Source organism: Pleurodeles waltl, chromosome 4_1 (assembly GCF_031143425.1).
Source record: "Pleurodeles waltl isolate 20211129_DDA chromosome 4_1, aPleWal1.hap1.20221129, whole genome shotgun sequence".
In the NCBI taxonomy this organism is placed as follows: Eukaryota; Metazoa; Chordata; class Amphibia; order Caudata; family Salamandridae; genus Pleurodeles; species Pleurodeles waltl.
In genome coordinates, this window is record NC_090442.1 from 769,249,711 (window position 1) to 769,393,889 (window position 144,179).

General features: G+C 44.2%; 2 protein-coding genes and 1 long non-coding RNA gene across 8 annotated transcripts; 1 reads left to right on the forward strand and 2 right to left on the reverse strand.

The window, feature by feature from the left end:
- Nucleotides 1–12,723: 12,723 nt before the first annotated feature.
- Nucleotides 12,724–38,948, reverse strand: LOC138288141 (ADP-ribosylation factor 4-like). The gene is made up of 6 exons (XM_069229417.1): nt 38,748–38,948; nt 37,742–37,822; nt 24,988–25,097; nt 22,940–23,011; nt 21,470–21,595; nt 12,724–16,267 (listed from the first exon to the last, which is right to left on the reverse strand). Exons 1-6 carry the CDS (start codon nt 38,812–38,814, stop codon nt 16,181–16,183), a joined length of 543 nt encoding a protein of 180 aa, XP_069085518.1. The 5' UTR covers nt 38,815–38,948; the 3' UTR covers nt 12,724–16,180.
- Nucleotides 38,949–39,304: 356 nt separating this feature from the next.
- GCC1 (GRIP and coiled-coil domain containing 1) lies at nt 39,305–89,126 on the forward strand. Of its 6 annotated transcripts, XM_069229413.1 has the most exons (5): nt 39,721–39,903; nt 61,184–61,246; nt 74,291–74,416; nt 81,787–82,872; nt 86,826–89,126. In XM_069229413.1, exons 4-5 carry the CDS (start codon nt 81,826–81,828, stop codon nt 88,125–88,127), a joined length of 2,349 nt encoding a protein of 782 aa, XP_069085514.1. In that variant the 5' UTR covers nt 39,721–39,903; nt 61,184–61,246; nt 74,291–74,416; nt 81,787–81,825; the 3' UTR covers nt 88,128–89,126. The 6 variants fall into 6 exon arrangements, with proteins under 6 accessions (XP_069085515.1, XP_069085516.1, XP_069085512.1 ...); XM_069229414.1 differs by lacking the exons at nt 39,721–39,903; nt 74,291–74,416 and adding an exon at nt 39,305–39,559; XM_069229412.1 differs by lacking the exon at nt 74,291–74,416.
- Nucleotides 44,397–55,292, reverse strand: LOC138288142 (uncharacterized). Its single transcript, XR_011202351.1, has 2 exons — nt 54,304–55,292; nt 44,397–48,270 (listed from the first exon to the last, which is right to left on the reverse strand). It is a non-coding gene; the product is annotated as an uncharacterized lncRNA (long non-coding RNA).
- Nucleotides 89,127–144,179: the final 55,053 nt, after the last annotated feature.

The following is a 144,179-nucleotide window of genomic DNA, read 5'->3' on the forward strand; positions in this document are numbered from 1 at the left end:
TCTGCTGAAAAAAAAAACCAGATAAACCATTCGAATGAAAAATTCTTAATTTGCCAAAAAAAAAAAAAATAGTTGACGATTTTGAGCAACCTGTTCTAAGTTACTAACTTAGAAGAGCACACATCTGTAGCCATTTAAATAACATTTACATTTGTGTTTTCATACCAGTAATCAGTTAAAGAACATTGATTATCCGTAAAGCAGCATGCAAGGATGGCTGGATATTTTGAATTCTACTGAAATGCTGTGGTACGCCTGCATCATAACTTTGCTGGTCATAAATGCTGCCATTAATAAATCCTTTCACCAGATGTCAACCAATGCCATCCTCTTTGCTTTAAAAAAACAAACGAGCATTGGCAAAGCCAATAGGTCCCTCTGCGAGAGCTATTGGCTTTGCTAATGTATTTTAACCATATTCTAGGGCAGAGCAGCCAGTGTGCAGTATGGTTAATTGTTAGAAAAAAAAACTGTTCTAATGCAGACAATGCTGGCTGCGTTACAACTTTTTTGGGTGCTTATTGCGTGTTGAGTAACATACAGCGGGAGTGAGGGTGGGCAGGAACAGTGTGGTAAAAAAAAAATTGTATGGTGTAACCAGTGCTGGCTGTATCATGCGTTTTTTTTTCTTTTCTTATGGTAGGAGGGGCAACAAGTAACGAGGATTGGAGGGGAAGAAGCAACAGTGGCAAGGTGGGTGGGAGAGGAAGGAGCAACATAGACGGGGGTGGGAGGAGGGAGAAGCAACACTGACAACAGGAAGTAGGGGAAGAAGCAACATGGACAATGGGGCATGGGAGGGAAGCAGCAACACAGACAATGTGGCGGTTGGGGGTAGAAGCAACATTGACAACTGGGAGGTGGGAGGGGCGCGAAGCAATATGGACAACGTGGGTGGGAAGGATAAGAAGCAACACAGACAATGAGGAGTGGGAGGGTTAAAGCAAGGAGGACAGTGGAAGAAGAAATAAATAGAACCTCAAACACAGGGAAGGACACTAATCAAGATAAAGCAATCAGTACTTGGCCCCACTCCACACCAAATAAAAGGAAGTGAAGCTGGCACATGCTGACTAATTGGAAGGTAGCAAATAAGAGTGACAAAGTCAACAAATGGCTAAGAAAAAAAATGGCCAGGCTGCAAACCCCTTATATACAATAGCTTTTGCAATCGACAGCACAATCAACCTGTCTTAGTCGAGGCCCAAGTGCAGCCCTGCCGAGTGTCTCACATAGAGGGTAAGACAAAAGAATGTCAGTGCCTGATCTTCAACACACTGCAATGCTAGTCACGCACATGATCCTCTCTGGACTCAGCTTGTCCATGTGATCATGTCGCTGGCCTGGGCCTGCATTGTCCCATTAATGTGTGCGAATAATGATTGACTAGATTAGAAAAGTGTTTATTTATTTTTACTTTAGTTATTCCGGAGGAACTTTCCAAATTTCAAGATAGCTTTCATTTCTTACATACGGTCTAGTTTTCTGGACCGTAATGCACCGTGATCTAACTTCCCATTGTTAGTACTTCTAGTTTGTTTTCTGTTACACCATTGACCAGAAGTATTCATTGTCTCGCTGTATAAAGCCATTTAAAACTTCTGCTACTATTTTACCCTCGCTTTTCTCACATTCCATAAGAATGAAAGAATATTTGTTTTGCTTTTGGTTGTTAGCTCCATAAGACCTGCATTTGTGAATTCAAGATGCAGTTGTTATGAAATGACAATACACTCTTCTTTTACTCCCTTCTTCCACCCCCTTGTACAGCAGAAAGGATTGTGAAAAGCTACTCCTGCCCCAAAGGCCAGTCATGTGGCAAGGAGCAGTGATGAGGGCAGTGGGTGGAGCCGAGGCTGTGTGGGTACAAGTTGCAGGTGCAAGGCCACTCACTATCGGAGTTGGAAGCCAAGGGGTGAGTGACTCCGCAAATGGCCCATGCAAAATTGTGTCTTCAAATCTGTATTTCCACTCTGTTAAGCTACCTTAGGTTCCTGTTATGACAAAACTACAAGTCCCAGAATGCAATGTTTACTGGCATTTTTTTAATGGCTGTCTTAAAATAAACCCTGCTATTCCAAGAAAAAATAGGTTTTCAAACTTTACAGACACAAACACAGAGAGCAAATAAATAATTGCACACAGAAAGCAAAGAAACCTGACACGTTGCAAACAGAAAGGAACGAAATAATTTAAATATAATTTTCAAAAGCCTATGCATGCTGCCTTGAAGTTGCATACAGGAAGCAACGTAATACACACGAACAAAGACTAGGCTTCCAGAAACAATTGCAGATAGCAAAGAAAAAAATTGTGGATAAAAACAATACTACAAACAAAATGTATAAAGCTACAATTAAATGTGCCATGCCATGTGGGACGGAACAACACACGAAAAGGAGGAACATTTACAAGAAAATGAACACATACAAGCAAGGATTTGCAAATGACACTCAGAATAACAAATAGAAAGCAATGGGCAGGCTGGAAGCCCCCAGAGTTTATCCGTGCCTCAAAGAGAGTGCATGCGCTGTATAGACGAGACCTTAACAGCGAAATAATTAGGGGCATGCCACATGAGGAGGTAGTGTTTTAACCTTTTGCTTTTAGCAGTCTAGAAGAGCAGTCTAGAAGAGCAGTCTAGAAGTGCAGTCGAAAGTCAGATAGGATTCGACCATCACATTGCAAAGACAAGTGTAAATTTATGGGCTCTGAATGCAATTTTGTTTTCCCAGATAAAGTGTTAACACATTTTGAAGTCAGCTGAATAACAATGGAGTTTAGCCATATGGCATGCACTTAACAATTATTGGAACTGTTGCAAAGTTGTCATTTTAATGATGCCAACGTGACCAATCTAGCCAAGGACCGTAGCTATAGTTGTATACGGATTCTAAACAGGTCTCTCAAATTATGTCAGTGTTTTCGAAATATGGCTTTTACACATAGGACTATATAAGATAGTCAGAAGAATGTGTGCCATTGCTGGGGGCAGCCAACAGTTCTCTCTGAATGTAAAAATTATAGTATGGTTGGCAAAGCCTGCCCCTTTGGGTTGAAAGTCACAAAAGGACAATGGTTTTAAGTACATTACGAAATCAGGGGTGGCAGTCGGCACCATTATCTAATCCCACTGTGAATGCAAAATATGTTATACTTGGTGCCTGATGTGAAAAATATTTCATTATAGCAAATCCTGCTATTTACAAATCACATGGTTTACAACTGCAAAATCGTATTTTTAGTATATCCAAAAGCCCTATTAGTAGTTGGAAATAAAGCTCATTTACAAGTCACTAAAGTATTTTCAACTCACAAAAGGGCTTCTGCAACCCTTTCGGGATTGCGAATAGGACGGTGCCCAACTCATTATTTATAATTCAGAAATGGGTGTCTCAATGGTTTAGGACTGCTATTCTGGCAGTAAACCATAGATCAGATACTGACCGCTCCAAGGGGTGGTATCAGAGTCTCTAAATGAAATAGGTCTTCATAGAACGTAGTCCCCTTTGGGAATAGGGTCTGTAGCCTGTAGGTGGACGGCAGTGGTCCCAAATGTCTTAAAATCGGGAAAACATCTAGTTGTTCAGCAGAATCGTTCCCTTTAATGGAATGCAAATGCAGGGACCAAGGCCTTGTCTCCTCTATCCCTGAATTTGCAGCTCATGCCCATCATGAGGGATATGGTGGGGGGCTAGGGGGTATGAAGAGTACCGCTGCCTCATAGTTCCAAAGATATCTACAACTGCTAAATGGGTTTCATTAAAAGACTACCATTCTTAAGAATGCCTTGGGAGACTAGAACTGTTCCCAGAGGGAACATAATTAAGAACACTAAAAATGGGCAAAAAATGTTTTTCACTTACTAAAAGGTCAGGCATGAAGGTGACATGAAATATAGGCAATAATCTATAAATTGACCACCACATTGATGTGCTTGAAGAGCATCAAGTGTGTTAGGATACCATTCCAGCCCCCAATAAAATAAATAGCATACAACACTCGGCATGTACGGCTTATGCTGTGGTTTTTGTTTTTCATTGTGGGGTGGGGCCATAGCTCAGGAGAGGTGGGGTCTTGAGTAGATTGCGTTACTCCCTACCTCAACCATGGTCATGTATAACATATCACACTATTTGCATCTGCATGTATGGTTTATGCCACACTAAACAGTCATAAACAACTCATTCAACTAGATCCAGGATACAAGGTGTTAAACCCATGTACTGATGTAAATTTACACTGAATGGGCTCTTGGACATAAGCAGAAATCTATGTCAGGACCTCTAATTATGCTTCGCTTTCATTTTACTGCAAACACAGCAGCCTATAACAAAGTAAAAAACAAACATAAATTACCCATGAGTCATGACCACTCTCTCTATGACCTACCAATCACGACCCATCAGTCCCTATCAACTCCACAAAACACAGTCCTTCCTCTTTCTTTCCTGCTTACACTGCCAAAGATAAGGGCTATTTTATTCATATTTTATTTATGTGCTTTATCTGTCATATGTGCCTAGCAGGTGGCAGCACTTATACATGGTCCGCAACACCTTCTTTGCGGGTTTTCATTATTTTTGTAACTCTCCATGCCCTCAGGCGCAATTCCATAAGCGTTCATATAATTTTAACGCACTGTGGGTGGATTCTGAAAGGGGCGTAGAGAGAGGAAATAGTCCTCTTTCTCACTTTGCGCTCACGCACAACCTCCCAGTTTTCCAATTCAGCTGTGCGCGTGCGCGCTCTCTGCACCGGGAGTTTATATCACTCCACTCTCTGGGAGCTCAATTGTTTAAAATCCGGTTTTCACCTAATATTCAAGACGGGGCTGAAATAATACTGGAGAGCCTGCTCTATGGGGTTATTGTAGGTGCCTCCACGCACATTGACTGGCTGGAGCAATATTTTTCTCCTTTTGCATCTAGGGTTTCCCCCCCACTACTATAACACACTTCTACTTCTACAAAACTATACTCATTTAAGATCTTGCAGTCTGTGAAAACATGGCTCACGAATACCCAGAGGATGATCAATATGGGGAGTATGCTGAAGGGTCTTATATGACCAAGAAACAGAGGAAAGTGGCCATGTTAGGATCAAGTTCTGGAGTTCTACGCAACTCCTCTCCAGAGCTCTCATCTCCCTTGCTAATTTTTTCCCCAACAAGAGAGTCTCTTTATAGATCAGGAAATAACATCTCTTCTTCAAAAGAGGGCAATTGTCCAAATCCATCTTCATCCCAAAGGCTTCATAAGTATGATCATTCTCAGTCAGAAAAAATGTGGGTACTCTCGTCTAGTACTCAATCTACAGCACTTCAATTCTTGGATTATTTACAGACATTTCAAGATGGAGGGCATGTATCCCTTACGAGACCTATTACAAGAGCAAGATTGGATGGTGCGTCTGGATCTCAAGGACACTTATTTGAAAATACATATATTTCCCCCTCATCACAGATTTATTTAATTCTTCTGGCTCAACCACTGCTACGAATTCTCAGCTATGCCATTCAGTCTATCTTTGGCCCTTTGGTGTTTCACCAAGGCTATGCACAACAGCAGCTACTCCGCTAGGGTGGAGAAGCGGCGCCCCCCACGAGCAGCTAACTTTATTATTGTCTTGTTGTTAAAGGGGTGGGCCTTGGGGGATGACAGGGAGGAGGGGAGTGCACTGCCCTCAGTGCGCATGTGTTTGCACCAGCTGTCTCAGGTTAGCGAAACAGACATGCACACTGTGCGCTCTCCAGCCCGGAACTGTCTTGCCAGGCTGTAGAGAGCAGGCACAGAGCCTGCCTGGGAGCACCTTGGCTGGGCGCTCCAGCCAATCCTAATGCTGCTCTGAGCAGCATCAGGATTGGCTGCAGAGCAAGCTGGGAGCCACTGCCTGCAGTAACTGGGACAGAGGAGCGGTGCAGTGGCAGAGCACGCAAGTTTTTATTTATGTTTTTTTGATTACATGTTTTTGTTCACCTCCCCGCCCCTTTAGCGTGCTGCAACTGGTTATGCATCCAATAATCCAATGGCTGAGAAAAGAGTTCATCCGATTGTTTATCTAGACGACATCCTTATCATGACCCAACGACAGTTGGTTTTTCTCCATCTCTCTTGGACAAGTCACCTCCTTCAGGACTTAAGAGTCACACAAACAGCAAGAAATCTCACCTGATTCCTACCCAAAACACAGACTTCCTGGGCTTTCAGATAAACTGTTTCAGCTCAATTCAAACTCCAGTTGATGAAGAGATTAGCCATTAAGAAAGCACCGTCTGCCCCTTTGATTTAATTGAGGGTACTTGCCCGTCTGGTACACTCCCTAGTTTCTTCCATCCAGGCCATATTTCTGGGCCCCCTACATCATAAGGCCCTACAATATCTGAAAATTCTTCATCTTTGCAAGGGTCTTTCCTCCTCTGAACAGATTTCCTTGTCTCCAACTGCCTGGCTTCTTTCAAAGAGAAAACCCTTTCTCCTCACAATGCGAAATGCTGTATCCTAAAAATAGACACATTTTCGGCAGTGAGATAGATCAACAAGTTAGAGATGGCCAATCCCACCTTTTGGCAGAGACAGCCAATGACTTCTGGCATTTGTGCCCCAGTCTTCAGATTTCCATAATAGCAGAATATATTCAAGGCAAGGTGAATGCAGGGGCAGATTGGAACTATATTTCTTCAGGATGCCAGCGACTGGAAACTTCACCCTCGTGTCTTTCAGTTTATGAACCATCATTGGGGCCCTTGCACGACGGACCTCTTTGCATCTTGCCTCAATACTCTCCTTCTGTGGTTTTACAGCTGGGGACCAGATCCTCCAGCAGTGAACTCGGATGTTCTTCAATCTATGCATGCTTTTTCCCCATTCAATGATTCAAAGTTCTTTCCCAAGTTTGTCAACAGTCAGCAGATATAATCCTAGTAACCCCATATTGGAAGGCACAATCGTGGTTCCCCGAAGTGATTGCTCTGTGTGGTTCCCCGAAGTGATTGCTCTGTGTTGTGCCCCTCCGATTTGGATCGTGCTGCCCCCAGACCAGCTTATAGATCCAATGGGTTCTCCTCCTCATCTAATCCGGAAGGGACAGCGGTCCACTGTGCTTGGAGAATATCTGGAGACTTGAACAGGTCTAGGATATTTCAAACCACACTAAGTTCTTTCCTACTCAATCCTTGGCCCCTAGTACGCTAAGTGATATGCTCCAACCTGGAAACAATGGGCTGATTGGTGCAATCAAGTGTGTGTGGATCCCCTGAGGAGCACAATGCAAATGATAGGTTTTTTTTTTTTTAATCCCACTTAGGCTCTCAGGGTTTGGCATATAGAACGGTTATTAAAATAAAAAAAAATGTATCTGCCATCTCAGCAAAACACCCTCACATAGATGGTAAGCCAGTGGGTGGACATCCCCATGATATGTAAACTATTACGGGGAGTGAGCATGGTAATACCTCCTCTTCCCAAATACTGAACTCTTTGGAATGTTAATTTGGTACACAATTTTTGTGCAAGCTTGGCCTTCTAATGAGGATCTTTCCAGAAAGCAATTGTTGGTCAAACTGACACACTCGCTTCATTTAATTTCTTGCCGAAGAGTGTCTTGCGTCAAGTCTTTGGATACAGCAGTAAGAGTATTTACTCCCACAGGAGTTGCTTTTCGTGTTTCCAAGCATACTAAATCCAATTTAAAATGTACAAGTTATCCAGGTTTTCAAAATAATGTGATGTCAAATATATCAAAGTTTATGAAGATATAACACAAGAACTACATACAGAACAAGCTGGTCAACTGTTGACAGTGCTCCAAAAGCCATGTGGTCCAGTTTCTTCAGTCACTCTAGCACATTCAGTCAGATCGATTTTAGGAGTGGCTGGTATTGATACTCCTACTTTTGGTGCTCATTCGGTGAGAGGGGCTATCACTTCTTAGGTCTTTTGCTCAAGGCCTAGATTGGAGGATATCATGGCTGCTGCCGATTGGTACTCTGAGTCTACGTTCAAATTATTAAATCATAAACCCATTGTTGATGTGGCATCTGGAGTGGTTGCACAGCTTTAAACAACCATAATCCAAAGCCTCCAGTCCTGACAGAATAAAAAAAAATTCTAGCATTCGTTGCAAGAACTTTCAATTCTATTAAGGACACTGAGGCAAAGATTATACCCACCATCCCCAGAGTATATATCATGATATTTACTTCTGAATTTGTTATGATTTTCCCACCCTGTGTTGGTGATTCTAGAGTCATGAGGTTGGAATATTACGGTGATTCTTTCTCTTTTCAGCCTCAAAATCAGCCTATAAATTAGGGATCCGTCCTTTGATGTTATATGAGAAGTGGCAAAGAAGTCTGCTTCAGATCTGCACCTGTTGTGTAAGGTCTCAACAACAGTGGATCACTAGAGGACCACAGTTGAAAGTGTTTTTTTGGACACTGTTGTTCTTTGGACAGATTTATTCCTGAATAATACCTCTAACTATGAGCAAAGAAAGAGGAAGGTTCATAGAGGGTGGTCGTGGGTAATGTAGTGTTTGGTTTTTACTTTCTTATTGGCAGCAGTAAAATGAAAGAAGCATAATCCTTGCCTCCATGTACTTAATAGAATTGACATTTCCTTGACATGAATGCTAGAAAAGGTTTTATTGTAACATGCATTCAGCAAGCCATAAAACAGTGTTTTCTCACATCATTTATGCTGTCCTGTATGATAAATGTGGGAATATGCATTAATTAGCACACTTGCAAATGGCGTCATTTTTATTTTCACTGGCATGGCATATTATACATAACACATATGCTCCGATTGTTTTTTTTTTTCAATCAGGAAAGATAAATACTGTAAGGAAATGCCTCCTTGGCATGGCTACCCCCTGACTTTTTGCCTTTGCTGATGCTAAGTTATGATTTGAAAGTGTGCGGAGGCCTGCTAACCAGGACCGAGCACCAGTGTTCTTTCCCTAACCTGTACCTTTGTTTCCACAATTGGCACACCCTGGCATCCAGGTAAGTCCCTTGTAACTGGTAACCCTGGTACCAAGTGCCCTGATGCCAGGGAAGGTCTCTAAGGGCTGCAGCATGTCTTATGCAACCCTGGGGACCCCTCACTCAGCACAGACACACTGCTTGCCAGCTTGTGTGTGCTAGTGGGAATAAAAAGACTAAGTCGACATGGCACTCCCCTCTGGGTGCCATGCCAACCTCACAATACCTAAGTCACCCCTCTAGCAGGCCTTACAGCCCTAAGGCAGGGTGCACTATACCATAGGTGAGGGCATAAGTGCATGAGCACTATGCCCCTACAGTGTCTAAGCAAAACCTTAGACATTATAAGTGCAAGGTAGCGATAAGAGTATATGGTCTGGGAGTCTGTCATGCACGAACTCCACAGCACCATAATGGCTACACTGAAAACTGTGAAGTTTGGTATCAAACTTCTCAGCACAATAAATGCACACTGATGCCAGTGTACATTTTATTGTAACATACACCCCAGAGGGCACCTTAGAGGTGCCCCCTGAAACCTTAACCGACTACCCGTGTAGGCTGACTGGTTTTAGCAGCCTGCCACCCACCAGACATGTTGCTGGCCACATGGGGAGACTGCCTTTGTCACTCTGTGGCTAGTAACAAAGCCTGTACTGGGTGGAGGTGCTTCTCACCGCCCCCTGCAGGAACTGTGACACCTGGCAGTGAGCCTCAAAGGCTCACCCCCTTTGTTACAGCACCCCAGGGCACTCCAGCTAGTGGAGTTGCCCGGCCCCAATTTTGGCAGCAATGCCGGAGGACATAATGAGAAAAACAAGAAGGAGTCACTGGCCAGTCAGGACAGCCCCTAAGGTGTCCTGAGCTGAGGTGACTGACTTTTAGAAATCCTCCATCTTGCAGATGGAGGATTCCCCCAATAGGATTAGGGATGTGCCCCCCTCCCCTCAGGGAGGAGGCACAAAGAGGGTGTAGCCACCCTCAGGGCTAGTAGCCATTGGCTACTAACCCCCAGACCTAAATACACCCTTAAATTTAGTATTTAAGGGCTCCCCAGAACCTAGGAAACTAGATTCCTGCAACCGAAGAAGAAGAGGACTGCTGAACTGAAAATCCTGCAGAGAAGACGGAGACACCAACTGCTTTGGCCCCAGCTCTACCGGCCTGTCTCCCCACTTTTAAAGACACTGCTCCAGCGGCGCGTTCCCAGGGTCCAGCAACCTCTGAAGCCTCAGAGGACTACCCTGCATCTAGAAGGACCAAGAACTCCCGAGGACAGCGGCTCTGTTCACCAAAGACTGCAACTTTGCAACAAAGAAGCAACTTTGAAACAACACACGTTTCCCGCCGGAAGCGTCTTACTTTGCACTCTGCACCCGATGCCCCCGGCTCGACTTGTGGAGAACAAACACCACAGGGAGGACTCCCCGGCGACTACGAGACCGTGAGTAGCCAGAGTTGACCCCCCTGAGCCCCCACAGCGACGCCTGCAGAGGGAATCCTGAGGCTCCCCCTGACCGTGACTGCCTGCTTCAAAGACCCGACGCCTGGTAAAGACTCTGCACCCGCAGCCCACAGGACCTGAAGGATCCCACCTCCAGTGCAGGAGTGACCCCCAGGTGGCCCTCTCCCTTGCCCAGGTGGTGGCTACCCCGAGGAGCACCCCCCCCCCCCCCTTGCCTGCATCCTACTGCGAACCAGACGCTTGTTTGCACACTGCACCCGGCCGCCCCCGTGCCGCTGAGGGTGTACTTTCTGTGTGGACTTGTGTCCACCCCCACCCCCGCCCCCCCCCCCCCCCCCCCGGTGCCCTACAAAACCCCCCTGGTCTGCCCTCCGAAGACACGGGTACTTACCTGCTGGCAGACTGGAACCGGGGCACCCCCTTCTCCATTAAAGCCTATGCGTTTTGGGCACCACTTTGACCTATGCACCTGACCGGCCCTGAGCTGCTGGTGTGGTAACTTTGGGGTTGCCCTGAACCCCCAATGGTGGGCTACTTTGGACCCAAACTTGAACCCCGTAGGTGGTTTACTTACCTGCAAAAACTAACAATCACTTACCTCCCCCAGGAACTGTTGAAAATTGCAGTGTCTAGTTTTAAAATATCTATATGTCATTTATGTGAAAACTGTATATGCTAATTTGCTAATTCAAAGTTCCTACAAGAAATACCTTTCATTTGAAGTATTACTTGTAAACCTTGACCCTGTCGTTCTTAAAATAAACTAAGAAAATATATTTTTCTATACAAAAACCTATTGGCCTGGAATTGTCCGAGTGTGTGTTCCTCATTTATTGCCTGTGTGTGTACAACAAATGCTTAACACTACTCCTTTGATAAGCCTACTCTGCTCAACCACACTACCACAAAATAGAGCATTAGAATTATCTCTTTTTGCCACTATCTTACCTCTAAGGGGAACCCTTGGACTCTGTGCACACTATTCCTTACTTTGAAATAGTGCATACAGAGCCAACTTCCTAAAAATACGTATAGCTAGATCTATAGATTAAATATATCTATGGAAATAGGTATGAAAGTAATTTCTTAATCCAGTGATATGTTGCACTGTACCATATATAAAATATACCTTAACAAGTGGCCTCCTTCCTTCAAACTGACGGTGCACAGCTGCCTGAACACACTTTCCTAGACGGAAACGAAAAAAAATGCATACTTGTTGCTGACACAGGCTGCTCTGCTGTTTGTGCACCTCCATTCTCACAAATTAGGTGGCTAGGTGGGCTGTGTCTATTCCGTGGCAGCAACTCTGACTGACACCACTTTTGAATAGGGAGTGCCTACGCTTTATTTCCATTCCATGCACAGACACATCACTTTCCTCTCACATAAGTGTCGCAATCCCACCTCTGCAGGCGCAGAAGGCAGCTGTAAACAATGATGATTTAGTGAGGCACTGGCTCTAATTCAGTAAAAATAAAACACAACTGCCGTAGGAAAGTCTCCCTCTCTCTCCAAAACGATGCATTAAAACACACTGGTTTAAATAGCCATTTATTTTACCCCCACGGGAGGAAACTTCATAAATTGGCCATGGAAGATTTATTTTTTCACTAAGAATAATTGGCTCGTCTCTAGCGAAGTAGAACCAGGCCAAATGTGAGCAATCATCCGATCACGAGTCTTTCCCCAACATTATGTTGTATTGTGGTACTTGCAGCATGGAGTGTATTCATTTCAATAAAAAAAAAAAAAAACTTCCAGCATGCCACGAGGTCTTGCTTAAAAAGCAATGTGTGACATAAATTGTCAAACTTGTGGCAAACATTAAATCCCCCCTCCCCCACAATTGCACACAAATAGAATCCTGCCAGTACCCTTGGATTTCCATGACCCCCCCCCAAAGCCACTTGGCCTGCGGCATCAAGCCTCTATATGGTCTAAGAACTCCTCTGTAACTTGCAATATCAATGTGCTATTAAGGGTACTTATCCCACATATACTGTGACGTGATTAGTTTAGTGGTTTACCTAAATTAACTCTTATGGTCTACTTATAACAGAGCATCGGCTCTGAGTCCATAAAGTCTTGAAAAGGTAATAAGTCTTATGACTAAATAAAAAAGTTTCAAAGCAAGAGCTGATCTACTCCCAACCCGAATGTCCCCGCTATGTACTTGGTCTAAACAAAAGTGCACACAGTCAATCTTCATTTTTGAGTTGACGCAAACATTTAATACACAGAAATGGCACACAAAACAAGAGGCGAGGGAAAAATTGAAAGGCTTTTTTTTTATTTAAACATCCCAAGCAGCAGCGGTTTACGGAACAGAAGAAAAAGGTAATCAAATGCAGCAAAAGGGTCACAACAGCAATTTCATAACCAGCTTCCTCCATGCTGCAGCATCCTCCACATAAGCATGGAAGCCACTAGTGCACAAAGAAGTATGCCACTAGGACCCCAGTGCACAGACGCAAGGACCACACAACCTCACATGCCAGTTCTAGCACGACTCCGACAGGCCAACAGCAAACTTGACCTGAGACACCTACCAGCCAGCACCTCCCGGGATGTTCTTAAATTCGGTCTATTACAAAGGAATATGTCCAGTAAAGATGTGTTCCAGATACTAAACCCAACCAGCCCAGGGAATCTCACTTTCACAATACCATTATTTCGGCATCCAGAGTGGACCTTATTTAAACAGTTAGGCAGATTACTGAACCTGCAACTCAGTTTGTAAAGATATTGCAAGAGGTTTAATCCTTTGCCAGACTAAAATTGACAAACACGTAGACATACAGAGCATTAGGCTACATGACTGGATCGGAATGTGTTTAAAAACTGCATCTGCAGCAAATACCTGGGTTTCTGAAGTTCACACGGGTAGCAGCAACAGCTGCAGTGGGGAATGCGCTGCTCTCATCCTTAACTATTACTCTCTATTTAATGTCTCCATAATAGCCAGTGCCACAGCCCCTAAGGCAAATGTACTTGTATTTAAATACCATCTTTGAGTAGGATGCGTGTAATGAGGGGGCAAGGAGTACCAAGAAACCAAACGGCACAAGGCAACCCAATATCAAGGGAGGTGCACAGGTTCATAGGAAGTCTAACAAAGAAAAAAACATTAAAAAAAAAAAAAAATCAGAGTAAGGGGGCACGGGCTCAAAGGAAGATAAATAGTTTGTACTACACTTCTTAAGTCTTCTAAAGTCATTCATCACACGTCCACCGAGTACCCAACTCCTATTGCCCACAGATCTTAAAACTAGAATTTTCATTGCAGTTCAAATACCGTTCCACATAAAGGAAAAATAAAATTTGTTTCGGTCTGCGAATGGCTGCTCACATTTAGAGGAAGCACGCAGAGGGTACCATTTAATTTTATTGATGGTTCTGATCTATAAATTGCTTAACAGAAACTTAAGAGATCCTAAGAAACAACATATTTTAAATAAGTCATTCCTACCCAACAAATAAATTGTAGTAAGTCTATGGCGTAGAAAAAAAAAAATAGCACTGTAATGCTGAACACTGGCAAGGAGAAATGGGAGGTACAAGAAACAACCTGCCCAATAAATTGAATGTAAATGGTTTCTTGAGAAAAAACAAAGAAACACTGACTGTCTTCCTTTTTGTGGTAATGGTTAACTGAGTTTTTACAGAAATATACGAATAAGAATGGAAAAATTGTGATCAACTGCACAGACGCCACCAACTTGTTTTCAGAACGGGGCTCTGAAGTGACACAGAACTTCCATTACAACAGGGTGTTGGTGTTGACACTGTCCAGAGGGGCAGTATCAATGCCGGATTTTCTTGATAGTTGGATAAACATAAAATAAAATCAGCCCTGTATTCTACCTCCTGCCCACATGACGCCGCTTCTTTGTATTTCAAACAATAATTTTTTTAAGACCTAGGACAGGCGGAAGGAAGCTGATGTTTCTTAAATACATTTCCTAGGACTTCGTTCTTTGCGGGTTTAATATCTAGTGCGTGTCAGCCGTGCGGACTAGTTGTTACCATTAAAAAAAAAAAAAAAAAAAAAAACTTATCTGTTGGAGTCAAAAGCACTGATGGAAAGTAGTCCCTCAGCAAAACTGGTGAAAGCAAAGGAACAAAGATCGTACTGGAAAAAAAAAAAAAAAAAAAAAAAAAAAACAACAACGAATTCAAGGAATGAAACTTGATCCAGCAGGCCAACTTGATGGCACAATACACAAGTTAAAATTGCCCAAGTTTCTGAAAAGGTGTTTGCTAAATTCTAAACTTCAGAAGGGGCAGTACTGATTATTTTAATGGCCCAGTTGCAGATTATAATTAGTTTTGGCTTTGTCCACCATTTTTAAAACATTTCAAATCCACGTTACTGCAAATATCTCAGCTCCCCAAAGTTTAGCTGGAATGAACAAGCCTGGCTCGCTTACCTGCAGTTTATCAGTCAACGTTGCAGTGATTCTAAACAAAGGCTGTAGTCAAGCTTCAAGAATTACCGGTGGATAAAAACCAAACAGACTAGGAAGTAACTCCAGTAACATGCTTTTCTCCCAGTAGTCTTTTTAAAAAGACCCCAGGTGCAAAGGCAGCCACATTCAGAGGATAAAAGTGCCTTCCATCCAACCATAAAATGGCAATGGGACTCCTGCATGCTGAAGCTTAAGGAGTTATAGGAGAGGTACTCAATCTGAACAGGGACCATCTCGACTGTATTCAAAGCCCAACTGCTTAGAGGCCCTTGAGGCAGAACTGTTTTTTTTTTTTTTTTTTTTAAAGTGAAGAAATTCAGCCTCAGAATGCACTGCAGGGGACAAAAGAGGTTTCCCATTTCACCTCGTGAATACAAAGCACACGTTTTCCAGGGACAAAGGAGGTCTGTAGCTCTAGAACAGCATATAACATGGGGGTTTCCCCTATCCCTAGGTGCAACATCCTCTCCAGGTAACGAGGCCCAACAGCAACAGATCAATCCGTTTGGATATCATCCTCCTCGCCCAGACCCACTCAGGATTCACAGGTTGAAATGACCACATACATGTAGTAGGGACCAGTGATCTCCCCCCACATGAAACACCCATTCTCTTGCATTCTGGCACCATGTACTGGTTTAAACATAGGTAGTGCATAGACATGTGTACAACAACAGCACGCACAACCTGAATGGACTACTTATTCAACCATTTCCCCCCGCCCCCCACCCCTCCCACCCACCACCCATACAAAGAAATAAACGTAGAACACAGGAGATGCTAAAGAACATTCTCAATACAGCCCGCTTTGAAACCTTCTGTTTTTACGTAGGGAGGCATTTACATTGAGCACCACGCCACCCCCGCCTCAAAATATCAAGGAGCAGGCTTAACGTAAAAACTGTTCGTAGCGCAACTTCATATGCCCCCTTTGTTAAGTTACTTCTTTCCAATACACCTCCCTAAATCCCACCTAGGGGCCAGACAGTCCTTCTTGTTAATTGTATCTCCATTTGTTTTCACTTAAAAGGCATGCAAGTCCTGATTTTTATTCCGGATCTTCTGAGTCCTTGGAGAGGCAGCATGACATACAAGGGCAGGCTGAGGTGGGTTGACTGACACGTCCCAGAACTTCGAAGCTCCGCCAGGTAAAAACAGGGCAATAACTTTAGACCGGGGTAAAGTGGGGATGAGAGTGGGAATAAAAACAAAAAACAAAAATATATGTAGATCCACGGTGATTGCGAGTCCAACTATCTAGCGCTTGGATAACTCGTTGGATAGCCAGTCCAATCCTTCATATAGGCCAGTGCCCTGGGTTGCACATGTGGCCTGGACGTACCACTGTAAACAAAGAAACAGAAGGAAGAGAAGTGAACCTCTGGAGAAGCAAGAGACGATGAGAATGATGCTTCATTGTTCAGTCACTCCAGAAAAGCACTAATTTTCACAAAACAAACAGAAAACACAAATACATGCCAGAGGACTACGTGGGCATTCCATCAACTGAAAACCGAAACCAAGCAGATTCATGAAGTGGAAAAACCATAATGCAGCATACAAGGTCAATTACTCCACGTTTCGATTCTCACCCCCACAGGCCACTGCCAAACCCAATTCTTACTGTTCCCACTACCTTCTGCTGTGCATTCCATTGCTTGCACGATCTGAATTGTTCCCCCTTTTATTTCGGATTTGTCCAACCTTCTGTACAAAAGATCCCATAATCTCTCCACAAACTACAGTGCTACTGTTCAGCATGTATTGTAGAGTACTTGTTTAAACACTTGCTATCCAATTCCCTACATCTGTAAACGTGAAGTTCCTCAAAGTAAATTTTATATGGAAGCTAAAAAAAAAAAAAAAAACATTTCTTTTTTGGTTTTAAATCTACAATCTTCGGTTAATAGTAACAAACGCTATGCCATAGTTTGGGAAGTACTTCACTGCATTAACGTTATTAGAAAGGGAAGACCAAAAGATAAAAGTAATTAGGATATCAAAGAGGCAAGAGAGATACGGGGCTTGCCAGTTTAGTTGCACTGTCCTTAAACATACCAGCCTTTCAAGCCATTTTACTTTTTTGGCTGAACATAGTAGGGTTGGTGTACAAGTTTTTTTTCAGTTGTGGCTTGTAAACCAGCACTACCAGAATCCAGGTAACTGTAGGCTGCAGTATTAATGTCCTGTTTTGCAATGCAAGCTCACAGTCAACCCCTGCAGCAGCCAGAAGTAGTGACGGAGGGCATGAACATGAAGGAAGTGCACTGCAGGAGTCCTCATTGAGCCCAAGACGTTCAACTAGATTGTTAGCTCTAGGTTCACCGCTCCATTCGGTCTCAGTGGCCCATACCAGAGTACAGAGAGCACTCTTCTACAAATGGTCGAATCCGAGTCAATGAATACAATAAAGGGGGGAGCAGGTGAAGGGATCAACTGCTAAAGTGTTCATATAGGTGAAGGAGCCAGTACCCTCTTCTAGTTTCACTTGCTGCATCACAAACGTTTAACAAAAAATAAAGTACATTTGCCACTTACTGACCACTCTCACTGACCAATATTGCCTCAAGTCTGCGTCCCACGCCCCCTTCTCCAACTCTCCCTCCCCCCCATCTCCACAGTTGACAGTAGGGGGCACATGTACCTCACCAGGACAGAGGGGGGCTGGTAGCAAATCTGATTCACCTGAAACTAGAAAAAAGGAGACGGAGCAGGTCTGCTTGAACTCAGACGAACATCGCCAGCGAAACATCATGGCATAAAGAAATGGTATTCCTAGCCCAAATGCCACTGGTGAAAACCCACTGAGATCAATCTTTCTGTTTAAGAGAAGAAGGCATCTGCCCTACCACTCTGTAGAGACTGAACTGAAAACAGCCTTGCCTAATGTGGTGTTCCACACCGAGGGGCCCATGTCTGAACATTTTCTATAAGTAGCCCCGTCCTTGGTCCTGAAGCAGTTATTTATTTTCTCTCAGTCAGCACGTTAACGGGCTAATCCATTGCTATTTACTAATATGCTTCGTTCTTTGTAGTTTGCCTGCAATCCACAACCTCCAAACATCAGTAAATTTTATACTGCACTCTGCCCTTTCATACTGTTCCTTTCTTGGTCATCCCTTCGGTTCGAAGCTAGGCTAACAGGTATTCTACGTGGGTCTCGTGCTTCCCATGCCACTGGATTCAAGCTAGCCTGGCTAATGAGGGGTGAAACCCCGAAACCAGTCCCAGGATGCTTGTTTCCAGTCCAGGGAAGACCTAGCCTAGCAGTTCGGGCTGGACTGTTTCCATGGGGAACAGGGTCAAGACTGATTTGCGTATGGCTGGGTCCAAACTGGAATGGCATGGGCAGCAAAAAAATAAAACCGATGGATTTAGGCCCAGATCACTGTACTGGGGGTGAATGTTTGACAATGTTCAGCATTCCGTCCATCACTTGTTGTTTTTGCTTTAACAGGTATTCTGACAGGGCGAAGATTTCCTCATGCTTAAGTGGCTCAACATAAAGTTCACTCTGTAAGGTGCCAAAATTATAACACTGCATACAAGCATCAGCTCATGTCCTTTAAAGCACACCTATTCCATCAAAAACACTCTCAGACCAAACACTTGTGCTTGGAGAAAATCTGGGGCGTATGCACGATTTGCAAAGGTACAAAACCAACTGTGTAAAAAGCATAATACTTCCATCCCAGTTTGAAGCAAAACTATGATATTAGTTCCACCAATTCTCTTACAGACCATGGCCACTTCCTGAATGCAACAAATGTTTGAAAATGTGTACACATTTCCTTCCAGTTAAACTACATTTATTTTACTTGTCTTTGCTGGTCAGTTTTAAAGTTACTCACACTTTTGCCTATGCTTCACACATTCTACACACAAATAGGCTGTCCAGTGGAAAACAGTGCAGCTAAAGCAAGAAGGTGGTTCATGTGGCAGCAAATACTGTAATCCTTGAAATCCTCCATTAGTGTCCGCGTTTGCACACGCCAGGCCACTTCTAGATGCCATTCCAAGATGTTGGTCCAACACTGTTCAAGCTCTCATGTTTTTACAGGCGAGCGCACAGCGCTCCGTCCCTTGTTGTAATCTCTTTGGGATTCAAAACACGCCCATGTCACATCAGTTTCTTTAATTGATTCAAAGGCATGCATAAGTCATGCCTTTTCCGGTGTTTAGCCCTCCTCGAGCGCAGCGACCAAGTACTCAAAACATACAAGGCTCCACGTTTTCTGTCCGGTTTCTGGACTACTTTTTCTCTCTCTTTTTTTTTTTTGCAGCCGGATCTCGCTGGGCAGAAGTCGAGCGCTTTGCAGGACATCGACCCTGTTACATAGTTACCTGCACTTTTGCCAGTTACGTAAATAATTGCACTTTTGCCGGTTACATGGATAGTTACACTTTTGCCGATAGGTTTTACTACGAGTGAACTTTAATTTCCCTTTGTGTGTCTGCTTTGCACTGATGGCGCCCGTCAGCTCGCTTATGTAAAACTTTTACTTTTCAGTTTATATGGCAAGAAAAGTCCAGTTAGTTATGTGAAACTGTTTTATTTTCAATTTATGTGGCAAGAAAAGTCCGGTTAGGAGTTTACAATGCTAATTGCTCTAGCTCAAGCAAACGCGAGACTGTTTGCATTACAAATGCTTGTTAACCTTGTGCCCAGTATAGATTTTTGGGAGTGTTAAAAATATGTAAACAAAAATGTTTCATTTCACATTTATTTTACATCGGTAGAATAAAACTGTAGCAAAAGTTTTTCACACTACTCCCTTCACTCTACCTGAATCATCTTCGCTGTGCTACTCAGTTTCAAGCAACAGGAACTTACTGAAAGCACTGCATGCAGCAAACAGGACGGTCTCAAGTGTTACCCTACTTGAAATTAGCATTAGTTCACCACTGCCAATCCCAAGGAGCGATGGGCATCTTTGCATGACGCGAAATGAAATTAATAGACAGTCGTGGATTATAAAGATGCTTCTTTACATTAGAGTGTATGGTGTAAACATGGTTTTTGTACAATTCTAGTACAATAACTGGCTCAAAAGGGAATAGAATTTATAGAGACAAGCCATACCTTGCCAGTTTTCTTTAGCCTGGTTTTCTGAACATGCAACCCTTCATAAACCAGCAAAGATGCAGGCTGTGTGACCCTGAAACTAATTAAAAGTCTGTCATGGATGGCAAAAACCCAGCTCTCGGGGAGGGGGGGCAACTCAAGGCCCAACTACAAGCAGGTTTATGTGTTGGTCCCAAACTCATGCTGCAAATCACTGAAAAGGTCTACTGTGAAAGAACTTACCTCTGAGTTGCTACGATTCTGATCAAAGACAAGACTGTGCATTCTTAATGGGCCTGCTCCTTTTGTGGGTGGGGTTCGATAAATATGGCTGGTCCTATTCGATAATCGCTCGAATGAGCTAAAACCTGTTGCAATGGAGTGCTACCAAGACAGATCACTGCTGGTAATGAATGGTTCATGCACTTCCAACCACTTTAAAAAAAATATATATAAACACAATCCATTCCAACATCGGCTTATTTCCAATTAAATGCTAGACCTTCACCAATTCTAACACCTCTCAAAACGGAAGTGGGGATGTAAATTGTGGTACAGAAGGTAGATTAACACTAAAACTGGTGTCTAAGACACTAGTGGGTGTTTAGCAGAGAGCACGAATAGCATAAGGCGCTGCATGAAATGTACAGTGAAAGAAGATAAAACAGCAAGTATTTACAATAAAGGATTCTCTCAAATCTCAATCACTGAGGGATCGGCGCTCTTACGAGCACATGTAAAGAAGGTCATAGACAGAAGAGTAGTATAAAAAGATTTTGCTAATTTACACTATATAATAAACACACATATACATACATATATATATATATATATATATATATATATATATATACACACACACACACACATATACATATACATACACACACACACACACACACACACACACACACACACACAAACACAAATATACACCCACCCACACCCTTGCCTTCAGAGACTTTCCCTTTGGCCCACTCAGATTACTACTATGAGCTACACGGTATTATCTTGAAAGCAAAGCAGACAGAGGTAGAAGCCCTACCAGTACAGCAAAAGGCATCAAAACTATATTTCAGCTCAATATCAGCCAGTCAACAAGAGCCCCATCACTGGCTCTGCTCCTGATCTCAAAGCTTTAGTGACCTGATTCACAAAGAGCCTCCACAGGATCTGGCAGGATCTCCACACTGAGGTTTCTCACCGCAGAAATCCCGCCACGTCTACGAGGCCTCTTTGTGAATCGGACCCAAAGACTAAATTCATATCAAATAGCACTGACAGACATATTAGCCTCAGCACATGACCTCCTGTTACGAAACCTTTCGATCAGGCCAAACAGCAGAACTACACCTCTAAAGATAAAAATACCAATAAAAAAAAATATACAGATACCAATATTAAGTAAAAGACAAAAAGATACCCCGAAAGGGTACAAATAGATAGTGGGACATTAAAAGATGCAATTTATAGCTATTTACAGTTCGGCTGCGGAGTGTCTGCAGTCCAAGCTTGTCCGTAAGCTCGCTTACGGCCATGGCGTTGGGCAAATCTTGTTTGTTAGCAAAGACTAACAGGACAGCTTCTCTTAGTTCATCCTCTTGCAACTGAACGAAAATGGGAGAAGAAAAAAAAAAGAAAAAGAAAAGATTAGCAACACATTATTACAGGAAACAGGGAGCGGTCACCAGGACCCATCATGGAGGGATAACGCAACGCTCCATTTTTAAAATATTAGGCTTACACAAACACTATTCATGACATATGTAATAAAAACCATGCAACACATTCTATAAATACACAATAAGATAAATTAAACCACAAATGGAGGCATCCAGGGACAACTATTTTTTTTTTTAGCATTTAATAATATCTTCTAGAATGACAAGATAGCAATACGGGAACACAGAAAGCTGTATAGGGCAGGAGTAAGAATTTTGGGTGTTAAGTAAAGTACATAGGTGCTCTTTCCACCAAACTCAATGACACTACAGTTGCAGGAATACAAAACAGTAGCAGAAAAAAATAAAACCGCAACAAGAAACAGCAAATATGACACATGCAAAGACTATGGATGGGTGGGTGTCAAAAGCATGCATGGGGGTGAAGTGCACTGCCTTTTACTCTCCCTGCCCAGATCCTTAAAGTGGACATAGCAAAAACAGGATGCCATGCCTCGACTTAAAGTTACTTTACCCAGTACCAACCACATGACCTCGATAACAACTTATGGGGTTTAAAAAAAAAAAAAAAAAAAAAAAAAAACATCGTTTGAAAACTAGTCACAATGTTGCACAGTACGTTTTATGGATCCTCACAACAATCGTGTTAATTCTACCTCGACGCCAAGGCTTAAAAGCAAAGTATTTCAGTGATGTTCAGCAACAAATGTTTAAAGGGTTCATCACATAGTTCGACACATTTACCACGTTTTTACATGAAGAAAACTAAGATGGTTTTGCGTGGCTTTTGTTGCAAGGACTTAGGTGTATGAGAGGTTGTACTTGCATTTCAGCTTTGATTCTTGTTTATGTGTAGATTACACAGGGTTACAGTTAAGGTTTTTCATGAATTACAACAGCAAGTAAATCTTTAGCAGCACACTGGCAGAAAAATCCACTGCTTCAATTTGTTTAACTATGTTTAAGTAGGTGTTCTAAGAGACTAAGAACGATCTCTCCCCAAACTTCCTCAAGAGTGTGAGAATTTTTGCTTCTACGTTTTGTCTTGAGATCGTGTAAAAAATGAAATGGACTAACCACCAAGAACAACAGTGACAGCTGAATGCCCTCCAACATCAGAGGAAGGAAAGGATAGGTATTTAATCGCAGCTGTTGACAATTTTGATCTTTGTTCATCTCATGCATGCCGGGTATCAAAGGACATGCGCATTACTTTCTCCGAATCCAAGAAGAACTGTACCTTTCAAAGAATCAGCATGAAGCACTTACCATCTTCTGGAGCTCCTCACACGACTCCTGCACTCGCTCTCTGTCATTGCTGTCCACTACAAAGATAAGACCCTGGAGACAAAGAACCATTTGATTAGAGGAACACACAATGGAAGAAAATGAACTGCCTAATGGAAACCCACCAGAAAAGGGGAGGTGGGGGGGGTGCGCAGTATAAGGGGAGCATTCTACAAGAAGACCGGCACTGCTTAAATAAAAGACTTCAGAAGAAGAAACTGCTGCCAGGTTACCATTAACTAGAACAGAAAAGTACAGCTGACAGGTAGCCATACATACAGAGAGAAACCAAAAGGACACTGCTTACATCTACAGAGAAAAGCACTACTGATCCGGATAAAGAAGAAGAGGGCATAAACTGATCTTTGAAATAAGCATGGACAAAAGAGAAAAGCGCTTCTAGCACCCAACATTGTCTCATATAAACCGATAAAAATTCTGCTGCACTTGTCAGCCTAAAAATGATTTATTTCAAACTGCCCCTTTGGACCAGCTTTGGTTGCCCCCTCAATTTCGACATGTTTTTGGCTCTTCCCTGTCACAGGTACTTGGCCCGCCTACACAAGTGAGGTATATTCTTTTTACCGGGAGACAGAAGGGAACGTTGGGTGGTAAGAAATTTGTCCCAGGGGTGATCCCACACAGAAATGTGGAAAAATGAGATTTTGTGGCTAAATTTGAGGTTTGCTGAGGATTCTGGGTAAGAAAACATTGGGGGATCCATCCAAGTCACACCTCCCTGGACTCCCTCAGGTGATTAGTTTTCAGAAATGTCTGGGTTTGGTAGGTTTCCCCTAGATGGCTGCTGAGCCCAGGACCAAAAACGGAGCCCCCAATGTAAAATGCCAAAACTGTGTTGAAAAATTGGGTTTTCTGATTTAAGTCTGCCCGTTCCTAAAAGCTGGGAAGATGCTGATTTTAGCACCGCAAACCCTTTGTTGATGCCATTTTCAGGGAAATGAAACCCACAAGCCTTCCTCTGCAGCCCTTTATTCCCGTTCTTTTGAAAAAAAAAGAAAAAAAAAAAACTTTTGCTGTATTTTGGTTAATTTCTTTGTCTCCTTCAGGGGAACCCACAAAGTCTGGGTACCTCTAGAATCCCTAGGATGTTGGGGGAAACAAAAGGACGCAGATTTGGCATGGGTAGCTTATGTGGACAAAAAGTTATGAGTGCCTAAGCGCGAACTGCCCCAAACAGCGAAAAAAAGGCTTGGCACCTGAAGGGGGGGGGGGGTGTGTGCGGGAGGCCTGGCTGCGAAGGGGTTAAAGGAGACAAACCAAACGTTCGAAAAACACTAGTTTTTGTGAGAGAGCAGGTAAGTTGCGATAGGGTTGGAGTTAAAGAACTTCGACGGAACCGTTCAAATACAGTATGCTAAATCCTGGCTTTTGAGGAGGCAAATGCCAGTGGAGAAAAAGTTTAGCCTACAGGAGGGCACACTACAACAGAGTAAAGCAATGCCACCCTTACATGCATAAGCTAGCTGAAGAAAAAAAAAACCGCTTACATTAATGTATACTGAAGAGCACAAAACACTCTTTGCAGGGAGCCATGTGACACTAAACACAAACTGCATGCATGAAGGTATGCAGCATATCTGAAAAAGCACTGCGTGCAGAGAGCCATATGCTAAGGATAAACATCACAGAATACAGAAACCTATACACGAACAAAGGAGGAGCTCTATGTTTACACAGAGTTATACACCACTGTAGCTTAAGCATCGCGTAAAACGAGTAATTAGAGAGAAAAAAAAAAGCTACTCACACGCAGCCAAGCACAAAAGACACCACCACCAAACAAATATTTACTTTGAATCAAACACTTATGGCCACAAAACCCTCAACAGTTGTATAAGAGGAAACCCAAGATCACATGCAATGTAAATCTGAGAAAAGAACAACTGGATAAAGAATGCATATATTCATACGGACAATCAGAGTCCAAAGTTCAGGAGTGCTTGTTGGGAGGTAATCGCTTGCCAATCATAGTCCAAGAGGAGAGAGAGAAAACCAAAAGAAGCCCGTACCTGTGTGTTCTGGAAGTAGTGTCTCCACAAAGGGCGGATTTTATCTTGGCCACCCACATCCCAAACTGTGAAGCAGATGTTCTTGTATTCCACCGTCTCAACATTGAATCCTGAAATAAATAGTGTGAAAGTAAAATTACAATGCAACACAGGGGAGCCTAAACTCAGTATGAAGGGATGTAAGGGTAAGTGCACAAAAGTGACAATTTTAAATGCAAAGTAAAGACCCGACATCAGACAACAACCCTGCATTGTTTTGGCTTTTTCATTCCTCAGTTTAATAAATTTTGTTGGCATTTGAAATAACATCAAACTCTTTAGCAATGTACTATTAGAAAAAGATAATCAGGCTCTTTATTTGAATATACGGCAATGTTAAAAAAAATAGTCTGTAAAACCTCTCGAATAAAGGCATTATAAACTTTATAAGGTCTCAATGCAGTATGAAGGTGCCAGCCTCAACTCAACTGTAGAATTCGTCCAATTCTTCAAGCTAACAGGACATTTCCTTTAATTATGACACGTGAAATACTCATCCATAATGTCCAGCCACTAAGCCCGAAACATAATTCAACAATGTACCAACCTTGTTTGATTAGCAATACACAAGCAACCAAAGTATTCAGTGAAATAAAAAACAAGTCTTTGGTAACCACAGTGTTGGCAAACTCAAATGACAAACACTCCCATGTATCCATCACTACAATATGAAGTCCAGGTTTTCAACCTTATCTGTTATGTTAGGAGTGTCTCACCACAATCCTCTCTTCCCACCATCTTTGACCATACCCTGTCTTGATGCTTCCCAACATTAGTGCACCATCAACCCGACTTAGTACTAGTGTGACAAAACAAGTTCCTGAAGGGTGACCTTGCTACACTAGGTAGACACCTCACATAAAAAGGCTGTTCTGCACAATTTAATATCTGTGTAGTGTAATATTTCCATGGTGTTATTTATTGACTGTGTGGAAACTGGCTAAAGAATCCCTTTTGTATTTCCCCAGGCATGACCTCATCCCATGATACTCAATGATGAACAGACCTGAAAAACGTATGCCAAAGGTTCAATGATCTTTACTAAACTTATTCACCCTGACAGATATCTTGTAATACAAGACCTGCTAAAAAGAGATATCGGACATGACATGCACTGCTTTATTGGCCCAGCAACAGACAGACATCCGGATGTCCACATAGGTCTGAAGAGGGGTTATGAATAAACGGGTCCGGTGACGCCTTGGAAAGTCCCAACCATTTGAGTAATATGAAGGTCACGCTGGTGGCCATTTTTTTTTTACGCTGCCATCATGAAATGTTGTTTTACTGTGATTGATTAGATGCCTAATATATGTGTGACACCATGCATCTATCTGATCAACATCACACCATGTACTTGATGAGGAAATTACCTTTCTGTTCTTACTAGATGTATTTTCACACATTTGTGGGTCTCATGTATAAAAGATTTTATTGGAGTTCTGCAATTTGGCATATTGGACTTGGCTCTTCAGGTCACTGTCCCATGTTAAAAAAACATTTTTATTTTCTCTTCCCCGGTGAGTTCCTGTCTCTGATTTTGCTGAGCTTCTACAACTGCGCATTACAGATTAGACAGTACTTCTTAAAATTCTTCACACTGCCCCGTTTAAATACACTTTTAGAATACTTTAATGGCAAGCCCAGAGTACCATGTGCTAGGTCATTTGATGAAGACTCCACAATGAACTCCAAGTCTTGCTTCTGGTCTTCAGCTAACACATTGAACAGATTAGGCAGCCTCTTAAAAGGTATGTCCTCAAAGCAATGACACGCTATAGTCAAATTAGTTTATTTTAATTGATGTTGCTCTCCATTTGCTTTTTAACCTGCCATTCTGACATCATTCAAATAACTCCTAGTTCTTCTTATGGTAAACTAGTTTAGTACTGTATTGAAAAGTGACATGAATACCATTGGCAGTCGGACACCACAGAGCTTGCTCGGGCGCTGTATAAACATTGTTATATCTGACATACAAGTAAAAGGTGGGCAAAGAATTCTAATGTGCTAGTGGAGTTTACAGAATCTTCCCCATGGCGCACAGAGTTCCAAAAAAAAAAAAAAAAAAACTCAGCGAAGCTAGGTTTTTCCTCTTGGGCGGCTCGCCAACATTTAGTTGGTGAGCCCGAGTGATTGCAGGTTACTACCACTCGCGCTTACGAAGCTGCATCTCGAGCAGAAAATCTACTTGAGCGACAGAAATAAGTTAACACCCTCTGGCGCTCTTCGTGATGCAGCTCCTGCTGTTTTTTACTCCACGGGAGAAACTCCTGGCACTGAAAATCGGCGTGAAATGCCACTGCTTGCGAACTCTGCGCAGCAGTTTTTTTTTTTTAAGCACTACTCAGAGCGTAGTGTGAACTCCACCCAGGCCTAAGGACATGGGCATCCAAAGAACCACCTGCAATGGGTACATCATATTTATGTTCTTGTGTTTCAACTAACACCCTGCTTTGAAATAAAGAGGTGGGCAGCAAAATGAGGGGAAGGATAAGAGAGATGCACAAAAACTGTTTTTAATCATAGTCTAGTGCTCCTATCAACCTTATCAGTTTCTACCCTTTAAGCCTTTTCTACAACCAGTTGAATACTAGCTGGATTCAACTGCAGCACATTCTTTAGTCGGACATTGAAATGCAACATTCATATAACACTTCATACCTGTACATGGTGCACAAGACTATTTTCAGATCGGCAACATGCTGTGTGTGTATATGAGCGTGTGTTTGGTGGATGCTTGGCGGGGGTGGGGGTAAAACGTTATTGGCAGAGTTGTAGTTCCTGTGATCGTATGCAGAATGACTTGGTTTTGTGCACGAGTGAACAGAGGTACGCTTATCTTCAGCACAACACCCGGCAGTGATGGAAAAGTAATGAAATATAGGCACACAAAGGGAGAACTGGTGTAAGAGGCAGGTGTCTACGTGGATTGTCTGTATACCAGACAGGTCAGTTTGACGGCAGAGCAGAGACTAAAACATATAGGCAGCTACACGCCACCAATCTAGGCAGAGGGACCACAGGGTGCTGTGTATGTGTACACCAAAACAAGGACTGTCAAAGCCAATATGGAAGACCTATTGGCAATGTCAATGATTTTTTTTTATTTTAAATTTGCAGTGGGAAGAATATATTAAGCTGAATCACTAGTCAATTATTCCAGCATGGAGCTGGCCTCTGGTGTTTAGATGCTGCTGGAAAGTCTGGCTCAAAGACAGTGCAGGGCATTTACAACCCCTTAACTGGCTACATTTCATCTTGATGCTGGTTGAGAGACCGTCCTATACAGCCAAAGGTCAGGGTGAAAGGATGGAACAGAACAGACTAAGTGCAACACGAAGCGCTAACCTACTACTAGTCTGGCTTTAAATCACTCTTAAACATGTAGACCACCACCCAACAATTGTAGACAATGCACTCTTGACCAAAGTTGAAGAGAACTCCTGCTTCCTGATTTTGCTGGACCACCCAGCTGTCTTTGACAGTCAACCATCCCACCCTCATAAGACTCTTAAGCAAGGTCCTTCACTGGTTTACCTCCTATCTTTCAAACTCATACCAGTTTGTTCACATGGGCACTGCAGATCAGAAAAACATATGTAACACATGTGGAATCCCACAGGGTTCTGTACTGTCACCTTCAACCTTCACATAGAGCCACTCATGGCACTATTCACAATAACAACATCAAGATTCGCCAATGACAGAACTTATTTGTCAATTACAAACTATACAGTACAAACCTGGCTCAAACACACGAACCTTGACAAGTTTGCACACCAACTCTCACTGAATGTCAAATTACTTCGATTCACCCATGACACCAATCTCTCACATTGCCAAAAAACCACAATAACTGCCAGGTACCAGCTTGCTCTTAAAAACGCAACCGTTTCTTTAACAGAGCTACTTCAGAGAACTGCTTGTATTCTTGCATCCGGATAGCAGTAATGCCCTACTGCTATTCAATGGCACCACATAAAGGCATGCAACAGCACATATCATCCACGGCCTGAAGAAATATGATCACACAATCCCCACTTCGATGGAACTCCACTGGCACTCCTTGCAAGCCCGCACCACCTTCAATACCAGTTGTATTATTTACAAAGCCATTACAATAGCACTCTTGCTTATCAGGCAGGCAAGCTCACAAGCTTTGGTGGCTCTCTGCACACCTGCGGCCAGAACACCATCAGACTCAGAAGTGTAAAAAACATAAAATAAAAAGACAGCAGGCCTTTTCCAGCTATGCATCTAGGATCTGGAACTACCTTGCCGTATCCAGGACCAGGACACTTCACAACAGATTATACTGACACAAGAAGTGACGTGTATAGATTTTGAATGGGCATTCATGTGTTATGCAGATAACCTATTACCGTGTTCAAAACATGCACTGCAGCCCACAGTTAAAATTTAACACATTCCAGACACAAAATATTAACAGCATTATTAACAGCATTACTACGTAGCATGTTTCACACATACAGGATGTCAGCCAAAGAACAGAGGAGAATCCAAGAAAAACATCAAGTCTATGAAATAATGTGGATTAACAAGGTTTGATTAAAACAAAGGGCAATGAGCACGGAACAAAGGAGACAATAACATTAGGGAAAACAGAAAAAGGTCAAGGCGGAAAGGGTTCAAATCAAAGAGCTCAACAGCCCGTAGAAAAACCGAACTAAAAATAAGTGTTGTTTTGAAAGAGTCCTTCCCCTATGTTTATGCTAGTTGGTAGGGAAATCCATACTGGGGAGGCAGAAGTAATGGTCTCATCGAGCCTCAGGAAATGGAATTTCGTATAACATTAACTGACCCATTTACAAATGGGGCAGGGGGGTTTGGATTGCCTCTTTTCCAAATATAATTTAAAACCTAGCTAGCAAACTAAAGCAAAAATACAACCTAGTGTATAAGTAACATGGTTCTAGTTGAATCAAGCGGAGTGCGCCCTAGATCACCCAGCCTACACAAGACAGGTTTGATATCTTTTTTGTTTTACTTAACTTGCAGGAAAAATGGACCTGGACTTGCCTGCGAGAAGAGGAGTGGTCTTATTCTCGGTCTGTACAATGCCCAGCCAAATTAAGGATTGCAATAGAGAACACCTCAAAGAATTAAATGAGTACAGGAGGCACGAGATGCCGACAAGCCAGGTATCCATGAAAGGAGGGGAAAAAAAAATACAGACAAGCACAGCGTCAATCATGGAGCTGTAGCAACACTAGAGAGCATGTATGGTCCCAGTGTAAGAAAGCACCTTTTCTGACATGGTTAGTCCCCACTTTTTGCCTGAATTCTGATGAGGCATTGACTGCTAGTGCACTGGATCCCTACTAACCAGGTCCCCAGTGCCAGATCTCTATCCCCAAAACTGCACCGTTTTACACAATTGGCAAACACTTCAGCAACCACTGTAAGTCCCTAGTAAATGGTACCCCATATACCTAGGGCCTGGCGTACTAAGGATGGTCTGTCAGGACTGTAGCTACATATTGGCTTCTCTGATCCTGTAATGTTTGACATCAAACAATTCAGAATAATAAACCCTCACTGACCCCACCAGTGATGGATAAACAAACAAAATAAAAAAATGCACACAAAGGGAACTTTAGAGGTGCCCCCTGAAAAACTACTAGCTGCTAGTGTGCAGACAGACTGGTCCTGACCTGTTTAGCCACCACAGACATGTTCACCCCTGGGCACAGGACAAGAGGACCAAAAGGTGCACCTACATCCCCTGAGCACCCCACGTCTACTACCTACCTGCTTGCTCTCCAAGGCTCGCTTCCTAGCCAGAGCATGCAGCCTGTCTTCACAGGGATCAAGCTCCCCATGGAAACCATTGGGCACCAGATGCCTTATTGCACCTCTGCACCCGGCCGCCCTGTGTGACCTGTTGGTGTAGTTCTGATCAGTGCCCAGTACTTACCTTAACTCCCTGAGATTGGCATCTTACGTCGTTGTTAACCCTGTGCTTGATAAACATTGTTTTCTTCAATAAGTTAACATTGAAAGAACTCTGAAAATTGCACTTTGTATTTCTGAAACTGCCAAGTATTTTTTGCTTTAAAAAGTCTTCTTACCCGATTACGACATTCTTGGGTTTGAAACATAAAAATAATTATTTTTCTAAATTGGTATCAGATTTCTTTTTTGAATGTTTGTCATTTATTGCCTCTGAGTACAAACAAACACTGAGCACTACCCTCTGATAAACCTAACTGCTTGCCCACACTACCACAAATAGAGATTTAGCCCGATTCACTTCTGCCTCTATAATACCAATTGGGGATCCACTGAACTCTGCGGTGTACTTCATTTTAGTTCACTGTATAGAAAGCCAGCTTCCTATACCCAAGCACTTGCTATAATCTCATACCCCATACTCCCTTATCCAAACTCGAGAGAGATGGCAGTTAGAAGTTAAACACCCCCAATGTGGGGCATGTTTCGTTGGCTGGAGTTGGTTGCCTTGTTTTCAATTACCGAGGTTTACCACATAAATTTAGTTCCAGTCTTAAAAGCTCAGTTCTCAGTTAAAAGGAGTGAAACCTTGACGTTTAGAGGGTGCCCTAACCACAGGCCTTGAGAAAAGAGTCACTAACATAGGTACCGCTTAGGGGTACCGGCCCACTTCTTCATGTGCTTCCCCCATTGGAAAAAATAAATAAAGTCTTGAGAACAGTTGCTACCTTATCGTTCTCTGGAAATATTGAACATAGCCATGGCTTGCCACAGGTTACAGGCCCCCTCCAGCACTCTGAAACTAAAACCCAAGGTTTTTGGTACCCCACCGCCGATTATGACCTGGAAGAACCCTACCATTGATTATGACCTGGAAGAACCGTTATACTTTGGGTTGGTTGTTTTTTTGCTACACTAATTAACTACTTTTTACTGGAAACTCAGGAGCTGGGGCATCAATTCATTGAGTTACCCAGCCTTCAGAGTAGAGACCACTGAATCGGAGAGCCAGCACAACAGTGTCATTAGATGCTTTCTTTTTGCGTGGCACCTTTGTTCCGTGGACCAGGACTTCGCAATTTAACAATTTAAGAAGGATGAAAGAAGCAGCAGAAAAAAGGATTAACAATGAACAGGGCAATTGTGGCCTCTAAACTATTCTAACAAGGAACGGTATTAGCTGACACTCCTCAGAAGCTATTGGGGTGTTATCACTGAACTCCTTAACTACAGGCCTCAAGTGGTGGTGACAATGAACCGTATCATCCCTACGCCACACAAACGCACACCCAACTGCTAAGCAGTTTAAAGTCTGTACCCCTTTTTAAATATTTAAGGGTGCCAACTAGAATGGGCTGGCACACCGTAGAGCTGTATTCTTCATCATAAGTGTTTGCTACAGGTCTCCCAGATCAGAAGTCAAAGCCATTACAAGTCATTTGGGCAATACAGTGGAATAATCTAAATGCTGGGCTCTACACACAGGTGTAGAAACGTTCAAGTGTAGACTAAAAACTCTTATTTGGAGGTCACACAGGGATGAGTTGTGTCTTTGTCCATCTGGCTGCGGGCCTTTTTACCACGGGTTTAGGCTCTTTATAAATGTTGACTTGAAAAGCACAGAAGTCCTTCAAATCAACTGGAACACTGCCTAACTAGATAATATTTGCCACAGGGCTTGAAGCTTTAATGCTTAACACTGTTCAAATACACGGCCACCTCAGCATCTTGTTCATGTTCTAATATGTTAAATTAGTGCTGCAGACCCTGGTGGTGGCGAAAGAGTCAAAGGTAGCAGAAAGAACTCTAGGAAGAAAGATGCCCGATAGGGGAATTTAAACAAAAAAAAAAAAAAAGAAAAAAAAAAGATAATAGCCTTGTTTGGGAGAGGGGTGATTTTCTTCTTTATGAAGTGTAAATGTGGGTATTTATTCTATTTAGATGCTGGTGCATGCAACGCTAAAATTGTGGACCTGGAATAGAGTCAACACAGCAACTACACTGGTATAAATGCATTTCGATTTTCAAAAAATGGCTGAATTGAAGAGCGACATGAATACTGATAAAATATGCCATCTCTGATTAGACCCAACTACTAAATCACATTCTGACAAACAACTCACTGTGGTATGCGAAATGAGTAATCTTTTAGCAGAGATATCCAGAAGCAGTTTGCATAAAGAAAGAGCCGCTAGGTTCCAATGGACTGGTTGGTCTAACAGGTTTGGAGCGGGGAAGCTTAAAGGCCCTAAAAAGACTTAACAGGCTCAAAGGGTTGTCTTTTAAAGACAAAGGGGCCACAAAACCTAAGTCAGTCATTAAAAGGGTTAGTTTCAAAGATGCCATTGATATATTAGGAACTTAACTGTGTTGATCTGCTTTATGAATGTCGCGATTCCCTAGACAGTCAAGGCCACAAAAAATTGTAATGGCTCTTTTCCTTATGTACACCAAGTCAGACAAGCCTATTGCATTCTGTGATTTATCCAGAGCCACTGCCTGGGAAAGGTGAGCAAGTAATTCCATTAAGGCAAATTACTGTTATTGGGTTTGATATTGGCACTGCAGTTTTCAGGTATCTTGCGGGAAAGTAATTTTGCATGGTATGCTCAAAATCTTTTATATTGCTAGCTTTGAAAAGTGCAAGATAAAAAGCACAATTTCTCCTAAAACATATTCTGTACTGTATTTTTTTTTTTTATTCTTTGACAGTCAGTTAGCTACATATAAAATAACAGTCAGCTTATATGAAAAATAAAAAGTTGTTACTCATTGGGAAATGCACTTTAGTGCATTATGAAACATCTCTTAGCTAATGCACCGCAGAGGTCTGTGTGTAACTGAACAGCAACAGAATTAAATCTTGGTTGCTGAAGTGGAGAATAGTGACTTGTGTATTTTTAGTGCCATGAGGTCACGGCCTGTGACAGAAAGCACTGTGAATATGTAATGCAATATTTTATACTTGCATTACCTACAGTATAAGATAGGTCACTACAAAAAGGTTTAAGACAAAACGGTGCTTTCAAAATGTAGATTTAAGTAATACCAGAGAATACGCAATACTATTTTTTTTTTTTTTTAAATGGCTGTCCCGTCAACACCTCCAGGTGAAGTAATCTCTATGTAAATAGTATTACAATCAAAAGCACACATTTTACAGCACAGTTAACTCTTTGCACTGCCACTCAAAAAGAATAAATGCTTGTCATCACAAAGCTTCGAGAGATTAGGTCTTCAAACTGGGGGGGTGGGCTCCCTAGGTGGGCGGGACGTCAGGCTCTAGCCAAAAGAACCATTATACAGATAAGAGGGCTTTGTCATAAGAAGAAGGATGTTATTACATTTTTTAAAAGGTAACAGTACTTAACCGCAAAGTTGAAATAGGTCTAGACATATTTAAACATTGCCATCTTTATGAAATAATTGCGAAAAATTTTGAGGGGGGCCCAATGATGTTTAATTTTTTAACTGGGGGGGGGAAGCGCAGCATTGACAAGTTTGGAGACCACTGGATTAGGTCAATTAAAGCCAGAACTGACTCTTAAACATCTTCACAGTTGCAGATCAGATGTAAGTCCTATCTTCAAAAAAGATCGAATGTCATCCACTCGCCCCCTTCTCGTCCGAACCCTACCGCACAAAAGCAGGGGTCCCCCAAGGGTAAATCATCTCACCTTTGCTTTTCAACATCTACATGATATCTTTACCAGGACTGATCAGTGATTTCCATCTCACATGCTACAACTATGCAGATGACACACAAATACTACTTAAATTAGAACGCCCCAAAAACATTGAAAACTCACAAATCTTCAGTTGCCTCAGAGCCGTTGATCAGTGGATGACCTGGAGCCATCTCAAACTAAATAACTTCAAAACAGAAATACTCATATGTGGTGACTGGAAAAATGATGACCCTCTGTGCATCTGGCCTGACGATCTCGGAGCACCTCCTCAATTATCCAAGGAAGTTAAAAACCTAGGAATCACAGTGGATTCCAAGTTAACTATGAATGCCCAAGTGGACAAATTAGCACGAACAAGCTTCATCACCTTGAAGACTTTACGATGCATCTTCCCCCACCTCGGATTGCCACACAAGGTGCAAGCTACTATCTCGCTTGTACTATCCAAACTGGATTATGCAAATGGCCTCTACCATGGATCATCTCTATCTGTTATGAAAAAACTACAACATATCCAGAATTCTGCAGGTGGCTACTATTCCATATAAAGCCGCAAGCCCACATCTCCCCTGCCTTGAGAGCACTACACTGGTTACCTGTTGCCAGAAGATGCACTTTCAAGCTGCTTTGTATCACCCACAAAGCTATACATGGAACAGGACCGCTTTTTATCAGAAACAAAATAACCAAATACATCCAACAAAGAAACCTCCGCTCAAGATTGGCACCCCGCCTTAGAACACCACCATACAAGAAAAAGACTATAGGTGGTACATCCTTCTCCGTTCAAGCAGCCAAACTATGGAATTCATTACCCCCAACTATAAGAAAACTACTCAAGAGTTGGCTCTTTCCTTCATAACCACCTTTTTCAAACAACTATGAACTGCATATGCCTATGTTGATAAATATTTTTTTCAGATTGTGTGTATATTTCTAGTTATGTTAGGAAATATGTATTGCTACTATGTCATAACAATAAAATACACACACTCTTTAAACCTGTTTGACTAAGTATATTTTACCCATGGTTCTAATTATGTATTGTATGTGCATATGTGTGTGTATATATATATGTATGTGTATATGTTGTTTCTGTGCTTGGTATGTTCGTTAGTCATTGCATGGCTCCTGGGTGGGTTGTTATACTAGATATCTATGAATTCCTGCTCTCATCTTATCACACTTATCTACCCATCATCATATGTCATGTCTCTATCAAACTATCCTCCATTCTCACTCTGACTCATCCCAAATCCTTTCTACTACTTTCATCTCCTAAATAACTCACTAAACCTCACTCTACTACTGTGACCTCCCACACAACCCTAGTAAATTAGTCTGCATTTATGTCACCCTGCTACTATGCTCTCCCTAACCCTTCCACATACTCTTCCCTCCTCCATCCCCCTTTACTCATCCCAAGCCTTTGGGTTGAGTAAATTAAGGATATACTCCCAATTAACACTTCTGGATTTCTTTCCTCCTTCACCCCTCCAGTCAATCTAACTAACAAACTCTCATATCCGCGGCTCAAATTAACTCATATTAATACTAAAACTGTACTCATTATTTCCTAATACTAATCCATCACTAATTCTTGTTGGGTTCCAGAGTAGCGTGCTACTCACCGAAAAGCGCTTTGATGATTTGCCAGGGGTAGTAAGCAATATATATATATATATATATATATATATATATATATACATATACACACACACACACACACACACACACACACACACGATTACAATACAATCAAGTCGAAGTGCATATTTGCATTTCATTCAGGAAGCAGGCGTCTGGCACACAGGCGTCTTTGGCTGTCTGAAAAATGCACGATCTCCAGCCCAGGACTCCATGTCACCCTCTTCCCCCACCCCACTCGGGTTCGCACCCCACACATTGAAGACATCTGCCTTAGACTGATGTGTAAAAAAAAAAAAAACATTATTGCTACTGGTGATTTCAGCTGTTCTTAAAGTACAGAAGGCTTGCACTCGTTATGAAAATGACTTACTATACACCAGCACTGGTCTATGGGTTGCCTATATCACCCCTCCCGGCCCCCCAAAGTAGTGTAGGGGAGAAGGGGGCTATATAAAAAATAAAAAGCAGTTTAGGCAAAATAATTATTTGGCATGGCACTTTATATCCACCTGATCTGATTACAAAATATAACAAACGTGCCTTCTATTACAAATAAACCAAATGAAAGCTCACAGTGATTACTGAGGCATCACAGCATTACATAATTGTTGTTGCTGCCGTCTGTTCCCCATACCAGCAATAGCCACAGGACAGAGTGTGCTGCATTATGTCAAAGAAGATGGATTACATATCATGGTCAGAGATGTACGTTTGCAGAGGACCTCGGAAATCCCTAGCCTGCGCACTGCACATGGTCAAGTCCTTTAGCCAGTCCATATATAACCTAGGGGCTTACTTTCCCCCATGACATTCATGCACCTCCTACCACATCTCTAATATGAATGGAGCAAGGTCCGTCAGACACTTCCTATAGAACACCAATAGAGTGCACTGCTGCCCAAGGGATTAACATTACTCATAATCTATCACATATTTGTTTTTCTCCAGTTCAATGGGGGCGCACAAGGCCTTCTCGCTGTATTACCCTCATTCATGACCATATAGCTCTAAGGATATGGATCTTGTGTGCATCCGAGCTCTTCCCTGTGGTATACAAGTTGGTATAACAATGTGGATTCAGTTTAGATATCTGTTGGGAAGTGCGTCGAACCACCACCTGCAGTGTCTAGCCCAATGAGGGCTAAAGCACCCGACTGCGGATAAGCCAGACTGGCTAGAGCAAGCCATAGTCACTTCCCCCCATAAGCCTGGACTGATGTGTATTTGCCTGGGAATTTATTTTCTCCATTTGCCTCCTTACGTTCTGCCAATTTCTAACACATTCGTTAGCTAGTGCATTTCGAGGGTTCATATTTAATCATCCAACCACATTTTGGGCTCTCCTGTGCCACACGACAAGTGCAAAGCGATGCAGATGACAAGAAGCTTTCACCACTTACCGATCGTTGGAATTGTGGTGACGATCTCACCCAATTTAAGCTTGTACAGGATTGTGGTTTTGCCAGCTGCGTCCAATCCAACTGAAAGAAAAAGTGACAGTTCGTGAAATGGCCATTTTGAGTGAGATGGCACCATGTGAACTCTAACTGGCTGAGAAAGAGAAGGCATGGATGGCATCCCGTGAAGAGCTGACAAAATTAAGTTTTACGATAACGAGGGAGGAAGAAGTCCCGTAGGAATTTTCATGCTGTATGAAACAGGACTTTAAAGGACACACTTAAGGATTACACATACAACCAGTCTCTCAAACACCTGAGGTCCCTGTGCGAAGGGGCCAAGAGCTACAGGACATGAAAAAAGATTGGGGGGGGGGGTGAAGTCGGTGACGGTCGGCTCCCTTCTATGCACCTGGGATACTAGAGGGGTGAGGATGATACAATAAGGCCCCGTGAAACGGGGTGTGGGGCGCTGTTCCTGTGTCATCGATGGTATTTCCCTAAGCGAGAGAAGGAAAAAAGATTTTCCTTCAGTAGCTTATATGTTGTCTCCCCGTAACGGAACAGTAGCGGCGATGGAATACGTTCACTACGACTATGGGTCACCCAGGTCCCTCGTTAAGGAGCCTGGGCTCTGGCTCCTTCCAATGGTTCGGATTTCCCGTACATCGGTAACAGCCCTTCAAACGGCCATCAAGCACTGTGAGCTGCTACTTTGTGGTTTCAGTTGCCTGGTTAAGTCGTCGTGCGATAAGCCTTGCTGGAAGGGCCATCACTATGCCCTTGGGTGTTTATCCGCTCCTGGTTATGGGTGGATAAGGTTGGCTTTGTGGAGGTCTGGACCTCTGGGAGGGGCCATGCAATTAAAAAAAGGAAAGAAATAACATTATGTAAGAGACCGACCATACAGAAGTACTAAATGGGGGCTGACTCTCGGCTGGAATAGGAGGCTCCGAGTGGAACGCCTCTTAAACTGGCTGAGTGGCTTCTGAGTAACCATCACTCTCACCCATGAGGATCCGCATCTGCTTCTTGCCGAAGAGTCTGGAGAAGAGCGAGGAGATGGTGAGACCCATGGCGGCACTGAAGGCAGACGCAGTTCTGCCGGTTAAGTGTCGGTGCCCCGGTTTTTTTTCCGCACTTTCTGCTGCACCCGCCGCTGCCACGTCCAGGCCAACGCGGAAGAAATGACGTCACCCGGAAACAGGCCGTACGACAGTCAAGCCCCGCCTCTGCGTACGTACTCCGTCACCAGGAAGAACGAAGAGCAAGAGATAGACGGGAAATAGGTTTAGCATAATTTGTTACTCCATTTTTTCAACTCGGAACATGTTAGAGGGAAAGCCTGAACCCGGTTTTCTCAAAACGCCGTTTATGTCACATTATTGTACGAGCTAAAGAATAAATACCTAACCAATCAGTTATGACGTAGCTCGCTGGAAGAAGACGTACGCATAATTTTTCCGTTATAAAAATGTATTTTTTTTTCTAAAAAATTATTGAGAACCGTGAATATGAATAGGTCTCTTCGTGCCTCCACTTTTTGTCAGTTCGTAAATGTAATATGGCGCCATTGCAAGATGGCTGCAGCTATATGCATGATCAGATAGACCAGCGGTACAGCGTTGCCACCAGGCTGACATTGTCTCTCTTTCGAGGATGTGACGGGGAGGCCATTTTATAGGCCGGACCTGTGCGCTTTGTTAATTTATGTATATCTACTCCACCTCTCATTTCTATCCGTTCAGTGTTTCGATTTTATTAGCGAGGGAGTGCACGAGGGACTGACGGGCTGGAGAGTTGATTACTTTATTACTATTGGTAAGTTTACTGAGTCCCGCCCAGCAGGGGACAAGTGCTTCCTTAAGTATGAAACTACATTTCCCAGTTGGCTGTGCAAGCGGAGCGGAAACACTCTATTATGAAATATGATGAGCATGGCCACCAGCCAACCAAAGAGTTGCGCGAAAGACAGCAAGCTATTGATGTGGCGTGTGGGTGGGGCTCGGGATATTGTGACAGTATTGTGGGCTCTGTTCGAGGTTTTGCTCGGCGGCAACGACTCCTGTCTGTGCGAGCGCGGTCCGGGAACAGAATGGCTGTTAACGGCGGTGGGAGGCCGTTAATGAAGAAAGTCGATGGTGTGGTATAATACTTCCAGAAAGGTCATCAACTTCTCGGTTCTCTTTACTGTTATTTTATTTGGTTATCGGCTCCATTGTAAAATTTCTGGTTGCGCTTCCCGCTTTGTCTTGTTTAGGATTTTGCAGTTTTGTACGGTAATTCGTGGTTCTGTATCTTCGATGCAGACTGCCCACAGATGTCTCTTGGTCCAGTTGAGATATACAGATGTTAAATAATAAACACAATGGTGTAAGGAAGTTGAGAGTGGCAGTGACAGCATGAGGTGTGTTTTAACATATTTTTTCTGAGACTGAAGGTTGGGCTTGCGAAGATAGGGCACACCGCACTAAGAAACTACTCCAGTTCTACCTTTCAGTATACCAGCTGTTTTTTTTTTTTTTTCAAACAGTTCAGTGGGTGCCCCATGTAATATCTTTTGAATTCTTTCAGGGACTCTCCAATTTCACTGTTCCAAGGTGTTTAATCACTTGCCTATAAAGTCCTTGTGACACACCACCAAAGACCGCTTCAGGATGGTCTTTAAAATTTGTCATAGTATTGATCAATGTGGCCTTCCACAAGAGCTTTGAACATTTATTTCCTCCATTACACAGCTACTGAAACGTTACACTATATCTGTCACTAGGAACCCCATTCTAATTAAAACCGTCATTGTTAGTGCAGACAGAAGCTCTACTGGATGTCGGTATATGATATTCTGGGGATGTTACATAAGGTTAATCTCAGGGGTTTTAATGCTCTTCGTGTGTATCTTCCACGAGCCGAGTAGCTCCTATAGGGGCAGACTGTAAAAAGGAATGGTATAACATTTCTTCTGCAATTTGTATACGGACGACTAATCAAGCAGGCAAAGTTAAATTGTTTTGTAACTTTCGGGACCACCAAGCACACACTTTTAGTACCGAATTCTCAGGGTGATGGGGTTAGAAGTGTTCCAAGGCCTCTCGGGGAACTGGTGTGGGGACTTGACACTCAACAGCTCCTTAAAAGAGAAAAATAACGATTTTCCAAAGACAGTGTTTATACAAAAGAGAAGTACTTTATTATTCACTATGCGGTATTAAACCAAAATGATATCAAGAAAGTAACAGAGTTCTAATGAGATTCTAAAAGAAGATGCACTATCTTAATTTACAAAGCAAAAACAGAGTTGCAGGCTTACAGTAAAACTGCAAGCAGGTGACGTCGTGGTGTGGTCTGGTGTGCACAACAGGAGAAGCCTGTGTAAGAGGCCAAGGGATGCCCCTCGAAACACGACCGTATTTGGGGAAAGTGGTTGGGCCCGCTGACCTAGCCTTACACTTTCTTGGATTGCATGAAAATGTCTCCTTTCTAGATGTGTGTCCCATGCTGCTCCGTCTTGCTTATGTGCCCTGTGCATTACTTGTAATGTATTGTTAAGTGTTAACTGAATGCTTTACTCATAAGCAAAATGCAATAAAGTTTATTACACAAACAAACGGCAAGCAAATGGCGGTGCTTGTGAGTCGTAGGTCAGTGCCCACGGCACTCGAGATCAGTTTATCTAGCAATTATACCACAATCTCAATTCTAGGTCCCCATGTCAGATTAGGTCCAAATCAGTTCAGATGTACCTGCTCTTGTGGCAGTTCGACACTGAGGCAGGTCCTTGTCATGATGTGCTGCAATATTGGGTGGCCTTGCCTTCCTTCCAATGGTGCTGGGGATGGTCGAGATAGAGCAGACGGTCTGTGAGTAACTACATGCTCCAGAAGAACTAACAAGGCCAGTGCAAAATCTCCCTCCCAAGCAGTGAAGAGCCCACCCTTAAGTTCTTTGTGATGTCGTTTGTCTGGGAGTTCAGAAGTTACACATAGTGTCAGTACCAGTTACCAACACTCAAGCACAGCACAGGTGGACTGCAGTCAAGTTCTTCTTTGTCAGTGTGGCACATCAGTCTGCAACAGGGCACATGGAGGCCCACTCCAGGATTTGGATCTTATCCTGAAGACGTCCTACCCATTGAGGATGTTCATGGGCAACAGACGCACACCCTCTTGCTTTTTGTGAGCGCAGCACACAAGATAAGATTTCTGGGATGCAAGGTGAAACGCTCTGTCAGATGGTGCTTAGGGGAACAACAGAGTAAGCAGCGACCCCTTGTTACCATGGCTGCTCACTCTGACTTCAGGGTAGCAAGAGTGAGCAGTCTCGGTTTTCTTAGGTAGGTAGTGTGGGGGTGCTGGAGCTTGGAACACAGCAATGAATTAACAGACCTAATAAAGTGAATTTCCAACCTGGTGTTTCTCTTTGCAAGTAAGAAAGTAGCTTACTCTCACAGTTATATCTCGTACTGCACACTAGAATAATCAAAACAAGTAAATGTCTCTAAATGCTACATTGGCAGGTGCTTTGCCCAGCCCACTGCCTCTCTGTCCCCATGTCTCTTCCCCAATTCTAGGTCCCCCTCAGTCACTTTACGGGTAAACAGGAGTAGCATAAATATAACATAGGTACAGTTCTGTCATTCCAACACATATGTGAGCTCAGTTTTAAGTGTAATATTGGTTCACGGGATGAGTTGGTCCTCTCCGGGTCGCTTTCAAGACACCTGATACTTAGAAGCTATGCCCATACACTAGCAATAGCAGCAGAATTGTGTGGATATCCTTTGATCAGGGTTATGTTTGGCGATGTGCCCACTTGACTTCATCTTTACGGTTGCCTGAAGATCATCAGTCTCAGATTCACAGTTCTGTCCAGATCATTTATAAGTGTGGTCCCTCGGGGTTCTATTAGATGGCACTTGCATCCTATACCAAAGCCTGCTGGGCAACAGCTGTAGCCCCCAACAGGACCTTCAACACTTGGATAGTTGCAGCCCGCATGGACTGGTCACAGATTCAGCAGATGTAGTCCCCAACTGGCCGTTCATTAATACAGCAGATGCACTCCCACATGGATCGGTCACAGATTCAGCTAATTCAGTCCTGCACGGGCTGATTACCAACTTGCAGTCACAACCTTGTCCAAGCTCTGGCAATCAGTTTGTCACAAAGTCGCATTTTCTACCTCAACCATTGGAAAACTCTATGGTGTCTCTCTGACACCCAGGTTCTCCCAGATCACACTCCAGCAGTCAGTTTCTTCGGGGGGGGCTCCAAATCAATGGAAGTGCACTGTACCTCATATCTTCCTTGGCAGTCTCACTTCCTGCTAGATGGGCAGGCACCTTCCCTTTCTCAGCAGGTAGGCTTCTAGACACTACAGGACAGGTAAACCGCTTCAGATCCAGGCTTCAGTTATGTCTCATCATCTCCGGGAAACTGTCTGTCAGGCAGACAGCAGCCCTCTGAGCACTCTTCCTATCACTCCATTCTTTGGTCACAGAGCACATGGAATTGGTACAAAGTGTGGAAATTGACATCACACATTTATACACATCTGGCAGACAGATCTCAAACTGTAGAACCAGTGTGAGGTTGTTTATCACACAATTGTCCTTTCAAGGTTGCTATCCAGACACAGTAAGGTTGATTTCACTCCTGGGACACCTACGACAGAAGTACAAAGAGGATCAATGTTTCTGAATCTTGCTGTCATTAGCCCAACAGAAGGTGTAATCAGGGAATGACAAAAGGGAAGGCCTCAACTACATGCTTCCTTACCTTTTTGCAGTTCCGCCCCTCTCCCTAGCATCCACCACGTCAGTGCCCAGGAAAAGTAATCAACAGCTCTTTGCTAACCAAAAGGCCATATAGAATATCTAAAACAAAAAAAAAGGTCTCTACGACCTCCCTTGAGTGGCTCTGTCTCCTCCCTCCAGCTACATGAATGTGAGCAATATACTTCATCTGTCTGGGAGCACAGTCCTTGCAGTCTTTCTTATGCAAGGCCAGGAGCATCTAAAGGGGGTCCCATTGGTTTCCATTAGTCTGGCTCACTCACACACCAAGCCCGTACCACAGTTGCCCACATACTCCAGCATCCTAAACACTCCCTTGGGATAATAGTGCAAGGGACAGGGGAAACACATAGAAGGTGAACTTAACACGTGCAGGCCAGTAGACCATCACTCAAATGATCCAGATAAAAATATCTAGTTTACCCTACTTATTCCTAAAACACTGCATGCTGGCACTACCACGTTATATACTAAACCCGATGACAGGGACAGTAGTACTCTTTCTCAAATGAGAGCATGCTTGATGCGCCCCTCCAGGTCACAGGAGAAGTCCCGGATATCTTTTAGTCAGGGACAGGCCTAGACCTCTGTGCACATGATAGCCTAGGCCAAAAATAATTACATGCAGTCAGTCACTCTGGGCCTTGGGACATGCCCTTTTTCCATGCAGGGGACATTCTTGTCCCAACACTCTAGCACTCAAGTCAGCCCCTGCAATGTCCCCCTATTTAAGACAACCATAGCCAGCAATCACGCTATCTTGCATCTCTTCAGTGCAGAAAGCCAATTGTCATTAGTGTCAAATGCACATATTTGCAGATACTTACAAATGCATTTACAAAGGAGTTTTGACACGGAGAGCCGGAGTGAAAAATCAATGACCAAAGGTCTGTTTATTTTTGCTGCAGCAAAGAGGACAGGTTTACCACTGGCATCCCAGGCCCGAAGTAAAGTGTGCTGACATAAAGCGTTTAACAGTGATATTTATACTCATACATCAAAGGATACATAAAATGTGTAACTAATGATATACGTCATACAGATATTTTAAGGAGTTAATCAGTTTCCACACACTGGTTCCATTCCCAGCCTTGTCCTTGCCTCCCTTCTGCAGCTGCCTGACTCCCCACATTCTTGAGACCCTTCAAAGGATTACGTGGTTCAAAGGTATAGATATCAGCCTTTCCCTCCCCAAAATACCACAGCCGAGGTCAGTTAGTTATTTGAACACACAATTATAATGAATACAGTGCCCCAGTTAGGGAAAGAAACCAGCTGCAAGCCTATGGCGTGGAACCAGGCTTATTTTACCTAAACAAATATACATAAGATAACATATGTGATAGACAGTGCGTTCAGAGACAACAAAAGCTCAAACTTACACGTGTAAAAGAAACGAAGCAATTCAAAATGAATTCTAACAATCGACCCTTTTTGAGTTTTTTTTTCTTCTGAACATAATAAACGTTTTGAATAGTTCTAAATTTCCTCATATATGTTGAATTTTACTCCCACTTCATTGAAATTTGCATTCATGGGGACATAAACAACCGATGGGTATGAGCAACCAGTATCTGTAGTGAGGACAGTGGGGTCAATAGCCATTAGGGAATTTATCTCTTCTCTCTGCATCATAGCTCGATTGGTTTCTAGTATTTTCACTGGCGGAAGTTTACACAATTTTAAACAGGAACAGAGAGCAGGTAAGCACTGCACTAATAAACAACTTAATACAATAGCTATTATTATAAAAAGTATGTCTTTAAACAACCAGCCCCACCCCCCAAACCAAGACCATAACCATGATAAACTCCAATCGCCTCCTTCATATTGGCCCCCCTTTTCAAATACCTGTACTGCTTCTTTTATTTTCCCAATATCCAATTCTATCTCTGATGACTTGTTGACAAAATAACAGCACTTTTGCTGGTACTGATGTTGGATTAAAACACATACTCCTCCTTGTTGTACTGTAATCAAGTCTAGGGCAAGCCGATTTTGTATCGCCAATTGGGCTGCAGAGTTTATCTCTACCTGTATACTTCCTATGGCCTCTCTGGTGGCATTAAATGCAATGGCTAATTCAGCTGACATATTCATCATTGCCAGTTGTAAATCGAAAATTCCAAATCCGGGAATAAGAACATGTAATACTTGAAATACCCAGTTCTTTCGCTCCTCCAGTATGGGTGTCCCTCGTTTGTACCTATGTGCAAAACTCCCCATGTTAAGGGGCTGGGAAGATGATATATTTGATATCACAGTAATGTTGGGTGCCAAATATGCCAGTGAACATATCCCTTCCCAGTTTAGAGGCAGTACTTTATATGCAGTTCTTCCACATACGAAGTACATGCCTCCCTGGATTTGTGAATTTATAATGCTGTATTTTATTCGAGGCAATCCTACACCCTCTGGGGTGTCATGCTCAGAATTATTGCAATATTTGTAATCTTCCCAGATTGTATTTAGCAATGATACATTTGCCCAGGGTGCAACATATGAACATCTAGCCGTCCAGAGGGGGCCAAGGAAAACCCGGGACAATATTACAGGTGAATTTTTCCCATTTCTATCTTGTTCTCTGGAGGGATCATATAACAATCCTTCTGGATCTACTAGAATCTCATTTTCTCCCACAGTCAGGTTCCAATAATTCACAGTGTAATTTTGATGAGTCCCATTAATTAACGCTGTCCAATTTCTGTCTATTTTCTCCTCTCCTTCAAGATCCCAATTCCCTGTTTTTATATCAAATAACAAAGTGTAAACACACTGTTCAGGAGGGATCTTTCCCATGTATTTTGCCTCTGGGTTTTGCCCATAAAAAATAGGTACCAAAACATATGGGAAACATTTTAAGTGTGGCATTCTCTCCAGGCATCGGGGAGAGCTTGTATTCTGCCTGGGTATTAGGGAGCACCGCACACCTAGGGTACCATTGATATTCTTGTTGGTCACATCTCCAAGTGGTATTTGGTACAAGACACACTTCCCCTCTTTCATATTCGCTTGGTGATACTGGTACTTCATAAAGGCCTATAGGATCCTCGGGGTGTCTAGACAAGTGCCGGCAAATCCAACAGTCAGTGAGACTTAATGTCTCCGCTAATTTTCCATGAACCTTTATCAATGGATGTAAGGTAGGATTTTGCAACAATGATGCAACACCACTGGACATTATACATATTAACATAAGGGTCACTAGGTACTTCATTATGGTTTTGTAGAAATAGTTATAAGGCCACTCTTCCCTATTCTCTAGAGGGATATTTGTCCTGCCAAATGGATATATTTTCATAATTTTATTGTGCTCTTCTCCTTGGTCCTACAACTTTTCTATGATACCGTTTTACTCGTCTCAACCGCCTACGCGTGTTCAAAAATATACTCACACAATTACCAAATATGTAAATGCAAAATATTGATATCACTATACTAATAATCATATACGTATAGATACAGATAAGTGAATTTTTCCTTCAATGTTCACACCCACTAGGGTTCAGCACCGCCGTGCTTTCCACTCTAGCAGTTAGGCTGCACTGGTTGGTCCATGAACAAGTTTTTTTTTTTTTTTTTCAAATACAGGACAATAGAGGTTGGCTTGATCCTAGGTCCCTTAGCTTCTCCTTTTCAAGTTTTAACTCCTGGTGAGTCTCAACTCCCAGTGAGTAAGTCGCAATACTTCAAAGTTAGTCTTCAGTATAGTTTGTCAGTTTCTTTCAGTGTCTCAGCAAAATGAGGTCGGAGGCCAGCAATTTTCAACCAGATCAGTGATGTGCTTGGGTATTAAACAGAAAAAGGGCACCTTTTTTTACCGCTGGGACTACAAACCGCACCAACCCTAATGGCTGGCCGCTTCCGTAGAACTGGTACTTGGTTTTTTTCCTTTCTCGCCAGTCACAGAACTGTTAACTCCATTTACCCACTGCTTGAATAGCGTTGCACAAGCTGCATCCCACTATACTTGTGTTCTCGTTGAGACAATTGTTCTGACCAATGTTCTGGTGTCGTTGCACAGGCTAGTCACCTGTGTTCATGCTGGAATTTTAGTCATCACAGTCATTTACAACCTCGTCGCCCAAAGTGTGCGTAACAACAGTGAGGATAGCTCGTTTTAATGCTGGTACATCAATGGCATCGGAAATGCCGGTGGCGGTGAAAGCGGGGAACTGTATTTCACGAAGGCAGGCGTGCCGTATTCTGCTGAGCAAAGGATTCCTTGGCCATTCAGAAGAGACCTCAGTTTGCAATTCCAAGCTAGGAGCTATCAGGGTGATGTAAATGTAGCTTTTCGTAGGGGTCACCACCTTACGCACCTTCAAAATTCTGTTCATTTGGATGGGCGAGGACGCAGGTTGTATCGATGAGTTTGTTGATCTTCAAACAGCAACTCTTCGTCACTGGGCTGCTGTGTCACCTCAGGAGCAGAAGTAGCACTTGAAACCTGTGGAGGTGTTTCCTGTCTCCCTACTTCGCTGTAATCAGGAGACAATGGTAATTCTGCTGTTAGAGTACTCTGTAGTGGAATTGGTGCACGCTTACAGTGGCTAGCATGTATCCAGTTTTTCCTTCCTTCCACTTTCACCGCTGTCTGTGTTGCAAGCAGTACCTGGGCTGGCCCCCGCCACCTGGGCTGAAGACTGTTGGTTCTTTGAAAATTCTTTGTCATAAGCCAATCCCCTGGCTTAAAAGGGTGACCAGGGCCTTCAAGAGGAGTCGGTAGGCTGGCCTTGACCTGTTGGTGGATCAAACGCAAATCTTTAGTCAATTGTTTACAGTAATCTACAAACAAAGGATATTGCACTTCAGAAAGCTTCTTTGGTCGTGGTACCCCCCAGATATTGGCTGGCCTCCCCATGACAACTTCATAGGGGGATAATCGTGACTTGCTACTGGCAGTCATCCTGATGGACATTAATGCTAGGGGCAAAGCATCTGGCCATTTTAAGTTGGTCTCAGCACAAATCTTAGCTATTTTGCTCTTCAAGGTGTAATTATACCTTTCTACAAGGCCCGCTGATTGTGGGTGATTTGCAGCATGAAATCGATGTTTGATGTTAAGGGCGGTACAGACCTTCTCCATTACCTCATTAGAAAAATGACTGCCATTGTCACTCCAGACTAATCGTGGCAAGGCGTATCTAGGAAAATATTCTTTTAGTAATATTTTGGCGGTAGAGAGGGCACCATTGTCTTTTAATGGGTAGGCCTCTATCCATTTTGAAAACATGCATACTACCACTAACACGTATTTCAGTTTGTTACACGGTTCCATGTGGATAAAATCCATCTGTATAGCTTCAAAAGGGAGATCAGGAGGGGCAAAGTGGCCAGGGGGCGTAGGGGTCCCTTTTCCTGCATTGTGCACTGCACACACCATACAACTTTTAACCAGGTTATTAGCAGCTTTGGATATCAGAGGATTACTCCAAACATGGTCCAAAGTTGTCTTGATGCCTTGGGCACTGATGTGTGCAGGACTGTGGGCCATAGTAACCATAGCGTGTACATAGCAATTAGGTAACATCCATCTTCTTCTGTCTGTGTCATCTGTGTAACAACCCTCACTGTCTAGTCTACCGTTCTTCTCCCACTGTTCCCTTTCCTCTGCTGTTGCTTCTGCTTGAATATCTCTCACACACTGCATGGTATTTTCTAATACTTCGTACTGGGGCTCTCCCTTGATGCTACTCTCAACATATGCATTGTCAAATGGTGCTCGTGCTGTTGCTTTCGCTGTAGCATCTGCAAAAGCATTTCCTCGTCCTATATCATCAGTAATTTTTTTGTGGGCACTACACTTAATGATTGCGACCTGACGGGGCAGGCTGAGAGCAGTCAAAAGTGTCACAATCAAGTTGCCATGCTGGATGGTAGTGCCATGTGACGTGATAAAGCCTCTATTCGCCCAGAGTCGCCCAAAATTATGAGCTACTCCAAACGCATATTGGCTATCAGTGTAGATGTTAACACTAAGATGTTCACTTATTTCACAAGCTCTGGTGAGGGCAATTAATTCTGCAGCCTGTGCCGAATTTTGCGGGATTCTATGAGATTCAACCACTGTTTTGACTGTGGTGACGGCATAGGCTGCAGTGGTCGTACCATCTGGTAACTTGAAGCAAGACCCATCTACAAACAGCTCTCCCTGTGGGTCAGATAGGGGAGTGTCTGTCAAGTCTACCCGTCCCTTAGTTTCTTCCTCAGTGGCAAAAATGCAATTATGATCAAATTCCACATTGTCCTGAGGGAGGGGTAGTAACGTAGCTGGGTTCAAGACATTGCACCGCTTCAAAGTAATATTTGGACTGAACAATGTTAATTCGTAACCCGTTAGACGAGCACTGGTGAGGTGCTGCGTCTGTGTCTTGTTTAACAAAATATCAACGGCATGAGGAACCATCACAGTGAGCGGATTGCCACCAACAAACCCTTCACTTTGTTTCACCGCAGCTGCTGCAGAAGCCACTCCTCTAAGACAAGTAGGCAAAGCTTGCGCCACAGTGTCCAAGGTGGAAGAGAAGTATGCACAAGGGCGTTGTCTCCCACCTTGGTCCTGTGTCAAAACAGACAATGTACAGCCATGCTTTTCATGCACAAATAAAACAAATGGTTTGCTGTAATCCGGATTACCCAATACAGGAGCAGAGCACATCGCCTTTTTTAATTCTTGAAAAGCCTCCTCACATTTGTCAGTCCAAGGTACAGGAGAGGGCACATCTGAAAGTGTCAGAGCAGTCAATGGTTTTGCTATAAGTGAAAAATTTGGAATCCACTGTCTGCAAAAAGATGTAAATCCCCAAAATGCTCGGACTTCAGAAGGGGTGCGTGGTGCAGTCATTGTATGAACCAATTTAATTCTGTCTGGATGTAATCTCCTTCCCTCCTTAGAGAGGAGGTGTCCTAGATAGGTGACCTCCTCTCTACAATACTGCAATTTTGGAAGGGACACCTTATGGCCCAGAGGTGCTAAATGATGTAATAATGCAACAGTATCAGTCTTACATTGTGTCATGGAATCTGAGGCAATTAAAATATCATCAATGTACTGCAACAATGCAGAGCCTGTAGGTGGATTGAATTGGTCTAATTGACGTTTAAGACATTGACTATATATGCTCGGGGACTCAACAAAGCCCTGTGGAATTCTTGTCATCGCGAATGATCTACCAAAAATCGCAAAGCTAAACAAATATTGAGATTCTTCGGCAATTGGAATGCTAAAGAACGCATTCTTCAAATCGATTACGGTGAAAAAACACGCAGAGGGTGGGATCATGGTGAAAAGACTATTCATGTCTGGGACCACGGGAAACTGGGGAATTACTATTTTATTAATTTCTCGGAGATCAATAACTAATCGATATACTGTGTTATCAGTAAATGATTGCTCACCATCTAATCTATTAGCATCATTTCGTTTCTTTACAACAGGAAGGATTGGACTGTTACATGGGCTGCTCACTATTTCCTTTATGACACCTGCATGCACAAGATCAGATATGACTGCCTTGAGCCCTTTTTCGCTTGATTTAGGTAATTTGTATTGAGGAACACGAGGTAACCGGGCACCTGGTTTGATTTTTATTACAATAGGGTCGATATCCATAATGCCTACATCATTCTTGCCTTTGGCCCATAAGCGAGGGTCTATTTCCTGTAGCTCTGGGGGTAAGTCGTATTCCTGTGAGAACATGCACCGAGTTGGGGAAACACTATCCATAGTTACATAGACACCATCCATTGAACAGTGAATAACTGCATTTAATTTCTTTAACAAATCTAATGCAAACAAGTTTTCATTGCAACCTGATGTTAAAGAGAGTGGCGTGTGTACTGTAAATGGGCCTACAGTTACTCTCATAGGTGTTGAGATGGGGCTCACCACGGGGATTCCAGAAATCCCAATTGATGTGGTATGAAGCCCAGACAGGGGAGCCCCGGGGACTGCAGAATGTGCAATAGATGTTCTGGTGGCACCAGTATCTAGAAGAAACTTATGGCCCTCTCCTTCGATTTTTACATCAATGTAGGGACCATTTTGATCTACAGGAATACTTACTCGCCCCTGGCCCTGTCTGTGGCTGTCCTAATAATTGTAGGATTCAGAAAAGAAATCATCAGCATAATATTGTCGTTCAAATGCATTGTCAAAAATATTAGTGTTACGCGGGACCTGATTCTCATTCTGCGAATTCTGATCAGTTCTACCTCTTCCTCGTCCTCGTGCATTACCTGCCGCGTTCCCTCTATGAAGTGACATACTTTGTCTTCCTTCCAGTAATGGGCAAGTATCACGCCAATGTCCATCCTGCTTACAGTAGGCACATTGGTTGATATTTAATCGGCGGTCTTGGGGTGGTGCAGATGCACCTCGGCCTCGACCCCTTCCCCGTCCCCTTGGTGGGCCACCCCTTTGCTGAGGGGTTGTATCCCGCTGAGGGTATGCCTGCTGTAATAATACCTTTTTCTTCAATTCTTTTACTGACTTCTCATTCTTTTCTAATTCTTCCTTGTACCTGCTCTCATAGTATTGCGCCATCTGCAAAATCTCTGCCTGTCCCTTCGTCATCCACGAACTCTCTGTTGCTTTTAATTTTTGTGATATTTCAGGTAGAAGGCCATTAACAAAGCGTTCTACAAATAGTGTGACACCTGTTACGGTGGCGAGGTCTTGACCGCTAAAATCTATGAAAGCTTGTTCAATTCGAGTAAAATAATCTGGGACATCTTCACCTATTTTCTGTTTATAAGTGGCAAGCTTTCCCCAATCCACAGTCTGAAGAGGTATAACAGTTTCTAACTTAGTCAATATCCGATTAGGTAAATCTAAAATATCCTGATGCGGCAGGGTTCCTGGTGCCCTTTGTGCTTCACGTGCTTCTAAACCCCCCCATGTATTTCCCAAAGTAGGTGCATCATCTACTCTTCTAATTTTATGCCAAACTTCAGGACCCAATAAAACACCAAAAAAATAGTCAATGTCTTTGAGTGTCATGGTTGTGGTGGAAATGGCAGTTCTAAGGTCCCGATAGAATCCAGCTGGATTCTTTCGAGGGTCTGGCAAGTCTTTCTTTATAGCCATTACCTCCTCCCTTTTCCATGGTATATGAACAAATTGGGCCACCGGCACGGGAGCTGGTTGTCCGGCGGCAGCTGCTGCTGCGACTGCAGCTGCAGTGGGCATATCAGGGTGCACTTCCCTCATTGGGTACCCCTTGTCATATCTATTTAGAACATCTTCCCTGGCTATGACACAAATGCGTACTCCCTCATTTATGCTGTTACTATCAAGAATACAAGCCCTACTGTCCCGCCATAATTGGTTTAATTCTTGTTCATAAGGGAGAGGGGTAGAATCTGTAATACAAGACTTCCAATCCCTCTCCAATTTTTCAATCATATACAGCAGTGCTAATTGCTGTCCAAAATGTGACATCTGTTGTATTGTGTCCATAATATCGGTGTGGGTGTAAATAAGATGTGACATCCAGTTATCTGACTGATCCTTGATAACCCGTTTTTCCCAATCCCCAATAGTGGAGCGGGTACTAGGGGGCGAAATCGACTTAATAGGTGTGCCCCATATGGGTGAAAGTGAGTGTAAGGCTGTGCACTGTCGGCGTTGTCCATTTGGGGTATTAGGGGCAGGGGACATTAGTTGTAACCTTGCAGTGCTGGCTGGTTGTGATGGGGCAGGTGGTGGAGGGATTAGGACTTGGGCTATTGGGGTAGCTTGGGCTAGAGGCTGTGGTGGTTGTGGCACATGCTGCTGTAGTGGTGCACCTGGATTTCCCAAATTGTGTCCTTGCCCTTGCTGCTGTTGCGGTGCCCCCATGTTAGGTTGGGCTACTGCAGGGGGTGTGTAAGGTGGAGGTGCAGTAGGGCTATTATCTAATAGCTGTAGCATTACCTCATCTTCCTCTAATGCATGTTTGGTTTCTGTTGGCTTTGATACATAACTTCCCTCCACCTGAGCCCTATGGACTCTATCTTCAGATTCAATCCCTTTCTGGGTTTGGGACTGGTGATAAAGGGCGGCCTTTTGCATGATGGTTCTCCTATTTTCCCTCTCTATCAGTTTATCTGATTTAATTTTTCTTTTATTGGCTTCCATTTCCCATTTTCTGTACACCTCAAACATATGTTGTCTAGCCTTTTTATGAAACAAACATTCCTGTAGGTAGGTTAGTTTCTTTAAATCAAAAGATCCATCCTCTGGCCACTGGAGGTCAGGACAATGTCTAGTATATCTGCGCCATATACTATTATACAAATTGTTCTCTAAACCATAATCCTTTAACATGTCCCACCCTGGTGTTCCCTCTTTTGGGATCGGTTGCCTTTTATCTAAACGTGGCACATGATTTCGGCGAAAACAAAGACATAACCCTTGCCAACATTTCTTATTTCCCATATCTAACTTTTTAAATTTTCAAAAGGCAACACACACATCAAATTTCAAAATGCAACATGCACCAAAGAAACCCTTGTTCAAATGTGCACCAAAGAAAACCTTTTTCAAATGTGCACCGAAGAAGAAAAAAAACCCTTTTTTCAAATATTTACCAACTTACAAATTGCTCCAGGCCTGGGCAAATTACTCAAACAAGAAAAACACATGTAATACAAATTGTCAAATGGTACCTTGTACAAATGCAAATTTACCAAGAACTAATCATTCCCAAAAATGATAAGTTATCCAAAAACAATTATTCTCTCAAATGCAAGTTAAAGCAGACAAATAGCCAGCGAGGAACAGTCTTACCTGACTATCTGCTTTTTCCTGGATTTCTCTCCGGCCGCCCGTGTCAGACTAATCCGTCAAGATAAACACCGATGTTTCAGGGACTTCGCTGGGACATCATGAGAAAGCGGGGGGAAACCTGCCCGGTGGATAAGATGCAGCTGCTTCTGAAACTAAGTCTTTGTGCAGGGGCCCCTGGAATCTACACCTCCGGAACGGCGTCCCCCCACTGGCAGCACGTCTCGTGACAGAGCTACTGAAGATATCCACTGGAAGGTCCCTGTTCGGGCGCCAAATTGTCAAATGCACATATTTGCAGATACTTACAAATGCATTTACAAAGGAGTTTTGACACGGAGAGCCGGAGTGAAAAATCAATGACCAAAGGTCTGTTTATTTTTGCTGCAGCAAAGAGGACAGGTTTACCACTGGCATCCCAGGCCCGAAGTAAAGTGTGCTGACATAAAGCGTTTAACAGTGATATTTATACTCATACATCAAAGGATACATAAAATGTGTAACTAATGATATACGTCATACAGATATTTTAAGGAGTTAATCAGTTTCCACACACTGGTTCCATTCCCAGCCTTGTCCTTGCCTCCCTTCTGCAGCTGCCTGACTCCCCACATTCTTGAGACCCTTCAAAGGATTACGTGGTTCAAAGGTATAGATATCAGCCTTTCCCTCCCCAAAATACCACAGCCGAGGTCAGTTAGTTATTTGAACACACAATTATAATGAATACAGTGCCCCAGTTAGGGAAAGAAACCAGCTGCAAGCCTATGGCGTGGAACCAGGCTTATTTTACCTAAACAAATATACATAAGATAACATATGTGATAGACAGTGCGTTCAGAGACAACAAAAGCTCAAACTTACACGTGTAAAAGAAACGAAGCAATTCAAAATGAATTCTAACATTAGGGAGCTGCAGGAAGACCATATCCATCACTCAAGTCGGTTCCTGCAAAATCCCTGTTGCCATTTCACAGTCTTGGGCAGTGACCTCAACCTGATCACCATTGCTGTGCCGCTTCTCTAAACAATCTACCTCCTGCAGGGGTGTGCTCCACTCTCCTGTTTCTGCAGGCCAGATTTGGTCCCAAGGTAGATCCACAGCTCTGCTCCAGCAGTAAATACAGACATCCAAGTAATGTCCCCTTACTTCTGGGAAGACTGTCTGTGTGCAAAACTAGCCGTGGATCACAAGAGTTCCCGACCTTCTGCAGAGTGCAAGGTTTCAGTCCCACTATAATAGTTTCCAGAGAGGGAATATTGATTCATCTGTGACTATTCTATTTCAGTTTGCTCAAATAGTGTATCCCTGTACAGCAGAACCGACACAGACTCTGTTCCCAGGTGAACGTCCCACAGTAAGGAGTTATGTGGGGTGCATCCACGTGGAGCTCCCAAAACAGGAACAAAATCAGAAGTCAAGATCTTGGACATGGCAGCCAGCTGCTTTTTGGGATTATCACCTCTACCTGATAGACAAAGGGCAGGCTCTAACAAAATGGTCCCCTCTGCATTACAAAGACTGCCACCTCCACCGCAACACACACCAGCCATCTAATCTACTGGTAGTGCTCAGGAAGGAATAATCCAGCAGACCAGTGCCAAAAGGTCACTATTGATTAAAAAAAATTATCCTGCCATCACTACCACTTGCCTAGAAGCTGCTACGTGGAGGGTAAGTAGTCTTATGTAGTGCGTGGGACTTACTTGGTGCACCCATCCAGATAAGAGAAGCCAGCTCCGGTTTCAGGTTTACTCATGCCCTGTGCTTCCTGTAAGGCCCACGCTCGGGCAGCTGTCCAGCCTCTCTCTTAACACTGCACAGATAAAAGCTGGGATGTCTGTCTGTCTATCTCATGTATCTGTCTATCTACCCTTATATCCATGTAACTTATTGGTTTATATGGTAGTAAAATAGCTCAGTTGTTGTATGTTACTGTCCTTTTACATTACAGAAATCCTTGTGTAACTTGCAGGTCACATTTACCAGTCCTGGTAAAATTGGTTGGTGGATTATGTGCCTGCTGCAAACAACTGCATATAACTTGTAAAGTGATAGGTTTGAATTTTTCATTTTATTAAGGCTGATAACATGGGTATTGTTGAGATAGCTGGTAATGAACACCAATAATAAAGGCCAAAACAATTCACTTTGTATTGTATTATTTTAGTCATCTTTTCACTTATAGATCTGCCAAACGTACATACATAAACAACTTTAAAAAAGTAAATCTTTTCATGTGACATTTAGAGAGAATCTTTGTCTTCCCTAATGTACTACTGAGTCTGGAGACAAGGATTATCTGTATATAACTGTAACAAAAACATGCCAAAGAAGGCATTTAGATTCAAGGCCCTAGTGATGAAATTAAAAGCTTTCAAATATCCCCAAATATCGCACCCAGAGCAAGCACCAATAGGTGATGCTCTATCAGGACACTACACTTAAACACATTTGGAGGGATTTGCAGGCACTCTGACAGAGGAGCTAATTTTTGTACCATTTGGTGGGGTTTTATGCAATCGATTGTATTCATTGAAACCTAGTTAAAGCTATCGCACTTAAGTAGTGATAAGCCTTTAGCATACTCTTCTTTAAGTCACTTGTTCATGAACGTTTCTAAATATTCATCAGGAATTATTTGTGACAGACATTAGTCAACAGTCCAAGAAAGCTTTACCGAAGTCAGATATGTAAAAACAAAGAGAAAAGCACTCATGAGAAATTCAGTATGAAGTAATACATTGAACACTTATAGATTTTAGAAGGAACATTGATCGTGCCAAGTCTTAGCATGCTCAGATGATTGTTGTATGCTCTGGTCACAAAACAAATGAGGATTACTTTGGAAACTCGCAGTTGGGTAACCTCAGGTAGTGATTCACACTCACAAAGCTATGCAGGGGTCATTCACATTCCAACAGTAACAATTGTTTTTGTCCTAGTGTGCACACTGAGATGTGGCCTCAAATATTATCGGGATCCTTTCCCTCACTGTGATCCTCCAGGATTCTTTGGACCCAGGGGGACTCGGCTTCTGATGACTTCACTGATAGTGATACTACACAGATTACCACACTGATCTACTAAGATCTCTCAGTCGTGTGGAGGCAGATGATTGAACGTTCAGCCACAGGCATTTCATTTACCACAATTTAAGGTGTCTGGGGTGATATGCTACCTCATTCTCAAGCTTATACCTCACTCAGTGGAGCATTCTAAAGGATTGTATGGCGTTAGTCGTGCTGTGGCTTTTTTCTGGCCACAGTAGCCATCTTCTGTTTTTGGGCAGTGTCAGTATGGAGGGGGTAGAAGTCGTAAATGTTAACCCAAATTTGCCAATTGTGTGCCAGGACTTATCGGCATTAGATCTACCTATTTTAGGTTCCGTCCGATAGGCCTTCTTTTCCAACTTGCTATTTACTATTTTCTTTCCCACCATGTGCTTGATCTGCAATGTCTTCACCTTGACAATGACCTTTATGGGTTAGCAGTATATTGTGTGAGCGAGCAAGTCAGATATTATGATTCATGTGCCCTTCAACAGTTGATATTCTGAGAAAACCGACAGTCTACTCTGTTTATTTCTTATCATCTGACTTGTTCTAGCCCTCCCATGGTGTGATGCTGGTGCAGGTGTGCGGACGTTTATAAGAAATCTGCTTAACAATGGGACACAATGCTGCAGAAATCTACATGCCCTATGAAGCTGTCCACTTATCCCATTTGGTGTCAGCCCGCGATTTCACATATTATGGCAATGTTCTGATTGTGTGAGAATTCTGATATCACTTATTTTTAATTTGTGGCTTATACAGCATGGGCTGTTTCACCGTCGACATCAGAGTGATTTACGCAATAGCAAACTATAACAGACCTCTCTGTGTGTAAGTATGAACAGTATCAATGTAATGATTTAGATATGGAACAATATAATATGACTATCCAAGCTTCTTGAGAGTTCCTGTTAGTGTTGAGATTATGTGAACGGAGATGTTATTTTGTTTAACTTTTGCTGACTGCTGTTCTGGTTGAACCGTTATTAACTTGTTTTTGACAGCCGAGTAAACTGGTTAATTGGGATTCTTTCATCACTGTCTTGAAGGCGGTCTATGAGGGTGGTCTTAAGGGTGATGGAGAATGCTGTTTCAGATACTTGATGCAGAACCAGGAAAGGATTGGAAGACGTTTTTTTTTGCTTACTGAATTGTGAGATGTCTAGAGTGACGAGCACATTATTGTTCATTGAATATCTGTATTTACACACATTCTGCCCAACACACAGGCACATCCTCAACGGATACAATGCCAGATGGTTGGCCCCTTCCTCAACAGTATTGTCTCTGATCGTTCAGGTAGCTGTGACTATCTTATAATAGCTTCACATCACATTTAGGACAGACAGAAACTAGATGACCGCTGTGACCTAAGATCTACAATTTGTAATTTGGATTAAAATGTTTTAGATAAAATATGTTTATAATAACCAGGATTCATTTTAATGTCTGTCAGGTAGGTTAGATATTTGCCATTTAAGGCTTCGTAGATGTTGCATCCATTTCGTAGTAAAATCTATAGGCAGCTGATGTTGTAGTGATTTTAGTAGCCGAGAGATGTGATCAGTCTTTTCATGTTTGAAATAAGTCGTGCTTTAGAATTTAGACTTGATTTTATGGATTCAATACTAGAAATTAGGGAGGCATATGAGTAGTGAAGTTGCTTAGTTCAGTCTAAACATAAGCTGGGGTTAGGGTAGTATCTGCCAGTCATGAAGAGAGACCAATTACTTTATGTTGCATATGATAGGTAGTTGCCAGTGCACATTTCCTGCTATGTAATTTATGTCCCACTGAAGCGAGTTTTTCATAAAGTACCAAATTTAAATATTTAACTTTGTTTTATAATCCTAGGTTTGCTCCTGAGTTGCTTTGAGTGTATAATCAAATGAATTCATATCTGGGTAGGAAAAAGTTTGTTACCAGATCATGCCATGCCATGTTACTTATATTTTCCTGTTGACCACAATAATGGATCCTACTTTGTGAAAATGATGGACAAAACAATGCAGTGCTGATTTCTTTTTTTTTTTTTTTTTTTTTTTTTTTTTTGCAACTTTCGTCATTGTTCATCTTCAGAGTTCATCTGCCTGTGCACATTTACATAGAGCATTTGCGGCATGCAGCTGCACAAGTGATGAATGGAGAGTACCGACTTAGGCCAGGCTGACAACGTTTGTGGTTCAAAAGCGGTTTTCTAGACTATCCACCATGAAAGGATCTAATGTTCAAATTCAAGAAAGTCAAACTATCCCTTCTTTCTAGATCATGGCTAAGTCTGACCAGCGAAAAATGCCACAGCTTTACTGCAAGTTAACCACTCATTAGAAAAGGTCGAAAGGCATCTTCTTGGAAACATGAGCACATATTCACTGGAGAGTTTGGATCTGAACACATTGGCCAATCCTAAAATCATACCATCATTGCTCAGCCTCTGTTTGACCCCTTAGCAGCTTGTTTTTTATGATTAGCATAAACCTAAAATTTACTATTGCCCTTCTTTTTTCCCGTCCATAATCTTTTATGGACAAGTGACCCCACTTACTGTCTTCTCTGAGGAGACTAACATTTTTTAAGCATGACCGAAAGGGCAGAGTTGAAGGAATTTAGTGAACACTCAATATCCAACTATGCTGACAGCAAGACTTGATTATAACCTGCAACTGGACTTTCGATGTTCAGTTTCCCCCAATATTGTAAAAAAAAGCAACAAAATTTCCCCTGCTTTTGTACACAGGGCGCCTTAAATACCTGTACTCAATTTGTGGTAAGTGTAATACTGTAGGGTTGTGCTTAATAGCTAATTATGAAATATCTCAGATAAATGGATATTATGACTTTATGGAAATCATTTTAATTTACCAGTTTTTCAGTTGTGTCTGGAGCATTTTTTTTTTTTTTTCATTTAACGCACGTGGTATTTCCACTTGCACAATAGATTTGTTTTCTGGTTGGAGAGCGCTTTCGCCGTTCACTTTAACTGGCAGCATTGTAAGCCTGTAAGTTTGTGTACTAAATAGCCTGAAGCGTAAGCCATGCGTCCTAAGTAGTTTTAAATCTTGCTGATAAGAAGCAAGTTAGTGGCAGAAACCTTGTCTCCCGGTAATTGCTTATCTGCAGTTCTTTCATATAATCTCAAATGATTGGGTAGATTGGGTGTGTTACTTTACGATCAACAGTGATCGCTGACATATATATTGGGTTGTTTTGGTTTTCCGGTTTGTATCTGCAACTGAACATTTTGATTGTTCCCCTGAAGGCAGGGATGTATGTATACCTCTTCTACCACTAGGAGGTTTCATTGCACTTTGTAAGATTTCTTTGCAGGTTAGAGCTTTCAAGCCCTGCTCGATTTCTGTTTGACCAGGGTCTGCAGGCTTGGTTGGAAGAGCATGTTGTTGATGTCTGGAATGAGTCAAGGATGTTTGGCCCTCCAACATTTTGCTTACAGTGTATTCCCCGCAGAAGGTAAAAAAGGATATTCTGGTTAGTCTTTCAATTAATGGCTAGCAAATGGTACTGCACCTACTTAGTGGGTTTGCAGTTATCATAACTGTTACCATCCTCAAGGGCAACAAGCGCCTTGGTTCGCGTGACACCCAGCAGAGTTGGACCATGGCTGGTAATGGGAGGTGGGCACCTAATACTGGTTGTCAGCCTCAGCATGACTCCCCGAGCTTTCCACCTCTGGCAGTGGAGATAAGAAGTTACCCTGGTGCAGTCAATAGCAAGAGGCAGAAGTGTGTGTGTGCACCCCTGTCCCTATCAAAGTTCGCTTGTGTGCGCTGTCCTTTCTCACCTGCACGCGCTCATCCTCCTCTTTCAGGTGAACATGGTGAAGGACTTCTCCACTGCATCTCTCCTGCTCAGGGCTTTCTGCATTTTATCGGTAAGCATGCATGCCTGTTGGATAGCTATTCAGATTAATGCACTTGTCATATTGTTTATTGAACAATGTGCTGGGCACAAATTGTAGAAAAGCAGCCTGTCATCCTCGCAAGGCTGATAAAATGATCCCAAACCTGTTGGGTGGCGATGGCAATGTATGAAATCGATAAATGTTATTAATAGCATATTAAATTGTATAGCCAATATGCTGTCATATGTAGAGCATGCTGCAAAATCTCCGAATTTGAGTTTCTTTGTAATGCCTGTGTTCTGTGACATAAAACACTGTTGCTGAATGGTGCATGTTTACATGTATGTGGTCTTACCATTCGTATATCAAGCCTACTGTATATCCCTTAATGTATGGTGTGTTTACTGGGGGTGTCATGAAGGTGCAGTGTCAAGGTTCCTCCAAATGTCTATCTTTTTTCACCCACACATAATGAGCTTGGGGCATGATTCTATAGCCTTCTCGAGGATGAACAAAGTCTCAAAATTTCTGTTCTGAGCAGTGTCACTTGTCATGAGGGAAACACAGATTCAGTGACTGGAACAGAAAGATAAATTATATATAGTCAAATAAATAGATTCATATGTATGTAACATTACAGTAAAATGTATTTATAACATATGCAGCAGACCGAACCACTGTGAGGTGAGCCCTGCATAAAAGTGAAACGAGAGTGGTGGGTGGATGTAGGATGTGCGTGAGATGCATAACCTATTGCCCTGACAGCAGTTTAACTAATAGGTTGTGGAACCAGTTTGGGGTAAAGCACTTTAATGCCTCGTCAGCGGTAGCAAGTGCTGCTTTAATCCAGTTACATTATGATTCAATACCCGCCTGGCCAAAACTAATGCTTATACCATAACCGTCACTAGTCGATTGTAGTTCATACAGGCTACATAATAATTTCCTTACAATGCTTCACACTTTTACTCTCAGAAAAGACAAACGCTCTAGTCGTCATGTTCATTGCCCAGTAATGCACTGGTCCACAGCATTAAACCACCCATTTCCAACTGAACAGGTGTGTAATAGCTGCCACATGCTGCTCAGCAGGTTGTGGCAGATGCAGGTCCCAACATGCTACATAATAGAACCTCTTCTTGATATCTCACAATGACAAATAGAAATGGGTTGGTATTAGCAAAGTCCATCCCAGCAGATATCTCCATTTCTTCCTCCATCCTATGCCTACTGAGGACCATAAACTTTATACAGAATATCTCAGAATGGACAGCCCATGAAGTAACCAGCTAAATGGACTATGATTTGAAAAAATACACAAAGGGGCTGCAGAGCTTCTGAAAGCTGCAGGATTACTGAAAACCATAACTGCACCCCTTTTCGCAAACTTCTTCATATGTCACAGTGATAAGCACTGTATCCCATAACACGATAAGCACTCCTCAGTGGTCATCATGCACGGCATGGAAAGTTTTCTCACATAGTATCAAAACACAGACAGCACACTTCCAACCACAAACCCATGATGTAGCGTGCTACCCATGTAGGCAAGTGCTTCAGGCTCACCACATAATGGTAGTATTCTATAAATACTGCACTACAGTTCAGTACGGTACAATTGCAAGGTACTGGCTGGTGTTTAGTGTGGAGAGTAGGAATGCTGAGGTGGTTGGAGAGCCATGCCAGAGTCCCCTCAAGTCTTTTTCCTTAAGTGCTGCCTCATATTGTTGAGACCTTATTTTTAGGTATCTTTTGTACTGCAACCGTGGGCCGTTTGAGTCTGCGGCTTTCTACTTTAATTTTGTTCTTCCTAGGACCTTTACTGCCAGCATGAGTGCAAAACCAGGGCCCAAGAATACAGCCAGTCCCTCTGGCTATTTAAACTTTCAGCCAACATGTAGAAGAGAGATATTGCAGCAACTTTAATTTGTCCGGAAAGGTGTGATGCCATTGAAGATAATCTTTTGACAACAGTAGTTTTCTGCAAAGTGGGCAAGTAAGGTCCTCCTTCCACTGTCCTGATGAGTCCTAAGTTATGAAGGCCGAAATGCGTTGACACTGTTTTTTGGAGGAGTCTCCAATAAATTAAAAAGGCTACAATCTGAATAATTTGAGGTATACACACCAAAGGAGCAGAAGATGTAGAGGTCTTCAGTCTGTGCCCTCCTCACAAGGTCTACCTCTGACTGTGGACGTTATCCAAAAAACTGCTTACAGGGATGTGGAATTCCTATCGCCCGACGCCCAGGACATCTTGTTTTGGGTCAAGGGCAACGAGTTTTCATGTTTATTTTGTCCTTGGGACAAGTAGGCCAAGCCCCCGCAGCACAAACACTTAGGCTGCCAGTTTGCAGAGAAGGGAATTGTCTGCAGTTGAGGTAATATGTATGTCCAAAAGTTAATGCTGTTCGAACTTGTACTGATGTTTCATTAATGAAGAGCCTTCATTATTAGGGTGAGCGCTGTAAATAAACGTTTTAAGGTCACACTGAACCGCTGACAGTAGTTCAGTTAAAAAAAAAAAAAAAGTGTACACTTGTTTGAAAACGTTAACAATATGAGGCTAAGTATAGTGCTCCCAGAATGCTCTCTGATTAGATGCAAATGTTTGCAGCAGCTTGTAAGCAGGAGTGATGATTCTTTGTTTTCAAAATTCAATGTTCAGAAAAAAATACAAGTAGGAAAAGATATGTTTTGCTAATAATTTTAGGTACTATTTCTTTGAAGCCTCATTTAGTACAATGTGTTGATGCATGCTAGTATTTCCCAAAAATATTTCTAATGGGAAGTCAGTGTAACCATTTTCAACAAGATTATAAGAAGCATAAAAATAAACAAGCTCTGGCAAAGCCAACCGAGCCAACATTTTTGTGAGTCTTTTGGTTTTGTCAATGCGTGTCTTTTTTTGACATGGCTTTTATTTATTGTTGTGGGAGCTGCCAGGCCCTTACAATTGGAACAAACACTGGCAAAAAGAAAACAAAACGTTTTTGGTCTCAAAAAGCACACATTGCCAACAGTGGCGTAACAAAGGCCCACATAACCACCCTCCAGGGGGCCCCCTCAGCACAACACCTGCCCTGAATGAGTCTAGAGGGAGGGGCCTTTGCTCCACTAGCATCAGAATTTTTGACCCTAGTGGAGCAAAGCACCACAATAGTGTAAAAAAGTTTGACGCTATTTTACCTAACACCGCCATGGTGCGCCGTATCTTAAATACGGCGCACATATGGTGGCATTGGGGAGGAGGAGTGGGAAAGAAAAGTGGCGATTCACAATGTGAAGCGCCGCTTTTCTTGAATCTGGCCCAAAATGTCTTTGTTAACGCCAGACCTAATTAGGGCACCAACTCTTAAAAAAAGTCGCTAAACTGCAACCTTAGTATACATCTTTGAATTAGTGGCTTTCATTAATTCACAAGTGAATTCACAAGAACTTACAGAAGTAGACCAGATAATCGCACTCCAGAAAATATTTGTGAAATGTATTTTAGCACAGGTAAATATGCATGTGTAGATTTGCTCATGTGAAAATCTATTGAGTGTTTACAAGTTCACTTTCCCTCCAACCTCTTTTTTCCCAACCCTGGAAGAACTTCTACTTCTGCCCAGGAGTAAATTTCCAAACTTTCTCATTATGGGAAAAGATTAGAGGAATGCTGGTGAAAATCCGTAAAACATGCAAGTTAGTAGGTTTGCAGACTCAAAGGCATTCCAGCCCTGGAACTATTGCTTGCTGTTTCCTAAAGCCCCAGTTTGTAGATCTGTGGAAAGGTGGCAAAATAAGTAAATTGCTATAGTAGGTATTGAAATTGCAAGTATTCAAGCCCTACTATAGTAGTAGCCCTGACATAATCAAAGAGGCTATTTTCAGAGCTCTTACATAAAGCAATTGCTGCCATAATTTGTTGCCGCACTACATGGCACCAAAGGGACAAGTAGATGTAAGAAATAACCTGTCCCGTGGACAAGTGGATATTTGATTAAATTCCACACCCCTGGCTTAAAAGCCACATAGAAAACAATACAAACTATTGGAAGAGAGAAGAAAAATGTTGTTGTTGGGTGAGCTTTGTTGTATGTTTGTTTGGATTGTGTATATATTGTGACACACACGTGTTAAAATGTACAGCACAAGTGTGACATGAATACGTTTCAGTTTGCTAAGATGTACAATATTGTTATGCTGTATGCAAGGTGAGTCACAAAACTAGAAAATTAATATAAACATGTCAACAAAAAGCTTAAATTGGCTGCATACTTCTATAATGTTAAAATATTATATCCAGAAATGGTCCTGCTTGTGATAATAAAGTTCAGTCCAATCATAGGATTCAATCAGGAATAATTCCGTTCTTAATAGTAAGGTTCACTCTGATTCGAAAATGCAGCCAGAAACTTCAGCCGACACGTGTTTCATCCTATTTCGGACTTTATCAAGGCTGAATAAACAGTAACACAAGTTGTAACAAGAATTAAGGTGATTCAAAGATATCCAGCAATGTAAGAATTCACTCATCTTTTAACATTAACCCGATCTAACAGATCAGAGTGAACCTTACTATTACGAACGGAATTATTCCTGATTGAATCCTATGATTGGACTGAACTTTATTTTCACAAGCAGGACCATTTCTGGATGGATTCACTATGGATATTATTGTAGTGTTTGTTTTTTATTTATGTATGTTTAATGTGTATTGTTAAGTTCATATGTCAAATGTTGTCGAGGGTGTTATAAATATCTGTTTCTTGGATTGAAAGTAAATACTTGGTTTCAATGGACTGCATCTTCTAATGTGTCTGTCTATGTTCTTCAAAAGATTGTATATATCTGTTTTCTCACATACATATAACTGCATTTGTTCCTTTTTCAAGATTGCCTCTATATGATTATATAAAGTTTATATTATGGTAGATGTAAAAATCAATTACACATAGCTTTGGAGTGCTCCACATGTTTTTCTATTTAGAAGTCACAAAACTAGTACAGCCAAGAGTATTAAGGAAACAGCTCTTGAACGTGTGCATAAAGACTTAGATGGATGACTTGGTGATTATTATCCCAATACACAGGTGATCAATTCAAGTGTTTACTGTGTGCATTGTTGTTGTCTAATTGGTTCCCACTTTTTCACCTCTTTTAATATTGCATGTATACTGCCCAGGAACTGTGGGATTATTTGGGCGAACCCAATTGGTAGCATACTTATTTTTAGGAACAGCAGCATTCAAACCTGCTCTCTCAATTTGTTATTTAGTAATTCCATACACAGGTAGAAAAACACTTATGTCCATATGGAGACTTGTGGAACTCCATGAGGGGGATGGTGAGATTGATAGGTTGTTTCCCATTTTTAATGGACTGAACATACCTCACATAAGAGATAACCCAATTCACACCACCACTAATTTTCGTCCCTATCCACTTTGGAAGAGTCTTTATGGTTTTGTTCAACCGTATCAAAGGGCATTTGTAAAGTTGAGAATGTCAGGGATAAAAGACGCTTCTTTGTTCATGATCGTACGATTATGGACATTCACTTCTACAGTTGCATTTTCTGTGCTGCAGCCCTCCCTAAATTCAGATGCCCAGAAAGTCTAGAACTGTCAACCCTCTGAAGGTATTTAGCTCTTCTGTGTCTAACTGTGTCTGAACTTGACATTTTTACTTTTTTGAGATTGTTAAATAATGAATGGTAAAGCTCCCACCTTGAGGGGCTAGTTAATGAGCTAAAGCCAACGCGAATACATTTGCAGCTCTAGGGATTTTCTTTGTGCGTGCGAGATAGGTTCTTCATGTGAGTAGTGCAGAGACTTGCTCAATCTTTAATTAAGAGAGTTTGTAGATATGAGGCTAGACATTTCTCATTTGTTAATCCATTTTTCTTACAGTGCCTTGGTAGGTGCATTTCCCCGGTTTATCTGGACAGTGTCCCCTTTTAAGTTTTGCTGTTAAAGAATTGTACACATTGTTCACAGTTTTATTTTGTAGTGCTTTTGAGAGCAGGTTAGGGGTTACTTACTTTTATCACTTGGGAGACTTTTGGCCTATTGTCTGCTTTATTAAGTTTGCAATGAAGACTAAGGCTTTGGCCTCAAATGCATTTATTGTCACTTTTCAGGGCTACTCATTACTCTTAACACCTTCAACTGACTTTATTAAAGGTTGCTATAAATACACCGGGAATATTCTTGCGATGCAATAGACAGGTCAGTCTGACCTCTGTATATTCGTTGGTAGTAAGCCTATTCATCGCATGAGCCTCAATTCGCTTGTCCTAATTACGAGCATTTACAAAGTACTGATGTTTGCATTTTACAAGCATTTGAACTCTGCAAAGTCCTTACAGAGTTAAAATATTATCCTATTGAACTTTGAAAACATTTGCGTGCATCATGTACACATTTTATCCAATGGTGCTTTAAAGAAATGTTGTTTAAGGCGAGCTTTAAAATGCGCAATCGGTTGAAAAAAACTCACCCGTAACCTTTGTGAGGTTTTTTTTTGCAAGTATTTTTAGACATTATTTTAAGAATAGTAATTCAAAGTACGTTCTTTATAAATTGGTATTTAAGATTTTCATAGGATGGGGTAGGCTACCTGGGTACTTAGTTCTATGATGAATGCAGTGTTTGGCATAGGCATTTCAGGAGAAACATTTGAACTGTGCATGTTCGAATGTAACAATTCACTTTGAGAACAATTTTTAAATTAAATATGAGCGATAAATAGGCCTCAGTTCTTCTTTACACTGAAAACAAAAATAACACTGGCATACCGATTATCCATCTATACAGGCAATAAAGTAAGATTTTCAAGCCTGAGCTGGGAGACATGAAATTGCATTTATCTGCATGTAATCAGAGTATTTTGGCATCATTTGTGGTCTACACAAATGGTTGTATCTTCCAAACGTGTTACACACGTTACTTTGGATTCAAGGTGTCAATAATTCACGTTGATCTTGAAGTTCACTTTTTATTTTCTTATAGCTCTCGCTCTACCATTGAGCCCTTTTGCATTAATTGCAGGTGTTTAATTCTGAACAGCTTGTTCCTTTAGATTGATGTCTTGCCTTGGCAGCAGAAGGCTGCTCTTTCACTTTATAACCTGATTGTAGCTGTGACATAGTACAAAGTAGTTTATGCTGCATGAAGGTACAGCAGAAAGAAAATACAGCAGGCAAAACAGTAAAAATAACCCTGTAGTTGAACTCAACGTCCCCTGGGCAATAGGCAGGAAGAGCTGCACACCCTTGTCCAAATGTTCCTCCAGCCTATTGCTCCATTTGTTGTGAGAAATGCAGATGGTGGCCTGCAAAAAGGTCAGAATTAATTTTATGCATGTGTAGTACCTTGGGCAGTGCACAGCTTTTTCTAACAGTTCTCATTGACTTCTGTTTTAACCACTTCACAATATTTTTATGCTGTGGCTGGCTGAAGGCATGTAGAGAAATTAAATCAGTGACCCCTAGGGGAAACTCCACTTTTTTTTTTTTTTTTTTTTTTGGTAAGCACATTTTATTGGATTTTGTTTTTAGCACAAGGCAACGATTTTTTAGTCCATATCTCTCCCACTTTCAGTCTATCCCGGTAAGTTTCTCCTGGCAAGTCTCGTTCCTGTTAGTTCTTGCTCCTCCAGTCAGTTTTTTTTGCCCATACATTATGCTAAATCCTGAAACTTTTACAACATTTTCAGATACTCCTCCTCAAAATCCCATGTTAACTTCAAAATTGCATTTTGCAGATGCAGTACCTATTCCTTTATTTTGGCTACTGGGCAAAGAGGAAAGCATTTAAATACGATGGGGAGTGGTTTGTGGCTGGTTATCATTTGTAAAATTATCCGTATACATGCAAAAGAATACAATCATCATCACATTTTGGATGTGTTTTCTTCTCCATTTGAGCATACAGCTGTTCAATTGCAGTTTTTGGCATCTGTCTCACATATCACAGGGATGTGGAATTCCTATCGCCTGGGACATCTTGTTTGGGGTCAAGGGCAACAAGTTTTTATGTTTACTTTGTCCTTGGGACAAGTAGGCCCAACCGTCTGCAGCACAAACCCTTTGGCTGCCTGTTTACAGAGAGTAGAACTCTCTGCAGTTGAGGTAATGTGTTTCCAAAAGATAATGCTGTTCGAACTTGTATTTATGGTTCATTATTTGAAAACCTTCATTATTAGGGTGAGTGCTGTAAATAAATGTTTTAAGGTCACACTTCACTACTGACGTTGGTTCCAGTACAAAAAAAAAAAACGTGTACACATGTTTGAAAAGTTTAGGCTATGAGGCTAAGTATAATGCTCCCAGAATGCTCTCTGATTAGATGCAAATGAAGTGTCATTTAGTAAAATGTTTTGATGCATGCTAGTATTTCCCAAAAATATTTCTAATGGAAAATCAGTGTAACCATTTTCAACACGATTATGGGAAGCATGAAAATAAACAAACACTGACAAAGCCAACTGATCTGACATATTTTTATAAGTCTTTTAGTTTCATCAATGCGTGTCTTGTTTTGACATGGCTTTTGTAACACTTTATTGTTGTGGGAGCTACCAGGCCCTCAACATTGTAACAAACACTGGCAAAAAAAAAAAAAACGTTTTTGAACTCTAAAAGCACACGTTGCCACCAGTGGCATAACAAAGGCCCCGCAGCCGCCTTCCAGGGGCCCATTCAGCACAGCACCTGTCCTGAGTGAGTCTGGAGAGGGGGCTCCTCCATGTTCTTTGCAAAGGGGCACCCTCCAGTTTCGTTACGTCACTGATTGCAACTGTAGTTCCTGACAATATGCTCCTTGTGGAAGAGAAGAATGCGATCACTCACAGTAAAGCCAGCCGAAAGATAGAGAAATAGAAGTTTAATAAAAACAAAATGTCTTTGTTAACACCAGACCTAATTAGGGACCAAGACCCACATGTAGGTAGCTTTTTGCATGTCGCAAACAGTGACTTTCGCTGTTTGCGACGTGCAAAAAGCACATTGCTATGCACAAACCCAGTTTTGCGATTCGGTAACCTGGTTACCGAATCGCAAAACGGGTTTGCGACTCGCAATTAGGAAGGGGTGTTCCCTTCCTAATTGCGACTTGCAGTGCAATGTAGGATTGTTTTGCGAACGCGGGCGCAAACTAATCGCAGTTTGCACCCATTTCAAATGGGTGCTAACACTTTCACAAAAGGGAAGGGGTCCCCCTGGAACCCCTTCCCCATTGTGAATGTCACTGTAAACATTTTTTCAGAGCAGGCAGTGGTCCTGCGGGCCACTGCCTGCTCTGAAAAAATGAAACAAAAACGTTTCATTTTTCGTTTTTGTAATGCATCTCGTTTTCCTTTAAGGAAAACGGGCTACGTTACAAAAAAAAACTGCTTTATTGAAAAGCAGTCACAGACATGGTGGTCTGCTGTCTCCAGCAGGCCACCATCCCTGTGAGGCCGCCATTCGCAAGGGGGTCGCAAATTGCGACCCACCTCATGATTATTCCTGAGGTGTGCATTTGCGAAGCCCTTGCGAATCACAGATGGTGTCAGGGACACCATCCTACATTCGGATTTGCGACTCGCAATTTGCGGGTCGCAAATCTGAACCTACCTACATGTGGCCCCAAATTCTTAAAGAAAGTCACAAAAGTGCACCCATGGTATATGTCGTACCCCTATAAAATATTTGTGAAATGTATTTTAGCATGGGTAAATATGCATGTGTAGATTTGCTCATGTGAACATCTATTGAGCATTTGCAAGTTCATTTTCCCTCCATCCACTTTCTTCCCAACCCTGGAAGAAGTTCTAATTCTGCCATTGTCAGGAGTAAATGTCCAACCTTTCTTATTATGGGAAAATATTAGAGAGAAGCTGGTGAAAATCTTTGAAACATGCAGGTTAGTAGGTTTGCAGACTCAAAGGCATTCCAGCCCTGAAACTATTGCTCACTGCTTCCTCCAGCCCCAGTATGCAGATCTGCAGAAAGGTGGAAAAATAAGGAAATTGCTACAGTAGGGATTGAAACTGCAAGTATTCAAGCCCTACTATGGTAGTAGCCCTGACATAATCAGAGAGGCTATTATTAGAGCTCTTACATAATGAGATTGCTGCCATAATTTGGCGCCACACTACATGGCACCAAAGGGACAAGTAGATCTTTTTACAGGACAAGTAGATTTGAGAAGCAACCTGTCCCTTGGACAAGTAGATATTTTAATAAATTCCACACCCCTGTATCATCTGGTCCTGACCCACTTACTCATTCCTGGGTCAGGGCAGTCCCTAGGCCCACTTGGATTTACGTCAAGCCGGAGGTGACTGCTGTTTGGATAAAAGTATTGCAATGTTGTTTTATATAGTAGCGTACCCTCGGCAGTGCTTAATTTGTAAAATAAATAGTGCAGGTGCCCGAAACTCTCTTCAGAAACCCAGAGCCGATGCTATTAGAAAGCTGCACGCTGAATGCCAACGCCGGTAGTCTTACATCTACCTCATACCTCTTCATTCCACTGCCAGTCACTCCCTGCCCTTTAACTCACTCTTGTGGGTTCCTTTTTTTCTCCCATTGTGACAGTTTTAACGTCTTTCTCTTCCGCCTTCTTTCCTCTTTGTCTGTTTTTCTCTCTTGCTCTCTGGTAATGTCCTGTAAGGAAAAATAAGTGTTGGTCTCCAAAAGTAAGTGCTGGTGGCCCTCACCAGCTCAATTTCAGCACTGACCCTAGGTCCTCTGGAGCAGAGACGTCTTCTCTAGAAAATAAATCCTCCTACCACTCAACGATTTTGCTCTCTACTCCAAGTTATCATGCTCTCCCATGTTGATAGCAGTGCATCTAATCAATTGGCATTCCAGGCTGAGCACTCAACACCTTTGAAGCCTGCTTGTAACACATTGCCAATTTATTATGCTCAATACGCAAATTAATAATAATCCCCTTATTTTCTAATATTTTCATAGAACTATAGACAAACATTTTCTTTGCCTGCCTGTATTTATAAAAAGAGGAAAACAACAGGAAAGAGTTAATTAGATAAGCTCTCAATTATGTCACCAATCCTTCCAGGACAGAGCTGTGCCTGTGCAGATTGACAGCATGAAAGTGTAAACAGATAAGAAACTCTCTTGCATGCAGCATAGCTCCTTTCTAGATCACTGTTGTGAAAGAACTAGTGTGAATTTGCATTGACCACCCTCCCACCACCCCCTACCCACCCATTGCTTACAATTAGTTGGCATTATTTTTGCTCTCATTTGCTTGCTTCTTGCCCGTCTCTTCTTTTGTTTGTTCGTTCCTCTCCAGATGCTTCACCATGGAGCATAGCCTCTTAACCAGTGCTTAATTTGTGCTTGTTGTTTCCGGCACTTATTTTTGAGGGACGGGGCTTTATTCTTCTGCCTCAAGCATTTGCTGCGACCAAAAGACACATATGGGAAAGATGGAGGAATGGAAAAACGAAAAAGCGTCACAAAGGGAGAAAGTAGAAAGCTTCTAGAGTGAGCTGAAGGGGCAGGGAGTGGCTTTATATGGATTGAAGAGGCCCGAGATGGCTTCAGGAATACGCTGCCTCAGTATTCCGTGTTCACACATTTAACTGCAGCAGCCACATGTTTAAGAGAACGGCTTTGGGCACCGGCACCTTTTTATTTACAAATTAAGCACTGCTCTTAACTGATAAGTTAACATTTACACTCTACTGCTCACTTGTAGGGACTTACTGTTTTTTTGTTTTTGGTTAAGCACTCTGAGAGGGCTTTTATTTTCTAGCTCTCTCCCTCATGTGCTTCTCCCCGTTCGCAAGATATTTACCCCGCACTACCTGTTACTTTCTTCCTTCTGTGCTGCTCAGGTTCTCTCATGTGCCTCTCCCCTGACAAAATTTCCAGCTCCCTGTGTTGATCTCTCCTTTGTGTGTTTTAGCTCCCCCCCCCGATATTTCTTTCTTCCTCATGCACTGCTTTTCTCCCTCTCACACATGGCTTTATTTTATTTTATCCCTCCATATTCACCTTGTTGAGTCTACTGCCTGCTCTTCTGGCCCAGCCTCCAAACCCCAAAGGCCCTTATTTTTCAGGTCATGCCTACATATATGTGATAACTTGGAAGTTATTGTGGACTTTAATTAGTCTCCTTTTTATACTCACCTCCTTGCTGCCACCTCCCCCCGCTCCTTGTCACTTTGTTTCTCAACAAACTTCTCTCTCCAACTCTCCCAGTGGAGGATTTGTGTTCCCTGCTACCACTATTACTCCTCTTCACTGTCCAGCTTGCGAGTGTTGTTTGCACCAGCTTGATTTTATTTTACCTTTGCCTTTCATTAATTGGTTCACAAGAATTAGCAATGACTGTGCTGTTCTCACATCCCAGCCTTGCATTCCATAGCTGAGGAGACCCATCCTTCTAAACTGTAAAGATATGTCTATTAATACCTCAGAGGTGATGTTGCTCCCTCCCATAGTATACCCTGACAATATAATTTTATGTTTAGCGCAGGTCAGCGTTCTCTCTGCTTCTAAGTCGTCTCTCATTGCACAGCTCTGCGTCTATCAGGGCTCATGGGTTAAACAACTAGGAGCTGCTTGGTTTTGTTTTGGTGATCTGGTGTAAAACTGTGATAACATGACAGAGAGCCTCTCCTTCCTATCTACCCCTCATGTGTGCCAGGGAGTGGAAAGATCATGGGGAGGGGTTGAGGATTCGGACCACATCAGCTTATTGAGTATATGGATTATTTACATGATGGTGAATTCAAGTGAAAACATGTATGATGGTGCCCTCCTGCTGAATGCACTGCTGACAGATGCAGCAGACCAATATCAAGCAGTGTTAAAGCCAATTGATCTCACCTTTGGGAATTATTGACTTTGCCAAGGGTTTTTAGCAATGCCGTGCACCATCACTAAAGAGGAAACAAAAAAAAGGTGCTATAAAACAGCTGCAGCGTTTTGCCATTTTGTAGATGTGTGCACCACACATGCACATACCTACAATTAGTTTTTATTTACTGATACAAGTTAGATTGATTTAAACAAACAAAAAGGTTCTGCCATAGTGTTTTTTTTTTTTGTGTTTTTTTTTTTTTAAGTGGGTGGAAGGAGGCAACATGGAGAGCAAGGTGGAAGCAACACGGAGTCCACTAGTGTGGGGGAAGTATACCAGAGAATGGTGTTGGAAGCAACAGGAAGGACAACGGGAGAAGTACACAAAATGGGTGAGAGCTTTTGGGAGCGTGGGTTAACAAGCACACATTCTTGGCAGATCATGTCGTGGAACGGGGAGAAGCACACAGGCAAGAAATCAATCCGTGGAGTGAAGCACACAAGGGCTAGCACAACACGAAGGGCGTGGGGTAGATGTACATTAGGGACACAACTGGAAAACACATGCACTGTCACAGAGTGCTTAAGCAAAATGAAATACGGAGTGTCTGAAAAGTAAGCAGTGGAAGGACAAAAGTAGCGAGGCCATGCTCCAGAAGAGGGACAAACATAAGAGAAACAAAAGCCCAGACAACTAGTCTTCAAAGCAGGCTTGACTGTGATTGTAGGATGCTTTATTAAGCATGCAACGTCTCTCGATGAATTCCACATTTTCTTATTCCCACTGCACAGCATTTAAAAAGTACAAGGCAATCAAATATGACATTTATAAAATTGTGAATCTCCCCAGTGAGCACTTGCCCTAGGGTTCACAGCAACATCCTACCATAAAGCTCCTTCTCAATATTCATAAATTTGTTTCCATAGATAAGGCTGACCGGTCACTAGATTGCTATATACAATATGTAAGCATTAATCTTTAGGTTGACCTAGCTTTCCTGTAAACCTAGATGCATAGTTTCTAGCGAGTCAAGACTGATTTGCCTATGGCTGGGTCCAAACTGCAGTGGCAAGGTGAGCAAAAGAACAATGGATTAAACGCAGATCTGTGACTGGGGTGAGTGTTTGAAAAGTTTCAGCACTCCGTCCATCATCCTTTTGTGTTGCTAGTTTCTAGCAAAAGCAAGTTACTTAAGAGAGGACAAACATAAGCCACGACTTTCCATGAAAACAACAATCAAGTAATGATATGTTGCAAATGAAGAGCTTCTACAGGATTTGAGAGCTCTGTTGAGTGAAAGGGTAGTGGTGATTAGGGTAGGGTGGTGGTGAGAGTGGTGTTGGTATTGCGGGTTGTGGTTTTCTTGATGCTGTGGTCTTCTTGGTGGTGGTTGTAAGGGGGTTTTGGTGTTGGTGGTCAGGGTGATTGTGATGGTGATTAGGGTGGTGGTGCTGAATTGAAAATAGTTGTTAAAAAATGAAGAGCTTCTTCAGGAATTGAGAGCCAGGTTTTATGAAAGGCTGGTGATGGGTAGGGTATGGAGATTTCCCATGGGTTAGGGTGGTAGAGGATTTCTCATCATCGATATGCACAGGATGTGACATCACTCCTCTTCCCTCTCAGGGCCTACTTAATCACTGCTACCGCATAGAAGCGCAGCTGGCATGCCACTGGTGCCCCAAAGGCAAGCTTGTTTGCACCAGGAACCCTGGTTCCCCTGCTCCCCTCTGCTACCATGCTGCGACCCTCCACGCCTAAAAACTCCAGGTTGCTCCATATGGTCCAGTGTTGCCACACCACACAGCACAGAGGAAGCATTTTCCTGCCCTTTCTGCACGTTTTCATGCACTTACCCACACCCAGTGCTCACTGCGCAGACAGCACCCAACACCCCACTCTCTCACACTCAGTCTTGCAACCACTCACACATCACACTTGCATGCATGCTCCTGAATACCCACTAACTCACTAAACAATCACAGAGATCTGGGACCTACTACACGACAATGCTCCAGAATCACCATCATCCACAAGAACACCATCAGCTGCAACACATCGACAGGCATGTCATCCTCCAACATGGAACACCCATTGTTAAGTCCCACTTCACAGCCAACTTCACCCTAGTGGCACTCTCATCTTCAGATCACCAGGACCGTGCTTAAACTTCACCAACACCATCACAGACTTTGTCACACCAGTCTTCCTCGATGCTAGCAGTTACATCCTACTCTGAGACATGAACTTCCACCTGGAAGACCACACAACCCCAACTCAATGGTATTCATCAAATACCTTGGAAGTGTGGGCCACACCCAATGAGTAAAGTGATCTACCCACTCGCCGGACACCACCTGGACCCTACTGTCACCAACTTCAACAATATGCGAGTCACCAAGCCCATCCCAATCCCCTGGACAGACTACACCTTCGTCTAGTTCAGCATCCCAGTCCCTTGCACACGCACCATCACCAGACCAGCCCACAGAAACTGGAACAGCCACAGACCCGAACACAGCAACGGCCGCCCCAAAGCCTTAAAGAATTTAAGAATAAATCACCTCCTGCGCCAACTCTGTGGTTCCCCTCAAACATAGCAATATAACAAGATCCAAACCCCAGGCCAGTTGGTACACGGAGGAACTCAGACTAATTGAACGTCACTGCAAACAATTAGAGCGCAAATGAAGACTATGCAACAGCATTGCAGAAAGGAGCAAATTTAAATCTACCCTAAGACGCTACCACCAAATGATCCAGAACACCAAGCGTTCCACTCTGGCAGACCGCATCTATAACAGCACCAACAGAAGCAAAGAAATGTCCGCCATTGTGAAAGGTTTTACCTCACAATTTGCAGCCTCCAAATCTATCACCCCACTCGCAGGACTTCTACAACAATCTCTCTTAATTCTTCAGCACCAAAATCACTGCCATTTACAGAAACTTCAACCCAGACCCGATAGAGATCGCCAAACGCGTCCCAATCTTATCCAAAGAACCAGTGCTATCCACATGGCCTGTCCTCACTTCTGAAGAAACTGCCGCCACCATGAAGCCCTTTCACTCAGGGGCCTCCTCAAATCCCTGTCCCCACCGTGCCTTCTCCAGTGGACTAAAACCCATCAGCACCATGATCACACTCATTCTGAATGCCTTCCCCCGCTTCCGTGATCTTCCCATATGCTTGGAAACACACAGCTGTCCAATCTTACTTCCATCCCTTCCTATTTTATTAGGACCTAATCCTAATCTTCTTCAAACTTCTGTGTAATCATGTTTATTCCTACTCTTGCTCCTACTTATTTCTACTCTTATTCCTACCTACTCAGACTGTTACCCTAAACAAATTCCTACCCTAGCTCCTTGAAGTATCCCTACTTTTTCTTCTACATTTACTTCTACTTTTGTTACCTTCACCTACTCATTCTTGTCTACACCACCATACTCCTCTGTACTTCTATGTTTACTCTTACTCCTTCTTGTTGCTGTTCTCACCTCTGCCTAAACCTACTCTCTCATACATAATCTTAGTTACACCTGCTTCTACCCCTACACTTACTCCTGCACTTTCTTACACTACTTACTCTTCCTAAATGCTAATCTTTTATTTACTGCTATTTGTTTTACTTACTCATACCTACACTCACCTTCTCCTGCTCCTACTTTCTCTTACTCCTACAAATTCGAATTCCTACCTACGCCTGCGTTCTCATCAATTCCACTTTCTTCCTCTATACCTAACTCCTATACATACTCTCACCCACGGCTACATTCACTTTCACACTAGATGCTCAAAAACAAAGTAATAAAGCATACATGTTTCATATTGAATATGTCTAGCATCTGTACACCCTTATTTCTGCTCATTATATGTAGTTTGTACGAGCATGTGTGAATGAGTATGCAAACATTTTGGCACAGTCATTTGTCTACAGGTGTTTACATTTGAGGGTGTGCTTAAGTGTATGTGTTTCCATGACTGCATGTGTGTCTGTGTTAGATTGTGTATATACTGGTGTCAATATTGCTTCTTAAAATGAGCAGTTTAAGCTACAGAGGTTCAATGAGGGAAGTAAATGCGGAAGTCCAGTTTTGTTTTATATTCCTTTTACAAGGCGGGATAGATGGAAACAATGACATGGAGGATGAAATAGGGAATCCAACATAAGGACAGGTTAGGTTACACTTGTGTATTCCAGAGTCCTGGGCAATTCATAGATGACAGAAGAAGGCAGTCTATTTATTTTGAAACACTCCCATCCTATATCATACTAGTAAGACCTTCCCAGGGCTAAATAATAGAGCATTAACGTAACCCCATAGTGATCAACAATCCAGGGATAAGTAAGTGAGTAGTGGTTTAGAAAGATCCTTCCAAGCAACACAGCAGGGAAAGAGAAGAAAGAGGCCTCCAGCAATAAGGAAGAATGGTTGTTTGGTCTGTGGGCAAGGCTGATGAGGCGGGCGATTTAGGCCTACCTTTCCTAGGACATACAAGAAGAGTTGCGGGTCAAGCTAGATTAATGTTTTTTTAGGCCTCTCTTACAGATGACTTCACGTTATTATTACACCCATACATACATATACACACATACATACCTTTTATACGCACACAAAATCATACAAGCAGAACAAATGCAGATTTTGTAGGAGCCCTTTCGGCTATTGATTGTTGGCTTTTTTTTTTTTTTTTTTAAGTTGCTGTTGCCTGGGTGGGCAGCTGCTAAAGACAGAAATAGCATTTTGTGGAAGGTTACAGGGGCTTAAGGTTGCCACTTGTTGTAACCTCTTAAAAGTGCTGCCACTGCCCACACTGACACTTTGTCCCACAACAGACCTATTGTCTTTGCCAATGCGTGTTTGTTTGCTCTCTCCCCTTTGTGCTGCTTCCCTTTTTAGCTCATCCTCTTACACTCTGTGTTGCTTCATCTGTCCCTTCCCCTCCCATCATTTTTAATAGCAAACAACCCCACTGTGTTGGCACTCTTTTCCTGTGTCCTACCACTGCTGCTCGATTTTGGCCACACACACCCTTGTGGAAGTCTTTTAATACTGTTTTTTTAACTACGCACAGCAGCTACAAAACACTACCCAGCCGTAAAAAAAAAAAACCTTTTCACGTGATTTTTTTTTTAAATTTGGCTTTTTATTATTTTAATTGACTGACCATCCAACTTAACTCTCGACTGTAAACCAGAGTGCAGCCGTGGTGCCCCAGCAACCATGTTGGTGGCTAGGAGCAAAGCAGCAGAAGGACCCAACATCAAAGAAATTCTTGCTTCCACTTAGGCCCAACTTAAATTCACTGAAACACCTTTGACATCGTCAGCTGAGCTCCCTCAGGAGTTTCCCAACAAATTCAGTCTAGGTGCACCATCCTCAAAGGCCAATGTCCATATTTTGATATAGAAATTTCAAAGTGAGATGGGGCATTACACCAGTTCGTCACAATAAAACACTGTGGAGCTAGACCACAAGACACAAAAAGTTGAACTAAGGATGGAGCAGGTAGATACAATGGCAGTGGAACGGCTGCATGAGAGAAGTTAACTACGGAAATCACAGAGTTGAAGTACTGGAAAACAATACTAGCAAATCCTGGACAGGCTAGGTGATGGAGAAAACAGGTCCAGGCAAAATAATCTACACATCAAGCGTGTACCCAGAGAGAACCAGTCCCGGATCTACAGGACTACAATTGAGGTTTTTTTCTACATGTTGCTACAATCCCAAAAAAGGTTCTACCATAGACCTGTACCATACACAAATTATTTATGCCCTATCAAATACAGGATAACTTAATCCCCAGAAGTACTGACACAAATTCAGTTTCCATGGACAATGAGGAGATTTTGAGAGCGCACAGAAAGCTGAACCCTTTATGTACAAAGAGGTTCTGTTCTTGCTATTCCAGAACATATTAGTCACAACCTTTAGCAAAAGAAAATCCCTCAAAAATAACTTTGATTTTCTTAAACTGTGCATATCCATTGTAGACGGGGATACCCTTTCCAACTACTGTTTCCTTAAATAGCAGATAGCAGTCTTTTCCCTCTAGAGCAGGAGTGGCAAATTACTACGCCTTTAATAGTACCATGCGATAGATGATGGCCTATCCGAGTAGGTACGTCCAGAATTGCATTCACAACAACCGAAGAGAGCCAGGAGGAGTGCCATAAATAAATGCCCATGAGAGGATGCCTTGCACAGTGAGCTTCACACAGAGACTACTTAAATGTTGCCTGATGATGGAGCCCCAATTTAAACTGCCAAACACAATATATTTGCATGGAAAGGGGCTGCAGACGTATGAACATATGGAGTACCTTGAAGGTGAACTCTGAAGAGTGATGTTTCATTCCCGACTCATAGTAGGGCCCACTAAAGAAAAATCTCTGGACAATTATTTGTAATAATAATAATAATAATAATACAGAACCAGTGGCCAATGAAATACTCTGCAATACAGCCTTTGAAGGAAGGCTCTGAGTTCCAGAGGTCAATAGGTATATCAGTTGCACAGCTTGTGCCAGCCCTAGTCTGGTCCTTCCCATATTTAAGTGGTATAGACTGGAACAAGAGGGGTGTAGCCTGACCTTAAGTGACCTTTTATGGACAATCTCCAATGCACAAACGTCAGAGCTCCAGACCTTCAATCTGTCCTTATTATAGTGAAAATACTTACAAAGTAATGTTAAGATGGTACCTTACACCTTTGAGATTGCAGGCAGTGCTCGGCCGCTCTGATATTTGTTGAAAGGGGTTTGATGAGAGGGGTTCTTATCATCTTAGTTGGCAAACGTGCAAACACATTGGGGGGTGGAAGATTCTGGAGTGAAACGTAGTCTCTCATCATTAAAGAGCTCAATGACATACAGCTAACAATGTACCTGCTAATTGTTTCATTCAGTGTTATCAACAAGGATGGCCTCTATGCACTATGCTCAATGGCTAGTAAGTTAGGCCTTCACCTACTACTAGCAGCCACATTATCTACACAGCAAAAATATATCCACCATGGCGCTATGCTGGTCTAAAATTTCGCATCTCCATTGGTTTTGAAAGTGACTGACAACTGTTAGGCACCAAAACGCTAGATTGGAGTGAGTCTGTACTCTTGATAACTAGGTGGACCAACAATTTACTGTGACCACTGACTCATTGTTCCCCGTGTTGTGTTGTGTTATAGAATTTTGGATCGCAATCAGAAAAATGTGTGTTGCTATCGAAGCACACTTTTCTAAAATTTGGACAGTAACAAAATAGAAAATATGTATGCTTGTGGTGATACAACTGTAAATTACCCTGTTTAAAAAAAAAAAAAAAGAAAGAACAGAAAAGACACAAAAGGAATACATTTAAATTCTTGGAAAACTTACATGGATGCATTGCTGTTTCCAAGAGACGCTAGACCTCCAGAAGTGTCTTTGCTGCAGCAGAATGCTGATTATTATGTGTAAGAAGTCAGAGTTCTGCATGAGATGATGGGGGTTCTGCATGAGATGAGGGTGCCCTCCTTAAACAAATGTGCCATAAACATGGTCATTGTGAATTGGGTTAGGGAAACTTGCATGCCTCTCTGATGACAAGGAGTATCTAGCCTATGGTGGAAGTGAAGACTGGATTTATTGATCACAGTGGACACTGAAATGTTGTATTTAACCTAAATGTAATATGTTTATTCAGTGAAAAAAACATCACTACAAATGAAAGAGCTGCCCTGTTACAGTGAGTAACACTTCCCTCACTCCATTTTAGGTACCATGAAAAACCCTCACTAGCACTAGAAGGTGAGCCATGGAGAAATTTGGCATGAATTTTGGAGGTGGGAAGAAGGAACTATTGGAGACTATTGAAAACCAGAAGAAACAGCTGCTTCAGTACCAGATTCGTTTGAAAGATGTTGTTCGGGCCTACAAGAGTCTCCTAAAGGAGAAGGAAGCATTAGAGGCTAGCTTGAAGGTGTTGTCTGTGACCCACCAGGCTGAAGCAAGTTTGGACAGTGTGGCTAGTGGTGGTGCCACATCCCAGGGAGATGCTGGAGATGATGGTTGTTCCTTGCACAGTGAGGATAGTGTTGGAACAGCTGCAAGTGTGGACACAACTGCTAGCTTGACTAGCATCAAGGGGGAGCTGTCCGAGGAGGATCGTCTAGGCGGTGATGCTTCTGCTGCCTGTGGCCCCCCACTACCAAAACCAGAAGAAGCTAATGGCTCAGAGAGCGGAATCAGCACAGGAAGTGGGGAAGGTGGACCTATTGCTGTCAGTGAAGTGGACAAGAAAGTCCTACAAATGAAGGCTCAGTTGGCAACTTTGACAAACGCCTTAGCCACAGTTACTCAGGAAAAGTCCCGCATGGAAGCTTCCTACCAAGCTGACAAGAGGAAAACCAAGCAGGAGATGGATGACCTAAACAAGCAGGCCTCTGATGATAAAAGATGGTTTGAGGAAGAACTGAAGAGTGTCCAAGACCAGCTTGCAGAGACCAAAGCTCGACTCATCACACAGCAGCATGACCGGGCCCAGGAGCAGAACGACCATGCTGTCATGCTCCGAGAGCTTCAGAAACTTTTGCAGCAAGAGAGAGCACAGCGGCAAGATGTGGAGCTAAAGTTGGAGGACATGAGGGGGTGTCTGGCTGGGAGGATGAACTTAGCAGAGCGGGTGGAAGAGTACGAACTGCGGGTGGCTCACCTAAACCATGAGCTAGAACAGCGAACAAAGGAACTTCAGACCATCCAGGATGAACGAGACAAACCTGACCCTCAGTTATATGAAATGCAAAAGGAAATGGCCAACATAAAAACTCACCTACAGTCACAGCTGCAGCAGGAGATGCTGAAGGTAATGTGTTGATCGGTGTTTTTGAGGTAATTGCAGATCTAATAGTTGGGAGCTTCATCTTTTAAACTTGATAAATGTGCTCATTGTTGTTTTGCTTTTTTTGTAGGTTTTTGCCTACAGTTCTGATGCTTGACCTAGCTCGCTGCCCTTCCCAAAATATTCAAGTTTTTTTCAACCCATCAGCTTATTTAGTATTTAGAAATGTGATTTGTTTTCTCTCCAAAACTAATAGGTTCATTGCTCTGAAAGGGGGACTTGACCAGTGCTCTTCAAATCTGTGGTAAATTACAGTGTCCAGAATCCATGTGTCTCCAGGAAACACTTCATTGACGTCTGGCTCACAAAGGCTGTAAAGCGCTCTTTTAGAGCAATTCCTTGAGAGTTGCCCAAATGCTCATATACTTTTGTTGTGGTGATGATTCCCGTTCACAGCAGGATATGTAGGAACTGTGATGGGTGCTTCCCCCTTTCATTTATTTTTATGTAGATTTTAACGTGTTGATAACTTAAATCAGACACTAAAAAGATGGAATGTAGTGGTAAGTGTGTAAAGTGAATAACACCATTTAAAAAGATAATGAAGTAAAAATGACTGATTGTCCTTAGTTGGTGGGGAAAAAAGTATCGGTTAACATTTAAAAGTAACCCCACTCTCATTTGTTTAAATGGTATTTTCCCTTGCTTGTGCATAAACTACTATTAGAAATTGAACATAACTTGTAACTACATCTTTTCACGCCAAGGCAAATTGTAAAACAAGAGATATTTATGTGTTAATGCAAAAAACGTTTGCTATCCGCCTTTTAGCATGAAAGTGTGAATAGGACGTAAAAGTCAGCCAGTATTTGTGCCAAGATATTTTTGCACCTGATTTAAATATCTATGTCTTAATTACACTCTTAATGTTCAAGTGAGAGGGATGGAAATAATTTCACCTCCTTTTCCAAAACTGAGTTTCTTAACATTTTCCTCTTCCATCTGTAGCCACCCCCTCAATAAGCAGATACATTTTAAGGTTAAAGAAGAATCGGGTATCATCTAAGCATTTAGAATATTCAGCATAATACTGGTTTTAAGCAGTGTCAAGTTTTCCCAGTTTTTTTTATCTGGGAGAAGCATCAGAGAGATGGTCCAAACGTTTGAAGGTTCTCGTAGGTAAATGTAAAATGTAAATTATCACTTGTATAGCGCACTACTCACCCGTTAGGGTCTCAAGGCGCTGTACTCATACCGCTATGGAACCCCTCCTGGCTTTTCCCTGTGAGGCGCCCACTCCTGAGCACCCCTAGGGTGAAGCCAGGCATCCAAGCGCTGTTGGGGCCGTTGTGGAGATTAAGCAAGCTATTGCCCAGAGTTGCAGAGTGGGACCCATGAATTAGATTAGGCACGGAGGCGAGAATTATCTGGTCAAGGGGAATTGAGCCCAAGACCTGCCGAAGCGGGACTTGAACCCTGGTCTTGAGCCAGATCTCTGCTTCAGGGTCTGCCGCTCTAACCATTGAGCCACACTTCTCCACCAGTGAGGGCTTCTAAGAACTAACTTCAAAATTGCTTGTTGTAACAAGATTCATACCCACTGAAACGTCAGATAGGTGTCTGAAGGTATGAAGTGTAAAGCCTTTTATCAGATTGGACTTGAGTATGTTGGGCACTGCTTAAAAGAGATTGATGTAAGTGGCTCAAACACCAGCTAATTTGGAAGCAGTACATGTTGGTGAATTAGCGGAAGAGATTTAAATATGAATAAAGACTATATTATCATAAAGAACTTTAGACAGATGCTCAGTTAAACTAAGTGAACCAAAGATGGCATTAATAGTCACGTGAGAATAATACAGTTCCTTATATTTGTTAGCAAACTCTCCACTATTCATTACATGTATGGAAGATAAAGTAGGGAATACCTGTTCCTACCCGTAGACACAGTGTCTTATGGTATGCGCATGTTTGTTCTTAAATACATCTGTCCATTAAACACTTGATCGGAAACTCCTTCAGCATAATTTCCGCTATAACCAAAACATGTTGCATTTTCGAAAGCAGGGTTTTGCAAACCTATGGCGATAGACTGTGATAGATCACCCAGTCAGATAATAAAATGGAGATAATGATCAACTTAATGAATCTGCAGGTAGCTTTTTATCTGTACTGTTGAACTTATGTCATTAGCTTTGTCAATCCCAGAGCCCAACATATCAAAAGTTATTAACAATCACACGATTAGGTGCACAAAACTACTTCTCTTGCCCCTCTTTTTACCCCTTCAGTACTTGCATGTTTCAGCCCATCTACCATTGAGTGTCAAATGGGCAGTCACTTTTTCTGTTCACTTATCCAGAACAAAATACTTTCTTTCCTGTACCGCCCTTTTCTTAGTTAACGTTCGTTTTACCTCCTAAATCTTGTATCTGCTACTTCTGCGTCCAACCCATTTTCAAATTTACCTTTCAGGGACATATTTCACATATTACATTGACTTATCGGCTGCAGTTTTATAACATTAAATGATTATTCTGTTCATGCCATTTTGGCCTGCCAGAGTTCTCCAAAACTAGTTATTCAGTTAATTTTCAGCCTCAGCGAATTTTAAAAAGGAGCTCAAAGGTTTCAAGACTTTCATTACTGGGTACAAAATACTTTTCTAAATCCCCATTTATGCTTATCGGAAGTGCTATGTTCTAATTTCATTTTCATTATTTTTCAATTTGTATGTTGGGGCCCGAAAATGCAGTGTATTCTTTTTAACCTTTTTAATTGATTTCATACAATATGGAAACTAAAACAAAAATTATTTTCATCTGGTGAGTTAATTGATGTGCGCTTCATGCAATTTCTAGAATCTGTTTTTTTCTTTGTCACTTGAGAAGAATGTGCTTCGAAGCAGCATCGGAGAGAGGTGATTTATATATACGAGTGATCACTATGTGAAAGGGATTTACTTTAAATTATTATTAGTCAGCATGAATACAATATTTATGTTACAAGCTCATAAAGTGCAGACTCTATTGCATCCTATACACATAAAGGACGCAGTGATGTATATCATCCCAGCCATAGACTGGTGCCAGCATAGCAACAGTAATTAAAAGGAAACCAGTTAGAGGACTCTGTGCTTCAGATAGCGAAACGGTGAATGCCCAGTGGATACAAAATGACCAGGATTAGAAACTGCTGTGAAGCATAATGGAGCGGGAAGCGATTAGCATAGAAGGGAAGACCAACATAGTGATGCAGACCAGAGGACGAACAACTTTCTAAGCCTTGAGGTAAGAGCTGCAAGAGGAAGGAAGTGCAATATAGTGAAATTTCATGAAAGATGGAAACCGAATGAAGTAGAAAAAGTGTTAAGGGGCTGAGAGGTGAAGAGAAAGAACGAATAAGGTCAGGAACGTATAAGTACATGTCTTTGGAGGTTACAGAGGAAGGGGACAGGCACCAGGCGGTAATAGGTAAGAGGGTAACTACTAGTCCAGGTTTTTAACTTAACATAGCACACTAGAACCTAAAACGCTAGTGTATATTCTTCTCTGACAGTTCTTTATATAACGTGATGGTCATTTTATTTTGGTCATTGCTTGCTCTAGTTTAGCCTGAAAACCATTGCAATTCTACAGCCACCCATCCACTTATAACGACAACTAACTTTACATATTAACCTACAGAGGCTTATCATCCAGATCACCCCTTGTTTCCTTCCATTGCAAGCATGGTGTTAAAAGAGCCTTGGGTTTATGTTTTGGCTGATTGGTTCATAGTTCTGCGCTCTTTCTTAGACAGACTGCCATTTGTGCTTTTGGTGCTCCAAAGAGATCGCATCTCCCTTCCTCAGTCACATAAATTTTTAACCATGTTTTTCTTATTATGCCTCTAACATCTTGTGATTCCTTGATAGGTGCCATTTTTGGGTCTTTTTAAAGTTGTTGTTTTACCTGTTTTGTGTCATGTCATTTCAGACAGCTCAGTTGGAAGAGCAGCTTCGCCTTTATTCCCAAATGGAAGAGCAGCGGGTGGCCAGTCTGGAGTCACAAGTCTCTGAAGTCTCTGAACTACTTGGCACCTATGAGAAAGCAAAGCAGAAGGACCAGGCTACAATTCAAAAACTAAGGGACCGCATTGTGCAGCTGGACATGGAGAACAAAACACTGGCTATAGCTGCGTCCAGCAGGTCTTTGACAGATATGAACATGGAGGAGCCAAGCTTAGATATCAACGTTTTGAAGGACAAAATGGAAAGGCTGAAAAGGTTACTGCAGTTGGCAGCCAAGAAGAGTCCGCAGACCCTAGACATAGAAAAGCTCTGTGAAATTGAGCTAGCAAAAAACGATGCAACTGATGGAGAGAAAGCCACTGCTCTGTACTACCAACAAGAGCTGAAACAACTTAAGGAGGAGTTTGAGAGGTATAAAATGAGGGCACAGGTGGTTCTCAAAAACAAAAACACCAAGGATAGCAACCTTGCCAAGGAGCTGGAGGAGGCTCAGGAGCAGGTTGCAGGGCTCAAGGAAAAGTACATTGCCCTGCGACTGTCTTGTGATGAGATGGAGAGGCAGCATGCAGGAGAATTGGAAGCCAAAAAGCAAGAGATGGTCCACTTGACACTCCTCCACAAACAGGAACTGGAGAAGTGCCTACAGGAGTATCGAGAGAAGACTGCCATGCTGGATGAAGAGATGCACAAGCAAAGAGACAGAGCAATGGCCCTTCTGTCAGAAAAGGATCAGGAGCTGGAGCAGTTGAGATCCACTGCTTTGTCCTATGCCTTTCCAAGGAGCAAGATGTTAACAGCATCCACAGGCGAAAGCATCCTTGACAACACTACAGACTTTTCTTCCCAAGATGGCCTTCCCCAGGCATTGCACTTACACAGTGCCAGTGAGCCAACATTCCTCCTCTATGTTGAGCAGCTTTCCCGAAAAGAAGTGGAAATAGGAGCTTTGCGCAAACAAAAGCACAAACTTGAGGTGGAGGTGCACCAACTTCAGGACAAGCTGCTTGTGGAGGGAGAGCAGCACAAGGATCAGGTCTCTGCCCTGCAGGCCCTCCTTCAGAAGGACCTGCGGGACAAGGGGCGAGAGGGGGCCAACTTGGAGTACCTCAAGAACATTGTGTACCGCTTCCTGACCCTGCCTGACCTGCTTGGGCGCCAGCAGACACTCTCCGCCATATTGACTATCTTGCATTTCAGCCCAGAGGAGAAACGGGTTGTGATAAAGCATCAGACTAGTAGCAGTTGGTGGCCATCGGGGAAAAGATAAGGCTAGATTGGGCTTCCAGCGGCCTGAGGATGCCAATAACTCATGAACCCTCCCTGAGATAAACCCTTAATGCAGGATGCCACACGGACGGTCTACCATTTGTAAATAAGTTTAATTTTTCTAAATGATTGCTCTTTTGTATGAAAGTGATGAGGCATGGTGTCCTTTGATATCCACAGAACGAGGACCAAGAGTTAATTGCTCGCTCCCTAAGAAATTAAGTTCGTTTACAATATTGGAAATTAGCAAACCCCCAATATTGTAAAATAGTGGTTATTCATTGATGTTGTCTGTTGATTTCTTTTTCCCTCTTCAATGTAATAGTTCTAAAGCTTCAGCCTAAAGTCACATGGTGGTATTTGACCAGACAAAGCAGATTTGCAGCTTTGTTCCCAGCTGCAGTCATATTTGTTAGCAGTGTGAACTGATTGAAGCTTAAAGTAATGCGGAAAAACTCACTCGCCAATATTCCCTCCCATGGCGGGGAACTTGCAGCTATAACCTTTGGTTTTGGGTTCTTCTTTATCCTGAATTTTTTAATTAATGGTTTAAATTGTTTTGATTTATCACTGGGGCAAGAATTTGTGGTGTCAGTATTTCCTCTAACAAGAACTGTTAACCCATTTTCCCTGAAGCTGTTTATCGTTCCGTCTAAGAAACTAGGAAAAGCCACGCCGAGTTTTGAGTTGATTAACTGCAGAGACAGACCATTGGATTGAAATGTTAATAAAAGGTATTTTTATCCATGCAGCAGGAATTCTTCAAAGTACTTGCTGTGTTTCTCTACCACATATATAGAGACAGTGTATTAAAATTCCACTTTGCCCTCTTTTATTCATATTTTAACTCTTCCACCTTTAATTTTGGTGTTCATTATTCCTCAGCAGCATTTCCAGAAACGTATTTATTTGTGTATGTGCTTATGAGGTCCTTCATGCATTCCAAAGATACTCATGAGACAGAATTGACACAGTATAGTAATAAAGCACAACAAACCAATTGTTTGGCTCTTGTTTTTATAAAATGGACGTCACCAGTTTCTCTGACCACACAAAAAGGTACAGTAAAATCAACAAAAATGCATGCTCACACACCCGTCCCCCGCCCAGGCCTTACCCCCGCACACACAAGCAGTGCAAGACCGTCTCTGGAGACGGTTTTCACTAGGAAATGTTGGATATGTCTGATTCCTGGAACAGCAGTAGAACCTTGTCACAGAGTTGGGTGGGTGCAGCATGTGCAGAAGTGATGCAAAGTTCTCTCAAACGCTGACCTAGTGCAGCCTGGGCAGGAGCAGGAAAAACCTCCTTACATGCACATCTGGGACTGTCTAATAATTGGAGACGCAGTCTTCCTTCTTACAGAAAGAAGAGCCTGGGTAGCAGCAGTACTGGTCTCTTGCACGATACATGGACATCGTGAACCTCAAGAGTGCAAGGTTTCCTCTACTCGCACACATACGAGGTGCTGCGAATGTAGCAAAAATGTAAGATTCCCTCAAGCACATAACCCTGCACCAAAGCCAGCCAAACGGCAGTGCAGTGCAGTGTTTTACTGCAAAAAGCAGGGGAGAGTTGTTTGAGGGGTTCACATGGACTGTGGCGCGTGTCCCTCTCCCTCCTTTCCCAGTGTTAGACCGGGAACTGTGCACACTAAAATCAGCAGCTTGCGTGGGAAGCCTAGCAGCTGGGCCAAGTAAAGCAGAAGAGCTCGTGCCACCGTGTTGAGGAGTATGCGGTGAGAAACGGCAATACTGTCTGAGCCTTTTAAATGGGCACCTTGTTTTTATGACTAATTCTGACCCGAAATTGACTGAGAGATTTATACTGGCCCATTCTTTCTGAAGGGGTATCAGTACTGTTCTCTACTTGCCAGAAAGCATGAGATGTGCATGAAGGGTTCCAGTACTTTATGAGCGGTATTTGACTGCGAAAATACATTTCACAATAGCGCTACCCCTCAGCCTCCCAGTAGCCCTGAGATATTGACTTTAACAGCTGTGACTGCTTAGATCTACCTCTGCCTTTGTTCTTGCTCTCTCATGCATGTAGCAGCAGAACACGATGGAGTCTCTTCATATTGTGCCCTAAATCAAGATTAAATGCTTCTTTGGTGTTTATTTAAAATGAATTATTACATATGATGCACCGCAGTATGCTTCTTTTTACCACTGCGTGCCTACACAGACTTGGCTATTCTGTGGAGCGTACGGCTGCTGTTTGGTACTCTGTGGCAGAAGATCAAGGCTTGTACTAAGCACATGCATCAACACATGGTATTAACGTTGCCCAGTTGCACCCAAAGCCTGAATTACAGATCATTCAACTGTACGATAAGCTCTCGTAACATTACAGAGCACCAAGAGGCTCTATATATTATGAGTTGGTTCTATGGCCGCCCCCTATGGCGTCTATTCAGACTTAGGCAGGGAGGCAGCAGAGCCCGTAGTAGATTTGTTATTTATTTGGGACATCTGCTGGCTTCCCTTGGCTTTCTGTTTCTCTCCTACTCAAAACCCCTAAGTTGATGCGGCTCAGTCTTTCCCCGGGACAGCCTCTTCAGCCGGAAACTCTTTCTTCAACCCTTAAAACCTTAACACCGTTCCCTACATTCCGAAAAAAATTAAGGCACTTTTTTCAAACAATACTTATTATAAAGTGTCAGAATTATCTGCTTTTTCTCTCGTCCTTGATTCCAATATTCTTGACAGTTGTTAATGTTTATTTTGCCCCATCTCGATGTAAACCTGTTACTTCATTGTAAAGCACCCTAATGCCATTGAGGTCGGGGTGTGCTATATAAACATAAAAATTAACAAATTATTATATATCTGTATATTTTTTCTATCTACCCCGCTCCTCTGGTTGGCACTGCTATTAGTTTCTTATGTGTTTTTGAAAGATCTGAAGTCGGAAAAACTTACGGCCTTATCCTTGCCATATGATGTGATGCCATATAATGGATTTGGGTCGTGATTTTAGCCTACAGGTGCACATTGTTAAACACCCTCAAGCCTTCTTTACCGTCTGGTAGTTGCATGTTGTGTGATAAAGTGTTACTAGGCATTGAGGTAGCGCTCTCAGCATCACAGGGGTGCCAGACTGGAACCACAGCCAGCGTAAGTATCCCTCTTCTCTCAATGTTTATCTTCTCAATTGCCAAACAGAGAGAGAAATTTGTAACCGAGGAAGACACCCCTCCATTTGAAGCTGGGGGCAGGTGGGAGAGGACTCCTCCAACACTGTTCCACTGCCATTTCCCTCAGCCAAGGAAACAAGGCCCAGCGTGGCCAAAATATTATTTCCACAATTACACCTCTTTCTCTGTCCCTCTCTCCCTCGATTTTTCAGGACTAAGTGTGAAATAAGTGGATTTGATGGAAAGACATACAGAAGCTGGTGATGAGGTCATGGTATAGAGAGGACATCCACTCCCAACAACCCTTGAGCAGAAAAGCAGGAAGGGAATTTAGAAACTTGTGTGTTCACAGGGAAGGCGATCAAATCCAGAAGAGGAATCTTAAAACATATGCAAATCTTGCAAACATTAGGAATGCCAGAGCCAGATTTTGAGAGAAGACAACACCCTGCTCAAGTGAACTGCTTCTGAATTGTCATTCCATCTACTATAGATTGCCTTCAAGGAAAGAAGATGGATATCTTCTTAGTACCCTACCTTCATTGCCACTTGATTGAGAAATGCAGATTTTGAACCAACATAGCAGCCCTGTGGTCTGTCCTTATTAACATATTCTGTTGAGAAACCAGATCTTGAAATCCCAACAGAACATTGAAGATTGCAGCCAGTTCTCTCTAATTCAAGGTTTTGTTCTGCATGCTGATGGCCCATCTCCTCTAAATTGAATGAACATTGCAAGTCACTACCCAGCTCTCCTAGATAGTATCCATAGTTAATGTCACCAGTGAATCCTGATACAGGGGGAATCCTGTGCGAATGAAGCTGGAAGTTGCCACCAAAGCAGAGCTGATTTGGTCTGAGATGTGACAGGAATTTTCATCTCTAGATGCATCTAAGCAGTTCAGTATTGGGGTAGCTAAACTGCCACCGTCCTCAGATGCAAACAAGCCATCGGGACTAGGACACATGATGAATTGTGACACTGAACACAGAGCCAGAATCTCGCTGAAGCAGAGCTGCAGTCCAGAAACTGCCATATACTACAAATTTCAACTTTTCAGCTCTTACCTTTGGTAGAAAAAGCACGCCCAGGTTGGGCTTAAACCGGGCTCTGATGAAGGGTCTGTCTTGTGCCACCACAACCTGAGACGTCTAAAGATTTATGAGCAAAGTATGCTCCTGTAGACAAAGACGGATCGCTGTCCAACCTTGAGAGCATCCTCGCGCTGATGCAGCGAAGAGCAGCTAATCGATATGGATGCATCTGCCAACCTTACAGATAAAGAGAGCCCACCAAGGAGGACTACTTCTTCATGAACACCCTCAGAGTAGATTTTATCTCGAAGGAAAGGACCTGGAATTGGAAGTGGTAACCCCACAGGCAGAATTTTAGGAGCCTCTTATGATGAGCAACCGGGTACTTGAAAGTGCACATCCTCTAAATCCACCTTGATGAGGAGATCTCACTTCATGATGAGTGGAATAACATTCTGGAAAGTTTCTTTCTTCAGTTGAATTTTCCTGATGTGCTTGTTGACCTTACTACGGTCGATAATCATTCTGTTTTTTTCTGGGTGTCTTTTTGACCAAGAAAACGATTAATACATTGCTCCACGAAGTGTTACACTGCTTAACATAACTAAGGTGATTTTGGGGTGTTTTTTTTTTTGGTGTGCAAGCGCCAAATTTTACACAATCTTACCCAGTGAGGGAGTGCTTCGCACAGAAAATTTTCAGTTTCATGTCGATATTTAGTGTGATTTTTGAACAGCAAGCATGCACTTGTGTTCAATTTCCACACAAAATACCGCAGATGCATTTCGGACAAAACAACAAACACATACTCCTAAATTGTGTGATTTATAGGCACACAGCCCAAAATTGCCCCATCAATCTATAGAACAGTAAAACAACTGGGAAAAACACACATTATTATTGTATATATTCTGAGTATACATGACATGGTTTAGCAATCCGTAGTCATACATATTCTGAATGTAGGATTTATAACGGTTTTTGTCGCACAGTATTAATATTCAGGGCACCTGTGTGTGCTGATTGAGGCTTGAATCTGCACTCAGTATGAGCTGTTCCTGTCATATCTGTACGTAGTGATTACAGCTTCCAACACCACAGACATGTGCCAGTATTTTTCTCTCCATTGTTTACAAAGTACTAAACCTTAATGCTATCACACACACATTAGTGCCATATTTACTCTGGGCAGACATAATTGCTTGTAGCAGGCCAAATGTAAGCCACTCTTTTTTTTTATTCCCGAGACTAAATATTCAGTCAGAACTATATATTAAGCTGTCATACCTACACTTCATTCATTGGTTGTGCCCCGTGCTCATCTGGAATTGTTGATCCTAACCAATCAGTTGGCTCCAAAAATATGTGGCTCTGGAGCCACGAGTTTCTTAGAGAAGAGTTTGTCTGTGGGCATGTAGAGAGGTGCTTAACTTTCACATATATATATACATACATACATACATGGACTCAAACTTCGATGTCCTATCCATTTCCATTTCTAAGTGTGTTGATGCTCATCACCATGTTTTCTTTATTTTTAGGTTGCAGCCCACCAGACAGTGCAGCTGTCTGGTTTGGTTTGCTGAAGACATTTTATGGACATTCAGAAAGTTGACCTAGGAATGCATTCTGCCCATTACTTAGTATTGGCTTTGTAACTCACATTTTATGGCTTTCTACTTGCTGGCTTTATTTGCTTTAGGCTATCCAGCTTGGGTTCATACCTCCAGTTGCCCAAACCTTGTTTTAGGAAGCTAGCTATCCTTGTAGTGCACCAATGTATGGGGACACTATGCAGATAGTTTAGGTGACCCTTATTAGTTCACAGCAGAGGTCTTCAAACTGTGGGCCGCGACCCCCAGGGGTGCAGTGGAGTCATCAGAAGGGGGCGCACATTTCTCAGCCACTTCTGCCTCGAATCACGTCTTCATTTTGGAAAACAACAGCTGTCCTGGGACAGTTAATTTAGATAGTTTAGAAAGCTTCTGCTGACCTGTCATTCAATGAGTCTCCTGTTAAGTGAATCCAAGGGAGAGGCAGACAGCTAAAGAAGCGTTCTTGCCAGGGTGCCTGCTTGCATGAAAGAAATGTAAATAAGCGCTACCAGTTAATCTGCAAATGTAAACTTTAATCTGCGAATGTAAAGGATGCTTGGGAGCGGGTACCGATCGAATCACAGGAAGCATTGTGATGACAAAGATTTTTTCTTTTTGAGTGGTAGTAAAAAATTAAAAACTGAATGGTGAAGTGCATGTTTTTAATTGTAATTGTATTCACATAGTATTTACTGCCCCTAAAGAGGTGTTTAAGGGACAGTTATGTAAGAAAAACATTGTATTACATATGGTCTGCATAGAACTAAAATCTATATTTTGGAAGCATTATATTATGGTAAAACATTTTGCACATTTTGTTGTAGGCTATTTTATACCGTGTGTAATGCAACTATAAAATAATGACTTACATATTCACAGTGCTTTCTGTCCTCTCCGGTTACACACAGACCTCTTCAGTGCATTAACTAACAGAGGTTTCGTAATGCACTACAGTGCATTTCCCACTGAGTAACATCTTTCTTTTAATTATTCTTCATTTAAGCTAGCTGTTATTTTAAATGTAGCTACCTGAGGGTAAAAGACCTAAAAAAAAAAAATATTTATGAGATGCTTGCATCACTTTTTTTTTTTTTTTGACGCTCCGGCAGCTCAAGACTGTCAATCTTATCTATGAGGGGACGCAAAGCCACCCTACGTGACTTTGCATGGGCTCACAGATATGGAGTAAGGCAAAGCAGCGCAAGCCGCTGCGTTGCCTTACTCTGCGCCAAGGAGGTGTCCCATGGGCGTTGCAGTGGCTGTTCCCCCCGCAACACCATGGATTTTGACGCTGCCCCAGATTTTCAAAATCACGTAAACTGGAGCAGTGCCAAAACCTTATGCCTCCCCAGAGCAGACGTAATGAGGAGAGATGTTTTCATTTCTCATCGTTATTGCCTCTTTTCATGTGTGTTGCATTCAAATTGGTGCTGGGCAGCAATTTGTGAGTCAGTGCAGGGGGAAAGGACAGGAATGCAAATACGGTACATCCCTCCCCTTTTTATATTGGCATAGGGCAGTGTAGCAAGAATACTTGCGACCCTGCTTTTCGCCAATTCCTCATAAATGGGGACCTTTGTTTTTAGCCACACTTTTGATCACTCCAACACACACCCTGACCTTTAGTTTGCTAACTGTTTAATATTATTTCTTCACTGTAAAAAATTATTTGCTGTGGGAATTGGGGACATTTATGATTGCCGATGATGTGAGTACCAGGTTCTAGAACTTTTTTTCAGGAGGTGGTCCTCACGCCTAAAACTTTTTGAGAGGGGTTCCTGGCATCAAAAAGTTTGAAGACTTCTGGTTTACAGGGGTTACACATGACAATCCCAAAAAGCTCTTCTTCAGAAGGTAATGCTAAGCATTTGTTGTAGTCACAGAGGCAATAAATGAGAGACACTCAAAAAGGAACTCAAGACCAATTGTTAGAAAAATAGATTCTTTGTTTATATTATGTTTCAACTCCAGAATATTGTTGCAAGAATAAATAGCAATGCAGCTTTGAAGAGAAATAGCAAAATACTGGTAGCATCTTTAAAGCAATAATGCAGACCTATGGAGAGAAACACAAGTATTGTATTCAAGCATTTAGCAGCTACTTACATGACCACTTCTCCGGAGTTAAGATAAGTATGGGGCACTGTCCAAGTCCGCACCAACAGGTCACCTCGGGGTGGAGGGGCACTCATGTGGCATCTGGGTGCAGAGGTGCTTTACGACATCAGGTGCCCCGTTGGTTTCAGTGAGACATGGTCCTCGTTCTGGGGCAGCCAGGTGCACAGGTGTTCTGGACTGTAAGGTTTCCATCACTGGAGCTGATCGTGGTAGAGGAGGGGCCTGCAGAAAGAGGGTGCAGATGTGGACTGAGGGATCTGGTCTGACCGAACCAACAAGTGGACTGACTGAACCAAAAAGTGGTCTCAGGTCTCATGAAGCTCAGAGATGTAGAGACACCTATGTTCCTCTTCTCCTCGGTCTGGGACGGTAGGATGCAGAGGTGTACTGGACCATCAGGTTTCTGTCACTTTAGGTGGTCTCTGGAAAGGGGTCCTGCAGAAAGAGGCCGCAGGCATCGGGGGAAGTCCACAGTGGGCAACTCAAGGTAGGCTTTGTTTCTGGAGGGGCTGGGGACCTGGCTGACACTGTTGGCCCACTTCAGCTCAGACTACGAGGTGCAGTTACAGTGCTGCTGTCTGTTGTTGGGTTTTAGGCTGCCTGGAGTCCTCATGGTTCTTCTTGGGTGTCTGCACGGTGCAGGGAAGTAGCTCCACAACTTCAAGGGAGGTCCTGGTGCTCTTTTTTTTAATTTTATTTTTTTATAGTGAACTCGGTCCACCCAAGCGGGTTGGTGCCAAGTCGGTAGCTGTTCCTCTGTTCTTGCTTTTCGCGGCTGTTCAGTGTCGTCCTTGTGTCCAGAGAATCGGAAGTTCTGGTATCAGGGTTTTTACTAAATACTCAATTTAGGGGCACTAAGGGGAGTGAAGAGCGGAGGCTCTCACCCTGTGGGTCAGAACCTTGTCCGTTGGGGGCAGGCTGGTTAAAGCCAGTCAGGCGGCACACCAGTAGTTGGTAGGCTTTTCAGGGGCACTTCTAAGGTGCCCTCTGGGTGCATGTATTTATAAATCCAAAAAAGAACAGATGATGGGTGGAATGCTGAACAATGCAAACATTCACCCCCCAGTCACAGATCTGGGGTTAGTCCATTGTTTATTTGACCACCATCTCACCCCAATTTGGACCCAGCCATATGCAAATCAGTGTTGACCCTGCTTCCCATGGGAACAGTCCAGCCCAAACTGCCAGGTCAGGTCCTCTCTGGACAAGAAGAAAGCATCCTGGGACCGGTTTCGGCGTATCGCCCCTCATCAACTAGGCTAGCTTGAATCCTGTGGCACAGTGAGCACGGGTCCCATGTCTGGGCATCACATTCCCACTTGGGGCCCCAAAAAGACTGATTTACATAAAGCTGAGTCCAAATAAGGGTGGCGTGGTGGGCAATTGGTCCTTAGTACTAGTCACTGGGGTTCAAGTGACCATTTGTCTTATTTTTGGGGAGGAAACGCTGGCACTGCAGACCTAGTTAGCAGGACCCCAGTGCACTTCAAAGTTGCATCAAATACCAGGCACAAAGTGGGGGGGGGGGGACTACTGCAACCAAAGCCCAGTTTCCTAGAGTTGTTTTCTGTATTCATCCACAAGCTCGCTGTCTGAAAACAGGCCTTTAACTCTTGTTCTTATTTAATCACGTTAGCTGGACATTCAAAGACTGAGTTCAAATGTCAAGCTGTTTCTTCCAGGGGGACTTATTGTTTACTTTGCTTTCACTGACTTCAAAGTGAGAACATTTATCGGAAAGAAGCATGCAGGTTACTCTCCCCATGGAGCCCGCAAGCGCCCCTCCCATGCTCCAGTTTGCAAGGCTGTAATATTACCCTTAAATAGCACATTATTTAACTTGCGAATGACATATTCTTAATGCACTTAATACATTGTAATCCTTCTAATATAGCACAGTAAGCTATAAAGGACATGGGACTCCTACACCTTGTAACCCTCACTGTTTTGTGCAACAAACATCTTGTACATTGATTTACATATTTACATGATTTATTGTCAATGTATAATGTGTATGTTATGTAAAGTGCCCTGACCCTGCTCTGGGTTGAGGAGGGTTATAAAACAAATAAAATAGTGGAATTTACATTATCTGTGCAAATACCGGGACAGACCAACACATCTGACATTCCCCATTTCTTTTAAAAACGGGGACTGAACAAAGTCAAAAGCATGCCTTTCTTAAGCACCTGTGAAGTGATAAGCTGTGAGCCTTTCCTTCCCCCTTCTTTCCAATTGCTTCAAAGCGTGAGCCTCCAGACCACACCCAGCCAGGATCAGACTGGAACAAAAAGAGGCCTGATGGCCCTTTTACTTTTGCTTTTATCTTTGCCTTGCTCGAGGTGAAAATCACTTAAAAAAAAAAAAAAAAAAAAACTCCCCATCAGCATGCTGCTGCTTAGAATGAAAGCTGACAACAGTGCAGGTGCTGCTAAACCTGTCCCAGTGTGTGAAAATTACACTAGGGCAAGTCCCACATAGGCAAAGTCATTCTTCACAAACAAACCATCACTGCTTTTCTAAGTACCTCAAACCACCTCTTTCTTCCATATCCTTTGAACATGCACTTCCCATAGCTTACTTAATTTTCAAACAGCAAATGTAGTGACACTATGACAATAAGAACTCATGAAAACATTAAACCTACGCTAATGCTCCACTTTACATTTTAAACAAATCAAATCAAATCATTAACATTTATAAAGCGCGCTACTCACCCGTGCGGGTCTCAAGGCGCTAGGGGAAAGGGGGGGGGTTACTGCTGCTCGAAAAGCTAGGTTTTTAGGAGTCTCCGGAATGCGGAGTGGTCCTGGGTGGTCCTGAGGCTGGTGGGGAGGGAGTTCCAGTTCTTGGCTGCCAGGAAGGAGAAAGACCTCCCACCCGCCGTGGAGCGGCGGATGCGAGGGACGGCAGCGAGCGCGAGGCCAGAGGAACGGAGGAGGCGGGTGGGGACGTAGAAGCTGAGGCGTCGGTTGAGGTATTCCGGTCCCTTGTTGTGGAGGGCTTTGTGTGCGTGGGTGAGAAGTCGAAAGGTGATCCTTTTGCTGACTGGGAGCCAATGCAGGTGTCTCAGGTGTGTGGAGATGTGGCTGTTGCGGGGTACGTCGAGGATGAGGTGGGCCGAGGCGTTTTGAATGCGTTGCAGGCGATTTTGGAGTTTGGTGGTGGTCCCAGCGTAGAGGGTGTTGCCGTAGTCCAGGCGGCTCGTGACGAGGGCATGGGTCACGGTTTTTCTAGTGTCGGCGGGGATCCAGCGGAAGATCTTGCGGAGGGCGAGGAAGCAGGCGGAGGACACGGCGTTGACTTGCTTGGTCATGGTGAGAAGGGGGTCCAAGATGAAGCCGAGGTTGCGGGCGTGGTCTGTGGGGGTCGGTGCGGTGCCGAGGGCCATCAGGAGTCGTCCCAGGCGGACGGGGTGTTGCCGAGGATGAGGACTTCCGCTTTGTCAGAGTTCAGCTTTAGGCGGCTGAGCCTCATCCAATCTGCGACGTCCTTCATACCCTCTTGTAGGTTGGTCTTGGCGCTGGCGGGGTCCTTGGTGAGGGAGAGTATAAGTTGGGTGTCGTCGGCGTAGGAGGTGATGATGATGTCGTGCTTGTGTACGATGTTGGCGAGGGGGCTCATGTAGACATTGAAGAGTGTCGGGCTGAGCGATGAGCCTTGAGGTACTCCGCAGATGATCTCGGTGGGGTCTGAGCGAAACGGTGGGAGGTAAACTCTTTGGGAACGGTTTGAGAGGAAGGAGGCGATCCAGTCCAGGGCCTGGCCTTGGATCCCAGTGGAGCGGAGGCGGGTGATTAGGGTGCGGTGACAGACGGTGTCGAAGGCTGCTGAGAGGTCGAGGAGGATGAGGTCGAGGAGGATGAGGTAGTGCCTACAGCAGAATATACATTTTGACCCTAGCTCCATGTTAAAATAAGAGTATGCTCTTTAATGGCTATAGTTTACTCACACCACAACTTATCACCCTGCTTCGGGCCACACACACACACACCAATAACACACCTCTTTTTATCAGTCATTCTGAACAACACTTTCCAGACCGGGCGTTACATTAAATAAAATTGCAAATACTAGAGAAATTTGGATATATATATATATATATATATTTTTTTTTTTCTTTCAGCCATACTGCACAGAAGACACACAGCTGTACAACGTGGCGTAAAACATTATAAATCCAGATAGAGCGATCTGGAATGTTTTCTTTGTCAAGTTGTACAGCTTCATGGCTGAAAAACATAAACAAACCAAATAGATCTCACATAGGCAAGACCTATTGCAGTTGCCGATTCTTGTTAAGGAGGGCGGTCTTTTTCTGTCTCACCGCCATCTCTCCTACTCTCCTTTCAATTGTTTTTTGTTGCAGCCATTGTTATAATGCTATCTCCAGGCCTGCACTCTGTTCAATGTCATCTATTCCCGAGCACCTTTACCATACCCCACACCTGTTAATTCGCATCCATCACAATTGACCTGACACTCCCCAGTGGAAAAGTGGCCGGCCCAAACATCTCTACATCATTAAGCTATGCTGGAAAGACATTAAAGAAATGAAACTCTAAAGGTCGGCCTTTGCTCATTTAGTAACTTGGTCGAAAACCAGATTCTGTGCCCTCCCTTATTCACAGAGCCAAATTGCATGTAATAGGGGTTCAATGGAGAAAAAATATGGAGGCGAAGAAATGGAAACAGGTGGAAAATAAGGGACATAGGGAAGTGAATAAAAAGTTTTATAGTGAGGCCAGAAGATAACCAACAGGTGCTGATAGTCTAAAATCAAATAAAAAAATATGAAAAGCCTCTGGGAGTTCAGCTCAGTGCACCCATCTGATGCAGACCCAAATCGCCCAGGCTTAAAGCCTGGCTTTTGAGCAGGAAGGAGCTGGAGACTGAACTGCTTTTAAAGTTAGCACACTTCACTGATTTCCACTTTGGCATTGTTTTTTGCATTCGAGTTTTGGGATATGGTGTGCATGCGCTTGGTCTCCTGTGACTATTAAAACAAGCATTGGCAAAGCCAATAGGTTTTGCCTATTGAAAAGCTATTGGCTTTGCCTTTGTGTTTTAGCCATGTTTTACACGTGCTTGGCTGCTCTTCAGCATAGCTAAAAGTTAGTAACATAGAGGAGAATAGGGTGGAGTGTCATAAAGTGAAATGGCAAAGAGTGGATTAGAGTGTTGTGGCGTGGCAGAGCGTGTCATATATATATATATATATATATATATATATATATATATATATATATATATATATATATATATATATGAATGGCTTAGTGTCGAGTTGCATAGAGTGGCATACATTGCATACACTGGAGAGGCATATAGTAGATTGGACTGGTGTAGAGTGCAATGGCATAGAGTTGCAAAGTGTGGTGTAGAGTGCAGTGGCATTATATTCAGTGATGTACAATGCAGCATTATAGAATACAGTGGTGTAGATTAGAGTGGTGCATAGTAGAATGCAGTGGTGCAGTGGCACGTAGAGTGGTGCAGAGGGCAGTGGCGCAGAGTAGATATAAGTGGCATAGAGTGCAGTGGCATAAAATGCATTGTAGAGTTGAATGGCAAAGATTGCAGTGACAGAGTGGAGTAGAGTAGCATTAAATGGTGCAGAGTAGAATATAGAGTGCAGTGGTGTAGCGCACAGTAGAGTGGTGTTGAGTTCGGTGACAGAGTTCAGTGTTGCAGAGGAGAGTGTCAGAGTGCAGTCGTGTAGAGAGCAGTGGCATAGAGTACAGTGATGCAGAGTAAAGTGCAGTGATTAAGAGTTCAGTGGCACAGAGTGGAGTAGAGTGGCAGAGAGTAGATTGTTTCAGAGTAGAGTGAAGTCGCGAAGAGTGCAGTTTCATAGAGTGTAATGACATAGATTAAAGTTGTATGGAGTGCAGTGGTGCAGAGTTGATTAGAGTGGCATACAGTGCAGGGGCATAGAGTGCAGGGCATTAGAATTGAATGTTACTGAGTAAAGTTCATTGGCCCAGAGTGTATTGGCATAGAGTACGGTATCATAGAGTGGAGTTTTGCAGAGTAGGTTGTGGTGGCCTAGACTGGAGTGGTGTAGTGTAGCAAAAAGTGCACTTGCATAGAGTACAGTGTACTGGGTGGAGTAGAGAGGCATAACATGAAGTGGTGTACAGAGGAGTACTTCAGAGTGCAGTGGAGTTGTGCAGTGGTGTATAGTAGAGTGCAGTGGAGTAGAGTGTTCATCATGTTGTAGAACACTGCTTTTACAGACAACACATTTTCAATTGAAATGGCCATTATATTTGCACAGACATACAGTTTTATTAATGCCGTGCACAGACGAAAATGTGTGGAAGTTGTATCACCTGGTGTAATGATTTGTTTTGATCATATTAAAGTATTTTTTCCAACACACGTCAGAAATAACAAAATATGTGCTGAATTTTTGTTCTAATTTTGATATATTCTGAAATTCTTACACAGTTATTTTAAATGTTGACATGCACTTTCCTGCCCCGGGTTTCCAGTAAGATTACTACATAAATCCTCTCACTTTGAAGTCAAAGAAAGAAAAGTAAACAAGTGCCCCCAGAAGACAGCAACTAACATTTGACCTCTATCTTTGACTGTACAGCAAATGCGGCCAGATAAAATCAAGGTTTACAGGCCTGTTTACAGAAAGTGAGGACTTGGAAGCAGCTGCGGCCGTCCTTTAGGGTGCAGGGGCCATGACCCCCACCTTTTGCCCCTCATGAAGAGTGTCTGTCAGGCTGAGCAAAGGTCAGCCTGACAGACACTCTTCATGTTCAGATCAGGCAGCCAGACGCGAGACTTGTGCGATTTGCGCAAACTCCTGGCTGCCCAAGCTGAACTTTGCTGGGCTGAAGAGGTCACAGCTCCTATGGGTGTGACCTCCTCAGCTCAGCAAAGGTGCCCCAAGGCTCCCTCGGTGATGAGGGGAAGCGTCACCGATTGACTTCGACTTGGGCGCTTCAGGTTTAAGCCCTGAAGCGCCCAGGGTGAGTGTCAATCAGTGACACCTCGTCACAGAGTGGGGAGGGGTCAGAAGTTTCACTGACCCTATCCCACTCTGTGACAAAGTTGGGAGTGCTGCCTTCCCTGTCTGGCTGACATAAGGTCAGCCAGAGAGGGAAGACAGCACTCCCAACCCTCCCGGGACCTCGGAGCTGAAGTGTGTGTGTTGTTTTTGTTTTTTTAAACAAATGTTTGGTGTGTATGTGTGCTGCCTGTCCATCCCCGCTCCCTCCCTCCTAAAATCACCAGCCTCCACTGCTTGGAAGGATGCTGTAATCAAGGTGGTGGCAGGGGAAGGTACGAATTCAAGCTGGGCAGCCTAAAACAAATAACTCCAGCAAATGGAAACTAAGAACATGTGATTTACAAACCACAAAGGCAAGCAATGGGCAGAATGCATTCCTAGGTCAACTTTCTAAATGTCCCTAAGATGTCTGTAGCAAATTAGACAGCTGCACTGTCTGGTAGGCTGCAATCTAATGACTGGGAACTCAGACATTCAGAGCAGTTTAGTGGTGGTTGTGACTTGGTGGAATGATTATGGTGTGTCTAAGGTACTCATTTGTTTCCTCTCTTCAAAAGCATTAATATATTTAGATGCTAGTTTAAGAATCTGAAATTTTGGATACTAACAAAATGATCACATTTAAATAAAAACCCCACCTCAAAATCAAATAGGTTTAAAAACATGGAACTCCATTACAGTTCCAACCATTTCTCTTTTTTCCCTTCTAAAGGTAAAACTGCTGGCACAGGTATATAATCGCACGTAAAGAAACATTGCATTTTCACTTGTAAACACCCAAGAGCCACCGCAGTCCCAGCATGCATCGAGGTGACTGTTGATGTTTGGTGTTTTTTCTTTGTTCTGTGATGAAGACTCCAGTACACTCACCGTTTTATTTTATACTGGTTTATTCAGAAGAAGTTTATTTGTGCTTTTTTTCATCATAGATTCTTCACCTCTTACTTTTCCAAGCATGCGGATGTTTCCTGACAAGATAATCTCTGAATTGGAGAAAGCTAGACAGACAATGTTCTTGTGACTCTTTCCTGTGATAATGGTCTCCATGAATGAAAAAAGAGCTTCTGGGAAGGTAGACATTCTGAGGGATACTATACTAAGCCAGTGCTGGGCTACTTTGTTTTGCTGTGAGGATTTTACTTACCCAGAAAAGGAGTTAGCACGGTAAACAAACCAGCAGGTCCTGTTCCTACCGTTTTATCTTCTCATCGCCTTGATGTATGCATCTGAGATGTATATAATAAAAGCGTAGCTCCAAAATAGCAGAACACTTCACATTACAGAGTGAGATACTTACCTTTACTTGAGGATGGGTGTTAGAAATGGGGTCTCTGGTTGGCAGTCAGTTTGCACTCTGTCCAAGCAGGGACCCTCATTCTAGTCAGGACAAGGGAGATCCTCTCTCAAGATAACCCTTGTTCACCCCCTTGGTGGCTTGCCACAAGCAGTCAAGTTTATCTCAAAGGCAATGTGTAAAGTATTTGTACAAAAACACACAGTAATACAGTAAAAACACTACAAAATGGGCACCGCACCAGTATAGAAAAATAGCCAATATTTATCTAAATCAAACAAGACCAAAACAACAAAAAGCCATTATACACAAGTCAAGTTCTGAATTTTTAAAGTAAAAAGAGTCCCACTCAATAGAAAACAATGGAAAAGTTATTGTTACACAAATTACCTGGTTTACGTCAAAAATAAAGCTGCACGGGTGAGCGTACGTCAGAAAAGTCAGTGATGCATTGATTCCTTACTCGCAAGTGAGGTTGTGCGTTGTCTTTTTTCCAGTCGGGTAGGCCATGTGTAATTTTTCTCTCCCGCAAGCGAGCAATGCATCTATTGCTGGACAGGGCACCTTGGGTCCATTCAGGTTCATGTCAATTTTGACACCCAATGATGATGCTTGCGAAATCCGGCAGCACGGTGGTGGAAAACCACACTGTGTGGGGTTTGCGTTGATTTCAGCAGCTGCAAGCGGGTGTTGCATCCTTTCTGCAACCGCAATGCAGGTGGTGCATCGATTTCAGCCGTGAGGTGGGTGGCATGTCGTTTTTACAGCTGTGTTGCAGGCGGTGCATCAAAACGTTCCCTGCACAGCTTCCGGTGTGTGAATTTCAGTCCTTGTTCTACCAGCTTCACCCTTCAAGGGCTTAGGGACTGGATAGATCTCCACTTGGCAGGGCAGGAGTCTCAGCAGAGAGTCCAGGTGCTGGCAGAGAAAGTCTTTGGTGGCCCTGGGACTTCAAAACAGGAGGCAAACTCAGTCCAAGCTCTTGGAGACATTTCACAAGCTTGAATATACCACAAAGTCCAGTCCTTGTCCTTTTTCAGGCAGAAGCAGCAACTGCAAGCCAACCCAGCAAAGCACAGTCACAGGCAAAGGGGCAGTACTCCTCCAGCTCTTGGCTCCTCTTGGTTCCAGAACTAATCTTAAATCTGGGATTTTGGGACCACTACTTATACCTCTTTCTGCGTTTGAAGTAGGGAAACTTCAAAGAAAAGTCTCTGTTGTTCACAAGATCCTGCCTGGCCCCAGACACACCAAGGGGTTGACGACTGCATTGTGTGAGGGCAGGCACAGCCCATTCAGGTATAAGTGACTACTCCTCTCTCCACTGTAGCCCAGATGGCCCATCAGGATATGCAGGCTACACCCCAGCTCCCTTTGTGTCACTGTCTAGTGAAGATTTATACGCCCGTGCGTCGTATTTACGCTTCCGGGCAAAAATGCCGCACGGCCGGGAGGCGGAGCCGGAAAATTACGCACAGCCCGATCCGATTTGCGTCAAACATTTACGCCTGGGTCAGGGCAGGCGTTTAAATGGGGCAAACACACCTGTATTTAATCAGAACACACAGAAGCAACAGCAGAGCAGCAAAAGGGAGACATAGAGGTGCTTCTCATCCAGCGTGCACGCAGACGCAGAGCCCAACAGCAACTACCACAACACCAGCAGGGACCCCAAAGGCAGCGCAGAAGGCATGAGAGGATATTCCGCACCAGAACAACCCTTCATGGCCTCAGGGAACATGACATCATCCACAGGTACAGGTTGAACTGGCAGGCCATTCAGCAGCTGCTGCGAAACATAGAACCACAGTTGGCACCCACCTTGTTGACACCCCGCACGATCCCAACAGAAACCAAGCTGCTAGCTGTACTTCACATGCCGGCAAGTGTCTCTTTTCAAACAACTGGTGCCCTGGCTGCCGGAATATCACAGCCATCACTTTTTGCCCAAAGTACTAGATGCCATCATTGGACTCCCACTCGCCACATCCGCTTCCCAAACACACTGCACAAGCAGCAGGAGACACAACAGGGGTTTTACCTCATAAGTGGTTTCCCTCACATCCTTGGTGCCATCGACTGCACACATGTACGCCTTGTGCCACCTGCTGCAACTGAACACCTCTACCGCAACAGGAAGCACACACATTCCATCAATGTGCAGGCCATTGTTGATCACCAAGGATTGATCACCAACATCGTGGCGAAATATCCTGGGAGTGTCCATGACTCATTCATCTTCCGTCACTGTACCATCAAACAGCACTTCCAGGATGGACGGTATGGTAATGGACTACTTGTTGGCAAGTACAGAAACCAACTTATATACACACTGCACAGCAACCCTCTAGGACACACAACACATACACCACGACAGCAACATGTCGACAGGAACACACTGAGGTCGTGACATCGCTCGCCATGTTTCATAGGTCTGCATTGAACCTGTCACACATCTGAAATTAGTGTACAGTCTAATGTTAAGGCGTCATTGTTCACAACGTTTGGAGTGGTTTGCCTAATTGTCACCTTGCAAAATGTAAGCGACTCACTGATGTTTAAATTAATCCATTGCATAAGTCTAAAGGTATGGGATGTCCAGGGTACATTGATGTAAACGTGTTAACAACACTGTCAAAATTAATCTGTGTATGGAACTATCATCTTACCCCCAGTGAAGACACAGGGACACCTGTTTCACAAGTCACAAAGCTAGGGAGTGCACACTGTACTGCAAATCCCAAACCATACTGCTGACAACCGGTCAGCAGACAAACACTCGTTCAGCCAAGGAAACAACACAATGCAGATGTTACATCCTACAAGCCTAAGAAGGAACACTATAATACAAAAGAGTCACAGACAACACAATACAACTATTGCCATGCAAAGTGATTTAAATGGGGCAAGCTACATCAATATGATCCCATTCATTTTCTTTTTCAGTTGATCAGGGGTATGGGATCCAGCCATGGATAATGACACCATTTGGCAACCCAAGCACTGCAGCAGAGCGTGCCTACAATGACGCACACAGGAGGACACGCAGCATAGTTGAGAGGACCTTCGGCATCCTCAAGTCGAGATTCAGGTGCCTCGACATCACTGGTGGTAGCCTCCTATATTCCCCTGAAATGGTCTGTAAGATCATTCTAACATGTGCCATGCTGCAGAACATTTGCATACGAAAGAACATTCCCCTCTTACAATCAGAGCCACACATGCCTGAAGAGGAGGAAGAGGAGGATGGTGGCCTGCAACATGAGGGTGAACAACAAAACACAGCTGCTGGAGTGCGTAGGTGCCAACATATCGTGAACAATTTCTTTTAAAACTAATCACCATCACCACTGTATTAACTAATGTAAATAAACACCAATAATAATCACCATATCATGGTCTGGCTAATCATTTTTGCTCACCTTTATCTCTAACTATCAGAATAAGAGTGTAGCCTCATGGAGCATTGCTGATATACCGATCAGGACACAGAAAATCCCAGAGCAATTGTGATGCTTATCATACAACAGTCACATACACACACACTGTAAATGACATATATCCTGTACATTTCACCTTTGAAGGGCAATAGCAGAGGACCACACCTATTTCACACGTACATGTTGGCAACATGGTTCATCACAGCATATGGCACACAAGTAAGACACCATCACTCAATAAGGGGAAAACAAGCCTCATACATGAGGCAGTTGATGTGCTATTGCATTGGTAACAGGAATGTATGACCAGACCCTTGACAGCAGTAAGTCCAACTGCACCGATCTTTGCAAGGACTATCTGTGACTAGAGTTCCATATAAGCAGAACATAGACAGCACAAGTGCTACACCTATGACAAGCATTGCGCACATGAAATTCCATGTACATGACAGCCCATTTCCTAACTCCTGACACACCCATGCTCCTGGTCACAACTCACCTGTCTGAAGAGGTCCCTGGAATGGTAATATGTGTACCCCGATATTCCCTCCTCTACACACACAGACAAACAATAGTAATCCAGTGTGCTACACCCTTTCCTATGTTATGCCATTGTTATAGTACATCTGACTGCATGGACGTCAGGTCAATTAATACACTGGCTTGTAGTTTCTAAGCCCTGTTATCACCTGTAGATTGCTTCCTGTGTGAAAGGTACTGCTGGCCATTTGAATTCAAATCTCACATACAGGACTTGGGAGAAACTGATGCAGCACACACCTGTGATCACCTCCAGGCACACCACCCATTTGAATATGCAATGCCCTTGCTGATGCATCGAACAGCATAGAAGTTTCCATTTTGTCAAATACACCGTTATGCATTGCTACTAATTAAGCCGTGTAACACAGTCCTTGGGTTTATGTGTCACCTTCAAAAACACAGGAATTGTTGGTCAGTGCACAGATTTTGAGCACATTTCTTCCTTCCATGCGTTACAGGTGGACCGGCACCCTAAACTGTGGGCGAGGTGGCTTCATTTGAGGACCCCGACAACTCCAGTAAGTGTTGATATGTCTGTTATGTGTTGTGTTTGCTGGTGATGTGTGATGGACTCCTGTGTGTTGAACACATAGCAGGGTATGATGCGCTGGCCCATCATTTGTCTTGTTCCCTGAGTGGGATTTAATTTTCTAAGCATTTTGGAGTTTGCCAATGCTTATCCTATTGTCTTATCTAGGGATTCTAGGTCATTCCTTTAGGCCCCGCAATGTGAACTGGGGTGAGTCATGTGGATAACACTTGTATCAACAAGTCGCACTGGAACTAATCTCAGATTTAGTCTGCCTGTCAGACCCACATTCTCCCAGAATGGGGCTGCAAAATGCTTACCCACAGACTTCTGCTTCCCTTTTCACCAAAGTACTTATGAAACTGTAGGGTGAACTTCCTAGCAGCATGTAGCTCCACATGTAGTGCTTCAAGTATGTGGCACTTGAGTGCAATGGCCTAGGTTTGCATGCAAATCATGGCCATGGGTGTTCTTGCAACTCTGTGTTTGTTGTAAGTCATGCCTAACTGGAAGTATATGATGTGGACAAAGGTCTGCATTTCCAGACATGTGTGGCGCTGGGATTGGTCAAGGGTTTGCTGTCTCCTATTGATACACCTTACCTGTGGTGTGTGTGCAGAGCCAAACACATGTCCAGCTTTCTATAGCTTCCTGGGTGTCCATGTTGTTTGAAATTGTTAGTTGTTTCTCCACCCCCCCCACCCTCAAACACAGGCATGGGTTTGTGAATAGTGTATCTAGGACTGATGATACAAGTATGTTACACAGACATGTAAATCAGTGAATCCTTGGTCGGAACCTAGTATACACACTCAGGTATAGCACATGAGTACTATACTAGCAAGTCCATTTACAACTTGCAGATCATGTGGCCTTAGATTTCCATCCCGTACACTGACATTTGTAGCCCTGGCATTGGCGCAGGATGTGCTGCATGATTGTTAGCTGACAACTGTCAGAACTCTGATGCCAAATTAATGCCAGTTGTTACCCATCTTGTAGGGTTTGGATGTGCTATGTGTGATATGACCTTTGTAGGCTGTACTTCCTCAGGGACTTTCAATGATCTGTATGATGATAGGAGCTGTTACAAGTACAGTAGATGTACTGTCTGATATCCTTCTTGTGCCATTTCACACAATGCAGTTCCTAATGTAATTTTTTGCCTTTGTCTTCACAGCTGCTAACATGACACCCATCCAGGTCTGTGAGTTCCAGAGGCAGGCAATGCGCTACCAGCATATCCTGCTGGTAGATTCGGGGTTCAGACAGATGGCCAGAAGATACAAGAACGAACGGGCCTCCGGAGCATGGAGGGCTTTCCCACAAGGTGGCCCTACTGTGCCCACCACAGCCACAACCAGCACAACCACCACTTCCACCCAGGTGGCACCAACCACAGCTGGGACTGTTGTCCCAACAACGTCTGCAGTAGCTCCAGGCCATAGCAGTGGAACACCTTCAGGGCAGCCCACAGGCATACACTATACACGCCCACACACATCCTCAGCTGGTACCCAGACCGCCCCAGCTGCTACAGTTGACCCTGCAGATTTTCAGGACATGCAATACAAAATGGAACGTGTCCTACGGAAAATTAGTCACCTGAGCCGGGATGTTCGCCATATGAACAGGCGTGTGCGGTCCATAAAGCGGACCCTCTGGAGGGCCAACCGCTAGACTTTTTAAATGGACATGATTCCCTCCCCTCCCTCCTCTTTCCTTGTTCTTATACTTAGTGGTCTTAGTGTTAGGTTAGTATAGGCTGTTAGTTTAGTTAGTGTTAGTGGGTGGGGGGTCCTGATTATTTCTTTTTTTTCTTTTTGTGTGTGTCAGGCTATGTTGGGGTTCTTGTGTGTTTACAAAAAAACAAAAAAATATATATAAAAAAATATATATATTTGTTTAGTATAAGATAGTATGTGTTTAGGTTACTATCTGTTGTCCTCCATGTGTCCCGTCTCATAAGGAGGGTGGGGGGTTGATGTTTAGAACGTTTCGTTACATGTGATAAGTAAGTTTAGCTTATGTTAGTTAGGGACAGTTGTGAGTAATGAGTAGTTAGGGTAGATTAGGGTAGGTAAGACTTTTCCCCGAGTTTCCTCTTCGGTTATTTCTGTTTAATGAATATATAGTGAACCCTTTACAGTATGTGTTAAATGCTTGTTGATCAGGGCCTTGGCATAAGTATACATGAATTTAGTTCTATTAAATTTGTGTCCTATGCTACGAACAAATCCCAACTGAGCTGTAAGATTGGCAGCCACCCCAGAGCTCCCTTGCAAAGATTCCACCACTCATTGCAACCACCAATCACAGTTAATATGGATCCCAATGTGGTTTTTTTCAATAAGTATGTTTTCAAAGTCACAAACAGTGCTTCCAGATTTGGTATTGGGGGAACTGTTTTAGGCCTGACTGCAGTGTGATGTTCAAGGAAACCCTTATAAGGTGAGTGGTCGTAAGCACTCTTGTAGTATCGTCTTCATGACTCACAGACATCATTTGTGACACTGTTCAGCATGATTACTTATTTGGATGGAAACTCAGACACTTTCATTCATGCAGTTTTTTGAGTGTTTGCTTAGATTTGTGGGCACTGTTATATGTGTTAGTATTGCATGGTGACAACATTTTGCTGCCACTACTTGATGACTTAGCTAAACCTTGAGGAAGCATTATTCTGTCCAACACAGAATGATGGTGTATGTTTTCTCTTTTCATCAGATATTACCCTCAAGAAGGGCAGAGTATGATGCAATCCAGGCCACTGTGCAAAGTTATCTGACTACATAATTTCAGGACAGTTGTATTGACAAGCTACGTTATTTGACAGGAGGCACATTTCAGTTATCTACTGCACAGTTGATGTGTCACATTACACAGAGACAAAGTGGTTGTGTAAGTGCTATTTATTGAAAAGTGCTGTAGTGCTGTAGTGCTATATGTACATTGTCCATGATTGTGAGTCCATTATAGTGGCATCTTCCATTGTGATCCTACACAAGTGCTAAAGGAAAATGCATTTGACATGCTGGGGTGATGTGTCAAACAGTGTAGAGGGAGAGGATTTGCCAATGAGTAAGTGAGAGACAATCACTGGGCAGGATGACAAGATAAACAGTGGTTTGCAGAACAGTCATTGAGTACAGTTGTTGTAAGACTGGCATGTTACAAAGCACTGGACCTTGTTAATAGTTGGCCATGTGGCAGGGACTAGTGCTTCCGGGTACTTTTCCGTGTGAAGGTGATCTGTTCCATGTCTTCTTCTTCTGATGTGTGTGTTACCTCCTCTGTTCTTGGTGGTGGTGGTTGTGAAGGGGCAACACACACCTCAGTGTTAGAAGACGTGGAGTCAGACATCCCGGTCGCTGCTACCTGTGAAGGTCTTAAGGGCAGTACTGCTGCAAGGAGGATCTGCTGATTCTTAAGAATAGCAGCCACATCACGATGGTAGGCAGCCAGGTCGGCCCTGAGGGGGTCATGATTGCGTTCGTGCATGCAGTGGAAGGTTTGGGGTGCGAGGTGTTGTGGCAACTCCCTTACTGCAGTGGTGAATTCCTTGACAGTTTGTTGTAGTCCTTGCAGGATAGATGTTAGGGCTTGCATGGCTGCTGCCTGATCTGCAGATGACATCATGCATGAATGCTCCCCCTCTAGGCTGGCTGCCATAGTTTGCATCCCCACCCGCACCTCCTTGGCCAGCTCCCGCTGTACTCCGACTACAGTTCTCTCAAAGCTGGTGCCTGTGTCGTCTGAGTCCTCAGCTGTATTGGAGCTGGCAGGTCTTACAATTGGTGTTGTGGGTGGGTCCTCTGTGATGGCTGCTTGTTCTGAGTTCCTCCTTGTGACTGAAGGTGGGGTCTGGAGGGTTCCAAGGACATCTTGGATGGTCTGCTGGGTGATGTTTGTCAGCTCGTCATCTATGTCATCAGGGTAGTCCTGGACAGGCATATCCGCAGGAGATCCATCGTCCTCTGCAATGAAATAGGGTACAATTTGTGTATCTGTGTTGTGGCATTGGTGATGTGACATGCCTGCCTTGTGATGAATTCACATTGTGATCTTATTTCCTGTTCATTGCTCCAGTCTTTCAGATGGGCATTCTCCCAGGCCTATGGCCCACCTGCATGTCACATGTATTGTATTAAGTTATTAGACTTGTCGGCATCATCTCCTCTAGTGTTTTAGGCCAAATAGTGAATTGCCACCTTCTTGTCCTACTCAAGCCTCCGTCTACATCCATTCTCATGGTTAGGCCTGTCACTTGCTGTGGGTGCTCTGATGGCACTAGCAGCACACTTAACAATCAGGACCTGCCCCAGTCTCTGATCTTTCACATCCACTAATATGTAGTTGACATGTAGCGTATCCTATGCATAGCACTGTTATGGCACGATATGGATGTTAGCATTGGTAATGTGTACAGCTGATGTTGGGGAATGTGTGGTGATTGGATTGCCCTGATGGTCGTACCAGTGTCCTATTTCCTCCTCTGACTGTGCAGGTGTATGTCAGTGACCAGTTACATGTGACCTCCCCCTCAGTGCTGTTGTCTGAGCAGTATGACATTTGGGATGTTGCATTGTGACCCAGGCACAGGGTGGACCCTGGCATATGCAGCATGGGTGTGTCCTTAGTGCTGTGTAGCTCCTACTGTTGATGACATTGGCTGATGTTTGCGGCAACTATGGGCATTCACATTTGACAGGACTAGAGCCTTTGACTTGTTTCTGGGGATTGTTGAAGTTGTCATCCTCAACCCACTAATTTAGGTGTGTATGATCCATGGGGACATTACTGCCATTGGCTACTTGACCAGCACACACAGCGGAGGTGGTAGTGGCAACTGTTGTCAGTTACATTCCAGTTGTCGGTATGGCTAGAGGTTGTTAATTGGGCCCTAGTTCATGTAGGGGGTATAGTGGCTGACGTGTGACAAGATGTCAGTTTGATGTTGTGCTCTTCCCTCCTGGCGTGGGTTTACCTTTGCTCCATCGTTGGCATGGCAGCATGCCCCCATGGGACTGTTGTTGATGTAGTGTAATGGTGTGCCCCAGCGTCTCTCTGTGCAGGCCATGCCCCCATGCCATACCCCTTTACCCATGCCACTCCATGTATATGATGACTTCCATGCATTTTGTGGTCCGTATCCCCCCCTGCTTACAGTTGACATTAGTGCATTTTAATTCCCCATGCGACTTACGCTGCATGTGTGTTGTCTCCTGGTAGTCTGCGCTGTCCTGTCCTTGAATCCCTGTGACAATCTCCTCAGGGATGATGGCTGCGACCATCTCCTCCATGTGGTCCAGGGCCTCCTGTGGTGCTGGACTCCCACCTCCACTCTGCAGTGCTGCCTTCCTTTTCCGTGGGGATCTTTTCCTTGGTCCTGCGATTGCAGTCATGCCAGCGTTTCTTGCACTCAATGACTGTTCTGCATACTTCTGCCACACTCAATCAATCAAAAAATGTATCTAGCGCGCTACTCACCCGTGAGGGTCTCAAGGCGCTTGAGGGGGGGGGGGGTAGGAGGGTCACTGTTCGAACAGCCATGTCTTGAGGCCCTTTCTGAAGAGCAGGAGGTCTTTGGTTTTGCGGAGGTTGGTGGGGAGGGAGTTCCAGGTTTTGGGGGCGAGGTAGGAGAAGGACCTGCCTCCTGTGGTGGTGCGTTGGATGCGGGGGACTGTGCCCAGGGCGAGGTTCGCTGATCGGAGGTTGCGGGTGGGAGTGTGAAAGTTTACTCTTTCGTTGAGGTATGTCGGGCCGGTGTTGTGGAGGGATTTGTGTGCGTGGATGAGGATCTTGAATGTGATTCTCTTGTTTATGGGGAGCCAGTGAAGGGTTTTGAGGTGTGGTGAGATTCGTTCGTAGCGGAGAGGCAAAGGACGAGGCGCGCTGCTGTGTTCTGGATTCTCTGGAGTTTGCGTGTGAGTTTGAGTGTGGTGCCGGCATAGAGGGCGTTACCGTAGTCTAGTCTGCTGCTGATGAGTGCGTGGGTGACTATCTTCCTGGTCTCTGGGGGAATCCATTTGAAGGATTTTTTTAGAGTGCGGAGTGTGAGTAAGCAGGAGGAGGTAAGAGCATTGATTTGCTGTGTCATGGAGAGGGAGGGATCCAGGATGATGCCGAGGTTGCGTGCATGGTTTGCGGGGGTGGGTGCGGGTCCTAGGGCGGTGGGCCACCAGGAGTCGTCCCATATGGTTTTGTTGGGGCCGAAGATGATGAACTCGGTTTTGTTGGAGTTAAGCTTGAGGTAGTTAGTTGTCATCCAGTTGGCGGTATCGAGGAGAGCTGCGTGTAGGTTGGTTTTGGCGGTGGTGGGGTTGCGGGTGAGGGAGAGGATGAGTTGGGTATCATCTGCGTAGGAGAGGATAGTGATTCCGTGAGGTCGGAAGATGTTGGCTAGGGGGATCATGTAAATGTTGAAGAGTGTGGTGCTGAGAGAGGACCCTGGGGGGACTCCGCAGATGATCTTGGTGGTGGTGGAGTGGAAAGGTGGGAGGCGGACTCTCTGGGTCCGGTCAGTGAGGAAGGAGGTGAGCCACTCTAAGGCTTTGTGGCAAATTCCTATGTTGTGGAGGCGTGTGCAGAGTGTGTGGTGGCAGACAGTGTCAAAGGCTGCAGAGAGGTCTAGAAGGATGAGTGCGACGGTCTCGCCTTTGTCGACTTTGGTCCTAATGTCGTCAGTGCATGTGATGAGGGCGGTTTCCGTGCTGTGGTTCTTGCGGAACCCGGATTGTGAGGGGTCAAGAGTGTTGTTTTCTTCGAGGTAGTGGGATAGGCGGGTGTTGACTAGTTTCTCGGCGACCTTGGTGGGGAAGGGGAGGAGGGAGATGGGGCGATAGTTAGAGAGGATCTCTGGGTCGGCTTTGTTTTTTTTAGGAGAGCGATGATTTCTGCGTGCTTCCAGGGGTCTGGGTAGGTGGCGGCATTGAAGGAGGAGTTGATTATGTCGCGGAGTATGGGGGCGATGGTTGGGCTGGCTTTGTTGTAGATGCGATGTGGGCAGGGGTCGGAGGGGGATCCGGAGCGGATGGAGTTCATGGTTTTTTCGGTTTCTTCATGTGTAGTGGGGGCCCAGGTGGTGAGTGTGGTGGGGGGATCATGAGTGGGGGTTGCGTTGGGGGAGTGAGGGGTGTGTGTGGTGGGTGTCTGTGGTATGAAGCTGTTGTGGATGTCCAGGATTTTGTGGTGGAAGTGGTTGGAGAGGGCGTCGCATAGGGGCTCTGTGTGTGAAGGGTCTATGTTGCTGGCTTTGGCTAGTTCATTAATGATGGTGAAGAGTTCTTTGCTGTTTTGAGAGTTGTTGTCAAGGCGTGTCTTGTAGTGGTCTCTTTTGGCGGTGCATATGAGTTGGTGATGGGTGCGAATGGTGGCTTTGAGGGTGGAGAAGTTGGTTGTGGAGGGTTCTTGTCGCCATATTTTCTCCGCTTGGCGGCATTTGCGCTTGGAATTCGGGGGTGAACCATGGGGCGTTCTTGATGTTGCGGGTGGCGATCTGTTTTATGAGGGGGGCTAGTGTGTCTGTAACACTGTTAATCTTGTCAACAATTTGTTGCCATATTGCCTCTCTCCTTCTGATTGCCAACTTTGAGGTGACAAACAGTTGGTGCTGGTGTTCTGTCACCTCTTTTACCAGAATTTCCTGTTCCTCTGCACTGAAGCGACACTTTCTTTTCTTCTTAAAACTGTCCTGGGTCTTGTGTGGGTCCTCCTGACTGGTTCCTGGTCTGTTGTCATCTTCCTGGGGTCTGTTTAGGCATCTGGGATCCATTTTGGCTCTCCTCTGCTGAAATGGCTTTGTTTGCGGGGAATTTTGACGCTATTGCATCAAAAAACGCCGCATATCCGGTGTGCGGTGTCGTAAATCGACCCACAGTCATTTCCACCACGTTAACGTTGTTTTGCTTTACGACTTGACGCTGCAGTGTGCGTAAAAAAAAAGACTTACACCTGTGGTTTGCGCTGCCGGGCGTCAAAGTATAAATTTGACGCCCGCACGGCGCACAGAAATGGCGTTAGCCGGTGGTAATATTTTTGACGCGAAACTGTGCCGGCGTAGTTTTGCATCAAAAAGTATAAATATGGGCCTAAGCTTTCAGCCACCTGACCGGGTACACTCCCACCCCTTAGGCCCGTATTTTAATTACCCCTGGGAAGTGATTGGATATTCCCTGAGAAATGACACTTGCTGCAGTGCGTGCACAGCATGTCAGCAGCTGTTAGAAAGAGATAGTCAATTATGGACCTCGCTCTGTGGACCACTGATGTGAGTATATTCCTAAAACACCAGGGTGCCCTGCCCACCCCACATCACACAGTCCTATGGAGACTGCACAGTCTGCCAGTATTGTGCCTCTGAGGTCCTGCGGCTCTTGCACCTAACCTGCCTGTTGCTGGGTCCATGACTGCACTTACGTCCCCACCTATGATAGTCTGCCCCTAATACTAGTGTTAAGTGAGGTTTTACAGGGTAGACCGGAAAGCAAACACTTAGCACATTTGTGGACCAGACCTCTCTTAATGTGGTCACTGAGACAGTTAACATTCCACGACATGACCACAAAGCATCTCACGTAGGCCATAATGAAGAGAGTGGTAGACATACCCTGCTAGTGAGTGCCAGTACTGAGAATGGGTAGTACCAGGCGGCAGCTCCTACTCTGTCGCTTTTGTGAATCTTAATGAGCAGTGTGAGTAGAATGCAAAGATGACAAACACTTGATTGACAAAACTGCAACACCAAACTTCATGCCCACATCACACATCCACCCAATGATCATGTCCCCATTTAATACTTGAAAAATATGTTTTTATAGTGAAAGGCAAAACCCCGCAATTTGACAACGTATGAGGTTAACATATTCCTGTAGGGATGGACTAAGGCATTAGTAGCGTCAATTGGTCAGGTGTAGAACATGGCAAGAGTTGGTCAGTGAGCTACGTGGTGATCCCACTCATGGTGACCGGGCTCCTTTAGGCATTAATGCTCAAGAAACAGACTGATCGGGCGACTGACTCTCCAACACTAGGCCCTCATCTTGTCTGCAGTTGTTCTCCGCATCAGAAGAGTCATTTTCTCAAGATGAGAACCCTTCCGCCAGCTTGACTGTCTGTCTTCGGTGTTTCCTGTCACCAATCCCCTACTCCTCCCGCCTTCCGCCTCCCCAGGTGCTCTATATTGCAGGAGGCTAGCAATGCCTCCTTAGGCGTTTCTTTTCCACCATCCAGTCCCAAGCTGCCTCAGGTCAGTCAAAAAAGGCGGAGCATGATGCACAAATGACATTGCTTTACCAGAAACCTAAGAAGGTTTGTTAGTTCCATCACCCGCAGATTGCTGTTTAACAGCATCAAACGGCTTACTCTGCTGTTGGACTGCCTGGGAGCAGTCAGGAAAGATAATAATTCAGATAGATTTGTATACCAGGCTTTCCACCGCTCTGGAACCTTTGAGTATTGCATCTCTCACTCTATTGTTTAATACTTTGGCAATAGGAGGGTGGGGTTGACTGGCCGGAGGGAAACACCCATTGAGCACTCTGCGTCTTTCTCCAGAGTGGAACTGAACAACAGGAGAAGATGTCTATTTGTAATTTTGTTTGTGGCTGAGGCGAAGTAAGCGGATTCTTCCCCATGATGGCCAAATTCCGGACTCCCGGGGGTGGAATGTGGGTATGGTGCTTACTCCTGGTGACAAGTGCTGGCCACGGGAGCAAGCTGAGGGCTTTTGTTTGGGAAGTGGGGACCTGAACCACAGCAGGTGAAAGCCAGATTAAGTTATTGGAAAACAAAAGGGGGGGATGAGATAGGGAATAGTGAACCCTCCTTGGCAGCACCTCACAGGTCGAGCCACAGCCGATCAACACCATATGTACATAAGTGTCCATCATTGTGTTGTGAAATAGCTGTGGTAGGTTTCACTCTAGGAGAGGAATTGATGGACCTCCTTGGATGGGACCCTCAGAGCCATAGCAGACTGTGATGTGAGTATTCAGGTGAGCTGGTGAAGTGGCAGTCCCATTGTGGCTTCTAATTTGTGGTGCAGAGCAAGATTATGTGATGGGCAATATGAGTAGCTAGGTTGTTACACCTCCTTACAACCAGACTCAGCAGGCCCTGGTCCAAAGGAGGTGGTGGACCTCTTGCCTGTCCAGCAAGGATTGTTTGGGTAAAGGAACAGCAGAACTGGCCTACTGGAGCTTGCCTCCTGCAGCCCCCAAACCACGGTGTCAGATTACCCAGGGGCGAGGACAGCCACCAGGGGGCAGGGGAACTACATCCGGATCAGTCCACGGCCACCTGCAGTGGGCCCCAGGGTGGGTCGCCCACACTACGGCTCATGTTGTCCCTTCAGATTTTATGTCAAGACCAGAGGCCAGCATTATGCATCTATCTTTTATTGCTACTCCATGTGTAGCCATTTAAAATAACTTCTAAGCATACTCAAAACTCCAGATTCAGAAGGAGCATGCCAGCCCATATAAACTCCAGCCCAACAACCATCTTCCTCTTTTCATTGCTGCTCCGTGTCAGTTAAGTATCTTGCATACTATTTTCTATAACTAAGGGGGTCATTCTGACCCCGGCCGGCGGCGGTAGCCGCCGGCCTGGCTGGGACCGCCAGAAGACCGTACCGCGGTCAAAAGACCGCGGCGGTCATTCTGGGTTTCCCACTGGGCTGGCGGGCGTCCGCCAAAAGGCCGCCCGCCAGCCCAGTGGGAAACACCCTTCCACGATGAAGCCGGCTCCGAATGGAAGGTGTGCGACGGGTGCAGTAGCACCCGTCGCGAATTTCAGTGTCTGCTCAGAAATTCAAAGTGGGGCCCTCTTATTGGCATGGGCACTGCAGGGGCCCCACGACACCCCTCACCGCCATCCTGTTCCTGGCGGTCGAAACCGCCAGGAACAGGATGGCGGTGAGGGGGTCGGAATCCCCATGGAGGATTCCCATGGGCAGCGGAAAGTCGGCGGTACACCGCCGACTTTCCGTTTCTGGCCACGGCTGTACCGCCGCGGTCAGAATGCCCTGCGGAGCACCGCCAGCCTGTTGGTGGTGCTCCCGCCGACCCCGGCCCCGGCGGTCCTTGACCACCGGGGTCAGAATCACCCCCTAAGTGTTTTATGTTTAAGGTTGATTTCAGTGTTTCATAATTTGACTTATACGTATTTAGCATTTCTTATCCCAGTTTTTAGGTGATTTGTACTGTAGATTATATATTTGGTGTTTTCCAAGCGCAAGCTCTTTGACCTGTTGTAAGTATTGTGGGCTTTTAATGACGCCCCCTTACAACCATCACTTTCATTCATTTGTGAGCTTGTCTTTCAAAAATCCCTTGATATCATTACGTAGTAAATGCTTTATGTTTGTCCTGCCTTGGGGCAGTTTGGTTCCCGCCTTGGACACTGATCCTGTTACAGGGATAATTGCACAGTTGCTGGTATACTTCAGCGTGGGCGAACTACTTGTTTCTTTTGTCTGAGCTCCATGGCCACCATGGCGCTCAGAGCACAAACCCGTCATTTCCTTTTTTGGCTTTTGATCGAGTGATCTGTAGGCTGCCGGATTACCTTCTCCGATAATTCATAGTATGTTTATGTATTTGTTTTCTTGTTAGTGCTAGAGCTTCCAGGCACATCGGAAAGCATTTTTACAGTATATTCACTTTGTGATTTGCCTAGCACACGTTCTTTGCAGTAGGCACATTAACTGTGCGCTACCCTGTGATGACTCCAAACTTTCACTAGAAAAAATTATGTTCTCTTTCCAGAAAGAACATGCATCACTAGAGTTATTTTGACATTTTACATTACATGCACTTTGTAATTTGCCCAGCACATGTTCTTTGCAACAGGCAGATTAACCCTCTGTGCTACCTTATAATGAGTCCAAGCATCCAGTAGACAAAAGTACGTTCTCTGTTCAGAAATCACATTAATTGCCAAAGTTATTTTGACATTTTTACATTATATGCACTATGATCTGCTTAGTACATGTTCTTTACAGCAGGTTTATTAACTCTCTGCGCTACTTTATGATGACGCCAAGCTTCCACGAGAAAAAAGTTAGTTCTCTCTCCAGAAAGAACATAAATTGTCAGAGTTATTTTGACATTTTTACAGTATATGAACTTTGTGATTTGCCTAGTACACGTCCTTTGCAGCAAGCACATTAACCCTCTGCGCTACCTTATGATGACTCCAAGCTTCCACCAGACAACAGTACGTTCTCTCTCCAGAAAGAACATAAATCACCAAAGTTATTATGACTTTTTTACATTATATGCACATTTTCATCGGTCTAACACACCTTCTTTGCAGCAGGCACATTACCCTCTGCGCTACCTTATAATGAGTCCAAGCTTCCACCAGATAAAAGTACGTTCCATCTCCAGAAAGAACATAAATCGCCATATGGTATTTTGACATTTTTACATTAAATGCACTTTGTGATTTGCCTAGTACATGTTCTTTGCAGCAGGCGCATTACCCTCTGCACTGCCCTATAATGAGCCAGAGATTCCACCAGACAAAAGTACGGTCTCTCCCCAGAAAGAACATTAATCGCCCAAGTTATTTTTACATTTTTATAATACAATAACTTTGTGATCTGCCTAGTACACATTCTGTGCGGCAGGCGCATTAACTCTCTGCGCTACCTTATGATAACTGCAAGCTTCCACTAGACAAAAGTACGTTCCATCTCCAGAAAGAACATAAATCGCCATATGGTATTTTGACATTTTTACATTATATGCACTTTCTGATTTGCCTAGCACATGTTCTTTGCAGCAGGCACAATAACCCTTTGCACTACCTTATAATGAGTCAGCGATTCCACTAGACAAAAGTTTGTTCACTCTCCAGAAATAACATAAACGGCCAGTTATTTTGACATTTTTACATTACAATCACTTTGCGATTTGCCTAGTAAAAGTTATTTGCAGCAGGCACATTAACCCTCTGCACTACCTTATGATGACTCCAAGCTTCCTCTAGACAAAAGTATGTTCTCTCTCCAGAAAGAACATGAATCTCCAGAGATATTATGACATTTTTAACTTACACACACTTTGTGATCTGCCTAGTACACCTTCTTTGCAGCAGGCACAGTTATTTTGTCATTTTTACTTTATATGTGCTATGCTCTGCATGGTACACATTCTTTGCAGCAGCCATACTAACCCTGTGTGCTACCTTATGATGGCTCCAAGCTTCATCTAGACAAAAGTATGTTCACTCTCCAGAAAGAAAATAAAAGGACAGTTATTTTGACATGTTTATATTATATGCCCTTTGTGATTTGCCTAGCACACATTATTTGCAGCAGGCAGATTAACCCTCTGTGCTAACTTATGATGACTCAAAGCTTCCAATAGACAAAAGTATGTTCTCTCTCCAGACAGAACATAAATCACCATAGTTATTTTTAAATTTTTACATTACAATCACTTTGTGAAATGCTTAGTACACATTCAGTGCGGCAGGCACATTAACCCTCTGCGCTACCTTATGATAACTCCAAGCTTCCACTAGACAAAAGTACATTCCCTCTCTAGAAAGAACATAAATCGCCATAGGTACTTTGACATTTTTACATTATATGCACTTTGTGATTTGCCTAGCACACGTCCTTTGCAGCAGGCATATAAACCCTCTGCACTACCTTATAATGAGTCCAAGCTTCAATTAGACAAAAGTGCATTCTCGTTAGATCCACTCTAAACAGAAAAACATCAGAAATGGAAAAAAGCAGGTGTAAGAGTGAGCTCAAGGGGCCTGTAGTGGCTGGACATGGAATATGTAGGCCCCAAATAGCTTTAAAATTACATTGCCTGAGTATTTAGTACTTTAACCTTTATATGCATAAGCTATACTGCTGCATAGCGCTTTAAAGCTATTTTCTGCTTTGAAGATGTTTGTTTTTGGGCCTCCTGGAATAACAAGTTATTTGCTTGAGCGCAATATTACAACTTTACTGAACTTCTTAACAAATGCCTTTGAAATGTGTGCACCTCGTCCCATTCCAAACCCTGTGCAGGCAGCCAACCCCAGCTCATGAGCTGTAGCTGCAGTCCGTGATAAAAACAGTCAGGTAAGGTGCTGAAATCCTTGCTTTGCTGGGTTTTTACTATGATACACTACCACTCAAGAGGTCATTCCAACTGTAATAGCGTAACGTTGGAAGCCAGCCCTTGGAGGAGTATTTGTAGAGTTGCCCAGCTCCCTAGATTTGCTCATTTAGTTTGTCTCTCTGCTTTGCATTCTGGAACTTGTAGTTTTATTTTTATAGCATGATACAAACGGGAAACCAGACTTTGGAGTAGTATTCGTAGAGTTGTTCAGCTCCCTAGTTCAATGCATGGTATGCTCATTTAGTTTGTTTCTGTGTTGCATTCTGGGACTTGTAGGTTTATTTTTATAGTGTGATAGAAACTGGAAACCAGCCTTTGGAGTAGTATTTGTAGAGTTGTCCAGCTCTCTAGTTCGATGTGTGATTCGCTCATTTAGTTTAAGTTTCTGCTTTGCATTCTGGGACTTGTAGTTTTATTTTTGTAAAGTGATACAAGCTGCGAATACAAATCATGAACCTGACTAGATGAACTACACACATTTCAGTCTGTAAAACTTAAACTGTGTGTGCATATATTTATAAAACTAACCTCGAGGAGAACTTACAGTTGATTATGCTGTACAATGGTCAATATTTTATAACTAATATTTCAGTTCAAGACTAACAGAGAATCATTAATATCATGTGAGGTGGCTTTCCTCAAGCATGTGAAAAATCACTTTGTTTGACTCACCAGACTGCAGTAAAGGGGCAGTGAACTAGCAAGCATGCATTCATGGAGTACAGTTATTTGTTCATTGCCCCACGGGCAATGTCACCTGTACCAATTGCCAAGCAAATATGTTTTGCACCTGGGAGTAGTTTTTGTTTTATGGGCCTTGTTAAAAAAAATATTCCAGTAGGCATACTAGCCCTATAGGTGTATGCAAGGCCACTGAAATTAATTGGCAGAAAGGACTAAAATATGCTGCAGGTCTGACTAATTAATGTGGCAAAATTATGCATTTCCAGTGCCCATTGCTCAAACTCAAGTAAATGCGAGACCTATTGCAATGCAAATGCTTGTTTAGTGGGGAGCCGCATAGGTAAAAGTTGCATATGCTTTGTCTATATATATTTACTATTTATTTTCAGTACCTGTACTACTGACCTCTGTATTTTAATTTTTTGAGGACGAGTGGCAGTTGGGCTTGTGGGGTGAACGATCTGCAGTGCAAGCTGTTACGCTGTTCAGTCCGTGCTCGGACCGTGAGGTCAAAATGCCCCACGGCTTCGCTGGTAGCTTACACAATGATGTCATCACGTGGAGCATGTGCTATGATTTCATCGTGTCATGGATGTCCATTTTATTGCAGACAATATACCGCAATGACTAATAAGCGTGCAGAAGCCATATTGGTACAGTGGCATGCACGATTGAGTGATTTGAATGTAATTTGAAGTAAAATGAAACGTTATTAACCATGTGCTACACTGTCCTCAGAGGCAATCACAGACTGTGTGTGTTGATTTAAGGAATACAAAAATACCTAAAATTAATATAGAGTAGAAAGAAATGAGTAAGAGAGGTAATAATGAGTGACGAGGAGGATACTTCAGGGTCTATCACTCAAGGACTCTCTGAAGAGGATGGTTCAAAAAGAGGTGAGGCTTCTGTTAAGGAGGTGTTGCAGTTGGCATTAGATAGGGAAGGAAAGGACCTGTCACATTTGGAAGAAGAGTTCTGTTCTCTGGATGAGGAGGAGGTTTCTGGTGAGAAGCAAGAGGGTGGTAAGATGAAACTAGAAAGAAAGCATGTTGGAAAAATAGTGAATGATTATATTTTTCATTGGCAGAGGAGTGATTGGAGCACCATGGAAGCCGAAGGTGTCCTATGCTGCACAACGGATGGTGTTCCTTGCAGCACGAAGGAGATTCAGGCTAGACCTGATGATGGAGGTGCGTATACTCAAGATGGTGTTAGTTTTGACAAGACTTAATTGGATGAGTTTGTTTTTGATGCAAATGAGGATAATTGTTAGGATCTGGACAATAATAAACTAAAGAAGGTTGAAAGAGAGAAAGGCATCGTAAGAGATCCACAGGGTGAGGAAATATTTAGCCCAGATATGATCAGAAATCCGAGAAGCACAGATTGTGGTGGTCTTTGTCTCATATGCCTGAGTTTATAAAACTATGGATATGCAGCCCCTTAGAGAAAGAGACCAGAGCTGTGATGAATGGCCAGTTATTGATAATAAAGCCTGTTCTACACTTGATCTAGACCCTGATCTTTTAAGTTTTTTTATTTAAATTGACCAGAGACTAAGGAGGGGTTTAGAAGGAGAGCTTAAGCATTATGAGGATAGGCTGCTGGTTGTCATTGATCCCTTAGCAAGGATTTTGGACATGGCGTAGGAAGCAAAGTCTAAAGGAGTATCTGTTGATACAGATTTGTGAGAGAATGGAGTCAGAGCAGTGTGTTTCCTTGGGAAAGCGAGCGCTGCTTTAGTGGCTGAAAGTAGGAAGGTAATTCTTATGCGTATTAGCAAGTAGGAGATTTTGCAATGAAAAAGCCTAGTGAGGATCCAAAAGGTCTTCTCTTTGAAGAGGGTTTAGTTGAAAGTTTTTTAAAATATGTGGCAACTTGTACAAGTTTGTATATGGCTCAGTTTTCTCTAAGTAGAGAGGGGGACAATTGTCTAAGAGGGCCAGATAAGGGGACATTTCTCCGGCCGCGGTTTCAGCAGAATGCATTATCAGACTCAAGGACATGCTTTGTTCAGAGGACTCCAGTCTGCCACTGGGTTCTTTCCACAAAGGGGAAGGATTAGTAGAGAATGCCAGGTCAAATGGAGAGCACAGCGCTTGCAAACAATCCAAAGTAAGTTTGAGACATGAGGATGTCTTTTGGTTCTTTCTAAGGAAAGGTATGGGGTCGTTTGAAAGATTTTTTGGCAAATTGGAGACTTTTGACAGGGGACCAATGGATCTTGAATACAATTCAGGGTTATGTAATAGAGTTCTGAGAAAATCCTTTTCAGACTATAGAACTTTTGGAAATTGTGTTTGTTTCCAGAAGAACAACGGAGATTGGTGAATTTGGAGATTCAAGAAATTTTAAAGAAAGGTGCTATAGAAAAGGTGTCAGAGAAACAGTTGACCTTTGTGTGCACAATATTTCTAGTAAGAAAGAAGGACAAAGGTTGGCGCCCTGTAATAATTGTAAGAAATTTGAATTGGTTTCTGGTGTACCGACATTTCATGATGGAGGGCATCCATCTTCTAATGGACATTTTGGAAGTGAAAGATTGGTTCATCAAGCTTGATTTAAAGGATGCTTACTGTACCACTCTGATATCAGAGGACATGCGTAGGTATCTCCAGTTCAGGTGGTAAAGAGACCTTTACCCAGTCACTTGCCTTCGCTTCTGGGCTAGCATTAGTGCATTACAAAGGTTTTGAGGCCAGTGGCTGCATTTCTCAGGGAGAGGGGAATTCACTTGATAATGTACTTGGATGACTTTTTGATTATGTCTCAGAATCAGGAGGAATTGAAGACATAACTGCAGTTAGTGAGGGAACTGTTGGAATCCCTTTGGTTCCTTGTCAACATGGAGAAGTCAGTATTAGTTCCTTCTCAAGATTTGTAATTTCTGGGGTTGCAGTTGAATATTGTACTTGCAACTTTGAGTTTACCAGAGGAGAAAGTTGTGAAAACAAAAATGTAGGTGAAACAGTATTTCACTTGGAGGCCGGACCCACTAGCAGAGGCAGTGGATGCCTTTCAGGAGGACTGGAGGAATCTTCGGGGGTACGCATTTCCACCTTTGCGATGATTCAAAGAGTATTGTTGATGGTGAGAAGGCGGAAGTGTTAGATAGATCTTATCATTCCTTTTTGGGTAGCTCAGTCATGGTTTCCTGGCTTGATGGATTTAGTGATGGAGGAGCCTTTTTTGATTTCTGTTTCAAAAGAAATGTTGTTGGGTCCGAATGGTGAGGTTCATCCTTTGGTAGTCAAAGGGGTATTTAACCTTCTTGTTTGGAAGATGTTAGGAGAGGAGAGCACTTTGGGAAACTCCTGAGCCTGTTCCAAAAGGCCTGCAAACACTCTTGGGCCCCAAGAACTAGAAAGCTTTATGTTGGAGCATGAAAGAGTTAGGTTCGTTCGGTCCTGGAAAGGGACCTGGATCCAGTGGAGGCGACTCCTGTAGATGTATCAAACTTTTTGTCATCTTTGTTTGAAAAAGGATTGAATTATAGGACCTTTAATTGTTATAGATGTGGCGAATAGCCATGCTCCGGTTAATGATTTGTCTATATGATGAAGCACTTTAATTTGTAGGATGATGAATGGTATTAAGTGGTATAGATCATCTAGACCGAGGTACAGTCATTTGTGGGATGTAAATTTAATTTTTGAAAAATTGGAGAAATGGCCTTCTAATAGGCATTTGGCTTTACGACAATTATGTTTGGCAACTTTATTCTGGTTGATATCCTTTAAAAGATTTTCTGAAGTTAAAGCCTTGTAGGCAAGTTATAGATTTTATAACTCGGAAGGGGTTTTGTTCCAGTTTACAAAAAGGACCAAAACTATGTCACCATCTGTATTTTATCCTCGGTTTGATGAACATCTTAAGTTATATGTCGTGAGGTGCCTGAAGGAGTGCAAACTGAGGAAGGGTGAAATCCATAGGGATGGAGTGACACAGTTGTTATTGTCTTACGTAAGTCCTTATAATCCTGTGAGTTCTGCAACCATTGCACTTTGGGTTCGTATGTGTATGCTTCAAGCAGTATTGATCTGGAGAGATTTGGAGTACAGTCAGTGAGAGGTGCAATGGCAAGTAAAGTTTTTTCATCTGGAGGACATTTTGAAAGCCACAGATTTGTCTAATGTTGGTGTGTTTGCATGGTTCTATTTGATACCTATGGAGCATGTATCGTCTGTGACTATTCACAGCTTTGAACATGCGTAATGATAGCTGCCGGTCTTGACACGATATGTAGATTCTCCCAGTAATGTGATAAGAGAATCTGGATTTCATTAATGACATGGAAGCTAGCATTATCCCGCCTTCCCATCCCAAATAGGAGGGGCTAGTGTTATATGTAGATATATACAGATACTATGCATATCATCATCATCCAACAGACTTTATTCGACTTTCAACAAGCCATAAAAGTATCAAATAATAGCACATTTAGTAATAAATATGTATAAGAAAAATTATAGATAAATAGGGAAGGTAATAAAACACATCATTAATTCATTCAAGGACAGGTATATAAAACTTGGTAAATTTACATCAGTGCAAAATCGAGTTCCATTACAGTATTTTCTAGAGAGTGAGGAGTTTACCGGAGATTCCAGATATTCAAGTAAAATTAGTTCAGTACACCCATAGACTTCCTTACAGAGAGTACTGTACATAAAAAGTTTGCTAAAATTCCACACATTTCAATAGAGGATAAAATCTGTAAGCTAAAATACGCATCGCGGCACTGACGCAAATTAGTCGATCTTAAAAAAGGCAATAAGACACGTTTTCTTGGTATATCATAAAATTTACAAAAGAGGACCACATGCATTGTAGATTGGGGAGCTTTCGCAACACATGGACATGCTCTTAAAACTGTACTCCAGTCACTCATAATCGGAAAGGTTACTAGCCGATGGAAGATATTTAAGCGGAATCTTGTAAGAACAAATCGATGTCGGGGATTTACCACGCTTACTAGGTAAGGCTGGACTGCATCCGTCGACAGAATTAGTTGGTTAGACATTACTGTAGATTTTTTTGATTCCACTTCCCATCTCTGTTTATCCAAGTACTTCAATGTCAGAGCCCTCAATTCTCTCCTGGTTATTTTTTCCAGTGATTGTGGGTTTTGGTAATAGGCTTCGCAGCCCATATTTTAAAAAAAGGTCATAATATATCTCAGCCAGGGAACTCTAAACGAGTGTGTTAGGTTCATGCAGTCGGATAGTATGGCCTTGTTTAATCCGGTATGCTCAGAGGTCCACACTTTATGCCATAATAATAGAGGCTGTATCTTAATTAAATCAATTACAAAGTGGACCCCTAGTTCCGAATGGCTAATATATGATGACGTGCTATTTGGTGCCATTAGCAGGTATCTGAGGAAGTCATTTTCCACCAACTGAATCGCATGGCAGTTGGTATACCCCCAGATACATGCTCCATAAGTGGCCGCCGGGATACATTTGGCTTTGTAGATTTTTACCATGTTTGACGGGGAGATCCCCCCTAGTTTTTTTGGAAAAGATCTTCAAGGCCGCCTTTGTTTTAATGATCTGATCTTTTTTTGTTTTCACGCAGTGTGCCCAAGTGGCCTGTTTCATTATGCCCAAATATGGGAAGGTGGGAGCTATCTTCACCTTGTCCTCGTGAATAGTGATTTTAAAGGACTTGCTCAGTTTCCTGCCACAGTTCATTATGAACGTTTTCGAGCGATTGACTGTGAGGCCCAGAGCTGTCATGTAATTTATACAAGTGGTTAGGAGTTTCTGGAGGGCTAGCGGTGTCCTGGCAATGAGTACTGCATCGTCTGCGTAAAGGAGTGCAGGAACGGGGCGATTGCCTATTTGTGGAAGGTCTTTACATTTGCTTATCAATTCACTTTCTAGGTTGTTTATGTATAATGAAAATAGAAGTGGTGCGAGAACACAGCCTTGACGCACCCCTCTGTATATGCCAAGAGACTTAGTGCATTCCCCTCTCATCCCGTACCTTACTCTTGCTCTGCACCCAGTATACAAATCCCTTATAAAATGGACTATTGTTGGTTCGACCCCCATACTTATTAGAATATCCCATAACTTTTCATGCAAAACACAGTCAAATGCTGAGGATAAATCTATAAAGGCCAGGTGCAAATTACCCTCTCTGGTCTTCGTATACTTCCCCACTAGGATAGTTAAATTCCGAGCCTGTTCCACTGTACCTAGTCCTGTGCGGAAGCCATACTGCACTGGGGATAGGATGTTATTTTCTTCCGCCCATATTTGAAGTCTATTTAGAATTATTCTCCCCGCTAATTTGGCTGATGTATGGAGGAGAGAAATTGGCCTATAACAGGCTGGGTTAAGGCGATCCCCCTTTTTGTATATGGGTATAATGATAGAATGACGCCATGTTGATGGTGGGCCTTGTGTGCAAATGGCCCTCATTACCTGCGTCAATAAAGGGCCCCATAAGTCGGTGTTGGCTTTATATAGGTCGATTGGAACACCATCGGGCCCTGGCGCTTTCCCGGCTTTGCTTGTGTTTATAGCTTCTACTACCTCCTCTAAGGTAAACTGAGGTGATACTGCTAGGTGTCGATCTTCCTCAAGGTCTGGGACTTTTAAAAGGTCCAGAGGAAATCTGTCATTAGGTTGACAGTATATCTTAGAAAAGTACATGATCCAGTCCTCTTCCGAAATTGCAATTTCCATTCTAGGGGTATTATTGTCACCTAGAACGGGAGTATTTATTATTTTCCAGAAGAGGGCATTGTCTTTCATCAGACTAGCTCTGTGTAAGTTGTCCCATGACTTCCCTCTCAAAGCGAGTTTCCTCTTTTTTATGGCTGTCTTGTATGCCAGTCTACAGATACGTATTTCAGTCTGACATCTTATGGGGGCACTTAGGTTTTTTTTTTATCTTGTGTGCGCTTTCGTACAATCGTGGTCAAACCAGCTGGTTTCCCTTTTCTTACCCCCTGCCCCTCCTGTCCTAGTCGTGAGGGCTTTTTTTACGGCATAGGTTATCTGTTGGAAAGCACTTAGACATTCTCCTGGGGCCGTATCATCACTAAGCCAATCAAGGAACACCTGGGTATGTTCACGTAATATATCTTTTAATAATACCTGTGGGTCGGTCTGAGTCCATCTCAGTATATAGCCATTACCCGGGGCTAGTACAATATCGTTTGCCATCATTACCTCTCCGGCTTTAGCCTGTGTGGCAGGAGTTAGTGAAAGTATATATTTACATAATGTTATGATATATTTTGATCTTCTAGGTGTTTTGTGTATGCAATATTTGGGATGTTTATGTAGTGTTTCTTGTCTCAGAGTCAGTTTGATTTTTATTTACTATTTATATTTTGTCAGATACTCAGTGAATGCAAAAGACGCCTTGGAAGGAAACAAGTAGAAGATATGGAAGTCTTTCTTTGAAGGAAACCAGTTGAAAATTTAGAAGTTTTAATCTTATCTGTTCAATTCAGGTTCACTATGGTGACCGTTTTGGCCTTGGAGCAGATGTAAAGAGGAAGATGGCTGCTGGGCTGGAGTTTATATGGGCTGATATGTAGTGATGCCGCCGTAAATCTCCGGGGGGCGGCTAGTGGGGGGAACGGGAAATAATTAGAAAAAAAAAATGTTCCTGTCCTGCTGCTGCCTTCTGCCTCCCTCCACTTCTCGCTCCTGCTGGAGTCCCAGCAGTCTCTGGGACACCAGCACAGGCTCCCCCATTCAATCCTGGCACTGCTCTCATGCTGTAACTGTCACGCCGCGGCTCCCGTGGCGGCCGCAGGCTCGGGTCGGCGCGGCATTTGTTTAATACCGCGGCCTGTGTGCAAGCCGCGGGAGAAGACGCGGCTTGCAGACAGGCCGCGGGAGAAGCCGCGAGCCTGGTCAGGGGTCGCGGCACTCGCCGCGCCCCCTTCTTTCGTTTCTGCCGCAAGGGCTGACGCGGCAGGACTTGAGACCCCGAGTGTGTTTCAGACCTGCCGCGCATAGCGCATTTAGTGCGCTTTACATTCAGACTATTTTATATAAACTTCTGCTTCACCACTTACCAGTATCTACAGGCAAAAGCCGAATAACTGCACATGGTGGTGTTTTTATGCCTGCCTTTTCCCTTTCCCAGCATGCATTGTTTCTCTCTGTTTGGACGCATGTGCTTCATTCACTATTATACTCTTTTCCCCAATCCAAGATGGTGGTGTTTCTACTTCCTGTTTCCTACTTCCTGTCTAGGGGTATATAAGGGGAATTCAGCTGCTTGTTCATTGCGTTGCAACACTCCGTTGGTGGTAGTCATGCTCCGGCTGGTTTCTTCTTGCGAATCCAGTATTTCCTGACCTGTCTTCGTCTTCAGTCTTTCTGTACCCTCGGATCTTCAGCTCTAACGCCTTGGTATCCTCCTTCTGTTTCAGGGAGTTCCTGTTGGAGGTTTTTTACCCTATTGGGGTTTTTCCTCTGGGACTCCTTCTGGAGGGCACGGACTGTAGTGGCTTGCTATTGTCAAACAGCACCGTGGCTACCGGAAGGGGTCGCCCCTACCTCGGCCAGAGCAGAACCTGCCAGAACCGGGGTCGTTCCCCAACCCTCATCAACTTCGACGGTAAGCCCAGTGAAAACCGTGACAGATTGCAACACCAAAAAATCCAGTTGCAGTCCAGAACCATGGATATTCCAGTGGCAAATACGGAACCCACCAGCCAGACCCTGCTCATGACAATACAACAACAGGCTCAAGAACTCCAACAGCTACGCACTGAAAATACCGTCTATCGACAAGCCTTTGCATCCAGGACCACTGATGTCCCCTCAGTATCTGCCACTACACCTCGTTTCTCCGGGGAGCCTAACAAATTGAGAGAATTCCTGGATGCCTTGACGGTTTACTTTTCCTTTCGCCCCTCGCAATTTGTGCAAGACAAGACCAAGGTGGGGTATTTGATTAGCGCCTTATCGGGGCCAGCCTTGGCTTGGGCCACTCCTTTAGTGACAAGAAATGATCCCTGCCTGTCTAATTATTCCACCTTTGTCACTACCTTTAAACAGATGTTTGAGCGCCCTGGACTCGAGTCTTCAGCAGAAGAAGCTCTTTGCGATATCCAACAAGGGAATCAAGATGTATTACAATACATCACCCGCTTCAGACAATTAGCAGCAGAAACATCCTGGGTGGAATGTACCTTGGTGACACTGTTCCGCAGAGGTCTCAGAGAGGACATTAAGGACGAACTGGTGCACTCTGCTAGGATAGAGAACCTTAAAGGATTGATGAATCAGACTCTGACTATAGAATATCGCTTGAATGAACGAAGAATGGAGAAAAGGAAGAGTCGTTTGCCACCACACTCAGTGACATCTCGAACCTTCTCTCATCGTACTGAGGAAGTCCGTCCTGAACCCAAGGGAGCCACCGAAGAAGAGCCAATGCAAATTGATACGGCTCGAGGACCTTTATCAGCTAGTGAAAGAGAAAACAGACGAAGAAAGGGACTTTGGGCCTGATTCTGACCCCGGCGGTTCCTTACCGCCGGGGCCAGGGTCGGCGGGAGCACCGCCAACAGACTGGCGGTGCCCCGCATGGCATTCTGACCGCGGCGGTTTTGCCACGGTCAGAAGTGGAAAACCGGCGGTCTCCCGCCGGTTTTCCGCTGCCCTGGGAATCCCCCATGGCGGCGCAGCTTGCTGCGCCGCCATGGGGGATTCTGACAGCCCATACCGCCATCCTGTTCCTGGCGGTTCTCCCGCCAGGAACAGGATGGCGGTATGGGTTGTCGTGGGGCCCCTGGGGCCCCCTGCATGCCCATGCCAATGGCATGGGCACTGCAGGGGCCCCCGTAAGAGGGCCCCACATTGTATTTCAGTGTCTGCATTGCAGACACTGAAATACGTGACGGGTGCCACTGCACCCGTCGCACCTTCCCACTCCGCCGGCTCAATTCTGAGCCGGCGTCCTCGTGGGAAGGCTCTTTTGCACTGGGCTGGCGGGCGGCCTTTTGGCGGCCGCCCGCCAGCCCAGTGCAAAAGCCAGAATCACCGCAGCGGTCTTATGACCGCGGAGCGGTGTTCTGGAGGGGGGAACTCTGGCGGGCGGCCTCCGCCGCCCGTCAGGGTTAGAATCACCCCCTTTGTCTATATTGTGGTGCAGCTGGTCACCTAATTCGCACCTGTCCCATTCGTCCAACCAAGCCTTTGGGAAACGCCAACTCCCGTCCTCAGTGAGAAGGGTGAGGACGGGATATCGTGAAACACCTTCCATTTGTTCTTCCAGGGAGGAAGGAACTGCTCTTTTTCTTTTACCAGTTATCCTTCACTTGACTGATGGCCAAGAAGAAAGAACCCTGGCTTTACTAGACTGCGGAGCCAGTGGCATCTATTTAAATGAAGCATGGGCCAAAGAACGACAGATAGCACAACTACCTAAGGAAGTACCAGAACAAGTACACACGGTGGATGGGTCACTCTTGGCCTCAGGACCCGTACAATATACCACCCCTACTTTCTGCCTACAGTTTGGGAAACACCAAGAAAACCTTTCGTTTGATTTAATTTCATCACCACACCACGTCATGATCCTGGGAATTCCATGGCTCACACGACACAACCCTTACATCAACTGGGAAACAAGAACTATTTCTTTATCCTCTCACTTTTGCCAGCACCACTGCTACCTAGCAGGAGATTATTGGTCCCCAAAAGGTCTTCTAATCGCACCCCCTAAGGTGGGATGCTCTATTAACGTCCTACAGGGAGTTCCCAGTCAATATCAGGAATATGCCGACGTATTCCAGAAGCCAGAAAAGCCTGAACTGCCACCCCATAGAGAATACGATTGCGCCATTCCTTTAGAACCAAATACAGTGATTCCTTTCGGGCGAATGTACTCTCTCACAGAACCTGAGAAGCAGATTCTTAAGGAATACCTTGATGAGAACCTACAGTGCGGGTTGATTGTTCCCTCCTCTTCACCTGCAGGGGCCCCTCTCTTCTTTGTTCCTAAGAAGACTAAAGATTTGCGTCCCTGTATTGATTTTAGAGGATTAAACAGGATCACTATTAAGGATTGGTACCTGTTACCCCTCATTAAGGACATCCTAGAAGCAGTCAGAGGGGCAAAATGATCTCAGAGGAGCCTACCATCTTTTAAGAATTAAAGAAGGTGATGAGTGGAAGACCGCTTTTAGAACACCTTTTGGTCACTACGAATATCGAGTAATGCCATTCGGACTCACCAATGCTCCTTCCATTTTTCAAAGGTTCATGGATTCTATCTTTTACGATCTTTTGCAACAAACAGTAGTGGTTTATCTCGACGATATTTTAATTTTTTCTGTTCACCCAGAAGAACACTCTAAGCATGTTCGCCAAGTTCTAGAGCGACTCCGACAACACCATCTATTCAGCAAACCGGAAAAGTGCAAGTTTGATCAGACGGAAGTAAAATACTTGGGGTATTGCATTAACCAAACCAGAGTCACCATTAATTCAGACAAGGTGCAAGCTATATTGAATTGGCCATCTCCTTCTTCCATCAAGGAGACTCAGTGTTTTTTGGGATTAGCCAATTTTTATCGACAATTTATAGCAGACTTTGCATAGAGAACCAGCTATAATACTCAAACCCTCAAAAAAGACCATCTAAGAAAGGGCTTTTGTTGGACACAAGATGCAGAGTTAGCCTTTCAAGACTTAAAGAAAGCCTTTATTCAAGCCCCTATTCTACGACACCCAGACACCAGCAAACAATTCATTGTGGTCGCAGCATATCCGAAAGAGCCATTGGGGCTGCCTTACTGCAAAGACAAGACGATGATGATTTAGAGCACCCGGTATTCTACCTTTCCCATATCCTATCCGACTCAGAACGGAACTATTCCGTGCTAGAACATGAATTACTCGCCTTAAAGACCGCATGCACAGAATGGAGACACTTTCTGATGGGCTCGAAAGAACCCTTTGAAGCCCGGACAGACCACATAAATCTACAGTGCCTAAGAAACTTTCAGTGTCAGAATAGCCAGCAGGCTCAATGGGCTTTCTTTTTTAGCCAATATGACTTTTATATCACATACATCCCTGGTTCTCAGAACATCCTGGCGGATGCCTTGTCCCGACGTTACCCTGAGTGCAGTGATTCTCCTGTTCAGAACCTATTTGACAATAACAAAATCATTGGTTTAGTACAGACTTTTTTAGACCAAGTCAGGTCCGAATATGCCCGTCTAGAAGACACAGAATTGAATAAGTTGCGGCCGCAACTTCATGTAGAGCAAGGGTATCACTAAACGAGTACAGACTGAAGCCTTACGTATGAGCCATGATTCCCCCATCGCAGGTCATCGAGGAATGAAAGCTACTCAAGAACTTCTGCTTCGCTCCTTCTGGTGGCCAACTCTCAAGACAGATACGGAAGAATATGTATCATCCTGTCCTATATGTGCTCAAGCCAAGACACCCTGTACTAAACCAGTAGCGTTACTTCGCCCACTACCAGTTCCCCCAGGTCCATTGCACACCATCTCCACAGATTTCATGTGCTCATTACCCTCTTCAATGGGAAATCACGTAATAATGGTAACCGTGGACTCCTTCACTAAAATGGCTCACTTCACGGCCTTAAGAAAGTTGCCAAAGGCAAAAGATTTAGGTCAAATCTTTACACAAGAAATCTTTCGACTTCATGGATTACCTCAGGTCATTATATCGGATAGGGGTCCTCAATATATCTCCCAATTCTGGAATCAATTCTGTAAGACCTTGGGAATCAAAGTGGCCTTATCATCAGGGTTCCATCCTCAAACTAACAGACAGACGGAACGACTCAATCAAGGCCTCCAACAATATTTACGTAGCTTCTGCAATGCTACGCAGAGTAATTGGGCTACCTATTTACCGCTTGCAGAATTCTCCTATAACAACTCCATGCACAGCGCCTCGAAGGTCTCCCCTTTCTATGGCTCCTACAGTTTCCATCCCAAGGCCTTTCCAACTCCCCTGAAAGATACTTCCAATCTTCCTGCCATATCCTCCTATGTTTGACAGCTACGGGGTGTCCAACGTGTTATCCATTCCAACCTTGTGGCCACTAAGTCCCGCATGAAAAGGATAGTTGATAGGAGACGTTGTGCGGCTCCTCAATATCAGGTCCATGATAAAGTTTGTCTCTCCTCTAGATTCCTACCTCTCCGACTCACTCAGAACAAATTCAAACCCCGTTTTTATGGTCCCTTCCTGATTCTCAAAAAGATTAACCCAGTGTCTGTGCGTCTTTGCCTGCCCCGGACTTGGAAGATTCACCCTGTATTCCATGTCTCTCAACTTAAACCTTACCTTCCAGATCCTTTTCACAGACAATTTTCCTGTCCTCCCCCTCTGTTGGTTAATAATGTGCCCGAGTACGAGGTTCAGGAAATCTGTGACTCTCGGTTTTTCCATGGGCGCCTCCAATATCTTATTCATTGGAAAGGCTACCCTATGAGTGAGTGTTCCTGGGAGGATGCCCCTTCAGTTCATGCCCCTCTTTTGGTCCGTCGCTTTTTTCGACTCTTCCCTCACAAACCTGGGGCCTCGGGGGGGGGGACCTACTGTCACGCCGCGGCTCCCGCCGCGGCCTCGGCCGCAGGCTCGGGTCGCCGCGGCGCGGCATTTGTTTAATACCGCGGCCTGTGTGCAAGCCGTGGGAGAAGCCGCGAGCCGGGTCAGGGGTCGCGGCTTCTCGCCGCGCCCCCTTCTTTTGTTTCTGCCACAAGGGCAGACGCAGCAGGACTTGAGACCCCGAGTGGGTTTCAGACCTGCCGCGCATAGCGCATTTAGGGGGTCATTCCAACCCTGGCGGTCGGTGTTAAAGCGGCGGCCAACCCGCCAACAGGCAGGCAGTAAAAAAAAAAATGGAATTCTGACCCTGGCGGGAACCGCCAACACAGCCCTCCACTTTAACACTCCGACCGCCACGGCGGGACAAACAAACAGCGCAGCGGTCACCGCCAACAGACAGGCGGCAGACAATGTACCGCCCACACTATCACGACCCACCAATCCGCCACCTTTTCCGGGGCGGGAGCCCCGCCGATAAAAACACGGCGGAAACAGACTACGCACGGGAAAACGCTCACCTCTATACACTCCACGAGGAATCTGGACAGCATGGAACCCGAATTAAACATCCTACCAGCTATTGTCTACCTGCTCCTCTACCAGGAGCACGAACGCCGGCGCAGACGACAACGGTGAGTACTGCACCTACGACACAGGGGAGGGGGGAGGAGAAAAGGTTACGGGACCCCCCCCCAAATCCCTACACACCAATGAGGAGCAACAAGTCAGAGTGACACCCCCCAAACCCCCCGGAATAATGCAAAGACAAAATAAAATGATCATTAAAATTGAAGTATATTATAGCATATTTGAAGTTAAGTGAAATATGAAATATATAAATAAAATATATTACAACATGAACAATATATACATAGCCCAAAAGTCCGGCACATATTGGCTACCTTCCATTGTTCGTGGGCCAATGTGCATAAACACATGGGCAAAGCCCACACACGAGACCCGATTCCATTGGAGAGAACACTGCTGGGGCATCAGATAATAAAACCACAGGCACCTCACGGGGAAGGGAAGGGGGGGGCACCTCAGCCACATGAGTCCACGACGCCAGATCCACGAGGGGCCTCCATGCCCACTGTACCATCCTGGGGAGTGCAAAGCCACAGTCCATCAGGTGGATTACAGACTCCACTGGTTATGGAGGAGGCATGTTGGCCAGAGTGCTTCGTGAAGCCCTGCCCGACACAGATCCGGCCCTGCCAATGGGCCAGCGGTGCTTGAGATGAAGGGCCCAGCGGAGCGGTGCTTGACAGGAAGGGCCCAGCGGAGCGGTGCTTGAGATGAAGGGCCCAGCGGAGCGGTGCTTGACAGGAAGGGCCCAGCGGAGCAGTTCAGAAACGGCGGTGCCCAGTGGAGCGGTGCTTGACAGGAAGGGCCCAGCGGAGCAGTTCAGAGACGGCGGTGCCCAGCGGAGCGATGCTTGAGATGAAGGGCCCAGCGGAGCGGTGCTTGAGATGAAGGGCCCAGCGGAGCGGGGCTTGAGATGAAGGGCCCAGCAGAGCGGTGCTTGACAGGAAGGGCCCTGTTCAGCGGTGCTTCTCACGGCGGGGCCCTGTTTAGCGGTGCTTGTCACGGCGGGGCCCTGTTCAGCGGTGCTTGACAGGAAGGGCCCTGTTCAGCGGTGCTTGTTTTGGCGGGGCCCTGTTCAGGGGTGCTTGACAGGAACGGCCCTGTTCAGCGGTGCTTGACAGGAAGGGCCATGTTCAGCGGTGCTTGACAGGAAGGGCCCTGTTCAGCAGTGCTTGTCTTGGCGGGGCCCTGTTCAGCGGTGCTTCTCACGGCGGGGCCCTGTTCAGCGGTGCTTCTCACGGCGGGGCCCTGTTCAGCGGTGCTTGACAGGAAGGGCCCTGTTCAGCTGTGCTTGTCTTGGCGGGGCCCTGTTCAGCGGTGCTTTGCTTGTCTTGGCGGGGCCCTGTTCAGCGGTGCTTCTCACGGCGGGGCCTTGTTCAGCGGTGCTTCTCACGGCAGGGCCCTGTTCAGCGGTGCTTGACAGGAAGGGCCCTGTTCAGCGGTGCTTGTCTTGGCGGGCCCTGTTCAGCGGTGCTTCTCACGGCGGGGCCCTGTTCAGCGGTGCTTGTCACGGCGGGGCCCTGTTCAGCGGTGCTTGACAGGAAGGGCCCTGTTCAGCGGTGCTTGTTTTGGCGGGGCCCTGTTCAGCGGTGCTTGACAGGAAGGGCCCTGTTCAGCAGTGCTTGACAGGAAGGGCCATGTTCAGCGGTGCTTGACAGGAAGGGCCCTGTTCAGCAGTGCTTGTCTTGGCGGGGCTCTGTTCAGCGGTGCTTCTCACGGCGGGGCCCTGTTCAGCGGTGCTTGACAGGAAGGGCCCTGTTCATCTGTGCTTGTCTTGGTGGGGCCCTGTTCAGCGGTGCTTGTCTTGGCGGGGCCCTGTTCAGCGGTGCTTCTCACGGCGGGGCCCTGTTCAGCGGTGCTTCTCACAGCAGGGCCCTGTTCAGCGGTGCTTGACAGGAAGGGCCCTGTTCAGCGGTGCTTGTCTTGGCGGGGCCCTGTTCAGCGGTGCTTCTCACGGCGGGGCCCTGTTCAGCGGTGCTTGACAGGAAGGGCCCTGTTCAGCGGTGCTTGTCTTGGCGGGGCCCTGTTCAGAGGTGCTTCTCACGGCGGGGCCCTGTTCAGCGGTGCTTGTCTTGTGTTCCTAGGGAACCAGATCTGGCCAAGAATTCCCACTCAGTCGCCATCCGACCTTTCGCTTGCGGGCCCTCCTGTGCTGGAGTCCTGGGCCCGTGGGTGTCCTCCGTCACCCCCGAAATGGGGCTGGTGGGGCCCTCCTGGGCAGCTCGCCTGCTGCCGGACTTGTCCGCCCTGCTGCCCTTGCCCTCCTTCGCCGAATCTCTGGGGCCCTTGCCTCCCTTTGTGGATGTGCCAGGTGATGGTGCAAGGGTAGTGTCCTTGGGGGCTGCCGTCTCTGGTCTCTCACGCCGGCCCTTCCCTTTTTTAGTTCTTTTCCCAGGGGGTGGGCTGGCTGTCCCCTTGCTGCTGGCCGATGTTCCTGCCCTAGGAGCTGGTGGACTCCAATAGCCCTGAACTATGGTCCTAGTAGGTGCAGGGCTTGTGGTGGCTGAGGTGCTGTTTGGACTCTTACGAGATGGAGGGGGTGGGTCAGGTGATGCAAAGAGGTTAATTTTGGAGAGGAAAAACTTTTTAGGAGCAATGGGAAGGGTAGGTGCAGTGGGTATGGGAGTGGAGGAAGAGGGTGTGGTTGTAGGAGAGTCAAGTGTGCTGTCTTTGGGTGCAGGTGCTTGTGCTGGAGGCTGTCGTGAGGTGGATGGCTGTTGGGTGGGTGGCTGCCTGCGTTTGTGTGGTTTGGAAGAGGGGGTGACAGACACACTGGGAGAGGACACAGGGGACGTGTAAATGGCAGTGGGGGTGGTGACTGCACGTGTGCGGAGTGTTCTGGTGGGTGTGCTGGTGATGGACATACTGGCTGATGGTGGTGTGCATGCAGGTGTGAGTGGAGACGTCACAGGGAGGGAGGAGGGAGACGAGGAGGAGGGGGACACAGAGGAGGCAGTGGCTGTTGGCATGTCTGCATGTGGATGTTGCTTGGGTGAATGCTTGTGTGATCTGTGGTGCTTATGTCTGGATGAGCTGCCCTTGGGTGTTGATGTGTGTGCAGGCTGGTCTGTAGGTGTGTCTGGGATAGGGGCAGAGGAACAGGGGAGTGGGACTGGGTGGAGGGAGTTGGAGGAGGGAGGCTGGAGACAGGGACAATGGCTGCCGTCAGTGCTGAGGTCAGAGCGTTGAACGATCGCTGATGGGCAGCCTGACCCGAATGAATGCCCTCCAGGTATGCATTGCTCCGATGCACCTCCCTTTCTACCCCCTGGATGGCATTCAAAAGGGTAGACTGCCCAACAATGAGCGTCTGGAGGAGGTCAATGATCTCCGCACTGAGGGCAGCAGGGGTAACTGGGGCAGGGCCTGAGGTGCCTGGGGCGAAGGAGATGCCCGGCTTCCTGGCCGAGCGGGCACGGGGCGAACGCTGAGGGGCTGCTGGGAGGGCGGAGCTGGTGCGCTGGGTGGCGGCTGTACCTGTTGTTGCGGTGGGCACGGATGTTGCCGCCACCACAAGGGAGCTCCCTTCCGAGGACGTGTCGGTGTCGCTGACGTCTCCACGGGTCCCCGTTGTGGAGCTCCCCTCGCCCTCCGTCTCACTGGTGTACTCGGAGTCGGTTGCATGGCCCTCCGGGGCCATGTGAGATGCAGCTCCCTCGTGCGCCGATGCCACTTCTCCTCCGCCTGATGATGCTAATGCACACATGAACAGGAAAACCAAAAAAAAGGGGGGGAGAAAAAAGAAAGACATGTTGAGTGCATGCATTGGCGACACCGTTGGCGGAGAGGACAGACACAGAAGCCCCCTGCACTACGCCGCGCACTCGGGGTACACTACTCAATTATTGTGACTTGGCCTACAAGTCTATGGACGACAAATGCACACATAGGTGAGCCCGGGCCATGGATAGCTGTACTTAGCACCCTACAGAGGTCGGGGGCGGGGGCACAGGGCCATGCCTTACGGAGGGGCCTAGCCTACAGAAACCACCCTGGCCTAGAGATAGCCACAGCCCTCCTCCCCCACCCAGACACCTCCACTGTGCGCTAATATAGCAGAATGTGCTGATACTCACCCCCTTGTGTCTGCTGTGATGTCCTCACGCGCCCATCCAAATCGGGGTAGGCCACCGCCAGGATCCGGGACATCAGGGGGGTCAATTGCCGTGTGGCACCCCTCCTAGGTTGGGAGGCCATCCCCAGCAGAGCCTCAGCAGTCTTTCTGCTCCCGTGGCGGATGTCCTCCCACCTCTTGCGGCAGTGGGTGCCCCGTCTGTTGTGGACCCCCAGGGCCCGGACGTCCTTGGCGATGGCATGCCAAATGTCGATCTTCTGATGGGCGCTGACCTGTGTGACATGTACAGGGTGAGAAAAGAAATATCATCACTTTTCTGCATGGTCGATGTGAGTGGCCCCCCCTCACCAACCTTGCCATGTGACACATGCTCTCATCTGTCGTGCGTTGCACTCCTCATTCGCTCTCCTCCCCACCATCTTACATCCACCCCACTCAACACAGGCATAGCCCATACAACGTGCTCCCTGTGTACTTACCTGTTGGTCTGGAGGACCGTAGAGTAGCGCATACTGGGGGAGGACCCCATCAACAAGTTTCTCCAATTCCTCAGATGTGAAGGCAGGGGCCCTTTCCCCAGTCGCAGCAGCCATTGTCTCTTCCAGACCGAGGTCACAGCAGCACTTGCAGTAAAGGTCCTCTCCTGTGGATGATCAGGTCTCGAGTGATTAAGCAGATAGAAAATGGCGGTCACGCCCGCGGCGGTGCGTACCGCGACCGCCGGCGCACATCGTCATTGGCTCATGAGACCCATAGGGTTCAATGTTAACCAATACTGCTTTGCGCCGCGGTCTTCGACCGCCTACCGCCCCGGTGAGCCACGCCAGCGCATTGACCTCACATCCCATTGTCACACTTCACAGGTCAGGCAGCCGCCATTTTAAGGGCCCACATGGCTTAATTTCTACTGCGTCACACAGGCCTAGGCCTTGCATTGCCAATCATACAAGCCATTCAATGCATAGCGAATCGTGTACTGTGTAAGCTGTGGTTACGTACCTGTGGGTTGCTTGACTCTGTGCTCCATGTTGTCCTTCCTAGGCACCGTCCGCTGGGACTTGCGAGGAGATGGAGGAATCCTCCCGTGTACAGACCGCTGGTGGACCTGTCGACAATGGAAGAAAGACATGTCATACTGACATACAGACTTGACCGAGCCACTATACAGGAACTGTGTGCCCAGCTGGAGCCAGACCTGATGTCCCCCATTCGCCAACCCACAGGGATTCCCCCTCTGGTGCAGGTTCTGTCAGTACTCCATTTTTTGGCAAGTGGATCATTCCAAACAACAGTGGCCATATCATCAGGGATGTCTCAGCCTATGTTTTCTAAGGTTTTGTCCAGAGTGTTGTCTGCCCTGATGAAATACATGCGGAGCTACATGGTTTTCCCTGAGGTGGGCGATTTGGCTACAGTGAAGGGTGATTTCTATGCCCTTGGCCATATCCCCAACATCATTGGTGCCATTGATGGGACACATGTGGCTTTGGTACCCCCCAGCAGGAGTGAACAGGTGTACAGGAACAGAAAAAGTCATCATTCGATGAATGTCCAGGTGGTCTGTTTGGCTGACCAGTACATCTCCCATGTAAATGCCAAGTTCCCTGGGTCAGTGCATGACGCCTACGTCATGCGAAATAGCAGCATCCCTTATGTGATGGAACAGCTACAGAGACACCGTGTGTGGCTAATAGGTGACTCTGGTTACCCCAACCTGTCGTGGCTACTTACCCCAGTGAGGAATCCCAGGACAAGGGCAGAGGAACTCTACAATGAGGCCCATGGGCGAACTAGGAGGATTATAGAAAGAAGCTTCGGCCTCCTGAAGGCCAGGTTTAGGTGCCTGCATATGACAGGTGGATCCCTAATGTACTCACCAAAGAAGGTGTGCCATATCATCGTGGCCTGCTGTATGCTTCACAACCTGGCTTTGCGACGCCAGGTGCCTTTCCTGCAGGAGGATGGTCCAGATGGTGGTGTTGTAGCAGCTGTGGAGCCTGTGGAGAGTGAAGAGGAGGAAGACGACGGGGACGACACAGACAACAGGGACACAGTGATACAACAGTATTTTCAGTAGCACACAGGTACGAATCAACCACGCCATTTTACATTTACTTAAAGTCTCCTGCCTCTCTACTGTCTGTGTTTCCCCCAGTTCCTGTTTGTGACTTTCCCTTCCGTTTTCAGAGCTGTGGGCCCCACTGCGTGACCTCTGCTTTGTTTGCCCATGGACTACAGCTGTGTGACAGTGGTATGTTGACATCA

What these genes read in the sequence shown, in the direction of transcription:
- LOC138288141 (XM_069229417.1), bottom strand. Translation starts at nt 38,814, where the DNA reads ATGGGTCTCACCATCTCCTCGCTCTTCTCCAGACTCTTCGGCAAGAAG. An exon ending in GCAGATGCGGATCCTCATGG is followed by an intron (nt 37,823 to 38,747) that starts GTGAGAGTGATG and finishes TTTTTCTTTCAG; the next exon opens with TTGGATTGGACGCAGCTGGC. An exon ending in ACTACTTCCAGAACACACAG is followed by an intron (nt 23,012 to 24,987) that starts GTACGGGCTTCT and finishes CTTTGTCTCCAG; the next exon opens with GGTCTTATCTTTGTAGTGGA.
- GCC1 (XM_069229414.1), top strand. Translation starts at nt 81,826, where the DNA reads ATGGAGAAATTTGGCATGAATTTTGGAGGTGGGAAGAAGGAACTATTG. An exon ending in TGCAGCAGGAGATGCTGAAG is followed by an intron (nt 82,873 to 86,825) that starts GTAATGTGTTGA and finishes ATGTCATTTCAG; the next exon opens with ACAGCTCAGTTGGAAGAGCA.